At 43.0% G+C, this 115,919-nt stretch overlaps 3 protein-coding genes and 1 long non-coding RNA gene across 24 annotated transcripts in view; 2 read left to right on the top strand and 2 right to left on the bottom strand.

The window, feature by feature from the left end:
• Window positions 1-14,715: 14,715 nt before the first annotated feature.
• si:dkey-219c10.4 (high affinity cGMP-specific 3',5'-cyclic phosphodiesterase 9A) lies at window positions 14,716-78,356 on the bottom strand. Its single transcript, XM_028808308.2, has 14 exons — window positions 78,140-78,356; window positions 61,815-61,973; window positions 54,849-54,900; window positions 50,992-51,094; window positions 48,497-48,639; window positions 47,562-47,621; window positions 38,858-39,035; window positions 34,269-34,391; window positions 30,179-30,271; window positions 29,030-29,097; window positions 27,064-27,166; window positions 23,689-23,793; window positions 21,046-21,192; window positions 14,716-15,163 (listed from the first exon to the last, which is right to left on the bottom strand). The coding sequence occupies exons 1-14, from the start codon at window positions 78,225-78,227 to the stop codon at window positions 14,912-14,914; spliced, it is 1,674 nt and encodes a 557-aa protein (XP_028664141.1). The 5' UTR covers window positions 78,228-78,356; the 3' UTR covers window positions 14,716-14,911.
• A 5,255-nt stretch (window positions 78,357-83,611) lies between these two features.
• Window positions 83,612-99,068, top strand: nifk (nucleolar protein interacting with the FHA domain of MKI67). Its single transcript, XM_028808061.2, has 6 exons — window positions 83,612-83,795; window positions 88,957-89,085; window positions 89,972-90,080; window positions 92,181-92,392; window positions 95,032-95,094; window positions 97,758-99,068. Exons 1-6 carry the CDS (start codon window positions 83,679-83,681, stop codon window positions 97,902-97,904), a joined length of 777 nt encoding a protein of 258 aa, XP_028663894.2. The 5' UTR covers window positions 83,612-83,678; the 3' UTR covers window positions 97,905-99,068.
• A 7,462-nt stretch (window positions 99,069-106,530) lies between these two features.
• Window positions 106,531-115,919, top strand: part of clasp1a (cytoplasmic linker associated protein 1a) — a 991,009-nt gene continuing 981,620 nt past the window's right edge. For 4 of the 21 annotated variants that reach the window (XM_051930281.1, XM_051930278.1, XM_051930283.1 and 1 more), the window contains exon 1: window positions 106,556-106,663. The gene's annotated coding sequence lies outside the window, so the exon portion shown is untranslated. Of the gene's footprint in view, window positions 106,664-115,919 lie in introns of all 21 variants that reach the window. The other 17 variants (XR_007935484.1, XM_051930265.1, XM_051930261.1 and 14 more) reach the window with 11 other exon arrangements.
• Window positions 112,554-115,919, bottom strand: part of LOC114656424 (uncharacterized) — a 4,304-nt gene continuing 938 nt past the window's right edge. Inside the window, exons 2-3 of the long non-coding RNA XR_007935486.1 lie at window positions 113,038-113,166; window positions 112,554-112,776 (exon numbers count right to left, since the gene is read on the bottom strand). This is a non-coding gene — a long non-coding RNA (uncharacterized LOC114656424). The remainder of the gene's footprint in view (window positions 112,777-113,037; window positions 113,167-115,919) is intronic.

The raw sequence follows: 115,919 nt of genomic DNA, 5'->3' as shown, positions 1-115,919 counted from the left end.
CTGTTTTATCGAAAACAAAACACGGTTATGTGCTACTCGGCCTATTTCCAGCAAATAAGAGGCTATTGCAGTTATTCCCTGAGCTGAAGGCACGCTTTCAGAGCATTTTATATATAAACTAGCCATGTGCGCCCAACTACGTTGCGCAGGTTAAAGTTGTCTGTGAAGGGCTCCCTGTTTAAACGCGGCTGTCAGTCATGAACTGGGCCCTTCGTCGCACAGCATTATGATTTTTTATAAGGGAAACAAAATTACAAAACAAAATCCTTGGACATTGATTCGATAGGAACGGCCTACTCGGAATCACTGTCTGAATAGTAATTATGTGGTGGTGGAGGAGCATTTCTGCTTCTCTCCGTTCACAGTCCGTCTCGTTTTCACGACGCTGTCGTTTCCTCTCACGATCTCTTCTGAACCTTTCTCCAATCTCGCAAGTTGCTTTGTGGCAATCCAAAGAGTAAGGCAATATACACGGAGCAATGGTTATTAAAGGGGGACACATAGGTATCCAGGCTCTTTTAAAGCATAAATAGGGATCACTTCACTGACATGTGAGCAAGCCAGGGTACAACTGTGAGACACGCAGCACTCGCCGGCTACAACGTAACAATAATAATTTCCGGAACGTGCTGTTATGTTGTCATTCATTTTACCCACTTTCTTTCATTCATATGTTACGTAGGCAAGTATCTTTTATCTTCGGCAATCTCATTCTCTAACCAGGCCTCAGGAGCTAACCAGCGTAACACTGTCCACCACCCCTTTCGTTATTCCGGCACATTGTTGACATCCGTGAGTAACAACAACGTACTAAACTGGAAGGTGGTCTACGCATGCGTGGAATTCATGGACAAACAAAGATCAAGATCCAAATGAAGATTATATATAAAGATTAGTTAATTTAAAGCACAACAATTTGTTTAGTTTGAATGTCTGTGTTTTGAGGTGTGACTGGAGTACTACAGTCTTCAGTAGTATAAGCCTGGAGGAGATTCTTAATGCAATGCCTATGTTTTAGCTGACTCTCTACTGCCATCTAGTGCTTCTTCTTCTAATTGATTCGCGGACAAACAAAGATCAAGATCCAAATGAAGATTATATATAAAGATTAGTTAATTTAAAGCACAACAATTTGTTTTGTTTGAATGTCTGTGTTTTGAGGTGTGACTGGAGTACTACAGTCTTCAGTAGTATAAGCCTGGAGGAGATTCTTAATGCAATGCCTATGTTTTAGCTGACTCTCAACTGCCATCTAGTGCTTCTTCTTCTCATTGATTCGCGGACAAACAAAGATCAAGATCCAAATGAAGATTATAAATAGAGATGTCTACGCGTGGAAGTGTGTGTGTGTGTCCAGCCTGGAAGTGAGAGGTGGAGCTTGGGTAAGGGCTCCGCCTCCAAGGAAACGGAAAACTCGCTTAGCCGCTAATAACACAAGCGAGGCGAGCACATCAACAAAAAGAAATTTCAGTAGAAAGACAAAAGTCGCTTAGGTGCTGACGTCGGCAAAACGGTATCCCTTTTACTGTTCCTCCCGCTACAATACACAAGCGATGCGAGCACGTCGGCAAAACGAATCCTCCTAGGAGAGATATGCCCAGAGGAGTTCCTTTCAATTACCTGACATCTCTACATTTCAATATTTTTTTCTGATGATTTCAATAGTTTCTAGGACCCCGGGCTTTTTACAGCACAGGCTTACACAGCTAGTACATTATAAATACTGATTGTGAATTTTTCCAAGAACAGATTATTCAGTTCGCTGACGTCAGTATGTCAGGCGAAACGTGCAGCTATTGAAAGGGAAGAAACATCGGCGTTGGAGCTTTGTAGCATCCTACAGTCGACAAAGCAAACTCGGCCTAACAGACAGAGTGAAACTTTTATTTTCCAGAAAGTGAGAGAACTTATGAAAAAACTGCTGAAGATGGCTGAGATGAAGAAGGCAAGACCAAGGGTGTGTTAATTATTTGGAAAAGTGGGTGACCCCCTTCAATGAATTTCAATGTTTTCATTGGATTTTTTTAAACATTGTGAAAGATGATCTGTTGCCATGCGTGCAGTTTATGAGCGAAAAGGGTATTGTAGACGATGTTCAGTTGTTTGACCAGTACTGCAACCTGAAATCATTCGCAGGACAGAAAGATGACAAGTTATTCAACAGTCTCCTTCATGAATGGCGGTGTTCATACTTTCAACGTTGTGCAAATGAGGCCTGTTACTCAGAGCTGCTTCAAATCTGCAAATGTTTCTTTTGTGTTCCTGTGCACAATGCCAGCGTTGAAAGAGCATTTTCCTTGATCAACGCACAGTGGACAAAATAGAGGAATAGACTGCCAGTTGACTCTCTCGGAGGAATTCTTCTTACAGAGTACAATTTTAAGCACATTTCTTGTCTGGAGTTCCACGCCTGTGTTGCCGGAACGATGAACTGCTGTGAAAAGACGTCTCGTCTGAAAAATATAAAACTGCATACCATATATACTCACATATAAGCCGGGTCTTGAAACCCGAAAAATCGATCATAAAATCAGATCCCGACTTATACACCCATTCAAAAATGCTCCCTTTAATTTAATCTTCTTGTCTCCTCCAATCTCGCACCAGTTTCTCAGACACATCGAATGTTGTTGCAGCAGTGCAGTTACCAATGTCTTTTGCTACTTCAACGACTTTTAATTTAAAACCAGCTTCATATTTCCTTCTGATTAAATGCTCCATCATAAATAAAGGGATTCTCCTACGATAAAAGTGTATGAGGGTGTGAGATACAAAAAACACAAATCAGTACAGACGGCACTTTGGAATAGTTTGGGTATTAATTACCGTGTGGTCACATAGGCACCGTAAAGAGAGAGAGGGAGAGGTTAGGAGCACACGGCTGATACAGAGCATTGCTGCACCCACATAGAACAAAAACGCCGTATGCTTCGTGGTTCCTCTCTCAGGTGGGCGTTAGCATACCATAATCTCTTGGACCAATAGCATGAGTTTTCCACATTCGACTTTTACGACCAACATTATAAAATAGCAGAAATTATATGATAAAATCAAGTCCCGACTTATCCGCGGGAGAACTTATCCACGAGTATATACAGTAGTTAAACTATAACTTTTAATTTTGATGACTCATTTTGTGACCTGTCAATTTAGTTGTTTTTAAAGTTTTCATTGTAACACACAGTTCACACTGTGTTTCGTGACTAGAACAGGACGCGTTCTCCTTTGTCCTCCTTTATGACCTTCAGTGTCCTCATTTGGGTTCGCAGGTATCTGGTAACCCTAAACAGGAAAGAGCAGGTAAGGAGTCAGTTCACATGGACATTTTGAATTTGTACCCAATGATCGTTTTGTTTTTGTTTTTTTCACTGGATCATTCATCTCCAGTCTTCGCCAATTTAGGGCCAACTGAGTTGAGGTGAAGTGTGCTTACAGCTGAGGACCATAGGAAAACAATAGGGTCATAATGTTCACGAAATTAACAAAACCCAGCCCCAGTAATGAATCATTCTTTATTATCAATTTTATTTCACAGGGTCACATGTATTTTCTGACTCGTGGATGGCCCTTCATGGTTTGTTTTGATCAGTGCCACTCCACATGGCTAATGCATTCAGTCCACGCCGCCTTTCCTTACACCAGTGTTTCTCAAGTTCTGGCTTTTTAAGTTCATTGATGACCCACTAGCAGTAATTATAAACTGCCTCCTTGGTGAAATGACCGCCCTCACTCCCCAGGGGTGAAACAAGCACACTTAAACATGGTAAACATCGTGCAGCACTGCCAATTGCTTAGGCGGTCCACTACAACCCACCGGTACTCACTCGCAAGCCAACAATGGCAACCAGGGAAGGTGCGCAACTCTGTGGTTGAGAAACACTGTGTGGACTTGCCATGCAATCACTGAGACATGAAGATCAGTTTGTGTTACTTCATAGTGACAGTTAATGTACAGTCATGTGAAAAAGTTTGGGACCCCCACTCAGCCGCCATAATAATGGACTCGCCTTTCAACAATAAAGGTAACAGGTGTGTCTTTCATTTCCTAGGAACATCTGAGTACTGCGGTGTTTTCCAAACAAAGATTTTTAGTGACGCAGTATTTAGTTGTATGAAATTAAATCAAATGTGAAAATCTGGCTGTGCAAAAATGTGTGTCCCCTTGTCATTGTGCTGATTTGAATGTCTGTCACTGCTCAATGCTGATTGGTTGGTTGATGAGCTCATTAAGCCTTGAACTTCATAGACAGGTGTGTCCAATCATGAGATATAAAGGGATTTAAGGTGGTCAGTTACAAGTTGGGCTTCCTTCCCTTTGACTCTCCTCTGAAGAGTGACAGCATGGGATCCTCAAAGCAACTCTCCAAATATCTGAAAACAAAGATTGTTGAGTCTCCTGGTTTAGGGGAAGGCTACAAAAAGCCATCTCAGAGGTTTAAACTGTCAGTTTCTGTAACGGTAAGGAATGGAATCAGGTAATGGAAGGCCACAGGCACAGTTGCTGTTAAACCCAGCAGGTCTGGCAGGCCAAGAAAAATACAGGAGCGGCAAATGAGCAGGATTGTGAGAATGGTGACAGACAACCCACAGATCACCTCCACAGATCTGCAAGAACATCTTGCTACAGATGGTGTATCTGTACATCGTTCTACAGTTCAGCACAATTTGCACAAAGAACATCTGTATGGCAGGGTGATGAGAGAGAAGCCCTTTCTGCACTCACACCACAAACAGAGTCGCTTGTTGTATGCCAATGCTCATTTAGACAAGTCAGATTCATTTGGGAACAAAGTGCTTTGGACTGATGAGACACAAATGGAGTTATTTGGTCAGAACAAAAAGCGCTTTGCATGGCGGAAGAAGAACACCGCATTCCAAGAAAAACACCTGCTACCTACTGTCAAATTTGGTGGAGGTTCCATCATGCTGTGGGCTGTGTGGCCAGTTCAGAGACTGGGGCCCTTGTTAAAGTCGAGGGTCACATGAATTCAACCCAATATCAACAAATTCTTCAGGATAATGTTCAAGCATCAGTCACAAAGTTGAAGTTACGCAGGAGTTGGATACTCCAACAAGACAACGACCCGAAACACAGTTGGAAATCTACAAAGGCATTCATGCAAAGGGAGAAGTACAATGTTCTGGAATGGCCGTCACAGTCCCCTAATTTGAAGCAGGCTGTCCATCAAATTGAACTGAACTGGAGAGATTTGGTATGAAGAATGTTCAACAAGACCTCCATCCAGAATCAGACACTCATCAGAGGCTATAGGAGGACAGCGTCTAGAGGACAAAAGGAGGCTTAACTAAGTATTAATATCATATCTCTGTTGGGGGGCCCACATTTATGCACCTGTCTAATTTTGTTATGATGCAAATTGCATATTTTCTGTTAATCCAATAAACTTAATGTCACTGCTGAAATCCTACTGTGTCCATAAGGCATGTCGTATATTAAAAGGAAGTTGCTACTTTGAAAGCTCAGCCAATGAGAAACGAAAATCGAAAGAATTAAGAGGGGGTCCCAAACTTTTTCATATGACTGTATTCATACCGGTGACCTACATCAGACCTACAGAGAGCCTCAGTTAAAATAACCTGCACCCTTTGTGAACAACACACGGCCAATGTGACATACAGCCAGATGGCCAGTCCCAAATGGAGCCGTAATTTGGAGCATAACTATATTCACAAAAACTTCCTCAGATGTTCAGGTTTGTGTGTCATTATGAAGTCAAGAAATTAGGCATAGTAGTGAACATGGTGCAGACCCGTGAGTGAATTGCTCATGTTCTACCACTTTTTCATCATTGTTTATCAGTGGCAGAAAGATTCAAGGAGCTGGAAGCTCATTCTTGGCAACCAAGCAATGACCCGTTGAATTGTCCAGAAGTTGTCAACACAAAGAAATGTTTGGCTGAAATTTTCCAAAAATATCAAGAGAGGGCGCCAGAAGTGCGAGTTGAGCAACTGGCTCCTTCACCAAAATACTGTAACACTCATACCCATCAAGCCACCAAGAGCAGCCTCTTCATCGGTATCTTTGGGATCAATGATTTGGATGACTGGCCTGACCTCGGGTCAGATTTATAAAACTTACATACGCACAAAAAGAGGCCTGGAATGTGCGCACACAGCTTTCCATGCCAGCATCAGGCTTTATAAAAGAAAACTGGATTGGAGAAACTGCGTATATTTATGGCTGCTCTGACTCATCTACAGTATATGCAACATGTCAGAGAAAATGGGAAATGACGACACTCTTGATCAAATTGGAAAACGCAGCCAAACCGGGTAATGGCAACTTGCAGGTATAATTATTAATATTACCAAGCCATTGTTATAATGTGTGTTGATGTGACAAACATATTACACCTCATAAACAGTGAATATGATGTCCACAGTGTATTTTAGTTCCTTTTTAAGAGGTGAATGCTGCGTATTTGCAGTTAAGAACCTTTTTGTTTTTTTGTCAGTTTATATCAGCTACCTGTTGTCACCTTTCCTGCTCCTGGCTGGAATTTCATAGCCAAGCTTAACTCATCTTGCCTGCTGTGCTGGAAGCCATTAAACACTCAGTTTCTGTATGATGTGTGTGTACATTGTGATGGATTGCTGGCTTCATATTCCAGCCCTCACCCCCAGGCCGCCAGGAGGAGCTCTCCCGACAGCATGGACGTGCCCTGAATTCCAGCAGGGCCTCATGGACTATGTAGTTTTTATGCACAGCCCTGATGGATACCTTGGGGACCACTGTGAGTCGCTGTCGGGAGGCCCGTGGACTCACATATGCCCTATAACCTGGAAGTGCGTCATAATCCCGTGACAGGAAGAAACGATGTGCTTCCGGGGTGAAGATAAGGACTGTTTACCCTGACCCGGAAGGAATAAGGACTTGTGGACTGTTGGGCAGGAACACCTCCGGGTCAGGAAGTATAAAGGACTCTGGGAAAGCCCAGACATTGAGCTGAGCTGGGAGGTAGGGTGGCTAAGTGTCTGGGAGTGGAGGATTGGTAATTGTGATTAGTGATTAGTAGTTATATGAGTAGTGTGGAGTGGAGGGTGCTTGGTGCACTGTACTATAAGAAAATAAAGAAGTCTTGTACTTTTACCTGGTGTTTGGAGTGGTACCTGAGGGTTCGAGAGGTGGATCGATACCTCTACTGCTACAACATATATAAAAACACTAGCCGTCCCCCGCAGCTACGCCCACATAGTAGTGAAACAGGACAGCAAGGAGGGTCCTACCCGGCTCCCCACTCCTGATGTCACGCTTCCTACTCCCCTCGACCCGCAGCCTCTGTCTCGGATTAGTGCAAATATATCGCTCCTGCAAGTGAACTATGAGATACGGCTCCTCTCCTGGTCCTTCCAGTCTCCGGGCATGCCGGCTAAGCAAGGGTCCCAGCCGACCGTTACAGCGTCTATTCATTGAGTAACTCAGCACATATATTAATTTGTCAGTACGCGAGAAGCATGCATTTCACAGATTATCTTGATATGGTATTGTTGTAATGGTCATTTACTATAAAATTGCTTGTCTGGTTGAATCTCAAAATTAATTTACGAAGAGGAGAACCTAACATCTTAGAACAACCAATAACGCATGCCGTCAAGTTCTTCAACGTGAGAAACTCACCGGAATTGTCACATATACAGTATATACATGGCCAATGAAAATGCTAAATATAGAGGAACCTGCTCCGATGGATATTGACCAGAAGCAACTGCCGGTTTGTAAAGGAGATCAGGAGTACGAATGTTAGGCAAATGAAATCCCTCACGCTCCTGTCTCCGTGGATGAGTCTGGACTCAAGTGTGTCCAGATGCAGGCAGCATGACCGAAATATCAAAAGTCACAGAAGGACCAGTGTAGGGGAAATATAACTCTGTGGCCTGTACTGTAATTGGGCCATACAACAGCCAGCATTTCTAAAGCTTCTTGGACCCCCTTTTCAGGGATATCATTCCTGAGAATGAGTGGCCTTTGGTAAGGCCTGACATTGTTGTGTAGGATAATGTCAGCACCCACCAACTAAATGTCATAAAGGAATGGTTTGCTGTACACCAAAAGATGCAGATGGAGTACTTGGCCCCACAAGCTCCATTCCTGAACCTGACAGAAGTCTGCATGTTGGTGGAAAGCATACAATCATCAGCTTCATGTTCAAGTTGTGTTGCTTGCTACACTGAGGACATCACAGCAGAGGCTTCTAGAGGATGGTTTAGGCTGCTTGAAGATTTTTCCCAAGGGAGAGTATCCCATATAATTCATTCTTTATATATTTATTTGTCACATACATAGTTATACAGGACAAAACGCAGTGAAATGCATCTTTTCGTATACCCCTTGGGGTCAGAGCGCCCCTGGAGTGATTGAAGTTTAAGGGCCCTGCTCAAGGGCCCAGCAGAGTAGCATCTCTGTTGGCAGTGACGGGGATTCGAACCGGCAACCTTTGGGATGCCAGTGCAGATCCTTAGCCTCAGAGCCACAACATATGAGGTTGATGAAAATCTGTGGACAGACAGATGGGGTTGTCAGGCTATCCAGTGATGTGGAATGAGTCCACATTACAGCGTTTTGCTTTTTAGCATACATTTACTTTGTGTCACATACTATACAGTACTAACAGTACATCATCTTCTGTCAAGAGGCTCACACAGTAAAAAAAAGAGCCAAAGGCTTACAGGAAGAGGGGAACCGTGAAAACCCCTGGCCCACACAACAAAAGGAAAGTTCCTTTAAATTATTAATGAATTTATTACAAATATAAAAATAAAAACAAGAACAAAAACAAAAGCAATCAAATAGGTATGCCTGAAAGGCAAACCCAAAAGCAAACAAACACAATCCATAATTCAGTAACAAAGACAAAGTCTATTAAAAGAAGAATCAAAAGAAAAAGCACTGAAAGTGACAAGATCAAAAGTCCACAATCAAAAGAGAGCCAAACAGCAGATCACCGTGTGAGCCCAATGGCTTTTACAGGCTTAGATAGGCTTGGGGCAGTAGTAGGAGGCCCCGCCCCTTCAGGCCCAACATAAATAGGAAAGGTACTGTCACACACCCGCGTTTGGGAGTCAACCAAAGGGACCAGAAAACAGCAATTCCACGCCAGGCCAGGGGGGCGGTGGGTTGCACTAAATCTCTCTCTTTTCTATCGGCAGACCAGACACTGGAAATTCTGCCTGCATCCAAGTACGGCCCGAGGACATCACTTCCTGTTCCACCCCGATGACATCACTTCCTGGCCCGGCCCCAAGGATGTCACTTCCTGTCCCAGCCCCAAAGACATCACTTCCTGGCCTGGCCCCTGATGACCTCACTTCCTGTTCCACCCCGATGACATCACTTCCTGTCCTGGCCCCAAGGACATCACTTCCTGGCCCAGTCCCGAGGACGTCACTTCCTGGCCCGGTCTTGAGGAAGTCACTTCCTCTCCCGATCCCAAGAACATCACTTCCTGGCCTGGCCCCTGATGACTTCACTTCCTGTTCCACCCCGATGACATCACTTCCTGTCCTGGCCCCAAGGTCATCACTTCCTGGCCCAGTCCCGAGAACGTCACTTCCTGTCCCGGCCCCAAGGACGTCACTTTCTGGCCTGGCCCTGAGGACGTCACTTCCTGGCCCAGTCTTGAGGATGTCACTTCCTGTCCTGACCCCAAGAACATCACTTCCTGGCCTGGCCCCTGATGACTTCACTTCCTGTTCCACCCCGATGACATCACTTCCTGTCTCAGCCCCAAGGACGTCACTTCCTGGCCCGGTCTTGAGGATGTCACTTCCTGTCCCGGCCCCAAGAACATCACTTCCTGGCCTGGTCCCGAGGACATCACTTCCTGTCCCGGCCCCAAGGACATCACTTCCTGGACTGGCCCTGAGGACATCACTTCCTGTTCCACCCTGATGACATCACTTCGTGTCCCGGCCCCGAGGACATCACTTCCTGTCCCAGCCCCAAGGACATAATTTCCTGGCCCGATCCCGAGGACGTCACTTCCTGTTCCACCCTGATGACATCACTTCCCTTGAACCGCCTTATAAACCCACCACCCTCCATACTTGATCAGACTCAAACTTCTACACGTTGTATTAAAAACTTAAAGCCCTTTTGCAGCCTGGGAAAGTATACGGGTGGCTGCCTCAAACCTTCATTGTGTGTCCAGCCATTTATCTCACAGTGCATAATCTAACAGCAACATGTAGAAATACAGAATAATCAATAAATAAAAGTATTCAATAAGAAAATTAAAAAGAACAGATAAATTAGGCAATTTCCTAACAACATAAAATGGCAACATCTTTGTTGACAACTGAATTTCGATTTATGTTCAACTAGCGACAATACAGTATGTAGCAGCCGTCACTAATAATGCTGTGGCATAATACGATACAAGCAAGTCCTTGTCACCATTTTTAGTCATTTTGTGCTTTGTTTGCATGAGTCACCAAATGTAATGAGGAACATGCACAGCCGCCCAGTAAGCTCTGTCACCGTTCAGCAGCTGACCATATAGGAAAGCAATTCCCAGCATCCTAAGTATGCATCCCAGCCGTGCCATCTAAGGGAGGTGGACGTGACATTTGTGTGATTGCTCAGCAATGCTCTGGTTCAGTGGTTCCCAAAGTTGACTGGGCTCCGACCCACCTAACAAAAACTGCCAAATTCGGGACCCACCTCTTAGCCGTCTTAAAAAGGGGGCATAAAATATTGGTAACGCTCAGATTCCCTAGTAGCGAGTCGCGGAACTACTTAATGGTGTCTTATTTGTTCGGGCTGTTTATTTTGTTTAAAGTATTTTTTTCATTTGACATTAATTTGTTATCATCACAGACAACATATATTGTACTTTAGCTCACAAACAGTCACTATGGAAATTTAAGCGTCACCAATATGAATGAAGGACTTTTCAAATAAGAAAAAAAAACAACTTTAAGTTACAATTTTTTATTATTTAAATACCTACAAGGACTGTTATTTCAATGAGAAGGGTGTATTTGTTTCCTATTTTTTGTCATTACAGCTTTAGCATCAACTTCAATTTTAGTTACTTTTAATCGCAGTGAGTTTGATACGTCCAATTTATTTCGGTATTTAGTTTTAATGCTGATCATAGCCGAAAATCCGGCCTCACATAGATATGAGGTACTGAAGGGGAGGAGGACTTTTATAGCTTCATCAAACAGACAAGGATGGTTCCCAGCAACTGAGAGCCAGAATTTCGTTAACTGCTTGCGATTGAAGCTGTTTTTCAGTGACGTATCTTCTGATAAATCAATGAGTTCTTCACTTGCTTTTGTTGACATACTACTTGGTAGGCGGTCTTGAAAGGGGTTACAAATCCAATTCAACGAGTCGAGCTTTTTCATCTCTTCCCCGAAATAGGCATCAAAGTTATTTTTTAACAATGATAAATGAGTGGAAATTGCAGACAGTACGTTCGTCTTTGGCTGCACTTGGTTTTCTATAATAAAAGTTTCAAGAGTTTCAGAACAATCATACTTGCCATCCTCAATACAACTTCTCCACAACATAAGCTTTTTCATAAACGCCCGAATTCTATCGTGGACTGCAAAAATGTCTGATTCGTTTGAACCTTGCAAATATAAATTGAGTTCGTTTAATTTCGAAAAAATATCCGCCAAGTATGTGAGCTTGAGAATGAATTCTTTGTCCAGTAGAGATTCAATATATTCAGTTTTTCCTTCCAAGTAAATTGTAACTTCATTGCGTAAATCCACTAATCATGTCAGTACTTTCCCCTGGATAACCAACGTACCTCCGTATGCAGAAGAAGAGATGTATGAAGACTACCCATTTCTTCACACAGCTTTTGAAATAAACGTGCTTGTAAGGGTTTTGTTTTAATATAATTTACAATTTTCACAGCTGTATTTAGTACTGTTTTGAAATCATTAGGTAATGCTTTTGAAACCAGTGCTTCTCTGTGAAGGCTACAGTGTGTCCACAAAGCACAGGGGCTTTGTTTAAGAACTCTTGTAACGACACTGCTATTTTTCCCGCACATAGCCCGCGCACCGTCAGTGCATACAGTATACCGAAACAGTTCTTCCACTGTAAACCTTTCTCTTTTATATAGGAATCAATTACATTGAAAATTTCCTCGGCCGTTCCGCGACTAATTGGCTTGCAGAACAAGATATCTTCATGCGCGTCGTTTTGCCATATATAACGCACAAAAACAAGTAGTTGAGGTAGGCCTTGCACGTCAGTAGACTCATCTAGTTGTAGCGTATAATATTTACTACAAACTACCCTCCGGATTAATTCGTCCTCTGCCCATTCAGCCATTTCGTCGATTCGTCGTGCAACAGTATTATTGGACAGTGGTATGCGCTCGATTTCCTTTACTTCTTTTTCTCCAAACATCGCTCCAACAGCATCTTTAATCGATGGTAACACTAAATCTTCGCCAATGGTATGAGGCTTTCCTGCTCTGGCGATCCTTAAGCTAATGAGGTACGAGGCATATACAGCATTTTCATTAATATTAATGAAATGTGAAACAATATTTTTTGAAGATTTCATATCCAACAATTTTCTTTGAAAAAAATCTACTGGCTTATTCGTAAAATGGGAATGCTTCGTTTCTATATGACGCGTCAACTTACTTGGGCGCATACTTTCGTTCGCTAATATTTCGTAGCAAATCACGCATTGAGGACGCGGATCCATCGTATCATGATTCCAAGTGAATCCTAGTTTTAGATATTCAGGGTCATATTTTCTTACAACTTTCCGTCGTTTCGAGTCATGCGAACTCGTTGAGGGAGCTTGGAAGTCAGCCTCAGTGCCACTTTTGTCATTTATAAGAACATCTTCTGTCTTTTCATCACAATCAACCGGCGGCGGCGATGTAGTTTTTGCTATCCGTTTCAACCACTTTTCCATTATTATATTCAAACGTTGATAATTGTTTTTAAAAAGATTATAAGGGCGTACGCTAACGAACACAACACAAGGCGATAAAGAATGTCACAAAAACAAAAGACGTCCGGCTGTTAGCCCGATCGGTCGGAATATCGTCTTATGTTTCAGGGCCCACTCAATATTCGCTCGGTCACGACCCATAGTTTGGGAAATGCTGCTCTGGTTCATTTTTATTTATTTTTTTAATCTCTCTCCATTGTCATATTGAGATTTATTGATGGGTTTATTGATATGGAGAATTGTTTGGCTGTAATAAGGATGCTCTGTTTGCAGTAGTAAATATCAGAAACTCTACTGCATCTTACAGTACGCCACATTTTTGCTAATGGACATCACAGTAGCACTGTTAGAACGCTACAATATTCAGGTAGCCTTAAGTGAGTGCCATGTGATGTCAGAGGTGCGACACTTTAACTAGTTGTCATCGCGACTCTGAAAACATCCATGATTACGGATAGAGTAAACAAAACTCTGTTCATAGTAGTGTGGAATCTGAAAAGATTATTTGAGGATGACGAGTCACAAGTAGTGCTTTTTATGTTTAATTTCTTGGTTAACATTTCAAGCCTAGGAGATCGTCTGGTGTGGACCGTTTGCTCTGATTTGTCTGTCTATCTGCTGGTCACTAAATAAGTTAGCAGTGGTGCAACAAGCAGGGACAACACACATCTCAAAAATATCACTTAGTGAAGGTTCTCATGCCATCGTTATGCCTTTCCCAACACCATGAGGTCCTGTGCCATTATCAAGCACCACTGGCGACTTAGGCATAAGGCTGACATTCTACACATACTGGTGATCCAAACTCTTAGTTTAAGTTATTTGTGTTTTGTGATTTATTGTACAGTAATTATTACACTAGCTGACTAGCAAAGCCGGAGAAAAGTCAAAACCTAAAAAGAATCAAAACCCGACAGATCTACCACACTACGACCAAAGCCAAAACCAGAGTGAAAGTTTAAATACAAGCGGGAGTCGAAAAACAGAAAAAAACTTTTGAAATTTGAGTCTTGGAAACAACAGAACGATCGATAAAATGGATTTTAGTATCAACTGAGGAATTATACAAAAGGCTGACCTTTAAACCCATTGCACGATGAACATTGAGATTGTGACCTCCAAACCATGCCCCTAACTTTAGGTGGACAAAAGAGCGATGTGTACAGAAACCAGAATGGTGTCTGAAACGATTCAGAATAAATATTCCTAGTTTGAACCTCACCATATTTCTCATTCTAACACCAAATTTGGATTAGTGGACAAAGAAAACTCCTAAACTCACTCTGTGGGGTGCATTGAAAATTGTCCCCCAGATGAAAACACCACCACTTCCCTACCACTCCGATCCTGGACAACCTCCGCGGCCTCCACTCTGACAACTGTCCTCGAATTACCAAGGAGGAAAAGATTTGTTGATCGCGCTCGAATCATCTAACGATCTGATGCTCTGGTGATCGCTTGTGCCACGCTTTGACAATCACACTCGATTCGCCATGGTGGACCTCTCCACTCCACCCGCTCTGACAGTCACGCTAAAGTCATGGAGGGGGGACTCACCGCTCTCCCAATGGAGTGCAAACACACAGGCATGTGAATGACTGGGTCGTGACACCACAAAGATCGGGAACGAAACACTGCCCATGAAGATAAACGTGTAAGTGATTCACATGTGGTCACTTCCTGACTCTAATGTTGCTTCACTGTCGTGTCATTTTTGCCAATTTTTCAGTACAATTTCTGATTTACATTCATACGGTCGTACATGGTCAGAGTCGTTACTGTTCAGCTACAGAGGAGGGCCGGGGCCGTCAGCATTGCTTTTCTTCAGTCTGTCTGCTATCTTGTCGATTTTATTCCCTCTCTGCAAGCCTGGACCTTCCCACTGAACACAGATGGACAGATATTTATTATCCAGTAGCAACAGTCAGCTGAATCCGCTTCCCAAAACGGCACCTTTTACTTCTTAAACGGGTCACACAAGGAAGGCCCCAAAAGCTTTGGAGTGGTCAAGGATCCCATCTTCATAGGGTGACCACCGGTAGACCTCATTGGCTGAGGTGCAGCCGTATTCTTATATTTCAGTGAGTCGTTCTCCTTCGCTTTTGCTGCTTTATCACACTGGACTCTGTTTTGCTTTTCCTTCTCCAAAGCTTTTTCCATCGCCGTGTAATAATCCAAGGCTTTCCGAACAGGATCAATGATATGTTGCTGGAGGACAATAAAAAGGATAAAGAAAGGTAAGAAATGTGACACCACGTAAGACAGAAATGTGCTGATAGTATGAGGTGATTGTATTTAGAAATTAAATATGGTGTACCGCAGAGCTCAGTACTCTAACCGTTACACGCCTAAGCTGGGAACATCCATCCATCCATTTTCCAAAAAACTGAATCCAAACACAGGGGTCTGCTGGAGCCAATCCCAGCCAACACAGGGCACAAGGCAGGAAACAAACCCGGGCAGAGTGCCAACCCACCGCAGGACACACACAAACACACCCAGCACACACTAGGACCAATTTAGAATCACCAATCCACCTAACCTGCATGTCTTTGGACTGTGGGAGGAAACCCACGCAGACACGGGGAGAACATGCAAACTCCACACAGGGAGGACCCGGGAAGTGAACCCAGGTCTCCTAACTACGAGGCAGCAGCGCTACCACTGCGCCACCGTGCCGCCCGCAAGCTGGGAACACTTTTCAGAAAATATCATATTCACCCAGATGTGTTAGGGTTGGTGGACTATCAAGATAGTGATAGCGGTCAGTGATCAATTTGGTAACAGTTTGTCGTGGAATACAGAAAAAGAGAAACGTTCTTTATTGGGGGAATAATACAGGTGGAAATAAGACCCTGTCGCCTTTGAACTCTGCTGGTCCAGTTAGTTTTACTAAATCGGCCCACAACTCAAAAAAGTTATCTTTGGCACCAGCATGTCTTTTATGGCAGACATTACAACACTGTTTAAAATATGTTATTCCAACCTAAAAATATTGAAAAATGAAGACAGTTCTAAATATAAAGGATACTGAGAAATGACAGTTGTTTCAAGTAGGGTTGACTACTGACTGATGTGAGTTTCCTGCCACAATGTGCCAGAAGGAGGTCAAGCCTTGCTGAGGCCTTGTGTTCAAAATGGCTTCTCCCTAAAATGTTAAGCTGGCTTAAGCGCTTGTAATCGTCATCATCGTGATGGTATAAGTAGTGGCCATTTTGATTTTCTTCATTGTCGTACAGTAGAACCTCTGGTCACAAATGTTTCCGAACACGTACAAATCGGGTTATGATCAAAAAGTCTGCCAAAATGTTCCATCTGTTCACGACCACACGCTCTGGTGGTGAACAAAAACACGGCAGCCAGTTTCCCTACGCGCGTTTGTACACGCCAATGATTTGCCATTCTCCGTTTCCCATTTTCCTTTGCTTGTGTATAAAGGGCCTAACAAAGCAGCTGATGTTGCAAAAGGAGTTACAGTGTTAACCACGCAGTGCTGGAAGAGGTGGAAAAACTGTTGCTGGTCTGGTTGAACGAGAAGCAACTTGCAGGGGATAGCGTAAGCGAGGTGATCATATGCAAGAGAGCCAAGGAAGATTCATGGCGATTTGCTGAAAAAAAAATCCTTCTTCGAGTGGAGAAGGTGAGGAATTTAAAGCCAGTAGAAGATGGTTTGAAACGTTTCGCAAGAGAAGTGGCATTTAATTTTTTTTCCTGTGCTTAAAACTCATAAAAAAAAGTGTTTACAGCGAGCGGTTCATAAGGGTCTAGCGCCAACTCTTACAATGTTAGTTTTCTCTGTTGTTCAAGGTTTTTACATTTAGTTTATTATTACACTGTGCATTCTATGGTATAATTAACTATTTTTGTGCTTAAAAATATATATATATATTTACATAAAGTTTTTACGGTCTGGAACAGATTAATTGTATTTACATACTATTTTATGGGGAAATTACGTTCAGGTCGCAACCAAATCGGGTCACGTCCAGAGTTTTGAAACGAATTACGGTCGTGACCAGAGGTACCAATGTATTTGTTGGATATCAGAAAGTCTTTAAAAGAATGTTTCCTCGTTCATTCACATTAATACTGTTGTTCATTTAGTTTATTGTTTTTTTGTCAAAGTACCTTTTGCTATGTTTGTGGTCAGTGACGTGTGGTGAGGTTCATGGCTGGTGACTCCTTCAGAGTATATCAAATATATGAACCCCAAAAGAGTCGCTTATTCACTATTCAACTGGCAGCCTGCACATGGACTACTGGTTATGTTTCATATCTCATCAGAATCCTTCACACACACACATACACTACTGTAGGTTGGCTAAGAAAGAACGTGACATTTAGCGCAGTGAGCGGAGAGAGCGGAGAAAGCACATTTGCTCCATGTGTTATAAATTTGCCGTTGCGATTCCTCAATTCAAACTCATTCAATACAAATGAAAGTATAGAGTGGTGTAGAAAAAAAAGGGTTTCAATTTGGACGTTAATAAAAAGAGTTATTTTTTTAAAGCTTTTAATTCTGATGCTTTAATCAATTTTAATACAGATGGAACAACAAAAGGACAACGAGAAATATAAAAGAATATTTTATCTAAGGTCAAAATTTCGTTTTTAAATATTGGGTTGTTTTTTTTTTTTTAATCTGATCCAATTTTTTATAAAATTGAAAACCGTTTATGGTCTTACCTTTATTTGTAAATGACGTCCATGTGCCTATCTTTCTGTGCGAAAATCTCTGTCACGTTCTTGTAAAAGTCCCTCCTTATTTTCCTTTAGTTTTAAAAGTCTTAATTTTCCATTTTGGCAGTCAGTCAGAACAAAAAAAAAAAAATAAACGGCCCGCTGCAGTGCACTTGACTTTCTGATGTCGCTAACTTATCGCCGTCTCTGCGTAGAAGAACAGCAGCAACGAGCATCTGTTGGGCTCACATGTGCCCCCTTCAGGGTGGCACGGTAATGTCTGCCTCATCCTGTGCCTTCTCACTGCGGTTTTATGTCTGATCAGCAAGACTAAATATGTGACACACATTCATTAAAGATATTAGCCAGACTTTGAAGAGTCAGGGTGTATAATAAACGTGTCTGCAAACATTATATTGGTGACATGCTGAAAGACAGCGACAGGCACGCGCCAATTGCAGCCATCAACCCGGTGTGTGACGGAGAACGCAGTCCGAGGTGAGGTGAGGCTCGTCGATGCCACACCTCGTGTTTCTATCCCATACTTGAACAGGAAATGCACAAATTCAACAATTTTGACTATATAAATTATCAAAATTATTGGAATCATACAGAAAACAAATTAATAGCACTGACCAGTGGATACATTTATGTTATCATAATTTAGTTTTTTCACTTTTCGTAATGACAGGTGAGAGTCTGCCTCACCTGCCTGCCCTGACCGCACGTCCCCGTTTGTTGAGTTTTGTGGGTGGTCACCCAAGAGGCCCATCACACAATAAAGGATGAACAAAACCCACAGTCCCTTGCTGTTCATTGAATGAGTTAGGTGGATGGTGAGTTCTCCTGTGTTTTTTGCTAATTGCAGATTGTCTCGATTTTCCCTTTCAAATCTCATATTGGGACTATGATTGTTATTTGAATTTCCTATTTTGTGGGCATTGCCTTCTGTGTCTTTTGTGCTCTTGTGCAATCTAAGTAATTTAATTTATAAAGATTCCATGTTTGCCCTTTCAATTACCAGCTGGGGTCTGACAGTTTTCCTCCCTCTATTGGCCATTTTTGAGACTCTGTTTGTTAAAGAACCACTAGGTTGGAACAGTGACTACGTTTTAGCTTTCTCCCGAATGCCTAGTGGGGCCTGGGTAGACTCGTGACCTGCAACCCCTGAAGATTTTGTCTGGGTGTTTTTTTTCTTTTTTCTGTCCTCCTTGGCCATCAGACATTACTTTTATTCTATGTTAATTAGTATTGCCTAATTTTATTTTTATATACAGTGCATCCGGAAAGTATTCCCAGCGCTTCATCACTTTTTCCACCTTTTGTTATGTTACAGCCTTATTCCAAAATGGATTAAATTCATTTTTTTCCTCAGAATTCTACACACAACACCCCATAATGACAACATGAAAAAAGTTTACTTGAGGTTTTTGTAAATTTATTAAAAATAAAAAAACTGAGACATCCCATGTCCATAAGTATTCACAGCCTTTGCTCAATACTTTGTCGATGCACCTTTGGCAGCAATCAATAGCGCAGAGTGGGTGTCAGCCGCCCGGGGCGGAGGAAAATTCCGCCGCCCCCTTATTTAGGTATGGTTCAAATTTTTACAAGATATTATTATTATTTATTGTGAAATTTTGCCGCCCCCTAAAAGTGCCGCCCGGGACGGGCCGCCCCTGCCGCCCCCACTACGCTACGCCACTGGCAGCAATTCCAGCCTCAAGTCTTGTTGAATATGATGCCACAAGCTTGGCACACCTATCCTTGGCCAGTTTCACCCATTCCTCTTTGCAGCACCTCTCAAGCTCCATCAGGTTGGATGGGAAGCGTTGGTGCACAGCCATTTTAAGATCTCTCCAGAGATGTTCAATCAGATTCAAGTCTGGGCTTTGGCTGGGCCACTCAAGGACATTCACAGAGTTGTCCTGAAGCCACTCCTTTGATATCTTGGCTGTGTGCTTAGGGTCGTTGTCCTGCTGAAAGATGAACCGTCGCCCCAGTCTGAGGTCAAGAGCGCTCTGGAGCAGGTTTTCATCCAGGATGTCTCTGTACATTGCTGCAGTCATCTTTCTCTTTATCCTGACTAGTCTCCCAGTCCCCACAGCATGATGCTGCCACCACCATGCTTCACTGTAGGGATGGTATTGGCCTGGTGATGAGCGGTGCCTGGTTTCCTCCAAACGTGACACCTGGCATTCACACCAAAGAGTTCAATCTTTGTCTCATCAGACCAGAGAATTTTCTTTCTCATGGTCTGAGAGTCCTTCAGGTACCTTTTGGCAAACCCCAGGCAGACTGCCATGTGCCTTTTACTAAGCAGTTGCTTCCGTCTGGCCACTCTACCATACAGGCCTGATTGGTGGATTGCTGCAGAGATGGTTGTCCTTCTAGAAGGTTCTCCTCTCTCCACAGAGGACCTCTGGAGCTCTGACAGAGTGACCATCAGGTTCTTGGTCACCTCCCTGACTAAGACCCTTCTCCCCCGATTGCTCAGTTTAGATGGCCGGCCAGCTCTAGGAAGAGTCCTGGTGGTTTCAAACTTCTTCCACTTACGGATGATGGAGGCCACTGTGCTCACTGGGACCTTCAAAGCAGCAGAAATTTTTCTGTAACCTTCCCCAGATTTGTGCCTCGAGACAATCCTGTCTTGGAGGTCTACAGACAATTCCTTTGACTTCATGCTTGGTTTGTGCTCTGACATGAACTGTCAACTGTGGGACCTTCTATAGACAGGTGTGTGCCTTTCCAAATCATGTCCAGTCAACTGAATTTACCACAGGTGGACTCCAATGAAGCTGCAGAAACATCTCAAGGATGATCAGGGGAAACAACAGGCACCTGAGCTCAATTTTGAGCTTCATGGCAAAGGCTGTGAATACTTATGTACATGGGATTTCTCAGTTTTTTTATTTTTAATAAATTTGCAAAAACCTCAAGTAAACTTTTTTCACGTTGTCATTATGGGGTGTTGTGTGTAGAACTCTGAGGAAAAAAATGAATTTAATCCATTTTGGAATAAGGCTGTAAGATAACAAAAGGTGGAAAAAGTGATGAAGCACTGGGCATACTTTCTGTATGCACTGTATATATATTTTTTTCTTCCTGTAAAACAGTTTGAGCTCCATCATTTGTATGAAAACGTGCTATAGAAATAAATGTTGTTGTTCTCACTTGTGGTTTTGACATATTGGGTTTTGTTGTATTTCAGAGCTCTTGTAGTATGCCCTGTGCATTTCACTTTCTGCTCCACTCCCCCCCTTAGTCTGTACCCCTTAACACTTTCTAAGGAGACTAATAAACTGTTTCCTCCCACTTTGAGTTCTCCTAAATGGTCCATGAACACCTGTAAAGGGCCCCATTTTTTCACCACACCCAATTCCACCTCCCAACATTGACTGTCTTCTTACCTCAAGATCTGGAAAAAGGCTTGCAAGCTCAATAAACAGAGGCAGCAGTACAAAGCGGATGAATCCAGTTTGAGAAGATGGCTTAGTCACTTTATCTCTGTCCATGAAGGGGGACACGGGAAGGCCTTCCAGTTTCTCCAGATCACTCTGGAAAAGAAATGATTGGACATGTCTGAAACTAAGCACTTTACACAATACAATTTATTTTTGTAAAGCCCAAAATCACACAAGAGGTGCCGCAATGGGCTTTAACGGGCCCTGCCTCTTCACAGCCTCCCAGCCTTGACTCTCTAAGACCACGGTTTTCAAACTTTTTTGAACAAGTACCACTCCGCGAGGACCAGTAAACTGAAGTACCACTGTCAATGAATCGTTAATTTACGCCCGTGTTGTTTTGAAGAAAAAGTCACTATAATCACTATAATGACTATAATTATGACGTTAAAGTGATATTAAACTAATTAAGGAAATGGGTGCCCGCGCTAATAAAAGCCGGCTTGGAGTCTTCCACGCATTTACAGTAGTATACTTATACTATATATGATTATATGCAACATATTGGCATTCTAGCAATATTGATTCGTGGAAAATAAAGGACCACACGAGTACCACTTGGCATGACTTGAAATACCACCAGTGGTACGCGTACCACAGTTTGAAAACCGTGTCTCTAAGAAGACAAGAAAAAACTCCCAAAAAAACCCTTGTAGGGAAATAAATGGAAGAAACCTCCGGAAAGGCAGTTTATGACTGCATGGTAGTGTGAGTCTTCTATTTTTATCGTATACTGTTTAAATCACATTTCTATACACTTTTTATTTAGCCCTTTTCTGCAGTGACCACCCACCCACAGCCACGTTACAATGAGCTACATTGATTTCTTTGACTTTTCCATGTATTTCCGACTTCTGTCCTCAGACTGATGGTGATGAATGATCTTGCAGTGGACATTTTTTATTTTATCAGTTAAGAGAGTATTCAAGTCTTATTCTCATGAGTTTACACCCTGGCCCCCCCTTATCACCTCTGCCCCCTTCAGCATCCCAGGCACCTTCCTCCACAATTGCTCTTCTCTGCCCCCATGTGGTCCAGTTTCTGTCTCTACAGTCCTTTTCATCTCCATTTCTTTGTCCGCTCAAGTCCTGCTCCTCCATTTTTTCTTCTCTTTCCTTACTATCATTTGCTCTCCCGCAGCAGAAGCTTCTTATGACTGTTTCTATTGTAGCAAATCTTTCACCTGTACTTTAACAAATTTCACTTGCTGACTCCAAATCTGAAAACTGTTTTCGCCCAGCATGTCCCATTTTTTAGTTATGATGTTCCAGGTCTTGGACAACTAGGGTGACTGGACAGTAAAGGCAACGTGTTTCAGCATTTAAGAGATAAGTTTGGTCTCGAGAAAAGTGAATCCAAAATGAAGGAAGGTGTTTTTGTTGGCCCTGAAATCTGTGAACTGATGCTTGACGAGGAGTTCAAAAGGAAACTGAAGCCCACTGAATCAGCACCCTCGTTCGTGCGGGTTGTCCAGAATTTTCTTGACAGTCACAGAGCAGAGAACAATGGTGAGCTTGTGGAGAACCTGCTGAAAGCGTATCAGTTTACGGGAGCCCGAATGTCACTGAAGATGTCATTTTTTATATTCTCATCTCAACTTTTTTCCACCAAATCTGGGCGATGTCAGAGATGAGCATGAGGAGAGATTTCATCAAGATATAAAGGTGATGGAAACCGATATCGGGGAAAATTTACTCCGAGCATGATGGGTGACTACTGTTGGTTCTTGCAAAGAAAAATGGATGTGCAGTACAAGTGCAAAAGTGAGGGCTTCCAACATTTTTGGGCAGGCTGACCTCACTTTTATATTGATGTAACTTGACATAAATATACTTTAATGTCTTCTGGTCTGTTTTCAGAATAAACACATCAAAACAATTTGTCCAAACTCCAGACATCGTGTTGATAAATTATATTGAAGTGTCAAAACGACAATGATGTGTATTTCAAAAACCTGACGTGCTATAGCTTAATTCCGACTTCATATATGAAATCAGTGTGAAAAACTTAATAGAGAGCTGCTCTGAAGTTCCCAGAAGCAAACAAAAAATATATTTTTGTAGACCAGTGCATCGTAATTTCATACTGCGCCATCTTCATCTGTATGGTTTACCAATTGAGTATCATTTATATGTTGAAATGTTTGTGTTTTTCAAGGCTCACAGTCTATTGTTCTAAACGTTTGTGATTTTGTTGGAAGTACCAATACAACAAGTATAGGTTTAATTTTATCGAACATTTACATTTTTATTCCTATGAGTGCTTGTGTAGGTGGAGGCCCCAGTGCACTGCTTTCTCCAGGGGCCTTTAATGCTGTTAAGACGGCCCTGACATTACAAAATGATCTGGCATTACCCAGTTAAGAATCTACACACGTTCAACCAAGTGCACCCGCCAAGGCATCTCAGAGTCTTCCCTCGTAACTTTCACTCCTCTAGTTTTCTTCTTGCTCCTTCATTCAAATGCAGGTGCCTGATCGAGAAAGTGGATGGCAGATTGTCCCACCTTCTCTTTCTCTCCCAAATCTGACCATCCTACCCTGCCTTAGGCCTGGCAACATGTGATGTTTGTAGACGAGACGTCACTCACCTGGTTAAAAAACTCCTGGAGTAGACAGTCGAGCCAAGGTTCAGCAACATCCATGGGCCGGGCCTCATTGGAGATGTCACTCACTTTTATCATTGTCATCATCAGCTGTGAAATTCAATACAGGACATAGCCAGTTGGTAGACCATCCATAATGACCCACCGACATCTGACAAATTTTAGCAAAACAATTTCCTCTTGTGGGTGGCACGGTGGTGCAGTGGGTAGCGCTGCTGCCTCGCAGTTAGGAGACCCATCTGGGTTCGTGTCCCAGGTCCTCCCAGCGTGGAGTTTGCATGTTCTCCCCGTGTCTGCGTGGGTTTCCTCCCACAGTCCAAAGACATGCAGGTTAGGTGCATTGGCGATCATAAATTATCCCTAGTGTGTGTGTGTGTGTGCCCTGCGGTGGGCTGGCGCCCTGCCCAGGGTTTGTTCCTGCCTTGCGCCCTGTGTTGGCTGGGATTGGCTCCAGCAGACCCCCGTGACCCTGTAGTTAGGATATAGCGGGTTGGACGATGTCTGACTAACTGACTGAATTTCTTCTTGTAAAGTGTGGACTGAATGTGACACTTCTGCAGGCCTTCAGGTGGGATCTTTGAATTTCTGCAGTGTCCCTGGTTGGGTTCAGCTTTTATATTTTAATGTAATGTTTTAATATTTTAATGTGTTACCCCCCCCACTCCCTTATTTATCTCGGGCTCACATTCTTTTTATTGTTTGTGTTCTGCCAGAACGAGTGAGGCAGAAAATAATTTAGAATGTGACCAAAAGATAAGACATCAACCAGAGAAAAGGCAAAGATTTGTAAACCGGCAAGTCAAACACACAGCCATCAAGCCAAAAATCAGCACTTTAAATCGTAATCAATATTTTGTTTGTCAAGAACACAATCTAAAGAATAACACGCCATCCTCTTTGCTTTCATTCCGGAAATACAGATAACGAAGAAGTACATCATGGGACTTGTACCCCGTCTTGCTGATGATCTCACTGATGAAATGTATCCGGTGCATTTGCTTAGAAACTCGGCAGCAACGACTCACACAATGACCGTGCCTGAGATAAAGAAAATGGAGCAGAATAAAGAAATACACAAAAAAAATGATAAAGCTGTTAAAATAAAAGTATACATGATTCAAAACTTATTGTGAGCCAGAAAAAAACTCACCAAAATACAATAGAAAAGGCAAAAAAAAAGTGCAGCCATGTCAAAACAGGGGGAACTTTTGCCCCTCACTAATCTGTGTGACCCTCCAAGCCTGAGTTCTGTTCCACATGTTGCCCTCCTTGGCTGGACCCTCCTTTTGTGGCTCGTTTGATTGGCTCTTTTATTTATTTATTTATTTATTTATTACCTTTTGCTTCATTTATTTCATGGAGTGAGAAGCCAAGCAAAATGACCCCTTTTACTGGCTACCTAAAAAGGTTACAATATGCAGGCTTTCAAGGCGACTCAGGCCCCTTCTTCAGGCCAGATGGAATCAATGACATCAATTACAAGCAATTACATCCATTCATCCATCCATTTTCCAACCCGCTGAATCCGAACACAGGGTCACGGGGGTCTGCTGGAGCCAATCCCAGCCAACACAGGGCACAAGGCAGGAAACAATCCTGGGCAGGGTGCCAACCCACCGCAGGACACACACAAACACACCCACACACCAAGCACACACTAGGGCCAATTTAGAATCGCCAATCCACCTAACCTGCATGTCTTTGGACAGTGGGAGGAAACCGGAGCGCCCGGAGGAAACCCACGCAGACACGGGGAGAACATGCAAACTCCACGCAGGGAGGACCCGGGAAGCGAACCCGGGTCCCCAGGTCTCCCAACTGCGAGGCAGCAGCGCTACCCACTGCGCCACCGTGCTGCCCCAAGCAATTACAATTGCAAATAATTACAATTACAAAGCAGTGACGTCAATTACAAAACAATTACAAATCCAAAGCAATTACATGGTTCCATCTCGCCTGAAGAAGGGTCCGGAGTCGCCTCGAAAGCCTGCATATTGTAACCTTCATCATTTAGGACTGCTAGGCAAGCATTAGAAGACAAGACAGGGACAACTGCGAAATGGGCATTTCTGTGTGACATTGGATCTTCTTTGCCTTGTTTGGAATAACATGATTCACCAAAGTGGGGACCTGCACATGGAGAAAGGGTATAAAACCTTGGAACATTGACCGGCACACCTTTGAAGCCGACGGAACAGATGAGAGATTCCGTCATCCGATCCGGAAAATCCTTCCAACGCAGCAACAAAAATGGCAGCCTCTACACAAGGTCTTGTCATGGCTTCCTCGTCTGTTATGCCATGTAAACCGTCATTAAAGAAAGCAAAGTTATTTCTCCTATGTGATTTCTTATTGCCGTATCACTAAGGGAGGGGTATCGCCTTTTAATATTACATCTACCATAGTTTCGGGTTATGTAACACGCCGCAATTACAAAAAGAACTTATCCCAACCAGGGAGCTAGCGCCCCTTGCTGGATTCAGTGCCTCTCAGTGTTCTGTCTAAAGAGAGAGACCAATGACAGAAGTTAAAAATAAGCAGAAGATGCAGTAGACAGGAACTGGACCAAGGTCAAAACAAGGAATCTTTTGTCAAAGCCCAAAACACAAATCGAAAATTCAGATTCTTAAGTGGTGATGCCAGGGATGAAAACAAAATGGCATCACAGTAAAAGTTTAAAAAAATATTCAGCTTTGGTGGGATGCAAACAGACGCCGGGCCTCTGTGCTTCAAAACGCCATAGCAGATATATAGCATGATAGTTCAGAACAATCGCTAGAATGTGCGCAAACAAATGACAAATATCAGCAATCATAATACCAGTTGGTATGCAGACTATTAAGGAGATACTAAAATGGTTTAGAGGATTGGAATCTTGCCAACATTCAGTTACAGTATACAGTATGTAAAAAGGATCTGATCAATCAAACTAACCATAGGGCAGTAAATTTGTCCATCCATTCATTATCCAACACGCTATATCCTAACACAGGGTCATGGGGGTCTGCTGGAGCCAATCCCAGCCAACACAGGATGCAAGGCAGAAAACAAACCCCGGGCAGGGCGCCAGCCCACAAACACACCAAGCACAATTTCGGATCGCCAATACACCTAACCTGCATGTCTTTGGACTGTGGGAGGAAACCCACGCAAACACAGGGAGAACATGCAAACTTCACGCAGGGAAGTGAACCCAGGTCTCCTAACTGTGAGGCAACAGCACTACCCACGGTGCCACCGTCCCGCCCCAGTAAATTTGTACCACTGGTAAATGAGTGGATGCCGTTATTAAGGGAAAGATGAAGTGCCACCATTTTGGGGTTTTGTTGTCATGTGTGGTGACACATTGCGAGCACTTACGACATCTTTGTGGTCCTTGTTGCTGAAGTCAAATGCAGGCAGGAGACTCTTAAACTGGTTTAGAATTTCGTTGTGTCGAGCCATGTCCGTAGCGAGGATGCACCTGGAATGATGGAAGAAACAAATGTGAGTGGACTCCATAACCTCTGCAAAGGTGCCATAATGTAGCATGTAGAGAGCATTCTCACACGTGAGTAATTCACTTCAGGGTTATGGGAGGTGAGGCCAGGAGCATGGACACAAGGCAGGAGCCAGTGCTGGATGGAGCCCCGAATCACACACACAATCCGACTCACACCAGAACTAGTTAATCTGGAGGAAAACTCCCACATGGAGAACTTGCAAACAACTGGGCACAGGACCTGCGAGGCACAAATGCTAATCACTGTACCACCATAAGATTTTTTTTTTAATAATAATTGTTTTGTGAATTTTGCAGTTGCAGTTCACAAGTAAAAGACAATAGAAACTCATTAAGCCAAAAGTGCAGACTGCATTATGAAAACTGTGAGCATCAGAGGTCTGTTGGAAAATTCTAGTGGGACATCACAGTACTGGGAGAGCCTTGAGAGGGGGAGCGAGAGAGAGAGAGAGAGAGAGAGAGAGAGAGAGACTGTCAAAAGGGGTGGAGCCTGAAAGGGAGAGAAAGAGAGAGAATGTCAAAAGGGGTGGAGCTTGACAGAGAGAGAGACTGTCAAAAGGGGTGGAGCCTGAAAGTGAGAGAGAGAGAGAGAGAGAGAGAGACTACCAAAAGGGGTGGAGCCTGAAAGGGAGAGAAAGAGAGAGAATGTCAAAAGGGGTGGAGCTTGACAGAGAGAGAGACTGTCAAAAGGGGTGGAGCCTGAAAGTGAGAGAGAGAGAAAGAGAGAGAGAGACTACCAAAAGGGGTGGAGCCTGAAAGGGAGAGAAAGAGAGAGAGAGAGAGACTGTCAAAAGGGGTGGAGCCTGAGAGGGAAAGAGAGAGACTGTCAAAAGGGGTGGAGCCTGAAAGGGAGAGAAAGAGAGAGACTGTCAAAAGGGGTGGAGCCTGAGAGGGAGAGAGAGAGAGAGAGAGACTGTCAAAAGGGGTGGAGCCTGAAAGGGAGAGAAAGAGAGAGAGAGACTGTCAAAAGGGGTGGAGCCTAAGAGAGAGAGAGAGAGACTACCAAAAGGGTGGAGCCTGAAAGGGAGAGAAAGAGAGAGAGAGAATGTCAAAAGGGGTGGAGCTTGAGAGAGAGAGAGAGGGAGAGAGAGAGAGAGACTGTCAAAAGGGGTGGAGCCTGAAAGGGAGAGAAAGAGAGAGAGACTATCAAAAGGGGTGGAGCCTGAAAGAGAGAGAGAGAAAGAGAGAGAGAGAGACTGTCAAAAGGGGTGGAGCCTGAGAGAGAGAGAGAGAGACTGTCAAAAGGGGTGGAACCTGAAAGGGAGAGAAAGAGAGAGACTATCAAAAGGGGTGGAGCCTGAAAGAGAGAGAGAGAGAGAGAGACTGTCAAAAGGGGTGGAGCCTAAGAGAGAGAGAGAGAGAGAGACTACCAAAAGGGTGGAGCCTGAAAGGGAGAGAGAGAGAGAGAGAGAGACTGTCAAAAGGGGTGGAGCCTGAAAGGGAGAGAAAGAGAGAGAGAGAGACTGTCAAAAGGGGTGGAGCCTAAGAGAGAGAGAGAGAGAGAGAGACTACCAAAAGGGTGGAACCTGAAAGGAAGAGAAAGAGAGAGAGAATGTCAAAAGGGGTGGAGCCTGAGAGGGAGAGAGAGAGAATGTCAAAAGGGATGGAGCCTGAGAAGGAGAGAGAGAGTCTGCCAGTAGAAGTGGAGCCCAGGAGATGTTAACAGAAGGGGCGGAGCCTGAGAGACACTGTCAGAAAGGGTGGAGGGAGTCAGAGAGGGTTAAGAAGTTAGGAGAATTTTTGATGAGTGTGTAAAAGTGACTGAAAACCCCATCCTTCTAAAAAAATGTAAGGAGTTCAAAAATTTAAACCAAGGTAACTTACTTGATCATTCCTTCTCTGATCCTTTTGAACTGTTCGCTTGTTAGATTTCGGAAAATATTGTTTTCTGGCTGTGAATTACATGTGAAGTCCTAATTAAATTTTGTTTTAGCAGCAGATTGACTGACATCCCATACAGGGTATGTCCCTGCCTTGCACTTCATGTTATTGGGATAGGCTCCGGCTCCCCTTGTCCCTACAATTAGATTATGTGGATTGAGTACATGAATGGATGGCAGCGGTTTCCGTAGAACATTAAAAACATTAAAAAATCTATCTGTTTAAGTTGAAGTTAAATGACCCATTTAATTGGCTAACTAAAAAGATTACAATATGCAACCTTTTGAGGCAACTCAGGCCCCTTCTTACATCTTACATCTTGCCTGAAGAAAAGGCCTGAAGAAGAGACCTAAGTTGCCTTGAAAGCCTGTATATTGTAATCTTTTTAGTTAGCTAATAAAAGAGGTCATCTTGCTTGACTTGTCACTATACCCATAATGGCTAACACGGTGCAACACCCTAATACCAGGACAACAGAGAAAGAAAGATGGTGGGGAGAGGTGTTGCGTTCAAGAAGCCTCCTCCAGTCCATCTATTTCCTTTGTTCCCCTAACACACTCCTAAGGAGCCAATGCCTATCACAACAGCTTTAGAAACAAGGGTGGAACCAGTCCTGGATGGGATTCACATTCACACACACATGCAAATCAAAGTCACCTGTTAACCTGACATGCACATTTTGGGGATGAAGGAGAAAATCAAAGTCACATAGGCACTAGGAGAACATGCAAATAGCACACAAGGACCAGAATGGGACCTGAACTCAGATCTCTGGATTAGTGACGTATCAGTATTAACACCTGTGCCACTACACTCACAATGACGACACAAAACAAAGTAAATACTAAAATATAAAGGTCATGCAGACAAGCAAGCGATTTGATAAATGGAAAGGGTCATTCCTGTAGAGATAACGCCATCTCCGTGTGAGCAGAACATCACAGATGACATTCTGTACCCACAGCAGTCGTGCATATGTTGTGTTGCCCTTTTGAAGCCGTCAGAATTCTGCTTTAGCACATGTCAGCATATCCAGCCAGACTCCAACGGACCACCTAAAGGGGCCAGACGCCAGATACTGCACCACAGTACCTTTTCCAGAATCTCGAAGGCCACAGCGCAGTGATGGTTTTCTAACGGAGAGATGTCATTGTATCTGAGGGCCAGTTCAGTCCGAGCGTTGATCTGCAGTACAAAGACACGACACAAGGATATTTAATAAAAGTCTGAAAGGAGAGCAGCCGTAATCGATGGACGTCACTTTAACAAAAGATCCAGAAGCGGAGACTCCAATGCGTCTGTTCACGTGACAGCTCACGTAGTAAGGTGGTGATCGGTGCTTTATGATATGCGAATGTACATATCGATACACACCTCAACATAATCGTGCTAACGACACTGGAGTGCTTCCACATTTCTCTAACTTTACAGAGAGGTTATTCCATTGTAGTCTACAGAGCACCTCTTTCACGTGACCGATGCATTCTTTCAAATCCTTAGAAATTATAAATATATCGTCAATATCTACTAACGCTTAACAGTAGATGCCCAGGATGTGTCTAAAAATTTCATTTGGAAAGTCTTGAAATGTTGCCAGTGCATTAGCTGACCCAAATGGCGTTCCAAGGAATTTATAATGTCCTGATGTATTAAGTGCCATCTTATGCCCCTTTCTAATTTTTATTCAATTAGAAGCACTGCAGAGACCTCATTTTGTGAAAATGATGGATGCCAAAACCTGATTGAAAATTGAAGAGATTAGGGACACAAGATGACTGTTTTAATTGTTATTTTATTTAGTTCCCTGTAGTCCCCACAGGGGCAAAGACCCCCCCTTCGTTTTTATGCAAATCATGCTGCACCAGTAAAGCCAGTAGAATGTCTCATGAATGCATTTCTTAGATTCTGTTGAATATACGCATCTAAAACTTTAGACTCTGAGAGTTTGAAAGGGCACACTTCTTGCCCCTAGACAAGCGGAAACCAGGTAACAAATTAATAGTCGGTCAGTTGAAGGCCCTCTCAGAGGCTTTTCATTCATTGAATGTCCACTGAAATTCTTGGCAGTCGTCCGGTAACAAGTCAGTGGTGCTGCACACAATGACTGGAGGGTTTGGTTTCTTATTGCACTGCGTAAAACACACAGATCCCCGACTAACAATCTGCCCCAATGTGTTTCTTATGCCATAATAACCCAAAATAATAAAATAATTTGGGAATTAATGCAGTTCATAACGAGCAGTGCCTGAAGTGGAGACACATAAGCGCCGCTACTCCGTCTGATTTCTGAGTAGTGTGGGTGGCGGGCAGCGGCCTTTTGTAGTTTCGAGCACAAACATAAACGTGTATTTGATAGGAGAGCAGAGCTGGGGGTATCATCATGTATACTGGTACGCTAATAAACTGTACTGGAACAGAACAACCAATGGCGGTACACAGTTATGAAAAATGGAAAAGTGCCAGAACTCTGTTATCGATGCATAATGGGCCCAGTTCAAGCCCTGGTAATGAAAAATGCGAGTTGTTCACAAGGAAGAATTCTCATTTTTATTAATAAAGGTGTCCTGGAGACTTCAAGAACACCCGATCCAATAGGGGTGCCATTAAGGCAGGATCTATTGTAGGCACGGAGCTGGACAGTCTGACATCTGTGGCAGAGCGACGGGCGCTGAGCAGACTCCTGTCAATCATGGAGAATCCACCGCATCCACTGAACAGGATCATCTCCAGACAGAGGAGCAGCTTCAGTGACAGACTGCTGTCACCGTCCTGCTCATTGACAGACTGAGAAGACCCCACACTATGTGACTCTTCAATACCACCTGGGGGGGTAAACGTTAACATTATATAAAGTTATTATCTGTCTGTATACCTGCATTGTTATCACTCTTTAATTTAATATTGTTATTATCAGTATGCTGCTGCTGGAGTATGGGAATTATTAATAAAGTATCTATCTATCTATCTATCTATCTATCTATCTATCTATCTATCTATCTATCTATCTATCTATCTATCTATCTATCTATCTATCTATCTATCTATCTTGACAACTACGCTATCTATCTATCTATCTATCTATCTATCTATCTATCTATCTATCTATCTATCTATCTATCTATCTATCTATCTATCTATCTATCTATCTATCTATCTATCTTGACAACTATGCTATCTATCTATCTATCTATCTATCTATCTATCTATCTATCTATCTATCTATCTATCTATCTATCTATCTATCTATCTATCTATCTATCTATCCTGACAATTACGCTATCTATCTATCTATCTATCTATCTATCTATCTATCTATCTATCTATCTATCTATCTATCTATCTATCTATCTATCTATCTATCTATCTATCTATCTATCTATCTATTAACCTGTACAACCTTAGGGTTTAATTGTTAAAGGAACAATACGGTTATTTCATTTTTTTAGTCATTGGGCAATAATACAATTCTGGTAACTATACTTTATGAACTGGGAGCGTACGACAAGTTGTATGCAAACACGGGGTGTCATGAAGCTGATCACACACCACAGCAAAAAGAGTGAAGGCCTCAACTGTTCTAGCATCCATAAGCAGGCCTCACCTCAAAAGGTAGGCTTTATCATACACAGGCTCAAACATGGGGCAAAGTATTTTAAAGTTTAAAAATCTCAGAGTTATTCAAAAATACTATTCAAAGGAGAGGGTGACAGTGAAACCCTGGTCTTTAAGGCACAAAACAGTCCCTTTATTGTTCAAAAATAATGAAAATAAGTGTACCTAAAAAGGCAAACCTAAAGCAATCAATCCAGTCACAAAATCCAGCAATACTGTGGTGTAAACTCCACAAATCACAAAAGGTACAGAAAGCTTTACTGTTGCTTAAGGGTGGGCACTTGAGACAGGAGTGCAAGGCCCAGTGGGACATGTGATGTATTTGTCACTTGTTTGTCACTTTAATCCTCCATATACTGTATTTTCCCCTTCCTTGTGTCATGAAGGAGTTAATCAACATCTTTTTTATTATATTTCTGTGGGGCTTTTTGGGGTCATCCTACTAGTGCCTGACCCCCACCCCCAAGAGTACACATGGGTTTGGATAACTCTTTAACTCTTTAAGGGCGGATGTTGACTTCTGTCGACACACGGGGTTGAGGGCAGATGTCAACTAAAGTCGACCTTCATGGGTAGAGGACTCGCCATTATGTTATAGGTAGACCCTCTTTACTTGGAGGAATGACTTGACATCAGATCCCCGCGTGTGCGTGAGTAGCATGGAGTAAACAATATCTAGAATGGCATCAACATCTGATGAGACAGTGAAGTGAATGCACAAAGCAAAATACTCACTGGACGAAAATTTGCATATATTTTATTATTTTGAATTGGACTCTTGTGGTATAGTGGGTCCTCCGCCCCTAATTTTAACCTTTATTTTAACAGAATTATTTATTATGGATTTTATCTCCACGTTTCAGTGATTTTATGGATTTGTTTTTTTTTAACACTGCACAATGGACACTTTTGCTTTTACTTTTGTTTTGGATTGTCTTTATTATAATAAAAGCACCTGACCATTTTACACCATACCCTGGCGTCAATGAGATATGTCCTTATTTGTCAGCTCATCTCGGTCATAACTAATCGTCGGTGTTGTTTCAGCAGACTCCCATGAGGGAGGAGGGAGTCTGTAGGGGACCGGCATCGTCACAATTTGGTGGCAGCGGTGCGAACTTGTCAGACCCCAATTTGGGTGCAAGTGATCTGGAGAATCGAGATCTAAAACAAAAGTGAGGCACCGGCATCAGCTGATCCGCCACTGCTGGCCTTGCCCCTGTGCAGCCGCTGCCGCAGCAGCCAGAGACCTCTAACACACGGCGCCAGGGCACTGCATGCAGCAACAGATGTTTTATGTTGATTTATGTGAGAAACGATTGCTTTCTGTGCTTTTCAGTGAGAAGTCAAGTAAAATGACACCTTTTATTGGCTAACTAAAAAAGATTACAATATGTAAGCTTTTGAGGCAACTCAGGCCCCTTCTTCAGGCGAGATGTCATCAAAATATTCAACCCTGGGAGAAAAGGAAAAAAAATCAGCCCAAAAAGAGTTCAGTTAAAATTGACCATGCATGCCATGTCCTCGTCCCATAAGCCTCTGAGCTTGTCCACCATACGGCTTTGCTCACCTGATACGCATTGTTGTATCCTGTGTGATCCAAGTCATGGCAGATGGCTGACGTCAGCATAATCAGAAGATCAATATCATCGATTTTGCTCTGAAGCTCTGTTAGCCAAATCAGACCATACATCTACGAGACATGGCAAGCACAAAGGTTAGAAGACGAGTTCCTAAAGGCTTGGCATGTGTCTTGAATGCTACTGATGTTTGAGGCTCTCCTGCTTTGCCTGTCTTTGCTACAACTAACTGCCACTTCAGTGGACAACCTTCTTGTCGTGTTAAATACTTCCTCCCATTTTTGTCTTCTCTCTGCCTTTTATCATTTTCTTCCACATTTTGATATTCATCAGATACTCTCCAGCATTTTGTGTCCATGCACCTAATGAAAGATACCATACGAGACATTCAAATGTCCTTTCCTCTCCTGCCCTTTAGGTCTGTTCTTCACATATATGTCTATAAAGACATATGCTTAGCCTCTGTGGAGGACTCTGTGCTAACGCTGTCTCCGCTGCCTTCTGCTGTCACTCACGTCTGAGGTCAGTACATTGGCAGACCCCATCCGGTGGCTCTGCCACTTACCTTCAGTTTGGTTTTGATACATCGTGACGTCATGTCACACTCATTTGATTAATATGCCACCTTGTGACAGAGCTTGTTTTGAAAAGTGCCCCACAAAAACAGGTGAGCTGTGCCTTTTGTAAGGACTTACACTCAGCCTATGAGCCGCAGGGGTTCATGCCACTAACCTCATGGGTTCAAATGCTGTGTCCTTGTCAACTTTTCCCTGTGTTTGTGTGGGTCTTACTCTACTTCTTCTCATGGATCCCAAAAGATGTGCCAGTCAGACTAATTGGCAGCCCTGATCGGGCAACAGTGTGGGCAGAGTCATGCAATGCCATTGTCCACCCACGGCCCAGTGCCAGCAAAGCCCCCATCCCTGACAATCTACAGTTCTTCTTCACACACACATACATAAAAAGCAGTGCAGTCTTTGGCTTGAAAACTAGTGGGGCGCCATACCCACATTTTCTTATACCCTTTGGAATGACCTGGTTTTCTGGATTAATGCATCATGAAATGTGATCTGATCTTCATCTAATTCACAAGTACAGACAAACACAAAATGCATATGCTATTAACACACAAAAAATATAAAATTATAGGATCAGGAGATGCGATGCAGTCAAAAAAATACGAACAGGGATCGAAATAAAAAAGAAAAAAGATCTTTCGCCAATCCAGAAATGTAAGATAAGAAACAATAAGTGCTGAATACTGAGGACAAGAAAGTCACAGGGAATGGCATGTAAAGTATTTTGTATCCAAATGTAAATCAACGAGAATCATCCGAGATGGAACTCATAGGTCCCAATAATGATGGCGCGCAACACACAATCACGCGGAATTCTGGGAAAGTTGCCTAAGCAACGGCTGGTGCTTCTATGACAACACAGCGGCGGTGGTGGACAACCCAAAATGGAGTCACAGAAGGACGATAAAATTGTAAAGGAGAGAAACTAACATCAAAATCAGAATCTCTAGGTGTAAAAATCTCCAGCGTAGCCACCAATATCTCCAAAAAATACAAAGGGAAAGGCACAAAAACTGACGTGTCTGAATGTCTAACCTGAACTGTCCAGCTTAGTGACAGAGCTAGCTTGAAGGTCACCACTCATAGTAAAATGAAGACTACCTGTTGTTATTTACTTATTCATTCATTTTTTATTACAGCGGTTCTCAAACTTTCGTATTTCGCGCCCCCCCCTGTTCTACCTGGAATAATTCTGAAGATACAGTAGATGAGAATAACCCATGATACAACTAACAAAGGTATGATACTCGTGCGGGGTCGCAATGTCCTATCATTTTTACTTCCATAAGGTTTGCATGTGTTTGGCTAACTTCGATGAGATATTTGCAATTTATTTTTTTTAAAGTGCTTTAATAACTGTTAAAATGCCTTGTGTGGTTTTTGGTAGTAATTCTAATCCCAAAAACAAAGAATAAATTATTTATTCTTATTTAATTATTTTTTTATGTAAAGAAACAATTAAATATGTTTTAATTTTTAAAAATCTCGTGAACGAGGACACCGATGAAGTCAATCTGTGCGAGATGAACGTATTTTCGTCCGACAAATATTATACCGCTGTTAGTAGTATCATGAAAATAACGCAATACGCAGTAAATTCCACCCATCCATCCATTTTCCAACCCGCTGAATCCAAACACAGGGTCACGGGGGTCTGCTGGAGCCAATCCCAGCCAACACAGGGCACAAGGCAGGAACCAATCCCGGGCAGGGTGCCAACCCACCACAAGACACACACAAACACACCCACACACCAAGCACACACTGGGGATAATTCAGAATGGCCAATGCACCTAACCTGCATGTCTTTGGACTGTGGGAGGAAACTATTTAACTCAATTTGGTAATATTGGTTACGCTGCTGATGTGGTGCAGTCGCGCCGCATTATCACCTGATCTACTGTTACCCGAACGTTCGCGACAGACACCGATACGTCTCAAACTTTAAAGCAGGCACATATTAGTCATTAGATCTATGCCTTAGAAATGTTTTATTTTAATTTTAGTTATAATGCATTTGTTGTGATTACATGCTTGCAAATTTAAATTTGAAATAAAAATGTACAAAAAAAATTTTGACGTCTTCTTCATTTATTCAACGCCCCCCTTGTACAGCTGGGGGGGGGGGTGCACCCCACCGTTTGAGAACCGATGTTTGCACTCCTAGTTCAGCCTTTTCCTATGCACCACTCATCAATGAAGAGCTACAGTTAGGTCCATAAATATTTGGACAGAGACAACTTTTTTCTCATTTTGGTTCTGTACATTACCACAATGAATTTGAAATGAAACAACTCAGATGAAGTTGAAGTGCAGACTTTCAGCTTTAATTCAGTGGGGTGAACAAAACGATTGCATAAAAATGTGAGACAACTAAAGCGTTTTTTAACACAATCCCTTCATTTCAGGGGCTCAAAAGTAACTGGACAATTGACTCTTTGGCTATTTCATGGGCAGGTGTGGTCAAGTCCGTCGTTATGTCATTATCAATTAAACAAATAAAAGGCCTGGAGTTGATTTGAGGTGTGGTGCTTGCATGTGGAAGATTTTGCTGTGAACAGACAACATGCGGTCAAAGGAGCTCTCCATGCAAGTGAAAGAAGCCATCCTTAAGCTGCAAAAACAGAAAAAACCCATCTGAGAAATTGCTCCAATATTACGAGTGGCAAAATCTACAGTTTGGTCCATCCTGAGAAAGAAAGCAAGCACTGGTGAACTGAGCAACGCAAAAAAACCTGGACGTCCACGGAAGATAACAGTGGTGGATGATCGCAGAATCATTTCCATGGTGAAGAGAAACCCCTTCACAACAGCCAACCAAGTGAACAACACTCTCCAGGGGGTAGGCGGGCGTATCGATATCCAAGTCTACCATAAAGAGAAGACTGCATGAAAGTAAATCCAGAGGGTGCACTGCAGGGTGCAAGCCACTCATAAGCCTCAAGAATAGAAAGGCTAGATTGGACTTTGCTAAAGAACATCTAAAAAAGCCAGCACAGTTCTGGAAAAACATTCTTTGGACAGATGAAACCAAGATCAACCTCTACCAGAATGATGGCATGAAAAAAGTATGGAGAAGGCGTGGAACAGCTCATTATCCAAAGCATAGCACATCATCTGTAAAACACGGTGGAGGGAGGCAGTGTGATGGCTGCCAGTGGCACTGGGACACTAGTGTTTATTGATGATGTGACACAGGACAGAAGCAGCCGAATGAATTCTGAGGTGTTCAGAGACATACTGTCTGCTCAAATCCAGCTAAATACAGCAGTCAAATTGATTCATGATACAGATGGACAATGACCCAAAACATACAGCCAAAGCAACCCAGCAGTTTATTAAAGCAAAGAAGTGGAAAATTCTGGAATGGCCAAGTCAGTCACCTGATCTTCACCCAACTGAGCAGGCATTTCACTTGTTGAAGACTAAACTTCAGACAGAAAGGCCCACAAACAAACAGCAACTGAAAGCCGCTGCAGTAAAGGCCTGGCAGAGCATTAAAAAGGAGGAAACCCAACATCTGGTGATGTCCAGGAGTTCAAGACTTCAGGCTGTCATTGCCAGCAAAGGGTTTTCAACCAAGTATTAGAAATGAACATTTGATTTCCAGTTATTTCATTTGTCCAATTACTTTTGAGCCCCTGAAATGAAGGGATTGTGTTAATAAAATGCTTTAGTGGCCTCACATTTTTATGCAGTCGTTTTGTTCACCCCACTGAATTAAAGCTGAAAGTCTGCACTTCAACTGCATCGGAGTTGTTTCATTTCAAATTCATTGTGGTAATGTACAGAACCACAATCAGAAAAAAGTTGTCTCTGTCCAAATATTTATGGACCTAACTGTATAAGAGGACCAGTATCATTGACTTTCCTAAAGGTAGCCCTCACTTTTTATGCTTTATTGGCTTCTCAATGAATGTTTCCTTCATTACTCAGCACCCTTTACTGAAAGATGACGTGCAGAAGATCAAACACGATGTAGCATGGAGATCATCACCTACCATCTGGGTGACGCAGAAGCAGTGCTTGAAGTTGTGGAAGGGGATGTTGTTGTAGTGTCGGTAGACCTCGTAGAGGAACTGCTGCAGCACCTCGCGCTCGATGCTGAACTTGGTCACAAAATCCAAGTCTGTAAACATCAGCTGTAGCAGGACCATGATTTCGGCGTCTTCCCATTGCCTGCAACAAGATCACATGGTCAGTCTTGTCATGTCCATCACTCATTCTTAAATGTTTATCCAAGAAGCCCTCATTTTAGACACCTAATAATACCCAAGACGTATCTACCTGCCTGTTCTACCAATATAACAATGGACAGGCAGAAGGAAGTGAACAACAACCACGTGTCCCCACGCTAAACATAACGGGAACAAAAGATCAGTTTATCAATACTGGAGCAACAAAACACACCAGACTGTAAAACAAACATACGCAATTATAAAGACTTTTAGAATCCACCAAGATGGACAGAGAGGGAGCCGAACGACGAGTTTCAGTGTGACTTCAAGGTGACCCTTAACAACAGAAGGTTGCACAAAGAAACCACACTTGAAAATGGTGACGTCCAACAGAAAAACAAAAAGGTGTAAAAATTAAAAATTAAAACAAAGACGTTAATAATTGCTGAGATTTGACAAAGGCTTCCTATAAGACAAAAGATTCTCCATAGTAAAAAAAAACCACAGAGGAAGCTTATTTTTAAGTGAGAGGTGTGAAGTGATCAGGTGACTCAACATGAGCAGGGTCAAGGGATCCACCAGTGTTAGTGCTAAAGTAGTCTGTCGTCTTGGGGTCATCAGTCAGGTCTTATCCCACTTCTACCACCAATGTAGCGACCTGCTACCACCTTCACCAGATGGTAGCAAGCACTGGTGAACTCAGGAACGCATTGAGATCTGGACGTCCACAGAAGACAACAGTGGTGGATGATCGCAGAATCATTTCCATGGTGAAGACAATCCCCTTCACAACAGTCAACCAAGTGAACAACACTCTCCACCCCTCAGGTGGTCTGTGGTCACAGCCATACCTGCTCTGACAGCGCTCGACCACCTAAGGAACGTGACCCTCTCAGGTCCGGACCCTGGGCACTACAATATTAATAATAACTAGGGGGCTTTGCTTGCCAACGCTACGCGCCATTGTGGAGAAGGGGGGCTGAACACACCCCAAGGAGACGCGGCTGCTCCCCTGAAACCCCCTCGTAAACGGTGATACCATGGGAAACAAATTCCTTTCTTTTTACCTCCTCTTTGCTCAATCAGCTGCTGGATTGCTGTTGCTCCTGTGCAGCGTGATCAGCATTTCGTGTGGCGCTTTGAACGTTTTAAAGTCTCTGCCTTGTCTCTCTTGTCCCCCAGACATCCTCAGACACTATGCAATCTCTTTTCGCTGTTTCGTTATTTCCCCCAAGTAATATTTTCTGTTTGTTTGCACTAATGTGATCTTTACTCTCCTTTCTTTTTGAGACTTTCTAATTTTCCTACTTCCATTATCTCTAACCTGCAGTGCTGGTGTATCACAGGACTGGCTTCCAAAGGTTGTAAGTATGACGTGACTTGACCATCTCGCCGGACGTGAAAGTGTCTCTCTGTCTCTCTTCAAAAGATCTCGTCTCATCGCAGGAAAAAAGTCTCGTCCCAAATTTTTTTTTTTATAATAGAGAGATATACTGTAGTTAGAAGTGTTTAAAATTGTGTAAGGAGAGATTACGTTGGTTTGGACCTGTGCGGAGGAGAGATGCTGGGTATATTGAGAGAAGGGTGTTAGGGATAGAACTGCCAGGGAAGAGGAGAAGAGGAAGGCCTAAGAGAAGGTTTATGGATGTGGTGAGAGAGGACATGCAGGTGACGGGGGTGACACAGCGAGATGACGAGGACAGGAAGATATGGAAGAAGATGATCCACTGTGGCGACCCCTAACGGGAGCAACTGAAAGAAGAAGAAGAAGAAAGAACAATAGACACTTGGAATAAGAGACCACATAGTGTGGTAGACAGTAGGACTTCAGGGACTTTTAAAACTCGACTTGGTGTTTTTAATGGATGAGGACTGGCGAGCCTTGTGGGGCTGAATGGCCTGTTCTTGTCCAGATTGTTCTAATGTTCTAAAGACCATTTTCATTCCCACATGCCCACAGATGGGATTTTGTTCTGTTGATCCATCCTTCATCAAAGTCACCTAATCCAGTTTTGGGTCATGTAGGGCTGAACTCCCTCTTGTTAACAGTCAGGTGCAAGCAGGAACCAAACTTGGACAGGGCAACAGCCCATGACAGGGCCAGGTTAGAGCTGTGGGGGGAAGAACACACACAGACACAGAAGGAGCACGCTAGCGCCTCACAGAAAGCGACCAAGCTTGGACGATATTGTTATTCTGTAAACACTGCGAGACCAGCGATTCTCCATTCAGCTCCTCACGATGAAGGTCTCTTTTTGTTCTTGTCTTACAACTCTCCTTCTTATTATTCACCTGCTGATATTTTTTCCATCTTGCCAATGTTGTTGCCAAGCAACAGGAAACAAAGGCTTATTCAAAATTTGAATCAACCACCTCTTAAAGGCATAAAGCCTTGGGCCCCTAGGGGGCGCTGAGGTCTTCCCAGAGTTCAAGGCTGAGTCCTCCTCCTGTTAGAACAGAGCCGGGCCTCGGGAGTCAGCCTGCTGTCGAGCTCTCATAGCCCACTGCTGCCGTGATGAGCCTCAGGGTGGCCTTTCGGATGGTTATTGAGTGGCAAAGCACGAGAGCGGCTTTATAATCAGAATGAATTAGAATGAAATGAACTACCTCAGCAGTGCTCGGCTAATGGAGGACCGCCAAGTGAGGGGGGCCTGGAGCTGCACATCTCCCTGTGGTTAGCAGATCAGGAATTACACTGAGGGGCACAACGGGAAGTCGGTATGGAGAGCAGTTTGGTCAGACCCCGTGGCGACGAATCTCAGTCAGCGAAGGAGTTATGGTGAAACGTACTTACTGGGGGATGGAGACCACCCAAAGACAGAGTGCTGTATGTTCATCTGCTCTGATTGAGGGGTCCCCACAAAGACAGAGTGCTGCCATGATTAAGGGGTCCCCTCAAAGACAGAGTGCTGTAAATTAATCTGCTCGGATTGAGGGGTCCCCACAAAGACAGAGTGTTGTACTTTCATCTGCCGTGATTGAGGGGTCCCCACAAAGACAGAGTGTTGTACTTTCATCTGCCGTGATTGAGGGGTCCCCACAAAGACAAGTGTTGTACATTAATCTGCTGTGATTGAGGGGTCCCCACAAAGACAGAGTGTTGTACATTAATCTGCTGTGATTGAGGGGTCCCCACAAAGACAGAGTGTTGTACATTAATCTGCTGTGATTGAGGGGTCCCCACAAAGACAGAGTGTTGTACATTAATCTGCTGTGATTGAGGGGTCCCCACAAAGACAGAGTGCTGTACATTAATCTGCTGTGATTGGGGTCCCCACAAAGACAGAGTGTTGTACATTAATCTGCTCGGATTGAGGGGTCCCCAATGAAGAGAAAGTGTTGTACATTAATCTGCTGTGATTGAGGGGTCCCCACAAAGACAGAGTGTTGTACATTAATCTGCTCGGATTGAGGGGTCCCCACAAAGACAGAGTGTTGTACATTAATCTGCTGTGATTGAGGGGTCCCCACAAAGACAGAGTGCTGTACATTAATCTGCTGTGATTGGGGGTCCCCACAAAGACAGAGTGTTGTACATTAATCTGCTCGGATTGAGGGGTCCCCAATGAAGAGAAAGTGTTGTACATTAATCTGCTGTGATTGAGGGGTCCCCACAAAGACAGAGTGTTGTACATTAATCTGCTCGGATTGAGGGGTCCCCACAAAGACAGAGTGTTGTACTTTCATCTGCCGTGATTGAGGGGTCCCCACAAAGACAGAGTGTTGTACTTTCATCTGCCGTGATTGAGGGGTCCCCACAAAGACAGAGTGTTGTACATTAATCTGCTGTGATTGAGGGGTCCCCACAAAGACCGAGTGTTGTACATTAATCTGCTCTGATTGAGGGGTCCCCACAAAGACAGAGTGCTGCCATGATTAAGGGGTCCCCTCAAAGACAGAGTGCTGTACTTTAATCTGCTGTGATTGGGTGTCCCCACAAAGACAGAGTGTTGTACATTAATCTGCTCGGATTGAGGGGTCCCCACAAAGACAGACCCAGCCCATTGCGGCACTTCCTGTGTGATTTTGGGCTATACAAAAATAAACTGTATTGTATTGTATTGTACAGAGTGCTGTACTTCCATCTGCTGTGATTGAGGGGTTACCCTCTAAAGACAAAGTGCTGCCATGATTGAGGGGTCCCCCCCCCCAAAGCGAGAGCATTGTTCTTCAATTTGCTGCAATTGAGTGGTCCTCCCAAATACAGAGTACCCTTCTTTAATCTGCCACAGAGACAGAGACAGAGACAGAGTGTTGTACTTCAATCTCCTGTAATTGAGGGGTTGCCTCCATAAAGACTGAGTGCTGCCATGATTGAGGGGGTCCCCTGAAAGAGAGAGCACTGTATTTTAATCTTCCACAATTTAGGGGTTCCCTGTGAAGACATAGTGCTGTAGTTTAATCTGCTACAATTGAGGGGTCTCCACCTAATGATAGAGAGCTGCTATAACTGAGGGGTCCCCCAGAAGACAGAGTGTTATACTTTTACCCACCATGATCAGGGGACAGCAGTGATCCCTAGACAAACAAGCAAGGGTCTATAGGGGTCCCCAGTGGTATGGGCCCCTCTGCATCCCCCCTATTTGTGCCCCGGTTTACATATGCTGAGTAGTCAGTCAAGTGCGTTGAGTTTAACTTCACAAACAGATGAGGAGAAGAAAAGGATAACAGAAACAAAGAGGCTACCATATGGACCGAGTGTCCTGAGCTCAAGTTCCGCTCTCCCAGTGTTCCTGTGGGATTTTCTCCAGGGTCTCCAGTAAACTGGTGGGTAGCAGCCTTCATCTTCTTGGGATATCATCAGAGATGACTTTCTGCCAAGGTGCAGTTTCCCTCGTCTTCATCCCGTGTTCATTTTAATTTTGTGTATCCACTATGAATGTCATTAATTATGTCAGTCACGCGAGGTCAGCTACTAAGTGACGGCTTGGAGGGACACTCGCTGTCACACAGAAGTGACACTTGGTGTCTTCATTGTAGCGCTCCTCTCCGAAGGGCCTCTTTGATCGTGTCAGCTCTTCTCTGGTTTGCTTTCTTTTGTGTTACCATAAACGCCAAGCGCTGCAACGATTTCAATTATTCGTCCAAACTTCAAAAGCAGCAGGGACGCACATTTGAATGGGACGCCTCTCCTCACATTAAAAGAATCCATTATTGTCAATAAGTGCACCCTGCCTGGTTTTCACATGAATATGGAAGTGGCGGGTGCCAGCTTGACTGAACACCCCTTCGTAAAGTCCAGGGTGGCATCATTAAGTAGACCGTTGACAGCTGAGGACGCAAATCAACTGCATGGCATTAACATGAAGGGGTCCGGTGGGCACTGCAGATGGAGCTCTGGCATCACGTCGCTTGAGTCCGGGCTTGAACTTCTCCCCAGGCTTCTTCTAGCCACTCTAAATTTAAAATCCACGTCCCTGAGGGGTGGGGTGGACAGCAGCAGAGCAAATTGGGAATCGAAAGGAAACCACAGAAACAAGAGGTGGGTTGTTAGCTTCTTCATTTTTGATTCTTTTGTTTGGAATAATTGTATTTATATTCATTTGTGTGTTTCTTTGTGTTTGAGTCTGTCTGTGGATCGCTGCCTTTCTTATGTGCCATGTTGTTTTGTGGGGGGACCCCAAGAGGCAGGACAACCTGCTCATCCCCACCAGGCACTGCCCTCAGCCCTGCAGATGTGAATGCGCCTGGGAGTTTGGTGAGTGCTTATCTGCGATTAGTTCTTGTGCCTTGAGTGTTTCTGGATTTTTGACCCCTCGGTTTTGTCTTTTTCGACTGTTCCATGGATTTGCGATTCTGCCTGGGATTGCCTTTTTATGTTTTTGTGCTCTGTTCTTATTTCAGATCTTTCATTAATCTTTTATTCTACGAAGATTCTTTGTGGCCCTTTTTGTTACTGGCCAGGGTTTCATTTTTTTGGACAGAATTTCCCCCTCTAGTAGACATTTTTGGAACTCTTCAGGACTTGAGTGATTGGGAACTCTCAAGTGTCACAACACCACAGTTGCCATCTTGGATCCTTGATGATCACTGCTGTTTTATGTTATTTGTGCCTTCCGTATCAATGGGAACATCCCAGCATTTAACAGGAGATGCGGCACTGATGACATCTGATTTGGTGACGGGTGTAAAGTTTGTCCAAAATGATGCTGTGGCATCCAACTTTAGGATACTAGAACTGTTTCTGTGCCTTTAACCTTGCGATTTATTATTTTTGATCTCCCGACATCTGACTTCATGCTCTTGCTTCTTGTTTGCTAATTTATGTTGTCACACACGTGTGAATAGGAGGCAGCTGAAGGGCTTGGAGAATACTGTAATGGTAACACATCTGCCCAGGGGGTGGCGGGGTGCACTAAAGCTCTTTCTAAGTTCCCTGCAGACCTTTCCCAGGAAATCCCACCAAGAGCCACGGCCTCGACTTGGGACACGCCGGGACGACATCACTTCCGGGCTCGCCCCCAAGGATGACATCACTTCCGGTCTCGCCCCCGAGGATGACATCACTTCCCTCAGACTTCCTATAAAGCCTCACTCCCTTCCTCTGGAATTCAGTTCTGTTTTGGACTCTGTCTTGTAAACATTACTCGCTACCACACCTTTTACTTTTGCAGCCAGGAACACATTATATGGGTGGCTGCCCCAAACCTTTACAATGTCTCGGGTCTCTTCTTGTCACAATGTTTTGTGCTTTGTATTTTGACGATTCGGTTGGCTTGTTCTGGCCGTTTTGATCTCTGCTGTTGATCTGTTTCGGACTATGTGTTCCTATCAGTCATTTTCCTTCTTTGTGTCCTCTCTAGTGGGGCCAAAAGTTGCATCAAAATAAAAAGTGATTTAAAGGAATAATGGACAGGTGACCCTGCCTCCTGGGGAACCACCCACAAAATACATGGCATATAAGACAAGAAACGCAGATACAGTGAAACTAAATGACCAACATGCTCAATGTAAATGAAAAAATTTGGATGTGAGCGTCAGTAGGTTTTGTGCCCAAGTTACCCGAACTCTTCTCTAACATTTCAGTAATTATTGACCACTCTGATGCTGATCTTTCTGATCATAAATGAGGTCATTACATTAGCAATTGATGAGAAGAATTCAGAATTCATTAAAGAATTACAGTATTTGAGGGGTCCTCTCGAGTAACTCTTTCTCGTGCACAATTTGGCTCAAAAACTAATCAGCACATCCTCATCTCATAACAGGCGTAGGTTTCGTTTTTGGTATTCTTCCATCCAGCCATTTTAGCTGGAGACTGTCCTCAAGAAATTGTGACACACAGACAGACAGACACCCATCATTGAGATATCAATGTTTTCGGTATCAGGGGACCCTTAAACTCCGAAATCCATCGAAAACTGGAGATCAAAATTTTTGACAAATCTAAACTTCTTCCCCCCCCCCCCCACAGACAATAGATTATGGGGGGGGGAGGCGCAAAGCAAAATGAACAAAACAGACATACAAACAGCATTTGAACCCCAGCCATACATAGATGGGAGAGGCCAGAAGGAAACATCGAGGGTAGGGGCCTCAGCCATTGATGGGAGGGGCAGAGGTGAAGAGCAGGCTAAAGGAAGGGCTAGTGGGAGGGGCTTCAGATATAGATGGGAGGGGCCAAGGGTACATATCACTCAAAAGGAAGGACTAGGGGTGTGGCTTCAAATATAGATGGGAGGGGCCAGGGGTACATATCACTCAAAAGGTAGGGCTAGTGGGTGGAGTCCCATAAATAATTGGTAAGGGGGGGCAGATCATCAGGCAAAATAAATCACTGGGGTAAGACCACAGACATGAATGGGAGGGGCCAGAGGTACATATCACTCAAAAGGAAGGGCTAGGGGTGGAGCTTCAGATATAGATGGGAGGGACCAGGGGAACATATCACTCAAAAGGAAGGGCTAGGGGTGGGGCTTCAGATATAGATGGGAGGGGCCAGGGGTACATATCACTTAACAGGAAGGGCTTCATATATAGATGGGAGGGACCAGGGGTACATATCACTCAAAAGGACGGGCTAGGGGCGGGGCTTCAGATATAGAGGGGAGGGACCAGGGGAACATATCACTCAAAAGGAAGGGCTGGGGATGGAGCTTCAGACATAAACGGGAGGGGTCAGGGGTAATATCACTCAAAAGGAAGGGCTAGGGGCGGGGCTTCAGATATAGATGGGAGGGGCCAGAAGGAAACACTATATCACTATAAAGGACGTTCTGGGGAAGGTCCACGGTCAATTCCCAACAGTTAGTCTGCTCTACCACCTGTTCCTTGACCCCCAAGCCTTCTGTGTTCACACGGTAGCCTCTAAACACATAACAGGTCTATGTGTCCCTTATGGATTCCACATCAGGATCAGACGCCCTTGGACAATCTCTTGGCACTCCCTTAGCCAACTGTAATATTTACTAACCCTAACCCTAATGTACTTTCTTTCTGACTTTAGGAATGATGGGAAATCAACCTGTCGTAGCATTTCTATTAGAAGAACACAAATCCATAGAATATTCTGACCATACATTCTTACCAGTTGTCAAAGGTGGGCGTCTTCAGATACTGTCTGACTTCTTCTGTCACTTCAAGGGAACTGTCAGAATGAAGAATATGACAAAAATAAGAATAAATGACCAACGCTGGATCCACAGCTTGCATTTTACATGATAAATAACATCAGGTGCCATTTACCTGCCAACCTAACGGCCTACGTGTGCTTCATATACAGCTTTATGTTTAACTTGAAGATGCAGCCTTTGCTTGTGGACAGCCACTTGTCCTGTTATTTCTTAGTGTCACTTTAGAGTCCATGAACCATCTGCTGTATTTAAGACAGGACGCTAAACAAGCCAGTTCCACATACATAGCTCCTTGTTATCGTGTCCTAAGGCATTTCATATGTCTAGAGCTCAACTGTAATGGCGAATACGATAAACAAAATCGCAGACAGTTTAGTGTGGACTGACGATGAGGTGGAATTGTTATTGAGAATAAGGAGTGCAAAGCGGCTGAGAATAGTCATGGCAGTCCAAGTACAGTGACATTGTACACCGCTACAAGGGGCATTATCTGTCACATGAAGGATACTCGCTCAAGACGTTATAATGGGCAGGACCCAATCAGGGCAGGGGATGTAATAAGCACAAACCAATCAGAGTGCGGTGTAGAGTCTGCATTTTCAAAGCTCTCGGACATCACCCGTCCAAACTGCAACACAGAGCTGGCATTTTCAGAAGTTTACGGAGTTTTCTTAAGTCTCCATTTTTGGGAGTAAAAACGCTATGGTATTGTGGACGAAATGCAAAAACAAATGCTAATATCTACATTTTTAAACGTAAATGCAGGAGGGTGGATGTAACCCAAGGCGTTTATGTGAGAAAACACGAGTAACAGATAAACAGCACAGACAGACAGCACCAGCCGTCTCAGACACAGAGCCATCTGGCCAGCGGGGCACAAAGCCGTTACCTCATCTGGAGGAACTTCTCTTGCACGTGCTCACATTCTTCTTTTGTCTTCCGCAGTGTCCTTTTGTGATAAAACGGTGAAGGTTTTTGGGTCCCCACAGAGAGGTCTTTGAAGAGTCCTAACCAGCTGAGATGCTCAACGTTCTGTAGTTAAATCAAAGGTATGTCACTCAAAGATCACAAACAGATAACTTGTGCCTCTCTAGACTTTCAGCGGACACGGCGTTGGATTCCCCAGATATTCCCCAAATATTTCATTCTAAAAAGGAAGCAATAAAAGAGTATGGTCTGAGTGGTGGATATGGTGTTATCTATCTTGATTTTTAGGAGGCTTTTAATAAGGTATCCCATGGGAGGTTGGACATCAGACTAAAAGTATTTTAAGTTCAGGGCATGGGGTGGAGGTGGGCACAAAATTGACTCAAGCAGAGGAAGCACAGGGTTTTGGTGAGGGGATCTTTTTCACAATTAGGTGATGATAGCAGTGAAGTCCAGCGGTGGTCAGTTTTGGGGCTGCTGCTGGCCTTTAATGTTCATGAATGTAATCAATAAGCTGGTTAAGTCTTCAGATGAGACCAAAGAAGGTGGAAGGGCAGATCATGGAGAATCAGCTAAACTGTGACAGAGGGAGACTGGCCTGCTTTGTGTGAGATGAAATTTAATATAAGTGGATGAGATATGAATACGCGATGGGTGGTCTGAAACTTGAACGCACACCTGATGAGAAGGAGCTGGGAGTCAGAGTGGACAACTTACCATTAACACCCAGGCAGTGGACAGCAGTGATCAGGGAGGCGAGTGGGATGTTAGGTCATAAAGCACTATGACGTGTGGAGTACAACTCTGTGGAGGTCACTCTCAAGTTATATAGGCCTCTGGAGTACTCTGCAGTAATGTTGGGAGTTTTGGTTTCCATATTACAAAAAAAAAAAAGACATAGAAGCACCAGAGGAGGTCCAGAGGAGAGCAACAAAGATTAGATTAGAGGACCAGGAGTTCTGAACTATGAGGGGAGGTTTGAGTTGAGCCTCTTCAGTGTAAGCAAACAGAGCTGAAGAGGGGACACGATTAAGGTGTTTAATATTACAAAATGAATAAGTACGGTGGATCCCAGCACCTCCATCACAAGTGGGCCTGGTTATTATGAAGGGGATTAGCACAGAAGATTCCAATTGTTAGTTTCAGATAAACTCAACCAGAACATGGGGACAGAGTTGAAAACGTGTGAAGTTTTTAGAAAGTTTTTCTTCACACAAAGAGCCATAGACACACGAATGAGTGAGCAAGCGGTGTGGTGGAGAGCAGACTTTAGGGACCTTCAGTTTCCAGCTTGATGTTAATTTGGTGATTAAGATGGATGAGCGTGTTGGACTGAATGGTCAGTTTTTCTGATGTTCTAATGCAGCGTTTCTCAACCTTTACAGTTAGGTCCATAAATATTTGGACAGAGACAACTTTTTTTTCTCATTTTGGTTCTGTACATTACCACAATGAGTTTTAAATGAAACAACTCCGATGCAGTCGAAGTGCAGACTTTCAGCTTTAATTCAGTGGGGTGAACCAAACGATTGCATAAAAATGTGAGGCAACTAAAGCATTTTTTTAATTGACTGATTGACTCTGACTGACTGATGAGAAATTCTTGACTATCTGGCTTGTTTGCACTGGTGGACCAGGCACACCTCATCAACCATGTTGTGTGACCACTAGGGGGAGCCCCAAACCGACCCAGCGATACCCAACACAATTCAAAAAATTGATTTTTATGCTACAAAAACACCTCCTCAAATACACCATACACTTTCTACTTGTGCTGCGGCCATTTTATAATACAGCATCAGGTAACATCATGGATGCAACAAATCGTGGTCAGGCTGTCCAAATATTTATGGACCTAACTGTAAGTATTTGCGACCCAAGTTTTTGTAACAGTTTTAATCGCGCCCCCCTAACGTCTTTTTGAAACCCTAATAAAATGTTTTCCTATATTTTTTCCTGCCGATACACCGCTACAAGCTTAAAATTTCCCTATGAATAGCGAAATTACGCCACATATGGCAACATTCGCGCCCCCTTTTTTGTTACTTCGCCCCACAGTTTGAGAACCGCTATTCTAATGTCTGACTCGCAGAGGGCTAGATTCCTGTTAGTCGTGTCTGTAAAACCATAAAATTCAAAGAGGGGCATTTACTTTTTCACGACTGTGCAATTTTCTTTCGCTGTCACGTGCCTGTTTGTTATTTTCTGTTCTTGAAGCTTCAGGACCAACCAATCGGCAATGCGTGCAGCTCGACACATTTATGTCAGCATTGTTGAGGGGTAAATGAACAACAAACACAAGCAGAACGAGGAGCTGACGTCTGATATAATGGAGGGGCCACAGATGACCATTGTTGATGGCGGACGGTTGGCCCCCTGTGTCTTGTGTTGGTTGCTGATGTGCTTTTCCTTTATCTCCCTTTTCCTTTAATATTCCACTAATTGTGTTCACCATACCTCCAATTTTTCCCGAAATAATTCCACTTTGCTTTTCATTTCATACACTATGGAAGGTGTTTCTCCAGCTTCTACCAAAATCTTCTTTTCCAGACTCTGAAGCCTGTGACAAATAAAAGAAAGAAATCATAATTTTATATACTGGACAGTTCATTTCACCGCTGTTGATGACAAGAGGTGCTCCACAAAGAATACAAAATAAAGCAACACAAGATGGCCGATATGTATACGTCTGTATTTAGGCGTAGTGTTGTCAGTTTTGAATATTTTTTTTCCTATTTTTGTCCTATTTCTGGTGATTGTGCTTATAACTGGTTAATTGTGCACCGTCTGCTATAGTTTATAAACTAAGAACAATAATGGAGGCGACCAGAAGAGAAACACCAGAAAATACGCAGAGATCAAAACCAAAAGGCGGTCCTGTCCCTCAGAAGTGTTGTCATTGATTCCTTTGTTTCATTTATTTAATGCCTCCTTGTCATGTTTGGGTCAAGTTTCATAAACCTTATAGGATTTCAATACCTGAGAATTCATTTCTGACAGGAATTTGGGGATCCAAGTCTTCTCAAGAACACCAGGTATTTTAACCATCATGTTACGAGGCCATTTTGCTTTTCTTGTGAACATCGCCATCTTGTGGCAACGGTATTTGTGGTTGCCAGGGCGATGAACCCTGGAATTATCTGGGGTTGCGTTACGTGCGACATCATCGATGGATCCATAAAATACTGAATATGTAAAAGACCCAATCAACTTCTCAAAAGAACTTGTGATCGTTTCTTTCGTGCTTTTCTGGTTTAACACTTTATTTTTTCTGAACTCTCAACTGTGATTTTTGCTTCACACTTCTTTTAATGTAGCGCCAGTTTGATTTCTAGCTTTGACCCTTGCGTGTTTCTGCTTTACGACTTTCTCCCAGTCCTTTACAGAAAAAAAATCTTGTTTTTTTAGGCAGAACACAAAGTACCAAAATGCTAACCCAGAATCAAAGTCTAAAACTCAGGAAAGGGGGTCAGAAACAACGTAGAAAGAAAATAACAAAAAGGCCGTCCTGAATTCTTTTAGATGTCCTCAGACTCAAAGAATTGGGGGAACACATGGCAGGTAAACTTTACACATTTGACCCCAGAAGTGGAAACACAGGAATTCTGGGTTGGTTGCCTAGCAGTATGGCCAAGCCAAACAAATCCATGCAGTTGGCGCAGTGGTCGCGCTGCTGCCTCGCAGTATGGAGATCATGAGTTCTTGTTCCAGGTCCACCAGCGCTTTGAGTAGTGAGAAAAGTGCTATATAAATGTAATGTAATTAATGTAACTAAAGCACCAAATATTGTTGAAGTGATGCAAGAATAATAGCAAATGTCTGAAATTATAACTCAGGCTCTCTAAGTTTGCCTGTGTTCCTTGTCCTTTGTGGGTGGAGCTCCAGGAGGTGGGGCCACTCTGACGTCACTGCTGTTGAGCCTTCCCTCTGGGTATTTAAGCCATGACAGGGAAGGCTCAGGAGTAGGAGATCATTCAGTTTGTATTTGGAGTTTTTGTGCATTTCCTTTGAATTATTTTGGCTTTGCTGCCTTCTTAAAGGGGACGTGACTTCTGGATTGCATATTGAGACTTGTTTGCTTAAGGACTGCCTTTTAGTTAACTCCTTTCTGCCTCTTCTTTTGCTCTTGTGAGTGTTTTCTTGTAGTTTTCTATTTTTGTTTAATAAATTCTAATTCATAAGGATAAGCCAACACATAACGCCGTGAGGAGACGGGCATTGCGGGTTTGCGACTGACCACTGGCCATTCCGTGCAGTACAGATCTGTGAACTGAGACGCTTTATTGTGTCAGTCCAAGGCAGTTCACTTGGCGGCGAGGATGGGATTTACACTGTGGATGGGTGGAGTGTAGTGGTGAAGCTTTGTAGAGAAGGTGGGAGACCAGCTGACATCACCAGGGTTAGGGGATCTCTGTTCACATTGTTCACAAGTGGTCTCTGTGGAGATGCCAATGTGTCTGATGGCCAATCAGGTGAGTAATATGGGTAAGGGTGCATATGGATGTTCTGGGATCAGAATTGGACACTGTGTTGTTGTGTTGAGATTTTGGATTAAAGAGATATTATTAAGTTACCATATAATTTCCGTTATTTATAATGTTGGTCGTATAATTTGAATGTTGAAAACTCACGCTATTGGTCCAAGTGATTACGATATGTTAACGTCCAAATGAGAAAGTAACCACAGAGCACCCTGCCTTTTGTTTTTCTATGTGTTGTGCCTACGTGCCCACACCGTAATACCCAAACTATTCCATTTGCACTGATTTGTGTTGTTTATATCTCGCACCCTCATACACCTTTATCGTAAGAGCATCCCTTATCTACAATCAGAAGAAAATATGAAGCTGGTTTTAAATTAAAAGTCGTTGAAGTGGCGAAAAAAATTGGTAACAAAATTCAATATGTCTGAGAAACCGGTGCGAGATAGGAGGAGGAAATAAATTAATAAATAAGTGTCGTATTTTTCTCTGGGTCTGATTTTGTGATCAATTTTTCAGGTTTCAAGACCCGACTTATACGCTAGTACATATGGTATTTCCCAGAATTGTCCCTCCGCACGTGACAGTCTCAATGACCTATCAAAGGCTCATGCTACAAGATGGTCGCTTCTGAGCCAGACATTGTGGATTGCAGCAAATCTGCGAACTGAGACGCTTAATGGCGTGAGTCCACAGCTATACATGCATGTTCCTAAACCTTCAGATCGTGGTGTCCTCACCGCTGAGTTTGTAAAATGGACTACTGCAGTCAATCACCGTATTTCAAACTAAGACAAATATGTTTTGTTGGTTAAATGAATCAAATATAAACCTGCTGTTTTAAAATGGTGTGTATGTTTCTTCTCTGAAGATGGGTACCCACTTGTAGAATTAGTCACTTTTACACGTGTGGTTTTGTCTATTTAAGATATAAAGTGATGATATAAAGGTGGCAGCGTCTGCACACTGCGTTATCCTTCCTCCTGTGGATACAAGTCTCTGTCTTCAGCTCTAATGGCAGTTCCCTTTAATCCCAAGTAGGTCCTAGCGGTAGTGTTTGTGATTTTTGGAAACGACTTCCCTTTGCCTTTGACTTACGACTTTGTCCTGTCCTTTCAGTTTCTGGTTATGCGGTTGGGTTTTGTGCTCCTTTCCTGTCCTGAACCCTCCCCTAGTTCATTCATGCCAGGGCCGTTCTTAGCAGTTTGGGAGCCTTACATGGTTCAGAAATGTGCAGGCCCCGGATGTGTAGGCCCCAGATGGGAGAGGGGGTCCGGAGGGTGTAGCTCAGGAAGGTGTTCTAATAAAACGTCCGGAAAAGGCCTTAGATGACCAGTAGGCCTACATGTACGCTTGTGCGAATGCAGAGTGGTAAAATATTGATTTTGTTCTGGATCTGGTAAAGGCCGGTAATATTGGGATATTTCATGATTTTGTGGGGATCTCTCTGAATGAATCCGAAACGAATCTCTAAAATTAACGTTTGCTATAGTGCATTTGGCAAAGTTACGATGGCGTGACAATATTATTAGGGATTTAGGTGAAGATTGCAATTTGGATAATAAATTACCATTGTTAATAAGACTAAGAGATGTACTGAACTGAATTTCCTGGGACTGGCACAGATGGCTGCAGTGCCAGGGGCATGACAGGTGCCCCAGGCCCACAGCCCGACAACAAAAAAAAATAAAATTGTAAGTGGGGGCCGGGCTGGGGGCCCTACGCGGATGTGTAGTTCGCGTATGCCTAAGAACGTCCCTGCTCATGCTCACACTAATAACCTTTGGACACCAGTTACGTATGCTGATACTTCTGCATTAACTTTTCACTCACCTTTTCTCCATGGAAGACAAATCAAATCCCAAGGCTGCTGCTAGTTCTGCACCTGAAAACATAAAAACAGTCAAAAGAAGAACTTCAGCCTGTCCAAAAAAAAAAAAAACAATCAAGCCACCTTGGCCCACTAAGAAAAGCTCGGCCTTCTCAGGTCCGAAATGGACTGGAAACACTCAAGATTGAGAAGGCGAAGGCTCACCCGTAAACTTCTGACAGATCAATCAGACAATTTGGAAACCGAGCAGGGAAACCAAGCTAAAGACATTGGTGAAACTTTGGGCCAAGTCTGTCGTACCTCAGGGGTAAGTTCATCTTCTGTGAGCTCAAGTTTGAATCGAGACGAGTTACGACCAAAGCTGTCTGCTCTGAACAGTACGAACATTGAACAGTATGAGCTTCTCCCAAATTCTAAACTACATTCGGGTGTATGAAAGCACAAGGAAGCTGGATTTTCAGTTACAAAGACCGTCTGAGATCATCGTCCTGATTACCTTAGCTGATCTGTTGTCATTATTTGTGTCTTTTATTCATTTGTTTTGGCTTTCGTGAGGAGTTTCTGGGAATTCTTGCTGGCTATTCTGGGGTTTTTGAGGTTAAGGAATGTAATTCCAACATTTATTTAATTTTATCTTGATTAGTTGTACTTTATCGTGTGCCATTTTGCATATTGGTGGAGTGGTGGCTCTGAGGCTAGGGATCTGCACTGGCTAATTGGAAGGTTGCCGGTTCGAATCCCGTAAATGCCACTAGTGGACTCTGCTCTGTTGGGCCCTTGAGCAAGGCCTTTAACCTGCAATTGCTGAGCGCTTTGAGTAGTGAGGAAAGCGCTATATCAATGCAAAGAATTATTATTATTGATAGAAGGTTCCATTTCGTGGCCACCTAGAGGTCCCCGTGCTTGGATGAAGTCATCGGTGTGACCCTAAGGGACCATTTTGGTATCCGTGCTTTGATATAATTAAAAGTCTTAATGTGCACATCTTGGTAGTTTTCTTTCTCAGTTTTCGGATGTATTTTCTCTCTTACGGTTTTGATTCTTGTCTCGTGTTTCTGGCTTGGTGACACGTCACTTTGTCTCACAGGAAATAGAATCAAAGATGACACTCACCCAGGGCAACCATCTCTTTCAGTTATTACCGTCGAGGAAACAGTCCTGGTCACTAAATAAAAAACTACTGGACATACAGATGTGGGCAAATGTGTTGGTACCCCCTATGAAAAACGCAGAACCCACACTTGTCTCTGAAATCACTTGAAACTGAAAAAGCAACTGGCACCCCTCATTGTTTAGTCTAAATTTAACAAAAATTTGACTTTGCTTTAGAGTTTTGATTCAACAGAATATTTCAAATAATAACAAACATAAAAACAGCATGGACACAAATGATGAGACCCTTCACCTCATATCTGGTTGCACAACCTTTAGAGTTTGCAGTCACGGCCCACAAGTGATTCCTGTCACTCTCCATGAGCCTTCTGCACCTCTCCACATGTCGTTCGGCCCACTCGTCCTGGGCAAGCTGCTCCAGTTTTATCAGATTTGAAGGGGAGCTTCTCTAGAGGACATGGTTCGCTTCTTTCCATAGATGTTCAATGGGGTTCAAATCAGAAGACCAATGTCCAATGTTTTGTTCTTCGCCATTGTTGGGTGTTTTTTGCTGTGTGTTTTGGCTCATCATCCTGTTGGAGGATCCACGACCTGTGACTGAGACAGAGAGCCCTGACACTGAGCAGTAGGTTTCACTTTAGAACGTCTTGATAGTCTTGAAATTTTGTTGTTTACTGCAAACTCAAGGCCCCCCTGTGCCAGACGCAGCAAAACAGCTCCCCAAAATACCCGGGCCTCCTCCATGTTTCACAGTAAGTCTGGAGTTCTTGTCTTTGAAAGCTTCATTTTTTCATCAGTGGACATTGAGCTGACGTGACTTGCCATAAAGCTCCAGTTGTGTCTCCTCTGTCCAAAGGATATTCTCCCAGAAGCACTGTGGCTTGTCAGTATGCATTTTAACAAATCCCACATTTTTGATTTGGATTTCCTCATGGGTCTTCTTCCATTGAGCCCACTGCCATTCAAAAAGATGACGTATGGTGCGAACAGACACTGGTGGACCCTGACCTTGGAGTTCAGCTTGTATCTCTTTGGAGGTTGTCCTTGGTTTTTTGTCTACTATCCCTTTTTGCCAATTCCAGGGGCGATTTTCCTCTTGCGGCTTTGTCCAGAAAGGTTGGCTACAGTCCCATGGACCTTAAACTTCTTCATAATATTTCCACTGTTGTCACAGGAACCTCAAGCTCCTTGGAGGTGGTCTTCTAGCTTTTACCTTGTGAAATGATCAGACTCGACACACATTAAAAGAAAGGTTTGAGCCAGCCGCCCATATAATTTCCCTGGCTGCAATGGGTTTGAAATTCAAGACAGATGTGTCCTTGATGGAGTCCAACAAGACTGAAGACTGTTTGGAAAAATGGCGGCTTTAAATGTGATGTAGTGGACCCTGAAGTGGACGCTCTTCTGGGCGCCAGAACCCGAAGTGACGTCTTCAGGGTTGAATCAGGCAGGTTCTCCCATTTTTTGTCCACAAAAACAACAGAAGAAGGTTTAGCGCACCCCACCACCCCCTGGCCTGACGTGGAATTACCTTCACTTGGTCCATACATCTCCCTCCTACTCGCACATGTGTGACAACCTTTAACGTGTTTGTCTGTCATTTTCCTTCTGATCCCCCCAGACAACTATCTCCTTTGCTTTCTCTGGTCCATGTTCAGTAGGGGACACACGATGACACCAAACATCAGAGTGGCGACTTTTCTCCATTTAAATCAACCGAATGACAGATTGCACGATTGGAGACGTGTGTGATAACAAATTTGAAAAATCACTCGAGTCCAATGATTTTGAATCTTTTCTAAGGGCGGAGTGGTGGCTCTGAGGCTAGGGATCTGCACTGGCAATCGGAAGGGACTCTGCTCTGTTGGGCCCTTGAGCAAGGAAGGCCCTTAACCTGCAATTACTGAGCACTTTGAGTAGTGAGAAAAGCGCTATATAAATGCAAAGAATTATTATTAAGGGTCCCAATAAATGCTTTCGGGACAATCTAGAAGATCTTTGTAGAATAGCCATATGTACTTCTTGTCACACTTGCTTTGCTTCACTCAATGACATATCAAAGGCATGCAGATACACACAGAGGACAATTGCTTTTCATTTTGTCACTTTTCATGAGGCACACGGCAGACCAACCAATCTGTACACCTCTGTACTGTAGAAGCGGTTTGTGTCCTACTGCCGTCACACGAGCTCTGGTTCATCTTGGACTCCTCTGTTCAATTTGAGGTCTGTTTGTTTTATACAGTATACGACTCCCCTAATATATTAGTGGGTGGGAATGCAATTCTTCTTCACCGTCTGGTTTTATAGATGTTAGTTGTGGTAATTATAACTCAAAGACACATGATATTCTATATGGTGTTCCACAAGGCTCTATCCTGGGTCCACTGCTCTTCTCAATCTACATGCTTCCATTAGGTCAGATTATCTCAGGGCACAACGTGAGCTACCACAGCTATGCTGATGACACACAGCTGTATTTATCAATAGCACCCGATGACCCCAAATCTCTTGATTCGCGAACACAATGTCTAACTTGTATCTCAGAATGGATGAATAGTAACTTTCTCAAATTAAATAAAGAAAAAACCGAAATCTTAGTGATTGGCAATAATGGATACAATGAGGCTATTAGAAATAAACTGGATGCATTAGGATTAAAAGTCAAATCGGAGGTAAAAAGCTTAGGGGTAACCGTTGATTGTAATCTGAATTTTAAATCGCATATTAATCAGATCACTAGGACAGCATTTTTTCACCTAAGAAACATAGCAAAAGTTAGACCTCTTATATCATCGAAAGATGCAGAGAAATTAGTTTATGCGTTTGTTTTCAGTCGACTAGATTACTGTAACGCACTCCTCTCAGGACTACCCAAAAAAGACATCAATCGTTTGCAACTAGTGCAGAATGCAGCTGCTAGAATCCTTACAAGGAAAAGAAAATCCGAACACATTTCTCCAGTTTTGATGTCACTACACTGGTTACCTGTGTCATTCAGAATTGACTTTAAAATTCTGCTTATGGTTTATAAAGCCTTAAATAATCTCGCCCCAGCTTATATATCGGAATGTCTGACACCTTATATTCCAAATCGTAACCTCAGATCCTCAACTGAGTGTCTCCTTAGAATTCCAAGAGCAAAACTTAAAAGAAGTGGTGAGGCGGCCTTCTGCTGTTATGCACCTAAAATCTGGAATAGCCTGCCAGTAGGAATTCGCCAGGCTAATACAGTGGAGCACTTTAAAAAACTACTGAAAACACATTACTTTAACATGGCCTTCTCATAACTTCACTGTAATTTAATCCTGATACTCTGTATATCCAATTCATTATAATAACTATTCATTCAAAATCTGTACTAACCCCTACTCTCTCTTCTGTTTCCTTTTCCGGTGTCCTGTTGGTGGTGGCGTGCGCCACCACCATCTACCCAAAGCACCATGATGTTCCAACAATGATGGATGGATTAAAAGCCAGAAGTCTGTATGACCATCAGCATCAAGTGACTCCGTGAAAAACCTGAACTACAAAGAGGACTATTTCATTTATGTTAGGTAGAATGCCCAGAGGGGACTGGGTGGTCTCGTGGCCTGGAACCCCTACAGATTTTATTTTTTTCTCCAGCCTTCTGGAGTTTTTTTTTGTTTTTTCTGTCCACCCTGGCCATCGGACCTTACTCCTTTCTATGTTAATTAATGTTGTCTTATTTTAATTTCTTATTTTGTCTTTTATTTTTCTTCTCTTCATTATGTAAAGCACTTTGAGCTACTTTTTGTATGAAAATGTGCTATATAAATAAATGTTGTTGTTGTTGTTGATGTGTGTTTACTGTACAGAATGTTGTGATGGTGTCACGTTTTGTGTATTGCGTTGTTTAATTCTGTGCACTTTGTTATTTGAATGGAAAGTCCTAGTCACAATGTTGCCAGGCAATAAAGCTCAAAGTCCACATTCAAGCTGACGGTTATTAGTTATTTCCTCCTTATTAGCGATGAGTAAAGTTTCATGTGCATGCGTTTTTGTGAAATTGCCCTAAAATTCACTGTGCGTGGGATTTCCAACTTGCTAAACACAAAACTCATTAAAAGAAGGTTATTGTGAGTTTAAAAAGTTTATTTGTGGTGCAAAGCAAGGAGTATTGCTCCCTATTGTAAGTCCGTAACCAAAATTACCGTCTCCTTCCTCGGCCGTCCTCCACTGCCATCCCAGTCACTACACAGTGCTCTCCCATGTGCCTCGTATCCTGCCTACAAACATATGCATGTTGGCAGTTCCATCTCCTGCGGCTCATTTGAGGTCAACCTCAATGAAGAAACCCAATCTACCCTCCCCGTCCCTGCCTCTATAAGCTGATCCAAGCCAGGATCCTTCTGGAGACTCGCTGGCAGCCACACATCTGGGCCAAATGATTTTAGCAGCAGGGAAGTGCTAACCAGTAAGAACTCTCTAGCTGCCGTGCCCCCCATTTTCCATACTCTGTACCGGAATAAATCCCCCCCCCCCATGCTTTTTCATGTGAAAGAAAAGGTTGCAGATGAGAGGAAAATATACGAGCTAATGGCAGAAATTCACTTGTGATAATTCGCTGTTTGCTTTACGATTATTTCTGCAACACAAAACTGTTAAGTTCTGATCTCAATTCAGTATCATGCAAATCGTTTCGCTCAACACTATTAATGACGTTTCCAAGGGAACAGACACACATCCATAGGACCTCTTCAGAACTTCTCCTCCATTTTAGATTTTTATTGCTGGTTAACTATAAGAGACAAAGACAGCCCTGACACTGGAGACGTTTACACCAGATCACCTGAAGAAAATGAGCGGGGTGTCAATGGAGTGTCTCCCAAAAGCAGCTGCACGCCTTATTCTTATGTGAATTTCCCCTTGGGATTAGTAAAGTATCTATCTATCTATCTATCTATCTATCTATCTATCTATCTATCTATCTATCTATCTATCTATCTATCTATCTATCTATCTATCTATCTATCTATCTATCATATAGTGCCTTCCATGTCTATCTATCTATCTATCTATCTATCTATCTATCTATCTATCTATCTATCTATCTATCTATCTATCTATTATATAGTGCCATTCTATCTATCTATCTATCTATCTATTCATTTATAGCAAGGGTGTCCATCTCCAGTCTTGGTGGGCCGCAGTGGCTGCAGCTTTTCATTCTCACCCTTCTCCTAATCCGTTGTCAATGCTAATTAACTCCTTTACCCTTCATTTCAATAGCCCCCTGTTTTTAAGGATTCAGTCCTCTGAGTTGATTCGTTTCTTCATTAAATGACAGCCAAACAGAAATGAGACGTGAAACGAGCCGACAGACGACCAGCTAGATTGGGGCTTCAAACTCCAACCAGTCTCTTAATGAGAAGCCGATTCCTGCCGTTAATTAATCTCGTTATTTAATTCCACGGCTTGTTGCTGCTCTCATTCTGCCACAGCAGACATTTCCAAAACTGTTGATTTTCTGTTTTATCTAAGAACACCGTCAAGATGTTTTGGTGACCTGAGAGATCAGCCTTACCGAGATCTTCACCTTTCTTTATTACCAGATATTGTGTGATGGGCACAGGTGAGCTGGTCATGCGGCGGCTCATTTTGTGTCTCTTTATTGTTTGGCTGCTCATTAAAGGAAAAAGAAACAACTAAGGGACCTGAGTCAAGTTAATTAAAACTAAGGCAAAAGAAGTTAATTAGCAGCAAAAACTGGTCGCTAATGAAGAAGATGATTAGAATGAAAACCTGCAGCCACTGCCACCCCCCAGGCCCAGAGTTTGACACCTGTGATTTAAACGTAGCGAGGAGAGAGTTTGGACTCCCATGATGCCTACCTAATGGCTCACAGTGGTCCGCAGCAACCACTTCGAGCTTGTAGAGGTTCTGTGGATTGTTGCACTCCAGCTTCGGGGAAATGTTGATGATGTTTCCTTGGGCGTTGTACAACTTGAGGATGTCGTGAGGTCCTGCTTCTGCCGCTGCACGAAACAAGTCTGTAAAAGAACAAACAATGGAAAGCGGTTACATGGAAAGAAATGAACCAACCGTTTATTCTTCAGCCCGTTTCTTCACCTGTAATTGAAATGAATCCTAGGAAAGCTTAATGAATCATTAACAACAGCTGAGAAGAACAAATTTGCAGTTAGAGTTTTATTTCTTTCTTTCTTTATTTCTTTAGGTGCCGCTTCAGGAGTAGTGTGACCTGAGCCAGCAATCCTTAGCCACTAGGGGGCTACACTGCCTCTTACAATCAAGCTTTACACTACACTACAGCCCCCCCTGTAGTGAACACAATAGCAGTTCACAAGGCAAGCCCCCCATTGGCCTGTGGGTCTTTAATCCAGAGCTTCGTCCACTCCTTATCAGTTTCCAGTTCTGCTCACTTTCTCCCAAGTTGCATTTCACTCTTTGCTCCAACCTGTGATTGAGACCATTTCTTTTTATTATTATTACTAATGAGAGAGACTGTGATGTTTGCTGATGACATTGTGATCTGTAGTGAGAGTAGGGAGCAGGTTGAGGAGACCCTGGAGAGGAGAGGAATGAAGGCCAGTAGGACCACCAAGACAGAATATATGTGTGTGAATGAGAGGGAGGTCAGTGGAATGGTGAGGATGAGGGGAGTAGAGTTGGTGAAGGTGGATGAGTGTAAATACTTGGGATCAACAGTACAGAGTAATGGGGAGTGTGGGTGAGAAGTGAAGAAGAGAGTGCAGGCAGGGTGGAGAAGAGTGTCAGGAGTGATTTGTGACAGATGGATATCAGCAAGAGTGACAGGGAAGGTCTACAGGACGTTAGTGAGACCAGCTATGTTATATGGTCTGGGGATGGTGACACAGGAGGCACAGCTGGAGGTGACAGAGTTAAAGATGCTAAGATTGGCATTGGGTGTGACGAGGATGGACAGGATGAGTACATTAAAGGGTCATTTCGGCTTTGGAGACAAAATCAGAGAGGCGAGATTGTGTTGGTTTGGACATGTGCAGAGGAGAGATGCATTGGGAGAAGGATGCTAAGGATAGAGCTGCCAGGTAAGAGGAGAAGAGGAAGGACTAAGAGGAGGTTTGTGGATGTGGTGAGAGAGGACATGCAGGTGATGGGTGTGACAGAGTGAGATGACGAGGACAGGAAGATATGGAAGAAGATGATCCACTGTGGTGACCCCTAACAGGAGCAGCTGAAAGAAGAAGAATGAGAGAAACTCAGGAGATGAATGTAGTCAAATGTCAGGCCACTTTCATTAACCAGAGAATCAAGAAAATCGTTTGCTGAAACCAATACAGCAGACAAGAAGCAAAAGTTGTAAAGCCAGAAATATTTGTGAGCCAAAAGAAAGTAAACCCTTAAGAACGCATGTATCCAATCTCTGATATTTAAGAAACACACACACCAATCTGGTGACTCCGGTAACGGCACATGCCGAGCAGTCCCAGTGCCTGTTGTCATGGTATCCATGATGCTATAGTGTCCAGAAAATGGAGATGCCTCAAGTAATACAAAATGGTGTTGCGATATATAGCGCCTTCACAATGTCTTTCGACCCCTTCACCTTTTTCACATTTTGTTCTGCTATAGCTTTGATATAAAATTATTTCAGTTCATTTTTTCCATCATCAAACAAAACTCGATGCCCCAGAATGACAAAGCAAAAACAGGAATTTGCAAATTTATGCAAAATAAAAAGTACACAAATGTTCAGACCTTTTTCGACAACACTTTGAGCTACTTTTTGTATGAAAATGTGCTATATAAATAAATGTTGTTGTTGTTGTTGTTGTTCCCCTTCTATTATTATTATTATTATTATTATTATTATTATTAATCATCACTGAGATGTTTCTACACCTTGTTTGGAGTCCACCTGTGATCAATTCAACGGACTGGACTGATGAGGAAAGACTCACACAGCCGTCTATAGAAGGTCCACAAGTGAGTACAAGCAAAGCCATGACGTCCAAGGAATTGCCTGGAGACAGGATTGTGGGAAGATGACAAAAACATTCCTGAGGTTTCCCAGGAGCACAGAAGTCTCCATAATTGTTAAAAAGAAGAGGTTGGGAACAACCAGGACTTTTCCTAGAGCCTACCACCTGGCCAAACTGAGCAATCATTTGGAGGCCTTGGTAAAAGAGGTGACCAAGAACCTGATGGTCAGTATGGACAAGCTCCAGAGAAGCTGTGCAGAGATGGGAGAAACTTCTAGAAGGACAACCACCACTGCAAGCTTTATGATGAAGTGACCAGGTGACAAATGAGAGTCTGTTTGGAGTTTGCAGAAAGGCACCTAACCATTAGAACTTGTTAGAACATTAGAATACTCTAGACGAGAACAGGCCATTCAGCCCAACAAAGCTCGCCAGTCCTCTCCACTTATTTCTTCCAAAAGAACATCAAGTGGAGTTTTGAACCTCCCTAAAGTCTTACTGTCCATCACACTACTTGGTCGCTTATTCCTATTTTCTATCGTTCTTTGTGTAAATAAAAACTTCTTGATGTTTGTGTGAAATTTTCCCTTCATAAGTTTCCAACTGTGTCCCCGTGTTCTTGATGAACTCATTTTAATGTCAACGTCTCGATCCACTGTACTAATTCTCTTCATAATTTTAAACACTTCAGTCAAGTCTTCTCTTAATCTTCTTCTGATTAACCGGTAAAGGCTCAGCTCTTTTAATCTTTCCTCATAGCTCATCCCCTGTAGCCCTGAATCAGCCTAGTTGCTCTTCTCTGGACCTTTTTCTGTGCTGTTATGTCTTTATGGAGACCCAAACTGTACCCAGGACTCCAGATGAAGCCTCACCAGTGTGTTATAAAGCCTGAGCTGAACCTCCTGTGACTTGTACTCCACACATCAAGGCGCTATATAACCTGACATTCTGTTTGCCTTCTTAATGTCTTCTGAACACTGTCTGGAAGTCGATAGCTTAGAGTCCACTACAACTCCTAAATCCTTCTCATAAGGTGGACTCTCGATTTTCCAACCGCCCATTGTGTATTCATACCTCAAATATTTACTTTGTATAATTTACTGACATTAAATTTCATCGTCTACAAATCTGCCCAAGCCTGTCTGCTGTCCAAGTCCTTCTGTGATGATATAACAGATTCCAGATTATCTGCTAATCCACCTATCTTGGTATTCTCAGCAAACTTAACCAGCTTGTTCCTTCTATTCCTATCTAAATCATTTATAGATATTAAAAATAGCAGTGGCCCTAAAGGACTCTTAGACTGTGAGAAACAAGTTACACGGCTCTGACAAAGCTAACATGGAATTGTCTGGCCTCAATTCTAATCATCATCTCAGGAGAAAACCAGGGACTGTTCACCACCTGTGATGTTGTCACCTGGGGTGGTGACAATGGAGATGAGTCAGGGTCGAGGGAAAGCTGAACGGAGTAAAGTGCAAAGATATCCTTAGTGAAAACCTGCTCAGAGCTTTCTGGACCTCAGACTGGCCGAAGGGTCATCTGCCAACTGGATAAAGCAAAGACAATGCAGGAGAACAAAACTGAATGTTCTAGACCTGCCCACACTTGAACCCAGTCAAACAGCACTGGTAAGACCTGACAATAGCTGCCAACCGATGGTCTCCATCCAACCTGACAGACCATGAGAGGATCTGCAGAGATGAATGGCAGACAATCCCCAAATCCAGGAGTGCAAAGCCTGTCACATCAAACCAAAGAAGACTCCAGGATGGAAAGGCTGCCAAAGTGCTGAGTAAAGGGTTGGAATGTTTGTGTTGATGAATATTTCAACTTATAAATTTGCAGAAATTCTTAAAATCCTGTTGCCTCTTTGTCATTCTGAGGTTTTGAGTGTTGCTTGAGGAGGGAAAAATGAATTTAGCAAAATGTGTACAACGTGAAAGGGCGCTGTAAATAACTTCTTCACTTGTAAAGATTCTTCATTTCCCTCTGTCTCCTCAAGCCAGGGGTTTATGCTCATCCTCTCCTTTCAGCGTATATTTCTGTTTCTTTAGAACCTTCACATGGATTATTGCACTTTTAAAGCCAGTGCCCCATTTTGGGCCGGAAGGCCTGCCTCTAGAGTTCAGGGTCCGGGTTCCTGAGGGGTGAGGCCTACTTTGGAGCAGACTGGTGAGGTCCTGCTGTGCCTATTTTTTCGGATATCTTGTGTGATGTTCTTTATAACAACTCGGATGCCCCCCGGGATGTCTTCAGGATCTGCTGTAATATTTTCTTCAGGTCCCAGTCTAAACTGATGGAGTTCAAAGTCTGGCCGTGTAAGCCTTTCTTTCCATATCAGCATCCACAAGTAGTTCCTAATGTGCCCAGGAGGGTCCTTTAAACTTGCCACCTCGTCAACTGGCACGTCAGGCGTTTTTTTTTTTTCTTTTTTTTTTCCCTGAAGCAGGTTGACATTCTCATATCTTTTTTATCGTTGTTTCATAACAATAATTGCATCCCACTCACTCTAGCACTGGACATGACACAAAAGAGTGAACAACAAGAAGCAATCCGCCCCCTGCCTGCCTCCGCACTGCGCTCCAGCAACTGGGAGTTTGGATTTTTATTATGAATATTAGAAATTGTGGCAGTGTGGGCGTCTGCTACACACATTCATGTTAATCCTCACACATCCATTTGCTGAACCTTGTTTTAAAATTTCAGTTTTGTGGGTGGCTGAAGCCTCTCCTAGCAGCACTGGGCACAAGGCAGGAGCCAAGCCTGCATGGGATGCCAGTCCACTGTTTGGCACCCACTCACTCCTGCTGAGTCATTAAGCCGCCTGTTAAGTGAACCCTGGTCTCTGTATCAGTTGCTTAGACCTGCCAGGTTTGGCTCCTGCTTTGTGCCTCTTGATGCCAGAATGGGCTCCAGATTCCTGGGACCCTTGTAATGGCCAAAATCAGTTCAGAGAATGGACAGGTGAGTGGAGGCATGCATCTCCCTTGGCGTGGGTGCTATATCTGTCAGGCAGTGGGATGTAGTGGTTAATGCTTTGAACCTCAAGCCCTCAGGTTGTACATTCAGATCCCACCGCTGACACCATGTGACTCTGAACAAGTCGCTTCACCTACCTGTGCTCAGACTAGGAAAGGCAAAATAAATGCAACCAATTGTATCTCAAATGTTGTAAGTCTCCTTGGATGAAGGCGCCAGCCAAACAAGTTTATAATAATTTGAGACATTCATGGCGTGTACAGTAAGTGTGTCAGAATTGTGGAGGAGGTCTGTTGAGATATGGCTGTCCAAGCAGGGTCTCAGCAATCCTGAAAATGCCCCAGAACGCCCTAGAGGTCCTAACTAATCATTGATGTTTCATCCCTGGTTTAGAGGTGTCCTGCCTTGGCCTACAAGTGTCATGGTAGACAACCAAACTTCAGAGTTAAGGGGTTGGAAAGTGCATAGGAGACATCAGAGCCATCACTGAGTTGAATTATCATGTAGCTCTGATGGAAGCGTCAGAGTCTACCACACTTGTCTCCCACCTCTTTCATTCTGGACCAGGGAGTACGACTTTACACCCAGGAAGCACTTCTGGGTCAGGCTGACCAAAGGACCCCAACAGAGCTGCCCTCCAGAACTACGACTCCCAAACCAGAGCCTGGTGTACTGGGAGGAAGCCCCCCCCCCCCATGTCCATCTGTCCATCAGCAGGCATCTTGACCTGTCAGATGGGTGTCCTTCTGTGGTGGCTTCCTGTCCTGGACTGTGACTGGCAGATATCCTGGGAGAGACGGTCATCCATCCATCTTAACTGGGAATGGAAGGTTCATTTTAGCTGCTTGTAGGATTTTCATTTTTATTTATTGATAAGATTTTCAGCTGCCCTGACAACTTGCACTGAAAACGTTTTGCACAAAAAAAAAACAGTGGTTGCCTCCTCACTTGCCTTTGTCCATCCCCAGTTACAAACTACAGTAGAAGATGCCCAGCCGGAAGTGGTGCCATAGCAGTGGGCACTGGGGCACACAAGGCCGCCTCATGACTCACAGGAGATACAATCCAGACAGGGGACCTCCATTGAACTAATCATGTGACATCCGAAAACCAGTGAGTTGTCACGTAAAGGGGGCGAGCGCTTACTGTATGCCATGAAGTTTTTGGTATTTTATATTCTGTCATTCATTAAGTCCATTTTGCAGAGATCTTCTGTCACTTTGACATTAAAGAGTCCTCTTCTGTGTCAACTTCAACCCATTGCAGAACAACAAAATGTGAGGGTGAAGCCTTTATAAAGGCGCCGTATAAATAACAGATGTGGACCACCAGGGGGCGTACCAGCCACCCTACCTGACACAGACAGACAGACACAATTATTGTCCAGCACACACGTTCATTTTCTTTTCCACGTGGGCAACACTTTCCCCCGTTCCCCACGCTTACAGCACCAATAAGCAAACACAGGACCTTCTTCTTCTTCTTCTTCTTCTCTCCCTCTGCCATCTTCACTCCTCTCCCAGCAAGCTTCGTCCACCTCCTCCCGACTCTGGCTCCCCAAATGGAGGGAGGCGGCCCCTTTTATAGGACACCCAGGAAGTGCTCCAGGTGCTCCCAGATCCTCTTCCGGCTGCAACCCAGGGCTCAGAAACTGTCGAGGCGCCCCCTGGTGGAGGCCCCGGGCACCAGCAGGGTTGAGCTTCTAAGCACCAATCCCATAACCCCGCTGTGAGCCATGGGAGGTTGCCCTCTTGTGCTTCGGGGGAAGTATTGCCCTGAAAGTGTCCTCTCACCTGGTCCTTCCAATACAGGGCCCCGACCGTCCGCCACACTGGCTATGAAAGTTGTGATGTTATGTGCTGGTGATGTGACAGATAATGAAGAATCAGCATATGGCACTTCTTCAGCGAGCTCTAAGGGGAACCACAAACTTGTCCACCTCCGTACCTAACGACTGAGACCAACTAGCCTGCGACTGGCTGGGACCAAATCAGACAGGTTTGATTTCCTCGTTAGTCGGAGGGGGCGGGCTTTGTACGCAGGAGAGTCGACAACCAAATCAACCAATGAGTGAAGTAACGATGAAGAATCAGGAACTTGTCTGTCTGATGTCTCGTTTTACGTGTTGAAAAAGGGCCGACACTCTGGTTAAGCTGTTAACTCTTCGCGCAGCGCTGGTCCATCAGGCAGCATGGGGGCTTGTTTAGGCTTCACAAGACAGTTGTCTGACATCTTGGGATTTACCGTATATACTCGCGTATAAGTCGGGGTCTTGAAACCCGAAAACTTGATCATAAAATTAGACCTCGCATTATACGCCCATTCAAAAATGCGACGACCCCCCACCTGAGCCCACCTTCATCAACTCCATAGGCCGATCCAAGCCAGGATCCTTCCAGAGGCTTGCCGGTGGCCATTTATACAGGCCAATGGATTTTAGTCGTGGAGAAGAGCTTGAGGGTCAGCGCTTTCTGGCTGTGCCCCCCGTTGTGCTGATTCATAAAGTCTTCAGGGACTCTCACTTTCTGCACACCTTATTGTGTGGTAGGTTTAATTTTAAATGGATCATTTTGCTATTTTTGTCCACCAGTCTACACTCAGTAAGCCATCATGTCAGACTGAAGACAAGTTTACAGAAAGAATTGCTAAATTTATTAAAAATCAAAACTCCAATCTCTCCTTCCTAGAAGTGTTCTGACCCTTTCCTGTGGCCCTCCATGTTGTGCTCAGGTGCCCCCTGTTTGCTTGAATTCCCCTTGAGATGTTTCTAGAACTTGACTGGAGTCCACCGGTGGCCAAATGAACTGATTGGATGTCCTTTAGAAAAGCACATGTGGACCTGCCTATAGAAGAGGGTCCCACAATTCACACTGCGTGTCAAGACAACGACCAGGACATGAAGTCCAAGGAGCTCTCTGGAGACCTCCACAATCAAACTGGGGTCTGGCACAGATCAGGGTAAAGGGGCAGAACCATTTACAAAGCTCAGAGTGTTCTCAGCAGCACCAGAAGGATGGAACAGCATTTGATATTCAAAATGGCAACTCGGACCAAGAGGCAGAGAGCGCAGCCCCCGACAGCACAGCCCCCTGTGAGACACGCAGAAACAAACCTCAGACTTGCCACCTAAAGTCAAAGCAGCAACACGACGTCAGACAGGCTCTGCTGAAGAGGGGGAATCTGGGGGCTGGTTTGCCGTTTGGACCACCCATTTGGTCTCCTCGTCGGGCCTTAATTCTGCCTGTCATGACGTGCCAATTGCTAATTGCCATTCTGAAGAGGAATTACTGAGTTTTATAGGGCACTGTAAAAATTCTGTTTACGCAGACCTCTCAACTTTTAATAATGTCCTCTCTTTATGTACTCAAGGCTTACAAATGGAAAATCCAGTGGAGACGACCGAGGGACTCACGAGATCGAATGATTCAGACGTACAATGGGAGTTCAGTTCAGAAAACATTAATCAAAGGTGGCGTGGATGTGATGAGATAGATAGATGGGTCTGAAAGGCACTATATAATAAGATAGATAGATAGATAGATAGATAGATAGATAGATAGATAGATAGATAGATAGATAGATAGATAGATAGATAGATAGATAGATAGATAGATAGATAGATAGATAGATAGGTGAGAGGCACTATATAATAGATAGATAGATAGATAGATAGATAGATAGATAGATAGATAGATAGATAGATAGATAGATAGATAGATAGATAGATAGGTGAGAGGCACTATATAATAGATAGATAGATAGATAGATAGATAGATAGATAGATAGATAGATAGATAGATAGATAGATAGATAGATAGGTGAGAGGCACTATGAAAGTCACTATATAATACATAGCTAGATATGATATGAAAGGCTATATAATACATAGATAGATATGGAAGGCACTATATATTAGATTTATTAGGCGATTGTGATTTATGAAGGGGAGATTTTGTAGAACTGTGCATATGCCAGGCTTTATAATTTGAATTAATTTTTTTTTTTTTTGCTGTACACATTTTCCTGTTGCCCTTTGATGGACTGGTGCCCGTCCAGGATTTGTTCTGGCCTTGCACCCAATGTTAGGTGAGCTGCAGCTCCAAACTAACCCTGGTCTGGATTCAGTGCATTAGAACATGACGTGACATTTCATGGGATGGCTGGCACAGTGGTGCCATGGTAGCGCTGCTCCCTCGCAGTAAGGAGACCAGGGTTCATGTCCGGGGTCCCGTCTGTGTGGGGTTTGCATGTTCTCCAGGTGTCTGTGTGGGTTTCCACTGTCCACTGACATGTAGCTTAGGTGAATTAGCAACACTAAATTCGTGTGTGTGCGTTTGCCCTGCTATGAACTGGCACCCAGTCCAGGGTTTAGTCCTGCCTTGTGCCCAGTGCTAGCTGGGATGGGCTCCATCAAACCCCTCTGGCCCTGGTCTGGATTAAACATGTGTTCCTGTGTTTTGGTGAGCACATATTTTCACACTCAAATGCACATAACATTTTATAAATGAGACCCCTGGAGTGCTGAGGAGGACAGATGTGGACCCACTCAGAATTCAAAGCTGGCACTTAGGATTGTGCCACAATGTCTAAAGAACACCAAACATTATTTTAAATGATTTTGTCCCCATTCAAATCCAACTGGCTAAAATTTAACCCCCAAATTCGATTGTTTTTTTCTTGCTATTTTAATTTTTTTTTCCTAATCGAATCCTGAACAGTGAGGGCCGGTGGATGTGGCAGTGAGTGCAGTTGCTGTTTGTAATTAAACAAATCTGAGCCGGCAGTCCATCTTTATTATGAAAGTCAACAGAGTTTGATAAGGGTGACCTTTGGTTGTGTAATAAACGGTAACAACACACAGCTGAACGGTGGGTCTTTCATGGTTTATGGCGGCCGAATGTACACAACAGCAATGCAGATTACTAGAATGGAAATGAATGGGAATACAAATCACACAGAGGGGCACACGCACCCCACTGATAACAGCGACAAACTCACGCAAGCCTCCTATTCAGTAAACTCACTTTAATTCAGATCTATTGTGTTATACAGGGGTGGGCAAAAGTAGGTTTACAGGTGTCTGTATGGAAAAAGACACGCAGGTTATGGGAATTATGAACTCAAAGGAATGGCACAGTGGCACAGTGGCCTTAGGCACAATCTCGTAAGTCCTCACGCTGTCAGCCTTCATTATTTACACGATCTTGTAGTCTCCTCAAGCTCAAGCACACTTTGGCACAGAGTTCTTCATGGTCACCTGTTTCTGGACATGCTTCTCTTATGTAGCCATTCGTATCATCCACAGTATTGTGGTGCTCATGAAAAGTCTTCATCTTTGGCAACACCCCAAAAAGAGAAGAAGATCACTGGGGTGAGGTCTGCTGATCGTGGTGGTCTTTCCACTGGCCCTAGTCAACCTGCCTACCTCAGGGGGGTAATTGTTCATCAAAAAACTCACACTTTTACAGCATAGCGTGGAGGAGCTCTGCCCTGTTCAAAGAAGAAGTCATCATCATCATCATCATCATCATGCTGTCTCTGTAATTGTGGTGACACTCAGCATGTTAAGATACAGGTCATGTGTAGCAAATACATAAATAAATAAATAATAACGCAAGAATACACTCTGCATTTTGCTTACTCACCGCTTATTATATTATATTATGTTCTATTCTATTCTATTGTTATGTTATGTTATGTTATGTTATGTTACGTTTTATTATATTATATTATGTTAGATTATATTATGTTATATGTTCTGTTCCGTTCTATTATTATGTTATGTTATGATGTTATATTATGTTATATTATGTTATGCTCTATTCTATTATATTATGATATGTTATATTATATTAATTATATTATATTATGTTATGTTATATTTTATTCTATTCTATTATGTTATGTTATGATATGTTATATTATTTTATGTTATATTTTATTATATTATGTTATGTTATGATATGTTATGTTATATTCTATTCTATTCTATTCTATTATATTATGATGTTATATTATATTAATTATATTATATTATGTTATGTTATATTTTATTATATTATATTATGTTTTTTTATATTATATTATGTTATGTTACATTCCATTATATTCTGTTATGTTATGTTATCCATCCATCCATCCATTGTCCAACCTGCTATATCCTAACTACAGGGTCACGGGGGTCTGCCGTAGCAAATCCCAGCCAGCACAGGGCGCAAGGCAGGAAACAAACCCCGGGCAGGGCGCCAGCCCACCGCAGTATATTATATTTTATTATATATTTAAATGAGATCAGCAAGAACACGGGGGCACAGCCAGAAACGTCTTAAAGGTGAATTAGAAAGTTTTCCATTACACAAAGAAGCACAGACGCATGGGACAAGTGACCAGGTAGGGTGGTAGACAGGAGGACTTTAGGGGACTTTAAAACTCAACTTGATGTCATTTCGGGGGATTTGAGTGGACAGGACTGGCGAGCTTTATTGGTCTGAATGGCCTGATCTCATCCAGGATGTTCTAATGCTCTCATGACCTCCACAGTACCATTCCAACGATGAAGGGTGGTGGTGGCAGCATCATGGACTGGAAGACTAGACAGTCCATAGATGTCCATAATGAAAACCTGCTCAGAGTGTCTTGGATCTCAGACTGGGCTGAAGGGTCACAAACCACAGACATCACAGGAGTGGCTTAGGGACAACTCTGGGAATGTGCTATGGTAGCCCACCCAGAGCCTAGTCAAACAAATCTAGCAGAGGCCTGAAAGCAGCCATCCACCAGTGGTCTCCATCCAACCTGCCACACTTTGAGGGGCTCTGAAGAGAGGAAAATGGCAGGCAATCCCCAAATACAGGGGTGTGAAGGTTGTGGCATCAAACCCAAAGAGACCCAAAGGCTGGAATGGCTGCCAAAGGGGCTCCAGCCTAAGTGCTGAGTAAAGGGTCTGGATACTTGTGTTCATGTTAAATTTCATTGTTATTTATTTTTAAGAAACTTCTGTTTTCGTTTGGTCATTTTGGGCCACTGAGGTTCGCTTGATGAGGGTATAAAACGGATTTAAAGATTTCAGCACAAGGCTGCGACAGAACAACATGTGAAGAAAGGTGAAGGAGTGTGAGGACTTTGTAAAGGCGCTATACACAGTATTCCTATCCAGGTGCTTTGTTTACATTAAAACAGAGCAGCGACCCCTGCTGGCCACCACTTGTAACAGCTCCCAATTCCCAGAAGGTTCCCCTCACCATAGCCTTTCATTTGAGCCCACACAGCAGCCCACCTCCACGCAGTGCACTGAACGCCCACGTTCTTACTTTCCTGACTAACCCCTCATATGGTGCCTTTTCAAAAGCTTTTTAAAAACTCCACAGAGCACAATGAGGTGGTCTTTCCAGGACTCGCTGCCTTCGCCAACCTCAAGTACGCACTCTGTGGGCACCAGATGTCGATTCACGTCTTGTGCCTTTCATGTCGAGGCTCAACTGTCAGAAGCACCTGGGCGGCCTTCTGAAAAGGAGGCACTCAGGAGGCAAGCAGTTAATGTGGAGGGTCCTCATGAAGCCCCTCGTGTGCCCGCCGACTCGACGTTATGTGGTGGGTCTTGCCCTCTTGTGTTAAAGTATTTTTTGTTTTAAGTTCATTTTGGTTAACTAATTGATTTTTGTGTTATTTCTCCTGGTCAGTCAGTTGTGTCCTTAAGATGGTGTTCTGGCCAGAAGACCACTCAGTAGAATTTATGAGAAGGACTGGGAGAAATGACGCAGTCAATGAACAAGCAAGGGTTCAAACCGGGAGTCACGTCAAAGCCACTAACGCTAACACAAAAAATGGAATAAATCAAGATATGCTGTAAATGCTGGTTAATCGGCTCAGTCAGCACCCAGTAAATCCTCGGGACCTGCAGATTCCGTACTCATGGATTTGCTTATCCACTGTTCTAAAAGTGCCACCCACTGGGCGTCACCCGCGGTCACCTCATGCTGATTTGCAGCCATATGCAGCAGAAACAAAATTCCAAAAGGCTTTCGGCACAGCATTAAAACACGAAATTCAACAATGAGAGGTCGGTGATGTCCAGGGCTGTGCCAAGAGGTGTGGAGAAGCTGCTGAACCCCAGTTGTGATGGGGACCAGTGCTTGGTCCCCATAAATGAGGAATTCCCAGTTAGGTTTGAATCCTGCACCCTGCCCTTTTTTCGCTTCTACCGATTGGGTGGTTTTGTGAGGTCAGCACCACCACGGTCCCTCTGGTGGGCTGCCTAGAAGATGATCAGTCTCGATTACAGAGTCGTACCCAGGGTTAGGTAGGCAACTTGCAGGAGGATCATTAAAGTGTCATGAAGGGCTGGCCAGTCCAGCTGACCCTGTCTCCCTTTGCCAGTCCTCCTGCCAGAACCCTGCATCCATGCTTCAGTACCCACTGTTTATCAGGAAGGTAACCCACGTGCATAATGAAAATTGACTGTACATATAAAAAGCTAAGGTCTGTCTGTCACGTGATCACTCGCAAACTACTGGGACCAGAACCTTCATCTTGGTGTTAATTGAAAGCTTCTGTCCTGACGCATTTTGGAAATCCAACCAGTAGGATGTAACGGCAACCACAGCACACTGATCTGCGCTCCTGGGTTTATTATGGCTAAGTGATTGGTCAACAAAGTAACATGGCAGAAAGAAAAAGAAAAGCAGCGACATCTGCTGAGCGTCAAGTGTGGGATACAGAATGCACCAATGACAAAGACGGAGAAATGCAGCCGACTGAAGACCCACGTGTTTCGCTAGCAAAAGCTTATTTTAACGTCATACCATCATTATATTCTGACTTCGGACATTGTTGGGGGGGGGATACTGAATGTGGGTGTGGTCAGTCCACACAAGTCCCCGCCCACCTCATACACTCTGCCCCATCCCATGTTTCACAGTAAGGGGAGGGTCACTGAATGCAGGAGTCTGACATCTGACCCCGCCCACATCAGTCCCTGCCCTATCCTGTGCTTCACAGTGAGAGTGCAGAACTCCTGTATTAACCCACCAGAGGGCGCCAGACCCCTAAGTTCCTTCAATGGAGTTTTTTTCAGTATTTATATTGCTTGTTTGTTTATTTTTAATTATTCAATATGGTGCATGAAGTGGGACATTTCTGGCTGGAGCCCCAACATTTCTACTGACTCTTCTGTTTAGATTTCACAATTGATGTCAGGGCTCTGATGTTGGGTTCCATGTGGAATTTTGGACATCCTCAAGGAAACATGGATGGCATCAGCACTGAAAATTTCCACAAAGCCTATGTGTGCGCCCACACTCTCAGAATCCTGGTTCTAAAATGGCACTTTACTTTAGAGATCCGTTTCTTGACCATTTCATTCTAGGAAGGGTATGAAATGGGTCCTTTGTTGACTAATCTGAGGACAAAACAGAAATCTGTCGTGTGTAGCAGGCCACTTGAGCCTAACCTTAATTTAAAACAGATGAGGAAAGCCTGAAGTTAGCCCGAGTTATTGTATGTGTCGTAGATGAGGAGTCCCTAAAGCACACAAGTCTCAAAAAGTTCCAAGAGCACTTCCAAAACTGCCCACTAGAGGGGGATGTCACTGTCAATCCCCAGTTAGTAATAAGAGCAAGCGCCGCCAAAGAGCACAAAAGGTATAAAGGAGTAACCAGCAAGTAATTCAATACAATTAGTCAAAACAAAGTCAAAACACAAAATTAAAGTAAAATGGGGTGACCAAAACCCAGACGAGAGACAAATATCACAGTCAATATTTAGGTAAGAAACAAAAATAATCATACAGAGAATTCAGGAAAGGGTCAGAAGGTTTTATCTGCAAATCGGAAAAAGCTCAGTGATAATGCTGACCTTTTATCTCGTCTGCTGATTAATTCAGGGTCACGACCCCAGAGACCACACCCCTAGAAACGCAGGACATGACCCTGACAACAGTAAGAAAAGCCCACAAGCCCTCACACTGCAGCCCTAATCATGACAGGGCGGAGAGAACTTCCTGGGGGTGATTGGCAGGTGACCCCGCCTGTTGGGGAACCACCCACAAAACACATGGAACATAACCCAGGCAGCGTGTGTACACAGACAAAGCCAAAAAGAGAGAAAATGAACAAAAGAAATGTCAAACATGAACCAAGACACGACAGAATGCAGTCAGGAACACTCTGGGACTTCACAAATCTCTTACCATCTATTCATGGTCATGTATGGGTCCAGATAAACAGAAGGTTCTTTCTGGACCCTTCATCTGGATGCTGCTTTTGGGAATCAAAGATGGTTTCCCCTACCGCCTCGCTCTGAAGAACCGCTTTAGCAGTTTGATCGTTAAGAGTGTAGCGCAATGGGGCTGAACTGAGAACACAAGCGCTGCCCCTCTTAAATCCTCATATCGGCCTGGAAAGCCCCAAGTTGGAAGGCACGGCTCTGGCTCTTATTAAACTGTCCATCCTGCATTTCCATTTGAATACGGCTAAGCTGTGGTCCTCTGTCAGTCCTGTCCTGTCTCTCAGAGTGTACAGTACACGGCTTCAGTCGCACTGTACGCGTTATGCCATTTTAGTAAAGTGATCTAATAGGCAGCTTAACGTGCGAGGCGCTATATGAAATATTCTTTTATCAGTAAAACGTCAGTCAACTTGGATATATCTCAGAATTACACGGCAGACCCATTTATATGCATGGGAAAGGCGCTATATAAATAACGTATTATTATTATTAATATTATTTAGGTGGATTGGCGATTCTAAATTGGCCCTATGGTGTGCTTGGTGTGTGGGTGTGTTTGTGTGTGTCCTGCGGTGGGTTGGCACCCTGCCCAGGACTGGTTCCTGCCTTGTCCCCTTTGTTGGCTGGGATTGGCTCCAGAAGACTCCCGTGACCCTGTGTTCAGATTCAGCGGGTTGGAAAATGGATGGATGGATGGATTATTATTATTATAGTAGTAGTATTTGTTTCATGTTGGAAGATTCACTTTACAGTTTAAATATCACTAAATAAATCCCGCCACCCCAAAGACGCACTAGTCCAGGTGTCACTGCGGCGTCGGGCGCCCGGACGGGACAACAGCTTACCGCGTCACCGGAATCAACAGGTTAGCACCACACACATTCGTTTCTAACGGACTTGTTGGAAATCTGCCTTCACTTCTTCCATTGCTTAAAAAGAGGGGTTCAGGGGGCAAAATGAAGTGAAGTGTGTCTGACCTGCAGAGGTGCGACGACGAGAAACGAACACACACACACACACACACCTACCCTTGACATCCTGAGCGGGACAGTCCTCTCGAAACTCGGCTTGCTCGGGCCTCCCGTTGACCGTGAAGTAGATGAGCTTAACTGCCATTATGATCAACCAGGAAGGAAAGACGGGCGAATGTGGAGAGCAAGTGCCGCTGTCAGAAACCCATGAAGTGTAGAAACGGTGCGGGGGACGGCGAAGAGAGAGAGAGTGAGAGAGAGAGAGAGAGAGAGGACGCGCAAGTGAGCGCGCGTGCGCGCGAGAGAGAGAGGTGCAGTAAAGCAAGCGCAGCTCCTCCTTAGCAACGCGGGAGCGCCAAGCGCGGTTCAGGTGTGTCGCGAGGGGCCACACTGGGTGTTTGCGTTGGCTGATTTTCTTCTTTTTTATCTCCTGGTCCTCGCAGTTTGCCACCGAGGTAACGTTGTCTTGACGTTCATCTCACTTTGCCCAGCGGTGTTGGAGTCAGCCCTGGCAGCAAATGCCGCAAAGCAGGAAGGAGCTCGTCGTCCGCACACCCTACATATCCCGAGTTCGCGTCCCTTATAGCAGGTGCTTAGTCCAGCAGATGATTTGAGAGCGACCTCATGATATCTTACTTATCGTGAATGACTTAATATCGAATCCATAATTAAGGGTTCTGCTTTTCCTGTTACTGTACTTGTATATCTTTGTAATTTGTTGATTTTGTTCTTGCAGTTTGGTCGTTTGGCCAAAAATGAAATAATAACGACCTAGGGGGTGCCTGAGACGGAAGAAATGAATTAGCCTCATCACATCATTATGCCACATCATCGCCTGACTCAGTAATGAACCAACCTAAGGCCAGGGGCCACAATCGAGGCTCACCGACAGCCATGAGTCTGGGCCGATGGGATTTAACAGCCGGGAGACGCGGTCGCAGTGCTCCGTGTCAGACCCCTGTGCCCGTTTCTCTTTCGCTGCTCTTGGAGATGCCTTATATAGCCGAGTCCTCCAGGTGCTCCTGTCCCCTAAGACAGTCTGCAGTAACATGAGGACTTGTCCCTTTCCAGTCTGGACCCTGCAGCAGAGCCAGTCAATTTATTAGGCGACTGATTATGGAGGCTCACGGGCAGGCGCTCTGAACGCCCAGGGGCACCGTTTATGAAACTCAAACGTGTGCGCTTCACAGACATGCTATGGCCACCAAGGAGCACATAAACGTAGGACCTTTCTGCACCGTTATGGACATTGAGGGGTCGATTTCAGGTAGCTCCATGGGTTCACACACTGGACACCGAAGGGTACTCCCCCATAACCCACCCCATACCAGCCTAGGGCTCCATGTGGGTTTTGACCAGCACTGCCCTGGGATCCCTACAATATATTTTTATTACCCATGTAGTTTGCAGTGATGGTTGAGAAAAAGTTTTAATGTTGTGTTATGGTGGGGAACGGACATCACTGAGTTTCTGATAGAAGGAGAACTACTGGAGACCAACGCTGGACACTTAAGAACACCCTCTGAATGCTTTGATATTTGTCTGGCACCCCCACATATGACACACCAATAACTCATCTTGATGTCTGGTCCCCTCTGTTTTCTATCCCTCTAGACCATCATTTTTCGGACCACGTTTTGTGCATGAAATGAAATCCTCAGAATAGATGTCTCCAGGAAAAATGACCAGATGCTGCCACACCAATGGACCCCAGAGGTTCACCCCTTAGTGGGATATTGATTTTCATCCATCCATCCATTTTCTAACCCGCTGAATCTGAACACAGGGTCACGGGGGTCTGCTGGAGCCAATCCCAGTCAACACAGGGCACAAGGCAGGAACCAATCCCGGGCAGGGTGCCAACCCACCGCAGGACACACACAAACACACCCACACACCAAGCACACACTGGGGACAATTTAGAATCGCCAATCCACCTAACCTGCATGTCTTTGGACTGTGGGAGGAAACCCACGCAGACACGGGGAGAACATGCAAACTCCACGCCGTTAGTGGGATATGAGGGGTCAAAGCTACTCTTTTTTGAAAAAAGTAAAAAAAAATGGGGACCACTGCTATAGGCATGTGGAGTATTGTTTTATGTTTCTTTGAGGTTACCGATCATGAATATGAACATATTTTTGATATTTGATTCTTTACCGGTGGTCCTAGCCCCTTAAGAGCCACACCCAGAAAGTAAAAAATGACAAACATCAAACATTAGCTTGTGAGGTGTCTTTTTAGATGATTTCAAGGTCAATGATTACACATATGAAGTTATTTTTGAGCTTTAGCCCTTTAGTAGCCCTCTATGGACCTCCATCAGAGGGTGACAAACGACAGATTTCTGTGCCAATTAAGAATATTTAGACTTTACATATTGCCGTTGAAGCCCACATTTGAATATTTCAAATATGTGACACAACTCTTCACATATCTTATAAACACCTTGAGGTATGCCCTGCGGTGGGCTGGCGCCCTGCCGGGGGATTTCTTCCTGCCTTGCGCCCTGTGTTGGCTGGGATTGGCTCCACCAGACCCCTCCGTGACCCTGTGTTAGGTTATAGCGGGTTGGACAATGACTGACCTTGAAGTATATTCTTAAAAATCAAGGTGCCCTAGGGGTCCTTCACAGTAAAGCCATAGGGGAACCATTGTTGGGTCCCTAAAGAACCTTCCATAGGAAGGCTTCAGAAAGGACCATTGTTTCGGTCCAAATCAGGTTCCATAAATAGTCATGAAAAGATAAGAAATTTGTAAAATCCCAATGGGCTCCTAATTTTAATAAGCCCCCTGCTGCATACTGTCACCCAGGCTGCGTTCAGGTGTTCTCCATCTGTTAGTATGCAGGTAGACATTAAAGGTTTCTCTTTTGTGCACACATTACGGACACCAAAGGACCCTTCCCAGAATGAAATGGTTCTTAGTCAAACAATGGCTTAGTCGGGAGCCACACATCCCAGTAAAGTACCATTTAAGAACTGGCATTTGGAAGAGTGTAGGGCAGTTGCTGCTCTTCAAGACTTTTAGTATTTAATTTCAATTTTCTCATATAGTGTGTCTTTCCCCTTTAAATAAAGTCAAACATTAAAATGTGATTAATTTGTAATTGTTTTTTTTCAAACCCCTAATGAGTGAGCTGTATGGCTACATCTTGAGAGGCTTTCAGTTGTTAAATGACGTCAACCTAAAATCAATGTAACCCTCTGCAAGCGCATATTAAGCTTAGATTTACATCTGTCGGGTGTCTAGTCAAACAAAGTGTGTATGGGCCCACTCGGAGGACAAGTCACTAATCAAAACACAGCACTCGACTGAGCCCACCCTCTCAACTTTGACAAGTGACGGTGACAGAGTTCATTTCAGAGCTTCTTTCATGTTGCATGTTGTGCCACTGATATCAGTAAATGAAAAAAAGTGAAATACATGAAGAAATAAGTGCGGGGTCCTTCGTGTGTTGAGTTTGCATGTTCTCCCAGTGTCTGTGTGGGTTTTCTCTGCCTGCAGGTTAAGCCCACGTCACATTCCAGGACTATTCCTGCAGTACTCTTCAACGTAGGGGGCGGGGTCTCGACGTGTCAGGAGGGAGGCTGCTCTTGCAGCCAATGAGGTTCTGCAGCATCGTAATTGCATATGTATGAGGTTGATTAGCATGCTCCATGTATGGATGTTTCAGGGCGGTGTTCCTCGCGCGTTCACATGCGCACATGTACAAGGTTATTGCTGATTTATAATAAGGAAGTGGCGTTGAAATGTGCCAACACCAGGTTTTATAAATATTATTTTTTTGGCATGTGCTTATTTTCACGCTCGAATCCACCCAAAGTTTTATCAATGAGACAGGGCTGCTGCTGGCCAAATGGGTGCCCTAAGCAGAAATTTACTTTTGTGCCCCCTCCCCCAAATATTACGGAAGTAAAAATAAAATAATAAAAAAAACACCTACTATTGGGGCCAAAATAGAACGTTATTCAAATGGGCGCGCGCGTCATCACGTGTGCTTAGCCTACTCTGCATTCACCGTAAAATGCAATATATACGTTTATATTTTTGTTTATTTGTATATGTATATTATTAATATTAATTTATTATTATAATATATAAAAACGATTTTTTTGAGCAGCTGGAATGGTGCCCCCCCTGGGAGTTGGTGCCCTACGCAGACTGCGTACTCTGCGTATAGGGAGCGGTGGTACTGCAATGAGACGCCAATCGCGTGGATGGACATAAATACGGGGTTTTCAAGAAACGATCCTCGTAAGCGCTCTCTGATTGGTTCGAGGGTATTTCGAGGCCCTCCTTCATTGATTAGATCCTGATTATTTTAACGGATCATACTCTGATTGGTCACACTTAACGGAAGACAAACATTTTCCAACAATTACGGCTTAAACAGAGCTGCTGCTCTCATTGGTGCTTTTCGTGCTGCCTACCCTGAAATTGCGTTTTTGTGAAGTGTGAATGTCGCATACATGCGTGAAAGGCAACTTACATACCCGTCGCTAAAGTTTTGCTATAAATCTCGTGGCTGGCGGAGTTACCATTGCAGCCCCGTGAAAACGAGACTAAATAACTCGGTCGAAAGCCTCTCAGCATTGTTTACTGTTCACACTTAACTCTGCAGCAAAATGAAAAACGAGGCGCTTAATGAAGTGGAGAACGGGCGTAGAATTCAGCCAGGGTCACAATATGACAGGACAGGGAGAAATGAAACCACAACGTAGTAAGGTGAAGGCATTGACGCACACACTTTATTTAGGTATTATTTATTTACTGAGTTTGTTTTACAAATGTTTTTTGGTACAAGAGGCGCTTGGATTATGGTGCACTGCTAATAACAATCAATCATTTCGTGAATGAGCACAGAGCTCAGCGTGTTGCTTTAACACGTGCTTTGTTTTTATTTAATGATTAAGCGCCTTGAGCACGGGAAAGGCGCTATATAAATAAAATGCATTATTATTATTAAGACAACTGTCGCCAGTTCTGGAGGCTGTCACTTTCAATTGTGATCGGCGCATTAACGTGACACGGTGACAATTCTCTGCGGCTTCTTAAAGGGTTTCTTTCTGTGAACGCGCTGCTCATAAAGAGTCCCGCCTGTGATGTTCGTTTTTAAATCGCACAAAGCACACGTGAAATTGATTTTCACGGCACTCCATCGTCCCGGCAAGGAGTTATCCGCCCAGTATGAGCGAAGGTCACCCTCACGGGTGTTTTAGGGTGTTTAGCATGGACAGCAGGGATGCTTTAGTAAACGATGCGAAAACTCAAATGTGGATGGAGATCGGTTTCGTTTAACAAGTCCGTTTTTAAATGAAAACGTCCTAGCGTGGACGTAACCCCCTTAAAGAGGCAGGAATTTACACATGTGATAAGTAGCCAGGGCTGTTTTATTCTCTTTTAAGAGATCTGCGAGCCCGCACTTCGCCTCCTCTTCCTTATCACCCTGTCAGACCTCCGCACGCCAGATGGCGCTAGACAATAAACGGACCGCCGCTCAGCTTCTCTCTTGCCTCGGCGGTAATCGCGAGTTCTTGACCACCCTCGAGAGAAGGCAACGTGACTGTGTAGTCGGAGTTGTTGTGTCGCAGCGATGGCTGTTAAAGAAGAAGGTCCTGTGTCTGCGCCTAAAAACCTGCTCTCGTTGAACCCAGAAGAAGAGTTTGAATTTCAGCAGAAAGTTCGGAACATTAAGAGTCAGTCTAAAAAGGTAACGTGACGACGTGGCTGGAGACTGTGGAGCACGCGATCGGGCCGAGGATTGTAAAGCAGCGTGTTGAGTGTCCGCTGCCAGGAAACAAGCGCCTGGCCTGGATTGGCATGGGTGGGTGGCATTTGGGACTGCAGAAAAAGCTGGCCTTAGATGGTTGAAGTACGGTCTTCCACTGATAAAAGAGAGTAAAAAACAAAACAACAAATAGACAAAAAGGGTTACGATTAGGCTCGGGACTTCTTTAGCTTAGCTTGAGGGTTACTTGAGCAGGCATAGGGTTTTTAAATATAGTGAACGTCCACAATGGACACGTGATAAAATGTAAAGTAAGTGCAACGAAACTTGAAAAAGCAAGTACTGTACAATATTTCGATTCGCCGAGAAAGTGTCATATCCTGGCTTCACCAGTAAGGGCAGCATCGGGCGCAGGGCACGAGTCCGCCGAGGTCGGGACGACAGTATGTTGCTTGGCACACACACACCGCATCCACCATTTGACGATTGAACAGCTTCCAGGTGTAGTTGCGAATTGTTTTCTCTCACTTTAAATGCACACCTAAGCCATGTTTGGTACCATTTACCCAATATGGCACTTAGAGGAGCAGTTTCTTGGCGCAACACAATTTCGATTTGATGCTGGGACACAGAATTGCCCTGTTTTGTGTTTTAGTTTTTCTAACAAATCTTATAAAAGATGGCACAGTACTTAAAATTGCTGGGTCTCCGGTCCAGTGGTATGGGTTATCACTTGGCCCTGTACATGGTATTTGCCCATTCTCTTTTGTCACCAGGTATTTCAATTTCCTCCTCCATCCCAAAAACATGTAGGTTGTATTATGTGGCAGCAGTATAAGTAGATGTGTTCTTTAGAATGGGGGGTCTAGGTCTGTTGTTTTATTGCCACACGTACAAAGCAGGGAAATTCTTGAGTTGTGTTATGTTCCTTGCAGGCACAATAATCAACATAAACCATCACAAAGTGAAAGCTCAAAGCTAAATCTAATACTAATAACCCGAAGTATAACATTATATGCACAAGAATCACAGAAGACGTGCCACTTAATTCACATATGACAGTTGAGCGGCCTTGTTACCTGCGGATAGACACTCTTCTTAAATCCCACAGTTCTATAGCCCCTGCCTGACTTGGGTGGGGAATGTCCTTTAAGATTTGTTTTGGTTTTCCCAGACAGCTCTTGTGAAATATGCCCTGCTGAGATGGCATCTGTGTGTGCCAGTGATGATCTGCACTGTTTTCACCCCCCCTCTGCAATGCCTTGCTGAACTGCTGCCATATCAGCTGTTGCAGGTGGCTGGCAGGGCAACCCGGCTGGGAGGACTGGAAGAGGGCGTACGCCTTCCACAGACCACGTGGGGGTGACTGCCCTGGTGCCTATGGGGACCACGGGTACAGAGCTTGGAAGCTCATCCCTGTAGGGGGTGCCCTGATGCCTTGGGAGCCTGGACCTTAGCATTTCCGCCACACCCAGAAGTGCTGGGGGGGTGAGGATCAGGGGACACCCGAAGTGCATCTGGGTATGCAGCCAACACTTCTGCCACCCTGGAGAGTGCCGGTGGAAGATTGCCGGGAAGCACCTGGAGCACATCCGGGTGATTATAAAAGGGGCTTCCTCCCTTCATTCAGGACTTGAGTCGGGTGGAAGAAGGACAAGGTCTGTGAGGAGGCAAGGAGGCGGCCTGAAAGAGAGAGAAGGCATTGTGTTGTGGCCAGGACACTTGGGGACTGTGAGCACTTCATTGTAAATATGGAGCACCAAAATAAACGTGTGTTGGGTGACTTAAACGTGTCTGCCTGTCTGTGTCCGGGTCATGTTCCACACAGCATACAATGTGGCCCGTCCGGATGGACTTGACAGGGCACTCGTAAAAGTTCCTCAGATGTTTGAGAAAGTAAAGTCACTAATGGGCCTTTTTGGTCCACCCGAGACCATTGGTGATGGTAACCCCCAAGAATTTAAAACTGTTGACTCCATCTTTTAAAGGGCACTTTATATCTTGTGGTCCATGCTGCTGATAGATACAGTTAGTACTTGTCCCCAGAGGGAAGTGTAGACTCTTTATTAATAAATATTATTATATTAAACAACCAACCAACCCCCCCCCCCCCCCCCCCCCCCCAATCATATACACACCAGAGAAACTTCTGACTTCACTAAAGATATAAAGTGCAGTGGCAGTGGGGCACTATAAAGGTGTGTGGCTGCTGCTTAGATTGCTGCATGTCATTTTCTGCTCAGTCCTGGAGACCCAATGTCACTTTGGGGTTTTGTTCCAACCAACTATTTTTATTTTTAATTGTAATTCTAGCTGTTATTTCAGTTTTTTTGTTTTGCGGGTCCATAGAGAAGTTACAAAAGTAAGTTTTTTTTTATATTATGTTACATGGAGATACTCTAGTCTGTTTTTTTTTTTAACTGGGTTTTAATATTTTCGTCATCCTCGTGATTTTCATTCTGCTTTTATAGGATGTTGTAATTATTTAATCCATTATTTACTCTCGAGCACTTTAATTGCTCTGACACTGAAGTGCCCACTTTAGTGTCATTTGTCCAGGTGTCTGCGCTGCTCATTGTTAACTGTCATTATTCAGCTACAATTAAGGGAGCAACCTACACAGGAAAATGGCAATTTCATAGAAAAATAACAAAATAGAGTTAAGGATTTAATTAAGGCTGTTGGGAAAAATATAAACGTTTCTCAATGTCTATTTTTAAATTTAGATCGCATCATACCACAAAAACAATATCCTGAATTTCTATGTGTTATACCACTCTAAGGGAACTCATGAATATTTATGAGTAGGGCGGAGCCTTTGACCAACACGCAATGGTCTGTAAACAAGAGGCTGTAAAGTCAGGTTTTGAACAAAGTTAACCATTGATAGTGGGAATTGATTATCAGACGTTGACATGGAAGGTGAAACTGATGCATATGGCCCTGTATGACCGAACCAAAAGGAGTGCAGTCACCTCAAAGAGAACAGTCTACACTGCTCCTTCTTCTTCAGTCCCAACACCCCCCCAAAGTACTTGTAGCAGTGCGCCACATCCACTCCATGAGCAGTGACCAAGCATGGAGGCCCTTTGGTGTGGTGAAAGTCAAAAACCATTTCCTGGTCAGCCCAGACCTTAAGAACTTTAAGACTGACTCCATCTGCTCCCATGACTTTTCCACTGTGTAGCCTTCTCAGTTGTTGTCTCCTCACTTGGTCATCAGTTATGAACAGTCCATATTGATGATCAGCTGATATGGCCAGTGAAGAGTCCACCTCTGAAGTGACTGTGGTTGTTGATGGTTCCTGGCTCACCAAAACCCTGTAATCCGTACCTTTTCATCTCCAGTCTTTGCTCCTTGATGTAGTCGTGACCAAAAGTTTTGAGAATCACTCAAATATTAATTTTCACAAAGTTTGCTACCTCAGTATTTATGATGGCAATTTGCATCTACTCCAGAATGTTCTGACGAGTGATCAGATGAATTGTAATTAATTGCAAAGTTCCTCTTTGCCATGAAAATGAACTTAATCCCAAAAATCCATTTCCCCTGCTGTTGTGAAGAAGCCTTCAGGGCACCCAAGAAAGTCCAGCAAGTGCCAGGACCATCTCCTAAAGTTGATTCTGCTGTGGGCACCACCAGGGCAGAGCTTGCTCAGGAATGGCAGCAGGCAGGTGGGAGTGAGGTGAAGACTTTTGGAGGATAATAATAATGCATTTTATTTATAGGGGCACTTTACATTAGTAGTAAATCTCAAAGTGCAATATAAAAAGTTTAAAAAGGCAAAGCAAGATAAAAACAGAGATAAAACAACATAGCATTCTTGTTAATAAGCTTTCCTAAATAGAAGTGTCTTTAGCTGTTTTTTAAAACCGCCCACAATCTGCTGTGTTCTTAGGCTCTCTGGTAGGGCATTCCAGAGCCATGGAGCAGCAGCTGCAAAGGCTCGGTCTCCCATTGTATGAAGTTTGGTCACAGGTGGGCGAAGGCGGTAGGTATTTGTAAAAAAAGGTTGGCCTGGCGGGTATCAAGAAGGGCAGCAAAGAAGCCAAGAAAAGGGACAGACTGATATTCTGGGATTGGACTGCTGGGGGAAACGTCATTTTCTCTGATGAATCCTCTTTCTGATTGTTTTGGGCATCCGGAAAAAAGAAAAGGTGAGCGGTGTTACCATCATTCCTGTGTCATGCCAATAGTAAAGCATCTTGAGACCATTCATGTCACGTGGGGTTGCTTCTCACTCACAATTTGGCCTAAGAACACAGCCATGAATAAAGAATGGCACCAAAACATCCTCTTGAGAGCAACTTCTCCCAACCATCCAAGAACACTTTGGTGATCAACATGATGGAGCACCGGGCCACAAGGCAAAAGTGAAAACTAAGTGGCTTGGGGAACAATACATCAAAATTTGGGGTCCATGGCCAGGAAACTCCCCAGACCATAATCCCATTGAGAACTTGTGGTCAATCCTCAAGAGGCGGGTGGACAAACAAAAACCGACAAATTCTGATTCTACAAGAATGGGCTGCCATCAATCAGGATTGGGGCCAGAAGTTGATGGACAGACAGCCTGCCAGGGCGAATTGCAGAAGTCTTGAAAAAGAAAGAAGGGCCAACACTGCAAATCTTGACTCTGCACAAACTTCATGTCATTGTCAATAAAAGCCTTTGAAACTTCTGAACTGCTTGTAATTCTACTTCAGTACATCAGAGAAACATCTGACAAAAAGATCTAAAAACACTGAAGCAGCAAACTTTGTGAAAACCAACACTCGGGTCATTCTCCAAACTTTTGGCCACAACTGTATTCCTTCATCTTCCCTAGCGAGCCACAGATATATTTGTTCAGGTCAGCTTCTTGGGACGCACTCCTCTTTGCCACTGATGTTATTCAGATAGTTTAGGACCTTAAGGTGATATTCCAGTTCTAGTGAAAAGGGCAGGCTGCTGTCATTCTCCAGATATCCAGCTGATGTGGGGTCCTCAAGGTAAAGCGGCTGCAGAGGCTTGTAAATGGATAAGCTGGGCAAAGCATACATCTTAGGATAGAAGCCATGAATGGAAAGCAGCTGAGACTTTGGTGAACATCTTAACCATGACCTCCATGTTACAGCTAACCGACTTATTTTCTGTATTGTAGCACGAAAAACTGACACCTGGAGTGATTTGCTTGAGACGCATACCACAAGGCTTTTATGAGAAAGAAATCCGGGAATATTTCAGCCAGTTTGGCAAAGTTGTACGGCTTCGTTTGTCAAGAAGTAAAAAGGTACGGTGAATGGGGGTTTTCTGTTACATTATTATTATTATCTATTGTTAAGTTTTTCTATTATGAACTGTATAAGGCCAAAATTAAGATATATGTATGCGTGACGGGCATAGAGCTGAGTTCAGGTAACCGGGAGGTTACCATCCAGCATTTGAATTTCCTGGTATTAACTGGTGACACTGAGCTTTTTGTATGTGAACGCTACTTCTATATATGTTGTGTCTCGCTTGATGGTGGCATGTGGTTCTGACCAGAGCGTCATTTGTCGATTTCATTATTAAGTGCATTGACGTATGTTAAGGTGGGGTTTGGGGGGCTGTGCCTCTGTGTCTGATGTAATTTTCTCCTTGTTGACTTTGGGTACAAAGCGCTGTGTCTGCATTCCTGCACAGTGTGCCCAAAATCTAGCTGTGCGCCAGCAGCACGCAGGGATGTGCCTTTGTGCCACTTCCAGTACACACCTGACCTGACATTCTTCAGTCTTGCCTGAAGAAGGGGCCAGAGTTGCCTCGAAAGCTTACACATTGTAATCTTTTTAGTTAGTCAATGATAGGTGTCATTTTGCTTGACTTTTCATTATAATGGCTAACACGGTGCAACACTGTAGTGCTGCTGCTTTGCAGTAAGGTGACTGTGGAAGATTGTGGGTTCGCTTCCCGGTTCCTCCCTGTGTGGATAGCGCTTTGAGTACTGAGAAAAGCGCTATATAAATGTAATGAATTATTATTATTATTATTACTTTAATGTAACGATAAAAGGCCATCTTCACTTCACTCTGGTATTGATCAGTATCTTTTAGAGAGACCTTCATTATATTGGGAATCACAGTAAATTATTCATATCTTTTAGAAAATAAAACCTCTGCATTTTTTTTTCTTTATTTTAGACTGGACGCAGCAAAGGCTATGCTTTTCTGGAGTTTGAATGTGATGAAGTGGCAAAGATTGTGGCAGACACAATGAACAATTACCTTATTGGTGAACGACTTTTGAAGTGTAAGTTTTCCATTGTCTGCTTTCTAAGCAGTTTTCCCAAGCGAGTGGTAGAGCACACATACAAGGGGGGACCCAAAAATAACCGGAAATATTTTTAAAACATGTTTAATTTAATTTTCTGTACAAACTACAATTAGTCTCCTTCAAAGTACTCTCCATTGGCAGAAATACACTTATCTAACCGTTTGTTCCATTGTTCGAAACATTTTTTAAATTCGTCTGAAGTAATGGCCATTAATGCTCTGGTCGTTTCTTGTTTTACCTCTTCGACGTCAGCAAAACGCCTACCTTTCAAGTCTTTTTTTCATCCGAGGGAACAAAAAGAAATCACACGGAGCTAAATCTGGTGAGTAGGGTGGGTGGTTCAGGGTTGTCATACCGTTTCTTGCCAAAAATTGGCGAATGCTGAGAGCAGTGTGAGATGGAGCGCTGTCATGATGAAAGAACCAATCGCCCGACTCCCACAAATCAGGGCGTTTCCCTTCTCACACTGTTGTGCAACCTACTTTTACAAAAAAATTAACTGAACACAAGCACAACCTTCCAGACTGATGGCACTTGGCAGACTGACTTGTGAGGAGTGTAACTAGATCGCCCTAGCGGCCCAACCATGTACTACAAGTACCAACCTAACAACAACAAAATTCCGGTTATTTTTGGGTCCCCCCTCGTATGCAACAGATAAATCTGTCCTAATCAAAATCCTAAATGAAAGCTTTATTGTACATGTAACCATCCTTCTTGAAATGGGTCTTTTTGCACAAATCACTAAACTGAGTTGCCCCAATCTTGTAACTTTCTCCAGATTAATCCTGTCTCTAAGCGAGGTCGTGGCTGTGGCGCCTCCTATAGACAGGTGTGTGCCTTTTCCAAATCAGTCCAGACCACTAAACAAGGTGTGGAAACTCCTGAGCCAAAGCACTGGATCCGTGTACTTGTGTCTGTGATATTTCAGTTTATTGTTAATGAAATTGCAAAAAAATCCTAAAATCTTGCTTTCAGTTTGTCATGCTGGGGTCTTGAATGTTGCTTGATGTGTGAAAAATTAAATGATTTTAGGATAAGGATGCAACATTACAAACTGAGAAGTGAAGGGGTCAGAACACTTTCTGAAGGCACTGTATGTAATGTGGCCTGCGGAGTGCGCTCCTCCCACCCGACACAGACAGACGCAGAGGTACAAGTACAAACACACAGGATTTTTCTTTTTCCTTGTGGAAACGCCTTCCCCAGTTTCCCACAAGCACAACACAATCGTCAAGCACAGCACAAAACTCTTCTTCTTTCTCTCTCTTCCTCTTTCCTCCACTCCTCCTGGCAAGCTTTGTCTTCTCCCACCCGACTCTGGCTCCTTTTATAAAGCACCCCTAAGTACTTGTCATTCCACTTCTAGTACAGTTCTGGGTGTGGTGGAAGAGTTGCCCATAAGGGCTCAGCAGCAGCTGTAGCACCTCCTGGTGGCACCCACAGATCCCAACAAGGCTGAACCTAACTCCAGCTCCCATGAAGCCCTCCAGAAGTCCAAGGCATTGCTGCAACGATTGGTTTGGGCTGCTCCTAATGCTCTATATATGCTCCCTCACCCGGTCCTTCCAGCGTGGAGCCACCACACTAATCAGATGTTGCCTTTATTTTTTCTGTGACCTGTAGCTATTATTGATATACAAGGCTCAGAAGTAAGTGGATGCAACTTGAAATTTAGGTTATAAGAGTACAAAAGAGGCACTATTTTACAACGTTTAAACAAATGTCTAAATGCATAGCCAGAATGAAAGCATTGTTTTATTATTGGCTTCCAGCTTCTTTATCTTAAATGTGAATGACCTGAGCATGTAGCATAATTAAGTTTTAACACCACATACCCAGTGCTTATGGAGAGCCCTGTGTTTGAAATGAACACGGCTACCTTGGCATTGCTATTGACAGTGATCGAGTGCCATTTTTTTCCCTCTGTTCATGTCATTTATGGGGTATTCAAAAACTAATAGGGAATTGCATAGCATTGTTGGCTTTGTAGCTCAGCTGTACTTGGTCCCCAAAAAAAGTAATTTGTGTGGAATGATCAAAAATGATTCACCTTTACGATTTCTTCCTCTCCAGGCAATGTCATTCCACCCGAAAAAGTCCACCCAACCCTTTTTAAAGGATGCAATACAATATTTAAGAAGCCATCACTTCCTGCTGTTTCACGCTATAATAAAGTACGCACAGCTGAGCAGAATTCAAAAATGACAAAAAAGCTTCTCCAGAAGGAACATCAGAAGAGGAAGAGACTGGCTGGGAAGGGGATAGATTATGATTTTCCAGGATTTGTAAGTTTGATTACATTTGATTTCTTGGTGCTTGAAGGTTACACAACATGCATTGATGATTGATTTAATGTGCTATCACCACATTGAGACCTTGACAACATGAAGGTTTTAAATAGCATCAAAACTAGGTTTGCTCGGTACTGAAAATGATTTAAATGGTATGGTACCAGCATTTTTGGACTTTAGGTACTGGAAGTTAATATCCCATTCCCCTTTTATACTCGGGACAGTACACATGTAGGGGAATATAAATGGACTTTGATATTCTGGAGACTTCCTGACACCACATTCTTCGGGAAGCGTCCAGGCCTTATTTTTTTATTTTTTTTTTGACACTTTGAAATGATGCATGTGGGTGGGTGTCCTCACACTTTGGGCATGGTGCAGACACTGGAAGTACATTAACATGATGTAGCAAATGTTAAACATTCCAAAGTGAACATTATTAACGCACATCTACAGGCCTTAAGACAGTAGACATGTGATTCCAAATATCCTATGGGAGTGGGAGTTCAGGGTGATGTTTTTAGATGGGTGCAAAATTGGCGCCGACACAGTAAGCAAAGGGTGATGGTGCGAGGAACCTCATCAGAACTAGGCAATGTTAAGAGTGGTGTTCCACAGGGGTCTGTGTTAGGGCCGTTGCTATTTTTAATATATTTAAATGATTTAGATAGGAATATAAGTAACAAGCTGGTTACGTTTGCAGATGATACCAAGATAGGAGGATTAGCAGTTAATTTGGAATCCGTTATATCATCACAGAAGGACTTGGATAGCATACAGGCTTGGACAGATGAAATTTAATGTTAGTAAATGTAAAGTATTACACATAGGAAGTAAAAATGTGAGGTTTGAATACACAATGGGTGGTCAGAAAATCGAGAGTCCACCTTATGAGAAGGATTTAGGAGTCATAGTGGACTCTAAACTATCGACTTCCAGATAGTCTTCAGAAACCATTAAGAAGGCTAACAGAATGTTAGGTTATATAGCGCCTGGATGTGGGGAGTACAAGTCACAGGAGTTTTTCTGCTCAAATTTCATAACACACTGGTGAGGCCTCATCTGGAGTCCTGTGTGCAGTTTTGGTCTCCAGGCTACAAAAAGGACATAGCAGCACTAGAAAAGGTTCAGAGAAGAGCGACGAGGCTGATTCCAGGGCTACAGGGGTTGAATTATGAGGAAAGATTAAAAGAGCTGAGCCTATGCAGTTTAAGGAAAAGAAGATTAAGAGATGACATGATTGAAGTGTTTAAAATTATGAAGGGAATTAGTACAGTGGATCGAGACTGTTATTTTAAAATGAGTTCATCAAGAACACGGGGACACAGTTGGAAACTTGTTAAGGGTAAATTTTGCACAAACATTAGGAAGTTTTTCTTTACACAAAGAACAATAGATGCTTGCTATAATAAGCTGCTAAGTAGTGTGGTAGACAGTAAGACGTTGGGGACTTTCAAAACTCGACTTGATGTTTTTTTGGAAAAAATAAGTGGATAGGACTGAATGGCCTGTTCTCGTCTAGAGTGTTTTAATGTTCTAACCTGGAAAGTAAATACGCAGCATCATACAGTGAAAATTAATTCACCTGATATGCTCAGTCTAAATCAAAAGTGATTACGGATTGCCATCTTCCGTACAGTCGCTTAGATAAAATGTCTCCTTTCAGTAGGATTCAAAGTAACGCATAATTTTCATGTCGTCTTCCAGTTATCAGATTTGGGCATTCTGCTGATAAAGACAGATTTGGTAAACAAGAACACAGCAAAGGTGGTGGTGGTGGTGCCCAGGTGTAGCTCTTGTTGACCCTTCCCAGAATAAAGGTCACCTCTGCCCAATGAAAGAAGCCCAAAGAATGCTTGTGGCGTGTTTTATTATTACTTCTGGTTTATTTGACAGTTTGCTGTGGGAAATGCAGCCAAAGTAATAGGAGACTGAAACAAAATAACTTGGCGTCTTCTGATTCAGAATAAAGGAAATGGACTACGAGTGTGAAAACGCCTTTCAATTAGGCTCCAGCTGAAAACTAGTAGAGTGACACTGGCTTTAGATACCAGACATACAGAATGTTTTATGATGTTTAGAAATCCTCAGTCACTGTGTGGGGAGACCATTAGGTGTAAGGTAAGAAGCACTCGTGCCAGTATGCCACTCCTTTGCTGGCTCAGCTGCATAGCATAGCAGAAAAGAGTGCACTGTGTGCAATCCAGTAACAGAAACCTATTAAAGTGTTAGTTGTAACAGAGTGATCAAGGGACGCAGCGGCTGGTGTTCACGCCACACATCTTTTAAGGGCTCAGGCTGGGGATGTAAAAAAATGGGATGGATGTTAATTTACTTCACAGCACATGAAGGACTAAACTTCTTATTAAATCACAAGAAAATGATCATTCGGATTCACGATGGCCAATGGTGACATTTATGAGTTTATTTTTGTGTAATTTAATGACGTTGGAGCATTTTGTTAAAAGAGAATTCCAAAAGATTACTTGCGCATGGAAACCACAGATTTTTTTTTTTATTTAACAAACCTTAACCAATTACTTGCCTCATCCTGGTCTTTGTTAGTGCATGTAAGTGCACTCTGTGTTTTAATATTGTGTGGTAGTTTAATGAATCTTTATTTTCCTTTTAAGGCTGAACAAATACCAGAAAAAAAGAAACCGGAGACTGAACAAAATACATCTGTAAATAGTGAGGTATGTAAGTAAATTTCTTGTGTCCCATGGGATACGCACTTAAAGCAGTTAAGGTGTGCAGTTGGGTAAAAGAAAATGTGTGCATCAGATGGTTTTTGACGCTGGACCTTCGTTACAACTGCAACAACTTGAAGTCTTTTTGCTTCAGAATGGGAAAGTCATGCAGTGCAGCAGTGGAATGAGATCTGTGTTTAGTACAAACAGTGGCAACCTTGCTGCTGGCCAAAATGGTAAAATGAATGACTGTAGAGGTCTTTGGTGGAAAGTCCAGAGTTTTCCATTTGAAACTGAAATGGCACGTGTGCTTAAGTGCATGATATGAGAAAAAGAGGTCAGCCTGTGCCAGCAGATGGTTAACCTGCTCAGTGCGCTGACAAGGCCCTTATTTGTGTTAAATTTGACTTACTGGCTTCTTACTTTTTTTTTTCGGATGGCATATTTTTAACAATCAAGAAGTGCACCCTGCATTGATAAAACACAATCAAACAGCAGTGATTATATCCATTTCATTTTTAAATTACCATTTAAAAAATAGAGTTGTGACGGTAAGGCTAACTGGTGATGAGTGGGTGTGAACAACAGGGTAACGGTTACTTTTATAACTGGATTCTTCAGTCCCAACTCATGTGCTTTCACCTGTGAAGTGCCAACAAATGAATGACAAGTTTTCCAAGTGCTGTAACACCAACACATAAAATGACAAGTGTGTCGTCGTGTATCGATTGATCACAACTAGGCACCAAAACTGACCAACTGTTCCCCTGTGGAGTTTTGTCAGCACAGCTGGGTGGCTGTTCCAAGCTGCTGCACAGTAGAGGGAGTGAGTGGCATGATGACAGCTGATTGGCTGTTCAGAAGTGCCATGTGACACCCTGAAAAAAGGCTGCTGAGACTCGAATATTGCTTTGTGCTATACCGTACCAGCAGTTCCAGTATGTGTACTGGTGACCCACAGAGCTTCAGGTGTGACATCCTGTATACTTTGTGACTGACATGTGGCCCAATGGAGCTTAAAGTCCATGCACGACTGTATTTGAATGCTAGAAAACTCGCAGGTATCACTGGTGCTATCTGGATAGAATAAAGTTCTGAAATTCTCTTTGACTGGCTAATATTCTTCTGAGTGGTGATTGGACAGTTTCTGCCTCTAATCAATTACAGTACTTGGGTGGGGCGGGGGTTAGGTGTCCCATCAATGACCTTGTATAGGAATAATAAATTATAGAGACATTGAAAGTGGATGTTCTTCTGCAGTTAGAACTCGTTTCAACTTCAAGCCAAATAATAAGGGAGAGTTTGAAAACTTTATTTACCAGCATTGCTTCAAAAAAATTACTCATAAAATTGTCACATATGAACAGTTTGAAAAAACTCTTAAAAACACAGATGCTGTACTCTGTTGATGTCCTCTGCTTTTTTATTGTTGACCTCACCATCTTCACGCTTTTGACTTTTAAAATGTCTGATTGCACTTTTGTTATGATTGACTTTTATAAGCAGTTACAGCTTGTAGCCTTTTGTTATTTATATGCTACAGTTACGTATGTTTAAAAAAAAATTCTTCACACTACTAGCGGGAGTGGCACAATGCATTATTTTAATACTAAAACTGTATTCATTGTTTAAATAAAAACTAATTTTAACCAGTAATTAATTTAACTGCGATTTCACCTTAACCTTCACCTTGAATTTGCTTTAAACTCCCCCTGTTCAAACACAACAGACACCGCCTGTTGATCCTTAATTGTCCTGTGTGTTAGCGGGGCATTCTAGTTCAACAGGTACACTGGTTTGAATAGCCTGAGAAAGTGGGAGGAATATATGAACCCGTTAAAAAGCGCAGACAGATCAGAATGTTTGAATTTTCAACATTTCTGAATAGGTGCCTCTGTAGCATATTTAGTTTGCCATGATCAGAAATCCCAGCCTCAACCTGTCGCCATTAGAATTTGAACAATCCACCTGAACTCACCCGTGTGCACTTCACCACTTTAACCTCACAAAGATGGATGAACTCTGTTGAGTCTACCTGACTACTCAAAGTCCCTGAAAACTGAGGAACAGACACAAAGATTTCAGAGGCATTTAAAATGCCAGGGTGCCCCTTTGGAATCAGTGATTGGAGATGGGAGGGCACCAGTCGTCCCTCAATTTCTACAGCCAAGCAAGAAGATAACTGAGCAGAGAATTGGTCAGAAGGCTGAACACCGCACTTAAATGGGACAAGAAAGATGTGGAAGTCACTAGGCCTAGTGCTGTGGTAGGCCACAATAACCCAATGGACATGCGGTTCAGGCAAAGAAACGCTCTTCTGCTGTCCGGATTGTGATGCTGGGCTGTGTGTTGGTGACAATTTCAAAATGTGTCACATGAAGGATGTACATCAGTGGACCTGTGACTGCTTTTTCCAACTGTATTTATTTATGTTGATGTTTTGGTATTTTACATTTTTCCGTCACATGTAATAACTTAGTGCTTGGCTTGGTTTTCTCCTGGGTAAATGTTACGCCAAGGAGGTTAATGCACAGTCGTCCATTTTTATTTGATGCAGCATTTTTAGTCATGGAGCTGCTGTTAACGGTGTAGAAGTAGTCATTTACAGATGCAGAATGTTAAATCTGTTTTTCATGTTCTGCTTTGTAATGTTTTTCTAACTTTTCTAGGACACAACTCCTTTATGCACGCCATCTGTACTGGAACGCAGAAAATCCATGGTGATTGAAAATGACGACAGTGATGAAGATGATGAGATCATAATTAACTACCCTGTGCAGAAGAAGCTGAAAGGAGAAGCAAAAAAAGCCAGATAGACGCGGACTATAAATGAACTATGGACGGTGTTGAGCTGTGCACATTGGGGCACAAAGTAGTTCACATTTTCAAAAAAGTTAAAAGATCTTTAAAATTGAAAGTACTTCCATTCAGTTTGGAAGTTTGGTTTAGGTACAGTAAAAGTGTAAAAAAACAATTCTACTCCATGGACCTTTCTTCCCCCTCAAAGCCCAGTACACTGAGAAGTGCCAAAGAAAGACGTACCGTTTAAGGGACTGTCACAGATTGATGGTGGAACGCTTTCAGGTGACTAGAGAAAAACTTGGGATGTAATTGAAAAAGAGGCCCGTGAATCATAAAGTACCTTAACAAAGATGACTGTGCCACTGAAAACAGCGAGAAGGACTGAAAGAAATGGCATATTTATAAAAGGCAGCCAAAGAAATGCAGAATAAGCCTGTTCAGTACAAGAATGGCGGTTTGTGGTAACGTCGCGCACCGTTTGAGGTGGAGACTTGAGGCAGACGATCTGCAGGATTCCTTGAAACTTGACTGGCCCATCGCAGACAGCTGGTCGTCATCTCTGCCATTTCAACAAAACCAATGTAAAAATATTAAGATTAAAACTTGTGAACGCTTCCTCTACTCTGCCATACGTCCACCATCTCATTCTTACTTTTAATTGGCCTGTAGATATTTCAGAGAAGTTAGTAAATCTCTTTATTCTTTGTCATATGTTTTAAATACTAGCTTTTCTATGGCCGTTTTCTTTCTCATTTACCCATTGGACAACACTGCAGTCTTTAGGTAAAATAGAAATGCAGTGGTACCTCGGGATACCTCCACTTTAGAATAAGTCCAACTTGGTATACGTCCTGTTTGGACACGAAACATTTTGTTTGGAATACGACTGGCATGCTTGAACACGGCGCGCTACCCTTGTTTACCTCTTGAGAGAGAAAGCCACGACTGCCCACGAGCGTCCGTACGCCAGTTGCTAGTATTCAGTGATCAACCCTCGCTATAACTCTGTGAATTTCCATGTGATTTTGTGTTTTTTGTGTAAATTTGAATTGATTGTTGAAAAGTATGAAGGTGGCATGCGTATCTGGGACTTGGCTGCTGCATACCGTATGCTGAGAATGATGGTATCTACGATTGTGAAAAACAAAGACGTTATTAAAAAGTAAAGTGAGGTTAAATTTTCGTTTATTTCATGTAATTGCTCTTGTATTTATGTATTTTAGTATTAAGCAGTGTTTTAAATTATTTTATACAACCTCATCAATGTATAATATACCAATAACAATAGGATTTTTTTTCATGGGAACGGATTAATCATTTTCCCTTTATTTCTTATGGGAAAAATTCATTTGGTATACGTCCAGTTTGGTATAAGTCCAAGGATCTGGAACGGATTAAGGACGTATACTGAGGTAGCACTGGACACAGTACAGCACAGAGTTTGTCAGGCCAGGTGGACCTTTTCTTTTAGCTGCGCTCAGGGACTTGGCTGTTTAAAACGTTGCACCATATTCAACTTTATCATTGAAGTATCATTTTTCATATGAAGTATCTATGTAACAATGAGTCCTATTCAAAAATAACACGTCATAGAATGGAACTGTACATAAAATGCTGTTAAGTGCAGATTTTACAGTATCGTGTAGTTAAAAATGGGACCCAACTAGGCTTGTGGTGGTGAATTTGCTTTCATGTTGTGGACATCACATTATGGCTCAAGTGTCGTCAAACGGACATTATGATCCTTACTGTGGCAGGCCTTTGGTAGTTTATACTTGTGTGGATAGCGCTACTGAGAAAAGCGCTATATAAATGTAATGAATTATTATTATTATACTTGTTAAACATGAACGTCGATGGAGAGTCCGTTAGTATTGAAGTCTCAATAAAACCAGACCACGGTGGATAGCCACCGGTCATTGTGGAGCATTTCTTACAATTAACAGATAGTGTAGCTGTGTGGGTGTTTTTGGTGTAACGTAACTGAGAGCCACACTTCTCTCTTGTCCTGTTCTGTACATTTCTAGGTAAGTGACTTACCTTACCTACTTTTGTGGCTTACCTGTTGTGGTATGAGAGGACAATTGAATCGCTGCTGTGGCTTAAGCCGCCATCATCAGAGTCAAGTTGCTGCCCTGTGAGCGACTCTCCCAGTGTTTCATGCATCTGTTTGGCTATTGGATAAGTTAAAGATGACAACATGCAAAATATACAAGTTGAAATCACCGGTAAACAGTAAGCCAACCTGTAACTGAAGTCTTGTAGAATGCTCCAAAGAGACTTGATTTTTAAAATATTCATTTTTTAATTAAAAAAAAATTCCTTAGTGAATAAGTGTACCAAATTTAACAAAGCCGGTGCAGAGGGAGCCGAGTTGTTTACACATTACGGAGAATGGGATCAGCTAACAGACGAGCATCTTAAATTGATGCATAGCATTACAAACGGGGTACCTGCAATAAAAAACTTGGCCACCTTGTACTTTTGTGAAGGACAGAAGATGCAGTCTTGGGTGAAGTGCTGGGATCCCAGTGAAGTCCTGCTTTAACAGCAAGTTAAGAAAAACTTAGTGGCAGGGGGGCCCTCCTTCACCCTTGGGCTGGAAGAGGAAGAGCGAGGTTAGTAGGGATGTGCCACCCTTATCTGTACTCCATGTTATCTTATAGGCTCGGCCTTCCACGTGCATCCATGGCATTTGTGCATGACAACATCTACTTTTCATAAGACGTAAGCGTTTAGATGCTGTATGGCTATTTGTGCTCTTTAAGGTAACCAGTTTGCCACCATGCCACAGACCCGCACTGGAACTCTGTAGTTAGTGAAGTGTTGGTCAGGCAGAAGCAGAGTTGAACCTGTGCTCCCCTGCAGTGTGAACACCGCTGGTATCAGGGGAGCTCCTTCACTTTCTGCTGTCCACTGTCACACACTGAGACAAAGGCAAGCACTGGTGACTGTGTAGGGCTGCCATTTATATTTGATCTCTTAACACTTTCTGTCCTGTTTCTCAAATCTTCCAGAGGTCCTTCCCTTCTAGGCTGGACAGGCAGCTGCCACTCAAGTATCTAGCCCCGCCCTGACAGCCGCCACTCAAGTATCTAGCCCCGCCCTGACAGCCGCCACTCAAGTATCTAGCCCCGCCTTGCCCGTGAAGCACCCACAGACAGCTGCCTTCCTACTTTGGTTGGATTCCTCTCCAGCTGACTGATTTAACACATCATAACGTGTATTTAAAATTTCTTTAACCATTTACTGTGGGTACTGCAAAACTGCATTTACTACTCATCTTCTCTTATGTGATAATACTTAGAAAGCATCAGGGAGGTGTTTATTCATCTCTGTAATGTGACCAACTAACAAAACACCACTTTGGAGTGATCTGAGGTGGCTTCACTGGGGCACATTTCTCTTGCTATTAAATATTTAGTCTAAGACCTGTGAGTCCTTCAAATGAACAAGTCATTATACCATCATGGCAATATGCCGCACTGCACAGAGATGAATAACCCATCTATTGATTTTTAGTAGCCTTTCTTAAGGTCTTGTTGCAGAAGAGTAAATGATGCGTTTTTGCAGTTTGTAAACTACATGTACATTGACTTATTTGGCTGACGCCTTTATTCAAGGTGACTTGTAACATTTATGATACAACTGGTTTCATAACTGGGGCACAGGGCAGGTCAAGTGACCTGCTCAACACTACACCACACTGCCTACACCAGGTTCCCACGAGTTCTTTTCAGGAATCCTGTCATCCACAATTTAGATTATTAGGTGGACCAGAAAGGGTTAATTAGAGTTAATCACCTGCTCTGGTAGTTTAGTTGAAGACCTCACACCCTTTTTAATTTAGTGTGCTGCTCCCACATAACAGCATGCAGGCTAAAGATTTCACTGTACTGTCCTGACATTACTACTAGCAGAAGAGATAGTGAGGGAAATATGAAAGGCGCTATAAAGTGGAAATGCGAGAGAAATATGACAGGTGCTATATAGTGGAGATATGTAAATATGAAAGGCGCTATAAAGTGGAGATATGTACATATGAAAGGTGCTATATAGTGAAAATGTGAGGGAAATATGAAAGGCGCTATATAGTGGAAATGTGAGGGGAAAATGACAGGCACTATATAGTGGAGATATGTAAATATGAAAGGCGCTATAAAGTGGAAATGCGAGAGAAATATGACAGGTGCTATATAGTGGAGATATGTAAATATGAAAGGCGCTATATAGTGGAGATATGTAAATATGAAAGGTGCTATGTAGTGAATATGTGAGGGAAATATGAAAGGCGCTATATAGTGGAAATGTGAGGGGGAAATGACAGGCACTATAAAGTGGAGATATGTAAATATGAAAGGTGCTATATAGTGGAGATATGTAAATATGAATGGCGCTATATAGCGGAAATGTGAGGGGAAAATGACAGGCACTATATAGTGGAGATATGTAAATATGAAAGGTGCTATATAGTGAAAATGTGAGGGAAATATGAAAGGCGCTATAAAGTGGAGATATGTAAATATGACAGGCGCTATAAAGTGGAAATGTGAGGGAAATATGAAAAGCGCTATATAGTGGAGATATGTAAATATGAAAGGCGCTATATAGTGAAAATGTGAGGGGAAAATGACAGGCACTATAAAGTGGAGATATGTAAATATGAAAGGCGCTATATAGTGGAGATATGTAAATATGAAAGGCAGTACCCACGATGCTGCATGATGGTCGGACATGTAAGTGAGAACTTCACTGCCCTCCTTCCACTATGACTACCACCACAGAAAATCTCTCACTCTGTGAGGAAAAAATAAAAAAAAAAAACATTTTTGAGAAGTTCGAGACTCCATTTTTTATGACCACAAGGGGGTGCCAAACTCTAAAATGCGGTTAAGTTTTTATTTTGAAGTTTTCTTTTTAAATTTCATTTTTAAGTTTTTTTCTTTTTAAATCTTTTTATCTAACTGGCTTAGCATTATAGAGTCACTATGGTCACACTAGAGTCTGTATTTTCAATGTTTTATTTTATTTGTCCTGTTAGCACACAGGTAAAGAAAAGCAAGAAGACATGACGAGTTGTAACAGTGTCCAGCTCTATTCGATACTCTAGGAGTTTGCAAGCAAGTTTGGCCGCAGCTGCGTAGTTAAAATCTAAAATTCTTGTTAAGGAAATATAACTTGGGGTGTTAAACAGTAATTTAAAAATAGGTGCAATCTCATTATTTTTACAAAGTGACTGGGTGCTAGACAACCTACTGTACTTACCAATAAAAAATATAAACAGAGAGCACCAAGGAAGAGGCTGACAAGAAGCCCACACCCCACAAAAGCAGATTCCACTGAAACCCTAACTAATGTGTGTGTTTACTCCTTTAATCATCCGATTCTAAAGTGACAGTCACACCTTTCTGTGATGACCTACATTTCCCAGCGTGCACGGGCAGGGCTGATAATAACATCTAAAACATTTCTTAGCACCGCATGCTGGAATGAGCCAGTGGCTAAAGGTGCTCCAAGACGGCAAGATGGCATGCAATCCTCTCTTCCACAGCAGCCTCCAGTATGACCAGCGTCAGCCCTGTGATGGAGCAGACTTTCCTGATAACGTTTGCTCAGGCATTGTGTGTCTTTGAGCCTCAGGTTTCTTCCCCAGCAGACTGCAGTATGTGGCTGACAATTCCAGAGAGTATCTGTTTAACTATATTTTAGCAAAAAAAAAAAAGCATGCGTTGTACATTAAACTGGATAACTAAACTGCAATATGTGACAAGAGAAACATGAAATTTTTCTTTCTCATTTCTATGGATGTCTGTTATATCATTTGCTGTTGTATAGCACTGGTTACTGTTGGCTTCTATTATATCATAAACTTTTTTCTCCACCATCACTACAAACTACATGGTGTAGATAACACTAAAAATATTTTTGGAGTGGAGTATTCTTTTAAGTCCAACAGTATAGCATGTCACTTGGGCACAAACCCATTATACTGGTGTCAGGAGTGGGATGTTTTTAAGCACAGGCGGCAAAGGCAAACAGAGTTAAAGTCCATACCTATTACAATGGCTTCTGTGATGCCACTTTGTCCTGGGCATTTCTTGTACACATCCTCATAATGACTATAGGCTCATTATTGGTTTATAAGGTTGCTTCTGTCACATATGCAGAGTGTGATGAATTTCCTACTTGCATGTGCTAATCAGCACGTGATACAATGCCACTCTCTGACACCAGGATTAGGGACTACGCATGAGCAGAGAAGATCTGATGACAAATGGCACACAATGCTGAGAGGTTGCAGCTGCTTAAGCGTCAGACCCCACTTCATGGTCAACTTACTTGGCGCTGCCACGACTGGCTACCTGAATTTGCCCCCAGTGACGTGTGGTGAGTGTCATGGCTGGTGAGGCGTGGACTCCTTCAGAGTCAGATTTACAAATCAATGAACCCCAAAGAGTAGCTTATTCACTATTCAGTTGGCAGCCAGCATGCACGTTGACTACTGGTTATGTTTCATATCTCATCAGCATTCTTTACACACACACAGGTACGATTCATATTCGGCTAAGAAAGAACAGCGAGAGAGACAGAGAGAGAGCGGAGAGAGCGCATTTGCTCCATGTGTTCTAAATTTGCTGTTGCAATTCCACAATTCATACTCATTCAGTACAAATGAAAGTATTGAGTGGTGTACAAAAAAAAAATACGGATTTCAGTTTTGATCTTAATTGAAATATTTACTTGTTTTTACAAGCTTTTAATTCTGATGCTTTAATCAATTTTAATACAGACTTCAACAAAAGGATAACAAGAAATACAAACGAATATTTTATTTAAGGTCAAATTTTAGTTTTTAAATATTGTTTTTTTTTTCTTAATCTGATCCCATTTTTTATAAAACTGAAAACCGTTTATAGTCTTACCTTTACAGTATTTGTAAATGACGTCCATGTGCCTATCCTTCTCCACAAAAATCTCCGTCACATTCTTGTAAAAATCCCTCCTTATTTTTCTTTAGTTTTTTTTTAAAAGTCTTGATCTTCCATTTTGGCAGTCAGTCAGAACAAATAAATAAATAAATAAATAAATAAATGAACCGCTGCAGTGCACTTGACTTTCTGATCTCGCTAACTTATTGGCGCCTCTGCGTAGAAGAACAGCAGCAACGAGCATCTGTTGGGCTCACATGCGCCCCCTTCAGGCCGGCACGGTACTATCCGCCTCACCTTGTGCCTTTCACGGAGGTTTTAGATAGACAGATAGATACTTTAGTAATCCCAATGGGAAATTCACAAATTTTATGTCCGATCAGCAAGACTAAATAAGTCACGCACGTTCATTAAACATATTAGCCAGACTGTGAAGAGTCAGGGTGTATAATAAACGTGTCTGCAAACATTAGATTGGCGACAAACAGAGAGACAGCAACAGACACGCGCCAATTGCAGGCGTCAACTCACTGGGGGGGGGGGATTGGGGGCTGTTACTGGCGCACCTCGCGTTTCTCGCCTGTATTTGAACAGGGAATGCGCAAATGCATCGATTTCGACTATAAAAATGATTAATATTGGAATCGTACAGAAAACAAATGTATAGCACAGACCAATAGACAAATATATTTTATGTTATCATTATCAGTTTTTTTACTTTTCATGATGACACCTCACCTGCCTCCCCTGACCGCACGTCTCTGTTTCCCCATGAGATTAACAAACCAAAAGTCCCGAAAAAGAGAAATTAAATAATTAAATGATCATTTTGTGCTCTTGCTTTTTTTAAAACTATCAAAATGTAACTCACAAAATGCGTCTTACATTCAAACACAGTTGTGAAATTTTTGCGGCCAAACCTTCCATCATTTACAGTCATTTTTCCCGCATCTACTCCGTTTGCTGTTGTCATTATTACGTACAATAAGGAATGAACACCACACAGAAAAAAAAAAGTTAATTAGTAGGAAAAAAGGAGAGCTCAGAAATTAAAGTAACGGCCAAAACACACGTACTATATTTCTACATCTCATAGGATTGTAAATCTGATAAAACTATTTAATAAATGCAGAATCTTCTTCTTTCGGCTGCTCCCGTTAGGGTTTGCCACAGCGGATCATCTTCTTCCATATAAGTCAGTGGTTCTCAATTTGTGGGGTGTGCCCCCCTAGGGGGGTGCGAAGTAACAAAAAGGGGGGCGCGAAGATGTGAAAAAAAAGAAAACAAGAATCGAAAATATGAAAAATCCATCTATTGAAACCAAAACAAATTAACTTAAACTACATTCTGATACTAGAAAAATAAATATAGAGTTAGATACATGTCGATAAAAGTTAAGTAGGTATAATAAAATATGCATCTATGATATATCATTAATTAAAAAGAACAAATTGGTATTAGTGGGCTCCTTTCAAAAAAACTAAAGATTAAAACTTATGAAAACTCGGATCGCAAATACTTAAAGGTTGAGAAACGCTGATATAAGTGAAGACAAAGAAAATTACATAAAGAGATCCGGTGGTGGGGAATCAACTCACCGATTGTCAAAATCCCGCAGCCAGGGGTCGCCGAAGACCGAGTTTGGGAAGAAATTCGCGCGAACCGCCAAGCGGGTACGAGCGGCTGCACTCAGTGTTGTCGACGAGCGAATTTGACGTCACGCAGGCGCCCGGACTCCACAGGCCACGCCCTGTACTCGTTGCGTCACGACGTTTTTCAGCGACGGCGGTTGGAGAGGCCGCGGAGTGCTGAAGCAGGGCCGCCGCTGTAGAAGAGACCAGTTGGTGAGTACAAATTAAATGCGGGGGAAAAAAGGGGCGTTAGAATGGACATGGGTTCTTTTCTCTTCAGATAGTCAACAGTTTCTTGAATGACCCAAAAGTGTTGTACTCTTCGTAAATCACTAAGAGTGGCGCGCGGTGCAGTGCAGGGGTCTGCTTTCCCCCAAAAGATGAGATGAACTCAGGAGAAAAAAAAATCCGCACGATCCCAGCTGTTTATTGTTTTTTTTTAAAGGGCAGCAAGGCATGTACAACACCTCTGGCAAAAGAGAAATGATAGCGACCTACAAATGCAGAAGACTTCACGCCTTCAGCAGAATTCGTGGAGCAGTACGGGCTAAATCCAAGTGCTGCCCTCACCGATTTAATAAGCTCTGTCGGATTGTTGCATCTCGTAAAGTTTGTCCCTTTAAATTCCTGTCATGGAATGCAGTTCACAATGACCAGCTTGAAAGGTGCATATAGCGCCATGAATCACATACATCACCATCATCTTTACGCACAGAGCGAACCAAAATAAGTTGTACACTTCCAGAATGTCACACTCGTGAATGTAATGAATTGAGAAATAGCAGTTTAATCAGAGACAGGGATCCACTATTGACAGATACAATGAGACGCTAGGAACACACCAGAAATAAAGGGCAGGCACCGTGCTGGAGAAACCAGTGGAAACAACTGAAAATGAAACACCATTGGGTTACCAATTCTGGACCTGAAATGCAGGCTTTAATCCAACCTAGTATTTATGACATGCACTGGATGATGTGGTTAAATTAATTAATCATTGTGTTGTGTTTTTTTAATCTGCCTAGTGCATGTTTTTACTTTTGGGGACACTCAAAAACTTCTTAGTACCTCAGGTTTTGCTTTGTTTTTTTTTTTTTTTTCTACGTGTTTAGTTAAATAGTGTGAGTCGATAGGGAGCATACAGCCTCATACTTTAGTTTAATTTACTGTCACATGTTCCGCACAGCAAAATTCGTACTTGCAGGTCTAATCGACAGAAATTTGCGTATTGGAGTTTCAGAAAAGCAAGAAGCCATTCAGGGTAGTAACAGAGTCCATCTATCTATCTATCTCTATTCAATGCTCTAGGAAGCAGCAAGCAAGTATGGCAGGTGCTGTGTAGTTAAAATATAAAATCATTGCCGGGGGACCGGCCTTCATTTCAGAAGTTATTCCCATTATGCTTTAGGGTTCCTTTTTATGATGTGTAGAGCACTGATGATAATCTATTATAAAAAAAAAAATCTTGGAAGGATACAAGACATGATTTTTTCAGAGAGACACTTTCACGTCCCGTGAGATGAGACTGTGTGCCAAGAGATTTAACCTAACCACGCCCGGGGCCAGAAATAAAACACAAAGAGTAGATGACAAAGTAGAACGTCTTAAAGAATTCAAAAACGGCACGGTACACATGCACAGCAGGTCAGAGATAATGGAAGTATGACAATTCGAAAGTCTCAAAAAAAAGGATAATAAAGATCACATTAGCGCAAACAAATGGAAATTGTTACTTGGTGATATAACAGAACGGTGAAAAGAGATCGAATATATTGTTCAGATTTAAACTTTAAGTCGGAGTCTTGTAGATCGTCTAATTTGTGTTGCCATCAGGGGGAAAAAAAAAAAAAAAAGTAGTGTTTCTTCCCAATGAAGAGGCGTATGCACGAGAATTAAAAGATTCCAAAAACATTGGCGCGGTACACATGCAGAGCAGGTTAGAGATAATGGAAGTACGAAAATTTGAAAGTCTCAAATAAAAAAAAAGGATAGTGAAGATCGCATTAGTGCAAACAAACGAAAATTATTACTCGGTAAAATAATGGAACAGTGAAGAGAGATCTAATATATTGTTCGGATTTAAACTTCAAGTCTGAGACTTGTAGATCTTTTAATTCGTGTTGCCAGCGAGAATTTAAAGATTCCAAAAACGTCGGCATGGTATGAAGTCCTGTGAGACGGAGACTTTTAACACGAGATTCTTTCAAGTCACGCCCTACTTACAACTATTTTCAAACAAGACCCCGGTCATCTAATCTCAGTCGTGTTAATGCTTTCAGCAGACACTTCTTGCGCTCTCAGCTCTTATAAATTTTATCAGGACAATAGTTCTAGATGACACGTCAACGACTAAGCAAAGAGAAAAGAGCATGGACAAACATTCGAAAAAGTTGTTTGATTTATTAGAGAAATTATATTCACTCACAGGCAGTTATGCCAGTGATAGATGGAACTGTAGAGAAGGGAACACTGTGAGGTGGTTGGCTAGTAACAGAGGATTGAAGTCCTGGAAAGCTGACAGGACGACTGATCAGATCTACAAATGGCAGAGTTGTGCTGGTAACATTGACTGTAAACGTGAGAGATCACTAATGAATTTCTGTAGCTGGCCTCTGGAGGAAGAGGTGGCACTGACACAATTGTCGATATTTCTTTTGTAGAAGTCCTCTACAAAGCTTAGGGTCAGAAGAAAAGAAATGCTATTTCACCCAGCTGACAAGGATGTTGGCATAGTTAGGCTCCATTCTAGTACTTCTCGCAATTCCGCTGACCTGGTGAAAAAAAGTTGTTATCAAAATAGAAAGCACTGAGAGTAAGAACAAGTTCTGCCAGTCTGATGAGGGCGTTCGTGGGAGGATCCTGGACTGGACGTCTGCTGAATGCCTGTCTGAGGGCAATGAGTCCTTCATCATGAGGAATGCCTGTGCACAGGGAGGTGACGTAATCAACAAGCAACATACCACCACTCTCTGTAGTTCTAGCAGACACGTACCTTTACATGAAACCTCTGGATTCTTCCTTACCACAAAGTCATTTGATCAGATGGTAACCTGAAAAGTCTCATAGATCCTTACAGCAGCATTTCCCAAGCTGTAGACCATGGTGGAATTGCAGTCGAGCTTCAGCCGACCACGCTCGATTTACAGTGGCGGCATTGCAGGTGGATCACGGCCCATCCTGGTTATCCTCCCCAACCCCTGCTGTGACGATTATACTTGATTCACCAACAAGGAGAAGCATTGACAGTAGTTCTTGTTCCAAGCAGGGGGGCCACCTCACTTCTCCTGCTCAGACAGCTCCACTAAATTCAGAGAAGAAGAGCCCCCTATCCTTTGTGGGTCAGGCTAAATTCATGTATGGGGACTAACGTGGGTTGCCAACACATTGGGTCATGACACCATGAAGGTTGAGAAACACCACAACAAAACATCACTCATGATATGAGGTAAAGCCAGCATCCTTTTATCCTCATTCTGGATCTTCGTCTCTTTCATCTCCAAAAACAACATTTATTTCTAGAGCACATTTTCATACACATGATGGAGCTCAAAGTGCTTTACAAGATGAAGAAAGAGAAAAAAGACAATAAATAAGAATTAAAATAAGGGAACACTAATTAACATAAAGTAAAAGTAAGGTCCGATGGCCAGGGAGGACAGAAAAAACTCCAGATGGCTGGAGAAAAAAAAAATTAAAATCTGCAGGGGTTCCAGGCCACGAGACCACCCAGCTCCCTCTAGGCTAGGCATCTCCAGACGCGCTTGAAACTTTTATCCTTGCTTTAAGTATTTGCCCCGTTTAATGGATCTCACTTTATAATCCTCAGAGTCTTTTATATGCTCAGATGTTACGTAGACAGCTAGCAGATCTTTTACGCACATTGTGTGACATTTCTCAACTTGGCAGCCTGCATGAGTGGCGGTTGAGGTGGGCCCGTGCACAGGTCTGCATTGACATCAGTATTCAAAAAATGTACGGTACCAAGGCAGAGGCCAAATCTTCATCCATTTTCCAACCCACTGAATCCGAACACAGGGTCACGGGGGGTCTGCTGGAGCCAATCCCAGCCAACACAGGGCACAAGGCAGGAACCAATCCCAGGCAGGGTGCCAACCCACCGCAGGACACACACAAACACACCCACACACCAAGCACACACACTAGAGACAATTTAGAATCGCCAATGCACCTAACCTGCATGTCTTTGGACTGTGTAAGGAAACCCACGCAGACACGGGGAGAACATGCAAACTCCACACAGGGAGGACCCGGGAAGCGAACCCAGACGAGTCTCCTAACTGCAAGGCAGCAGCTCTACCACTGCGCCACCGTGCCGCCCGAGGCCAAATCTTAACATTACTAATTAATACATTTCATTAAAAGAGTAACAATGATGTGAGCCCCTGTAAAGGCTGCCACATGACATGGCGCCTGGCATCTACATCACTGGTTATGATTTCCTTTGCAAGGCAACAAGGGAAAAGGATCCTTGGGTGTGCCAAATCCAACCTTGACATGACTCTCCACAAATTTGACCAATGAGAGGAGACCGTTGAGTGCATTCATTTATTTAGCTAATAGCTGAGCTGTCCTAATATCTCCTCTAGAGCCTTTTTAAACTTTGTCAAGGTTTCTGCTTCAGCTCCATGTCTTGGCAGTTTTTTCCCAGATTCCCACAACTCTTTTTGCATAAACAAGTGCTTCCTGGTGTTAATCATAAATGCACATTCCCTCGATTTCCACTGAATTTCGACAAAAGTTGACGTCCGTCCTGAAAGAGTTAAAAAAAAAACAAAAAAAAAAACACCAAGGAGATTTTTCTGGGCATCGGGATTATTGCCAGGCTGAAAAAAATATGGGATTTAGGAAGCAGGAAGTACGGTGGAAGGAAAAGATGAATAAAATGCTGGTGATTATTGAAAAGCGCTCAGGTGTCTGTCCACTGTGATTAGAAACGTGCAAACAACTTTGAGTCACCGTGTGTCTAAACGATGACAACTGTGTGCTGGCTGTGGGTACCTTTTGTGACCCGTGTCTTCAATTTGGCATCACAGGGCAAAAGGACTGCAGACACGAGGAGAAATGCGTTTTGTCAACGAGGAGGTTTGCAAAAAAAGGGGTGAAGGAGCTCGGCAGATGGTGTCTAACTCGGTGAACGTTATTTAAGGTTTTGCCAAAAGAGGGCTTCATTCGATAACAGAGTGTTGGCCTTTGACAGTTTTGTTCTGAGAATCAGGTTTAATGTGTCAGCGATTCAGAAAAAGTGTAATGGATTGGAGCAAACGTCTGCGGCTTTCTTATTAACAGAAAAAAGCAACATGACAGAAAAAGAATAAAAAAAAGGTAGGACAGTAATCAGGGCCGTGTGTTCTACACAACATACGATACAGAAAATATACAACAATGGGCAGAATGCAGTCCCGTGTCGACACCTTATTATAATATGTGGCAGAAAAGTGAAGGTTTTAAATTTATGGAGGGGGACCGGCGTGGGCCGCAAACACATCGGCATGTAAAATGCTGTGCCGTGACACGACTGAGGTTGGGAAACGCTGCAGTCAAACATTTCTCAGTTAATATTTTCAGTTAAAATGACCTTTCATTAGTAGCACAGGGTGGCCCACATCCACCGAGACGACTGCATTACGTGGTGAAGAGAAAAATGATCAAGTTTGGTACTCGCATTTACAGAAGATGCTAATGATGACTTTAGCAAGATTTAATAAGAATGCAGCAGTTTTTCAGTTAAGCGCACTTCCATATAAAAGCCCAGTGCACTACACAGACATTACTAACATAGGATGACTAAAAGACCTCCATCCATCCATGCTGAGCAGCTGGAGTCCGTCCCAGCATCCAATGGGTGCAAGACAGGAGCAATCCTCCCATCGCCGGTTCAGGCTAAAAGACGTGCAACATTAATCCCCGAATCAGACCTTTAGATATAAACAGAGAAATCTCCATCCATCTTCTAAACCTGAGCAGAGAAATATCACACATCAAAATTTCCCTCCGACCTAATCATTATAAAAATAGATTGTGGCGATTGTTAAGCTCCATTATATGATGTACTATTTTCTTTCATTCTGCATGAAAACATAAGAATACATTTTTATTAGTCATCACTATAAACCACATGGAGGGTAAGTAACATTCAAACAAAATGGCATTTTCCTTTAAGTTAGACACATTTAATGAGCTCCCTTTCAGGATCTACCACTAAAGTGGCTTACAAAATCTGGAAGAGTGTGAACAAACCAAATCCAGATCAGGAACACAATGCAGGGCAGTTAAATGTCAGGGTGTCAGACTTCATTTTTAGAGCACTGTAAACATAGAGAAGATAAGTTATTTGTCTCTAGGAGTACTAGGGTGTTGTACCGTGTTAGCCATTATGAATGTAGTGAAAAGGCAAGCAAAATGACACCTTTTATTGGCTAACTAAAAAGATTACAATATGCAAGCTTTCGAGGCAACTCAGGCCCCATCTTCAGGCAAGATGTAATCTAGAAGGAAATTAGAACTATACAGAAGCTCGAGAGAGAAATATAAAAATAATAAAACAAACAACAACTCCTTAAACACACCTAAGAACGTCTAGCTTGGATACTGGAGAACTGCTGCAATCAATAAGAGGGCTATAGGTGGGAGTGAGATGGTCAGACCTGTCCAGATGTTCATTTGAGGACTTTAACATTTGAGTAAAGCAGGTGACACTGAAACAAAGGAAAAAAAAAGCTGAGGCACCAAAGTGACCCCGTTAAACGTCTGGAAAATAAAAAAAGAGGCAGCTCTGGATTAGTAACATCAAATTGACACAAACTATGGCAGCTCATCTCTTTGCGGACGTCTGTCCCTCATGAACTCCAGGTTAGAAATGACGACTTCCTCTCAGGTTTTTTATGGCGGAGGAGGCAGGGTGATGAGCAGAAGTGACGTCAGGGTCCCTCAGATACGTCGTCCTCCTCCCCTCTAGGGCATAGCAGGTGTTACATTCAAACTCTTCCCCGTATTTGTACCCAGTCCCATACCCCGCTAGACAGGCCCTACGCTCGCATGTCTGACATTGCTGAATTTTCATCCAATTTGTTACTTAGAAGTCAATTCTTGCTCTTAATAGATGTCTTCACTTTGTCATTTTGGGTTACTGAGTGCAGACTGATGGGCAAAAATGGCAGACTCAGTGCTGGTGCTCAGTTATGTTGCACCTAATGCCAAGCTTATTAGTGTACCAACCGACTGTTCGGCAGCTGACCCGTGCGGCTGGTTCCCCCCCCCCCTCCCTCCCTTATGATCTGCCCCCTAGGCCAGTGCCTAACTCGCCTTAATGGTGGTGCCAGCACTGGGCAAACAAATCCATTCAAATTAACTTACAAAAAATTTAATGTGCAGAAAATGAAGGGGTCTCCATGCTTTACGAATCCACTGTTTCTCTGTTTAGTTTTGAGTCTTATTTGGAACCATTTAAGGTGAAGTTACTTTAAACGTGTACAGCATGGCTCCAGAGTTACATCCTGGGGGGCTGCAATGGCTGCTGGTTTTCCCTTTAACCAAGGGGTTCCCAAACTTGGTCCTGCAGACCCACTGTGGTTGCAGATTTTTATTCCAACTAGCTTCTGTTTTTAATTGGACTTCTGGGCCAATTAAGATTCTGTGTTTTGGGAACAATATATAAATTAGAAAATTAAGTTTGGTCAAAAAAAAAAAAATTATTAAGTTGTTATATAGGAATAATGTATTTTTTTTTTCATCTTGATTTTCATTCCACTTTTCCAGGTGTTCTAATTGTTTAATTAATCCATTATTTACTACTTAGTGAGTCTGACGCTAAAGTAGTGACAAGCCTTTCACGATTCAGTGTTGTTTGCCTGGCTGTCTGCTCGGCTCGTTTTTATTTGTCATTAATAAGACAGAATGAAGGGAGCAAACTGCACAGAGAAAGGGCAAAATAGAATGAAATCAACATAAGAGAGTTAAGCATTTAAATCTATGGCAAAAATAGAAATATTTCTAAATGTCTTATAAATGTAAATATCAGACTTCTGTGCTTTTCTGAATGTAGAATAAGAGAAGAGGAAAAAAATGCCAGCTAATTAAATGAGATCCGCGTTATCAGGTGGGATTACTGATTGTGAATCTGGCTGGAACAGAAACCTGCAGCCACAGTGGACCCCTGGGGACCGAGTTTGAGAACCCCCTGCTTTAACCAATTGCCTAATTAGAACCCAATTCTTTACTACTAAAGTAAGTTTGTTTTAGTTAACCCTTAATTGCCTATTTTAGCTTTAAACAGGTACCTTGGGTTTTAATTGTTGCCCATTTTCTTAACCAGCCATCAGTTCATAATAAGGTCCAAGGCCGGATTAAGGTGGGTGCTAGTGATGCTGCAGCATTAGGCCCATTACTGAAATTGGCCCAGATGAAAACAGGCGAGAATTTTCTGGAAGCTGAACAGTTTTCCTTTGCTATATTAACCTCAATCTGAAATCTGGAGTCTGACTTTCGGACGCCTAGACACAGCATTACTTATTATACAGTTACTATTGTTGTTTGCACTGTGACGTAACTACAGGGTATAATGTCGTTGTGTTTATCGTTAGCATTAACTTGAAATCTTTGGTTATCAATTTTACGTTAAACAGTTTACTTAGTAATTTAGCTGTGTTTTTTGCAATATCTTGGGGATTCTTGCCACTTTATTATTGTTCGGTAAGTGCCACATAGTAAATTTTTCACCTTGAAAGTTAGTTGTACAGTAAAAATCGATGGCTATTTAAATGGTTATCTGTAAAGGTAAAACTAAAAGCTGGCCTGCGGGCCCGGCGTGGATGTTAAGAATTTTTTAAATCCTCGACAGGATTCTGGCCTATTATGAAATTTAAATCGTAGACAAATTTTTACCCTCAAGAGTCTGAACTGAGTCACTTTGACCCAATGTCTCTGCAAATTCATTTTTTCTTACTCTGTTTCGTAAGAGAATTGTGAAATTTTGTGTATTTCATTGTTAGGTTTTCTGCATTAAGTGAACTTTTCAGACAATTGCTATTGAATGTTGATGTTACATAGTTTGATGTTAATCTCGAGTTGTTACGATACTATGTCGTTATTATTATTCATGTTCAATAAAGGCTGGCTGGTTGCATCTCAATCAATTAAGGCTCCTTGGTCTGTCTGAGTGTGCATGTACGGTGAGTGTCGAATGCACATGCACCAATGTCGAGAAAAAAAATAGGCCTTTTTTGCGCTGCAGCATCAGGTCCAATTTCATCTTAATCCGGCCCTGATGAGGTCTAAATGACAAGGAACCGGCCGCTCACATGCTTCTGTGTAAACCTGTATACATACATCATGAAGTGTCAGTGTTAATGAAGTGTTTTGAAAATAAAGACAGAGAAGGTAAGGACCAAGAGGTCCAAATCTGTTTCGGACCACCAAACATATGGATAAGGTTCTCAGAAAATGAAAAATC

This window comes from Erpetoichthys calabaricus, chromosome 8, assembly GCF_900747795.2.
Source record: "Erpetoichthys calabaricus chromosome 8, fErpCal1.3, whole genome shotgun sequence".
NCBI lineage: Eukaryota > Metazoa > Chordata > Cladistia > Polypteriformes > Polypteridae > Erpetoichthys > Erpetoichthys calabaricus.
Note: the sequence above shows the minus strand (reverse complement) of the source record. Positions and strands in the feature narration are given on the sequence as shown.

Coding starts and splice junctions, on each gene's coding strand:
- nifk (XM_028808061.2), top strand. CDS start 83,679: ATGGCTGTTAAAGAAGAAGGTCCTGTGTCTGCGCCTAAAAACCTGCTC. Junction 89,086..89,971: donor GTTTGTCAAGAAGTAAAAAG/GTACGGTGAATG, acceptor TCTTTATTTTAG/ACTGGACGCAGCAAAGGCTA. Junction 95,095..97,757: donor ATACATCTGTAAATAGTGAG/GTATGTAAGTAA, acceptor TAACTTTTCTAG/GACACAACTCCTTTATGCAC.
- si:dkey-219c10.4 (XM_028808308.2), bottom strand. CDS start 78,227: ATGGCAGTTAAGCTCATCTACTTCACGGTCAACGGGAGGCCCGAGCAA. Junction 61,974..78,139: donor TCCCGCTCAGGATGTCAAGG/GTAGGTGTGTGT, acceptor GTTCTTTTACAG/ACTTGTTTCGTGCAGCGGCA. Junction 27,167..29,029: donor ATCAGAGAAGGAATGATCAA/GTAAGTTACCTT, acceptor CCATCATTCCAG/GTGCATCCTCGCTACGGACA.